This window comes from Canis aureus, chromosome 32 (assembly GCF_053574225.1).
Source record: "Canis aureus isolate CA01 chromosome 32, VMU_Caureus_v.1.0, whole genome shotgun sequence".
Classification (NCBI taxonomy): domain Eukaryota; kingdom Metazoa; phylum Chordata; class Mammalia; order Carnivora; family Canidae; genus Canis; species Canis aureus.
Window position 1 is genome coordinate 42,329,857 of NC_135642.1, and position 141,600 is coordinate 42,471,456.

Below are 141,600 nucleotides of genomic sequence, written 5' to 3' on the forward strand. Positions count from 1 at the left end.
CTGTGTCTCTGCCTCTCTCTCTCTCTCTCTCTGTGACTATCATAAATAAAAAAAATTTTAAAAAAAAGGACAACATTCCCTGTCCTCACAGAGCACATACTCTAAAGCACTGCTGCCCAGTAGAAATATCTGTGAGCCACACTGAACATTTTCAGTTTTCCCAGAGTCACAATCAGTAGAAGTCAAGAGGAACTGGTGAGGTGAACTTCTACGATATATTTTATTTGACCCAATATATCCAAAACATTTTCGTTTCCCAGTGTAACCAATGTGACAACGTATCAATAACCTTCTTTCCCTATTACGCCTTCGAAATCCATTTACGTCTTTTAGACTTATGACACCTCTCAATTCAGATAAGCCGTAGAGCTTGAAGAATGTGGTTCCAGAGGAAATCATTTCTCTGAGCTCAGAAGCAAGAAATGCCCCCCTTGGTTAGTTATGTCTGCTCTGGGCGTGAGTCAGCCCCCTGAGTGGGGTAGGCTGCAGGCTGCGTCAGCCCACACGCTTGGGGCGTGTGTCCACCCCAGCCTAAGCCCTCTGAGCCCATTCAGCCCAATCTGAATGAAGCACCAGAGAGGGAGCCCAGGACTTCGGGACTTTTTCAGGTGCTGACTCGGCCATCCTGGCATGGGCGCCATCCTACAGGGAGGCCCCCGCATGCAACAGGACAGTGCTCCCGGGTGTGGTTCTGTGCTCTTTCCTCTCTTGTGGGCTGGTCTGTGGCCACTGGGGATCTTGGGAATGTAGTGTTGTTTTTGTTTTGTTTTTCCAAGGACGACTCGTCCCAGAGTTGACCAATATCAACATAAAAGTGTTTTCCTGAGCCTGAGTGAACTATTTCAGCCTCATTCCACCGACCCACACCCACAGACCTCCTGGCCGGAACCCCGACGGGGAGGGCCCAGCCCAGACGCTCCACTTGCTTTTCCAGACAACGAGAGGCTAAAATTGGGCCACAGAGGCAGCTGGAAATGGCTGGGGATGGGAGAGGGGGTGAGCTTGGGAAGAGGCAGGCAGGGATGACACGTGGGCACTGGGGGCCCCCATCCGGCCCCCAGCATCCTCACCAGCACTATAGTCTTCATCACCCTCCTCTTGCTCGAACTCCTTCAGTGGCTCCCTGGTCCCTGCAGGGTGGGGATCTGGGGCCTTCGCTATCTGGGGCCTTCGTTCCCAGGAGCTGCACTGACAGAGCCATTGATTGTACTTTCAGATGCTCTCTCCTCTTTCATCCACGGTTTCAACAGGAATGTGTTGCAGGCACCATTCTCCGTGCTAGAGATGCAGCCACCACCCAAAAAAGATTTTTTTAAGATGTTCTTTATTTATTCATGAGAAACACAGAGAGAGGCAGAGACACAGGCAGAGGGAGAAGCAGGCTCCATGCAGGGAGCCCGACGCGGGACTCGATCCCAGAGCCCAGGAGCCGAAGGCGGACGCTCAACCGCTGAGCCACCAGGGCGCCCCTGGTGCCACCCAAACTGACAGGAGCCTCCCTGTCCTCCCGGAGCTCACACTACTCCAGCCAAGCCCAGGACACTCCAGGCCTCCGCAAATGCCGTTCCCTCTTCCATTCTCCGGTGACCTCCCCACCCCGGGGACTTCTCCTTGTCCCCTAAGGCCCACTCAAGCCACCCTCCCCCGCCACCATGGGCCGGGTACCCCCCCTCCCAGGATCGTCACTGGCACGGTCCCCAGCCAGCCCCACTCCTGCTTCCCCGACCGGGCTTCCAGGGTCCCAGGGGCGGCGGCCGGGCCTTCCTGGGCCAGGACCCCAGGGACGCACCCCCAGCCCGCAGCCCAGGACGGAGCAGGCCGCGGGGTCAGTGGTGCTGGTGGAAGGGACAGTCGAGGACTCGTCTGAAGGATTCCAAGTCGGTCTGCAGTGTCTGCCTGGGGTCACCCTGCTCCTGGCCTTCCAGGGGAGAGACCCACAGGAGCAAAGGTGGGCAGGAGACCGCAGCTGAGCATCGAGAAGGCAGGGGTGTGCGGGGCTGTCCACGGCAGGTCAGGGACCCGGCCCCAGAGACACTAGAAGGCAGAGGCCTCCCCCAGGGGAGACGGGCCCCCAGGGTAAGCCTCAGGGGCCCCTCCAGTTATGAAGGGGTCTCCGTTCCCTCTAGCTGCCCCCACGGAGCGGAGCCTTGGTCTTCAACAGCACACACGTCCTCCCCTCGGGGCGGCAGGGGGTGACACACAAGACAGAAGGCAGCGCAGGCCTGGCTGGCGCCCCAAGGGGCCGATGTTGGGGTGTCAGGTGGCCCTCGGCGCCTGCAGGCCCAGCCGGACGGCCCACGCGGCCCCGCCGTGCAGGGCCCACGTGCTCCTCGGCCACAGGGGAGCACAGGCCAGGGGTCCTGTGCCCGGCCTGCCCGCCCGCCGCTCATTTACGTGGGATTTACATGCGCTCGGTTCATGCCTCCCGCCACAGCTTCCTCCTGCCCAGCCCTGCTGCTGCCTCTGCAGAGGCAAAGGAGCGTCTTCTGTCCCTCGAGTCTTCTCCCAAAGGCCCATCTGGGTACCGAGAGCACCCCGACTGGAAAAAGGGAGCCTGCTAAAGTCCAGAGAGAGCAGGGACCTCACTGGAGGTCACCCAGCCATGCAGGTGGGGCCGGGGATGGAGCCCCCCACCCCTCCTAGCTGCTCCTGAAACCCACCCTTTGTCCCCCTCCCCACCACGGGCTGGGTGGGCCCCCGAGGAGGTAGACAAGGCCATGAGTAGGCCCTGAGTTCCCTCCAAGACAAAGCAAATTGGTCTTAGAACCCAGAACTGTGGAGGAAGGGGCCCCACAGAAGCCCTGACCCAGCCCCTTCTTACAAACAAGAATGAGTCTCAGGGAAGGCAAGGCCCGCCCAGGATCATGAGGGCGACTGGGGACCCACGTCCTGCCCCCAGCCCAGAGCACTTACAGGCCCCCCAGATGCCCAGGCTCCTGGCCCCACGCACCTGCTGTTGCCTTGGTCAATCTGGAAAGGCTGGATGTGGGGGGGAAAGAACCAGGCAGGATCGTGGGGGGCTGACCCAGGAAAGCACAGGGTAGACGGACAGGGAGGGGGTGCCATGGTGGGGGGTGATTCGAGTTCTGTGGGTGTCCTCCAGAGCCGCCCAGAAGCTGGGCTCAGACTCAGACGGGGGACCTGTCCCAAATCTCCCACACACCCCAGAAGGCCCCGTCCCTACCGCCAGGGGCAGGCCAGAAAAGAACAAAGAGAGGAAAGGCCCCGGGGGAGGGCAAGGTTCCTTCCTCTGCATTCCCTGGGGCCTTAGTCTGCCCACCCCCTCCCAACAGCCTCCGAACCCCTCCCTGCCTCCCACGGAAGGAGCCCCAGGAGCCCCAGGGCTTCTAAGGCGCAGACCCCAGCCCAGCCCTCCTCACTGCCCTAGGGGCTGAAAAGCCAAACTCTGAGGCTAGGGCACAAAATTTGCGTCCTGCCCGCCAGTTGCCCCTTGCTCGCCAGCCACCCCCCTGCATGCAGCCTTCACCCCCACTCCTGCCCTGTACCCCATCCCCACTCAAGCCCTCTTGCACACACACTGCCATCACCACCATTTAATCCACCCCCCACCCGATGCCCCCCCACACTGCCCTCTCCTCCCCGCAAAAGGCTGCCAGGCCAGGCCTCTCTGGAAAGTGGAAGGAGGAGCCTGGGGGGATGGGTGCAGGGGGAGAGAGGGCCAGCTCCTGAGGTGTGAGGAGCAGGGTGGGATGCGGAAGCTGCCTGGGCTCCGGCCCGCAGCTTGGCAGGCAGTGCACTGCTCAGGAGATGGGGGTTCGGATCCCATCAGCCAGGAGCTCCACGGAGTGCTTCCGGGGCTCCAAGGACAGAGGCAGTTAAGTGTGTGTGACGCCTGCACAGGCAGGAGGTTCTGAGCCATAAACAGGACAGGCCCCCCCCAGCCCTCAACCCCTCCCCCCCAACCAGCAGGGCTTTGCAGGCAAGGAGCAGACACGGGTAAATAAATAGCTGGTTTATTAGTAATATGTTACATTATTAAAGTGCATTGAGAAGAGATGCAGGGGCCCAAGCTGGAAGGCCGCCGGCCCCAGGCCCCGCCCTGGGCTGGCCAGACACAGCCAGAGAGGGGCCCGCTCTCTGCCGAGATCCACGGACAGGGCTGGGGGCAGAGCCGCGCACCTGGAGAGCTTGGCCCAGGCTGTCCCCACCGGAATTCACAGTTTAGCCTAAGTTATAACATGTCCTGAGCTGAAGGTGGGAGACTAGGAGCATGGAAGCGCAGCCCCTGGGGAAGGGGGCTGAGGGGAGGGGAGAGGACCCCCCGCCCCCCAACCCCCAATGCCAAGGGCAGAGTCCTGGAACCCCCCCCTGAGGACCCGGCTCCTCCTTCTACATGGACGTGGTGAACCCAGGGCTCAGTTTCTCCTTCATCCTCCCCTGTCTCCCTCACCCTACCCCCTCCCATAGCTGCCCCCACAGCGGGGACTGGGGCGTGTTCCCTCAGACTGGGATCCCAGGGCAGAGCCAGCTCATGCCACTCTCCGCGAACCCATGCCTACCCCTAGACTCTCACCCCGTCCCCGGAGCCTCGACTGGGACCCCCCTCCCCAGCCCATTTCTCCCCCAGTCCCTCCCTGCCCCACCCCACCCCCAGCCTGTAGTTTTGGTATTTTCATACAGATGCAGTCAGAATTAGCTATACATGAAATAAGCCTAACATAAAAATAGAGCTTTTTCCGTCCTTCCGTCCGGAAAGCAAACATCCTTCAATAAACATGCAAGGCCGCTGCCTGGTGGGACCCAGGGCTGGTGAGGACGCCACGGAGGCAGCCCTGGGCTCGCCGCGCCAGGAGCAGGAGCAGGGGCAGCTGGGGTGGAGGGGCCGGAAGGGCTCCAGCCTCGGCCCCCAGGTCCGGAGCCAGGGTCCCAGCTTCCCTTCCCGAACCCCGCTCTCCGCCCCGTGGGCTCTTGAGGACGTCACCGCGTTTGGCCAAGTTTGAGGAGGAGCGTTGGAAAAGTGGTCTCCAGAAGCTAAAGTCCGAGGTCACCCATGCCCCAACTTCGCGGCCCCCACGGCCCGTGCCCCACGCGGGCCTGGCAGCCGCCCGCGGCTGGCCATCTCCAGGCCTGGGTCCTCCATCGGGCCGAGCTTCCCCAGGAACCCGCGCCACGCCCAGCCCCGGGGCCCTAGTGGACCAGCAGGCCGAGAGCCAGCGTGGGCAGGATGCACAGCCAGAGGGAGGCAGCCAGGGCCCGGGCGTGGCCCAGCAGGTGCTCGGCGGTGGCGCCATCCTCGGGCAGCAGCTCCCAGTGCTGAGCCTCGTGGAAGTAGGAGCCCTCCTGGGCCTCGCAGTGGTAGTGGCCGTACTGGCGCGCCGTGAGGTTCTCGATGAACAGGATACAGTTGGGGCTCTGGTGGCCCGGCTCGCAGGTCTGCTCCACGTTCTCCTGGTGGCGCCAGGAGTAGGTGGCGTGACGGGACTCCATGGGGCAACTCAGGTAGTAGCGAGAGTTCTGAGCCAGGGAAACCTTCTGCAGTGGGGCCTTGTCTGGAGAGGAATGGGGGAGGCAGCCATGAGGGGGGCCGAGGGCTCCCGAGGCGGGCTGTGCTCTCCCCTGCTGGCCAGGCCTCTGGGCCCAAGGCTTCTAAAGGCACACGGTGCCCACCGTCCTCCCCACTCCCCCCACCCGGCCTCCCTCCCCGTTCCCGTCCCTCCCTACAACCGCCCCATATGACACCCCTCCAGCCCCAGCGGGACTGGCCTGCCCCATCTGCCCAGGGCCCCCAGGACCAGGCCATGTCTCCGTGAGATGCGGCTGTACCACCCCAGGGGACTGGGGCCCCAGCAGGGCCAGATCGGGTACCTGGTTTGGGGTTGGGGCATTCTTTGTGTGGCTCGGCTGGATGAATGGACTGCAGCATTGACCTGGAGCTGGAAGGGGCGAGAAGGTAAGCGGACAGGAGCCCACGGGTCTGGCCCCTTCCCTGCCCTCACCCCCTGCCACGATCAGCAGCAGCCTGCCCCCAGAGGACCCCCTGCAGCCCACCTCCAGCACCCCCACTCCTGTGTGCACCCCCACCCCCCAGGGCCGAGGGATCCGGGCCAACATACGCTTGGGAGCTGTAGATGGAGACACAGTGGCCCTGGTCCCAGCCGCAGTAGGGGTCTCGGGCCATGAGGCAGCCGTGGCAGCCCCCGCCGTAGACCTCACACAGGTCCAGGGGCACCTGGCTCACCTCCCACTGGGAGCTCACATACAGCTTCCGCTGGAAGGAGAGCAGGACTGCGGTCAGGCACGGCCCCCCCAACACCAGCTAAGTCACCAGGCCAGCCCTGCCTCGGCTGGCCCTGGGGACAGGGACGTGGGGAGGCTCACCCGCTCGGCGTCCAGCGACATGGCCTGGATGGCAGCCGGGTGGTGAAAGGGCTGGATCTCCATGATGTTGAAGACCAGGCTGCGCTCCCGCTCCCCGGACTCCACCACCTTGTGGATGGTGCCCCTGTCTGGAGGCGAGGGGCAGAGGGTCAGCGGGCCAGCGCGGGGGCTCCATCACCTCCCTCCAGATGTGGAGGAGGAGGCTGGGGGGCATGGCTCGGGCCGGGGGTGCGCGAGGAGGGCACGACTGGAGAGGGGCGCGGGAGCCTGGGAGAGACCCTGTTGGCCGGAGGCCGGGCCGCAGGCGCTGGAGGAGGCCGCAGGGGCAGCCGGGCCCGGGGCACAGAAGTCCTCAGGGCCGTGCTCCACGCTCTCAAGAGGCGGCTGCTACCTCCCTGATTCGGGGACGAGGAAATGAGGCTGAGAAAGGCCGAGCCACTTGCTCAAGGTCACACAGCCGGTGCCTGGAACCCGGGGACGTCAGATCCCCACCCCTCAGCTCCTACGATTCCCCTGCTTCCTGGACTCTTCGGGGGATGTTTGCCTTAAATAAACTTTGCATTTTGGAATATTTTTAGCTTTACAGAAAAGTCACAAAGACAGTACATAGTTCCCGAACACCCTTCACCCAGTTTCCCCCAACGTTACTACCTTATATAACTGTGGCACATTTGTCACAATGGGGCAATTGACACTGGGACGTTACTCTTACCTCAACTATAGACTTTATTTGGGTTTCTTGGGTTTTTCCACTAAAGTCCTTTGTCTGTTCCAGGATCCAATCCAGGACTCCGTATTGTATTTAATCTTACGGGATTTTTAAAGTTTTATAAAAATGTTTGATTGGAAAAGGACCGTAGATGCCACATAGAGATTCCCAAGGTCAGAACCAGGCTGCCTGCCTCCAAGGCCGTGCTGCCTCCATTCCTACCTGTCGGGGACTAATGGGCATTCTGACCTCCGGGTCCTCCCATTCCCACCTCCCCTGCTGTCCCAGTTTCTAGAATAGCTTACCTCCCTCTCCCTCCCTCCCGATTTCCCAGGGCATCACTTGCCCCAAAAAAGCAATCAGATGATCACCCACCTAGGACGCTCCTCTCTGTGTCTATGATCCCCCTCTCCGGGCTCCGAGATGTGACCAGATGCTCCTTTGTCCTGACAAGCCCCCACCCTGGCCGCTGCCTTCACACCCCCACGCGTACACATTGCCCTCCGCCTCCTCCACGGCAGCCCGGTGAGCGCCTCCCACAGCTTCTCCCAGGTGTGAGACCTCCCACTCTCTGCAGTGGGCTCAGAAAGTTCTATTTCCTATCTGGCCCCGATCCTCCCTGCCGCAGGCTCCAGGATGCTAACTCTCCCACGGCCCTCACGGATAAACGAGGACAACTGCCTCATCGTTCAAGTGCGCTCGCCTCCCCGGGGCTGCAGGAGGGGAGCCCATAGCCCCACCCAGCTTTCCTTGTCCCGGCTCCAGCTCCCACTCCTGTCCTCTGTGACCCTCCCTCTCCTGCACCCCAATGCCCTGCTATCTATCCCCCTGGCTGACCACAGCTAGGCCAGCCACTGCTGAGCGGAGCCAGGGCAGGGGACCACGGGTGCAGCCAGAATGAACAGGGGAGTAAAGAATTGGGGTCTCAGGACCCAGGAGCCAGGCCCCTTGGGGAATTCCTCTTCCCTAGGCTTCCGGGAGTCAACCAACCACTAAGGTCATTCGGGCCCTGAGACAGCCACAAGGTGAAGCAATAGCAGGAAGCCCCGTGGCAGGGGAGGTATTGAGGGTGAGCGCCTGAGGCTCTGACTGTGGGGCCCCAGAGGCTCTAGGCTCCCGGGGAGACACTGCCCCGGGTGGCACCACCACCCAGTCTCAAGGAAGGCCCGTGGCCCCGCCAATACTGATCTCCATGCCTGCTCCCAGGAGCCCCTTTGCCCACAGCCTGGAACCAAGAAGCTGCCAAAAACTCAGCTCAGGCCTGGCTCGTCCCCAGCTGGTGGCTTCCCAGAACACAGGGGTATCTCCCAGGGCATTCCCCCCGGCTTCCGGGCTCAGCAAACTCTGACTGCCACGGGTCCTCTGCGAGACTCTGCAAAGGCTCTGCTGTCTGGAAGTCCTCACGTCTCACTTCTTGGCATCCCGCATCAAACATTTCCCCTCGCCTGCACGGTCTCAAAGACGAGGAGAGAGCCCGATTTCCTCATTCTGCCCGGCAAAGGCCCCCAGGATACCAGTGACCAGGTCCTTCCTCCTGACTTTGCATTTTTCTTCCTACCCTCTTCCCTGGGTCAGAGGTCGGGACCAAAGCTACACCCAGCTTTGCTCAGACTTGCTCCATTTCTGCCTCTGAATCCTCACGCCTGCTCTTCTCCCATCCTAGGATAACCGCTCCCCTTCCCTCTACCCCCACCTCCTCCAAGAAGCCCTCCCTGCCTGACTCTTCCACAGCTGCACATACGAACCCCTGGCAGGTCTTGGTCACCAATTCTTCTTTCCAAGTATAAAGATCCAATCAGATGTTAGTCATATTACCATGTGTGTTTTTACAAAGCAGGCCAGAAGGTCGCGGGGTAGCCCCTCACCTGTGGTTAGGTAAAGCACGTGGAAGGTCTCCCCGCTGCTGGCCTGCATGCGGTGGACAACCACTTTCTGGTAGTGGTACTTCGAGTGGAACAGGGGCGTCTTCAGAGGCCCCATGGGCTCCACCCTCTGTGCCACCTCGGGGTGACTGTCAGCCACCTGGAAGGTCTCCGTGGGTATGGGCTGCCGGTCCGGGAGGCACTGGGCAAGGAGGACGGGTCCAGGTTAGTGGTGCGGCTGGGAGGTGGGCCAAAGCCTAGGCCATGGTGGGGGTCAGCTTACCTTGCCCGGCCGAGGGTTGGGAAGGCTCATGTGGTAGCCCTTGAGTGAGGATGTTCGGAAGACCCTGTCAATGTCACCGAGGGAGTACACGCAGACGGCCGAGTAGTTCCTGGGGGGCACAGAGAGCACCTCGGTGGGGGGCCCGGGACCCACCGCCCTCTCTCACCCAGGCCAGCCCAGCACCGGACAGAGGCGCAGCCCAGCACCCTGGTCTGGGAGCCGTGTGGGGACAGGCACTACCCTGGGGGTCAGGCCGGGTGCCCAAGAGTTATCAGGCGCCGGGGAAGACAGGAGGGAGGGAGGGACAGCAGGGTGGAAGGCAGGAGGAGGGGGGAAGGCAGGGGAGAGAGGCAAGTTCAACCAAATTTCTGTCTGCTGTAATCCCAAACCCCAACCTGCGTTCTTCACAGAACCACTCAGTGCAGAGGGCAGCCCCGGGGCTGGAGAAGTCCCAGCGTGTGTTCCAGGGGGTGCTTCTCCCACTTCTCTGGGCACAGCTACAGCATGCTGCTGCCCGAGGAGACCAGACTCCGCTTCCCGCCCCGGCCAGGCTGGATCTGCCCACGCTCAAGCAACAGGACGGGGGCTGGCCTCCCCACCCTGTCCCCCAGTTCTCCCCACACACACCAACACTCTCGCCTGCCTTGTTTTCAATCAACGAGAGTGATTAAGAAGTGTGAATGATCAGGTGCAGGCAGCGCTTGAGCAGGTGTGATAGCACCCGGCACCCTAAGAGGCCTCGGCACCCCCTCTGAGCACGCGGCTGAGGGACACACGGGCACCGGCACAGCCGTAAGCACGCCCGTGGCATGTGCACACATACCCACGTGCCCAGACTCCAGCATGTCAGCATATTCATCTCCCTGAACGTGGCCATCCCCCCCCCCACAGGCCCAGCAACCGTCCCCGCTCGTGCCCAGCAGGGCCTACACCTTCGGATCCCCACTGGACACGTAACCGATGCCAGCCCAGCCCCAGCCCCAGCAAAGCTCACTCACCAAGGGTTGGAAAAAACACCATAGACTCTAGTGTCCCTCCACTGGCCGTTAGGGTCAGGGAGCAGAAAGACATCCTGCAGCCTGTTGAAGTTCTTATTGGTGGTGACATCACTGCACACCAGCATGGCTTTCAGGAAGGTGTTCCACTTGGAGACTGACAGCGAACTCTCGCCACCCTGGTCCCCCTGAAAGGAGGGAAGGAGAGGCCCCTCAGCACCTGCCCCGGCTGCCACACAGCCATGGCACCTGCTGCCAGGAATGGCAGCACCCAGGCTCCAGAGGAGGCAGGGAGGCTCCGAAAGGGGCCGGGACCTTCCAGGTGACGAGGCCCAGGTGCCTGTCCTCCCAGGCCAGGTGCTTGGACCCAGCTCCAGCCTCGGGCCTGGCTGATCCAGGGCACAGGGCCAGCAGTAGGGACCTGCAGGTGGAGGGCGCCCGTCCCCAGACAGCAGACCAGCTCAGACACGCATTTGCCCACTCTCACAAATACACACTCACACACATGGCACAGATGCATCCCGGCACCTTCAGACGGCTGAAACACACGTGTAAACACACTTCCACACTCACGAACACATGCCACAGGAGACACACATCTGCACACTACCACGCATGCACAGGTGCCCAGACCCTCTTGTGCACGCACGTTCGCTCCCACAATCCCACACCCAGATTCACGCGCACATGTCACATGCTCCTTCCTGCAAACGTGTGCGACAACTGGCCTAGGTGTGTTTTCACACATTTGCTCACTTCTGCTCAGGTGTGGACATGCACTCTTGTCCACTCAGCCGCCCACTCACCCTGCACAGCTGGGCCACGCGGGACACGTTGAGAGGGGCCTCGGGGTTCTTGTCAGGATTGTCCTCCCGGAAGAAGTAGTAGATCTTGTCATCATAGGCCTGGTCTTGGTGCACGATGGTAGCCTTGATGAACTGGGGGTCTGCCAGAGACACAGGCGAAGGGGTGTGAGGCTGGGAGCCCGCTCAGAGGACCCGCCCCTGTGTGCACGCGTGCGCACACACACATACAACCCGAACCTCTACCAACAACCCGGGGCAAACAGACCTAGAATAAAACCCAGAACATCGGGCCAGATAACCCAAGGGGCCTGAGCCTCTGCACCCCCACCCCATACCTGTTTTGCCCTCTCCTATAAGGATATGGTCGGCCCAAGAGTGATGACTTCATGCCTGGGGACTGGGGGGAGGTCCCCGGGGGCCCCTATGTCGCTTCTGCCTAATTGGCAGCGCCCTAATGAGGAGGGAGGAGGTGTTGCCCCCACATGAGCTCAGCAGAGGGATGCACTGGCTCAGGGGAGCCCACACTGGGTCTGCGGCTGCCCCCTGCCCCCACCCTATTGTCTCCCGTTCCCCTGCCTCTGGCCCCTCAGGCCCCCAGTGTCTTGAGGGCCCAGGGAGCCCCCAGGGAACACGAGGATTCCGCCCACTGCCCTGGGCATGCACACCTCTCCACCCCCTAGCCCAGCTGGGGCCTGACGTACTCTGCATGACGGTATCACTGGTGTACAGCTCAATTTCGCCCTGGATGCGCCGGAACCGGGGGATCTTTCCATTGTATTCCTGCTTCCGGATGGTGGAGTACACTTCATCCCCTGCGCGTGGTGGGAGGGGCACGGGTAAGGGCAGACAGCTCCTGGGGGTCCCTTCTCCGAGCCTGGGCCACCGGACACGAGCTGACCGCCCTCCCCCAGCCCAGGGCAGCCGCCCTACCATCAAACAGGACCAGTGAGTTCTCATCCGGGCTGAAGGGGGCATAGCCTCTCTTCTCACCAAGAGACTCAACGGTGCCATTCACCTGGGGGAGACCAAGGAGGGTCCAGCAGCCACATGATGCCATGGCCACTGCTCCCAGGAGGCCAGCTTCCCAGCCAGGGTCTACATCCTCCCAGGGACCCTATAAAGGCGAGGCCAGCCTCCGAGTCCCTCCAGCTCCTTCCCTATACAGGGGGCAGAAGCCCACCCAGACCCGGCCCATGGGGAGGGCCTTCTCACCAGGCTCCAGCAGCTGGGACGCCGGGCATTGGTGCCGCAGATGAGCAGCCCGTCGCCCTGCTTCTCCAAGAGCGTGATGTAGTTCTCGCAGTCCTGCCCGGGAGAAGGGGAAGGAGAGGGTTGGCTGGAGGCCCTGGCAGGCCTAGCACTCGGACCCTCCGTCTTGGGGCAGGAGGCATCAGAAGTCTGAATCCCAGAGGCACCCTTCAAAAGGAGAGCCCAGGGGGGTGCCACTGACCCCAACCCCCCCAACAACAGAGTAAAGGCAGAGAAGCCTTAGAGAATGACCACGTCTCCCCATCAGAACTGGGAATCCTGGAGCTCCCAAGGCTGAGCTATGCCTCCTTCCCCAGACTCAGGACTCCTGTCCCTACACCCCCCTACTACCTCTCCCCCACTCACCCGCTTGTCCAGGCAGGACCCCTTCGTGGAGCCGATGTCCACCTGGGGGAGAGGGGAGAGCATTAATCCACTCCGCCGAGGTGAGATGCCTCTAAGTACCTTCCATGCATCTTGGGGATGAGCTCACTTTATAGATGAGCAGCTAGGGCTCTGAGAGGCTGAGCGATTTACCTGAGATCACACAGGCTGGCCTGCTACCCAGAGCCAAAGCCCAGAGCCAGCCCAGAAATCTTGGAAGAAGGGGGCCATGGGGTTCTGGAGCCCAGCTTCCTGTCCTGCCCACCTTCCTCCTGCAGCAGCACAGTCCACTTGGCCCAGGGGGCTAGCTCTAGGCCTTTCTCAACGTTTCCCCAACACCCGTGCCAATCTGGACTACCGTCAGGGAGCCCTCTCCCAGGGACCATATGTGGGATATAATAGGAGGTGGGCCAGTTTACAAAGGGATGCTGGCTCCCAGGGATTCCCTGAGGCCCCCCTACCAAGGCCAGAGGGGAGACAAGGAGTGAGACTCGGGGGGGGGGGGGGGAAGGAGGGAGGGGCCCCGCTCGGTTCCTGGGGCCAGCAGGGGGATCCAGGCAGAGGAGTCCGGGCTCACCGTGCGCATGGAGGCATTCTTGCCCTCGGGGAAGTTGAAGAGATAGACCTTGCCACGTCCACCCACCCACACGGAGGAGCTGCCGGGCTCATGGAAAAGCACTGTGTGAGGCTCCGCCAGGCCGAAGTCAACCCAGTCCTGTCCTGCGCGGCCTGAGGAGGAGGCAATTGGCAGAGACGTTGAGGCGAGGCCCTGGGCAGCAAGAACCTGCCTCCACCCCCCTGGCACTCCAGCACCTGCCTGGCAACTAGCGTTTGCGTCTGGACTGGGGCAGTACCAAGACGCAGAGCCGTGAGTGGGAGAAGCGAAGGGCCCCTGCTGGGGTCCAGCAACCAGCTGTCCTCACCCCAAAGCCATGATCCCTACCCTACAATATGTGTAGCCTCAGGGTGAGGGCAGGATTTAGGGATCCCTGGGGAAAACAGACCTCCCACCATCCCTGCCCAACGCACACGCACGCGCGCGCACAGGCGTACACACTTCAGTCTGCTATTCCCAAGAAGCTAAGGCTTCAGGACTCGACTGGGGCTCCCCGGTTTTGCTCTGTGAGAGTCACCCCTGCCAGGACAGAGGCAGCAGCCACGGCTGCCCCGTTGCAGGGAGTGGGGCCTCTAAGCAGCCCACTCAGAGTCCGGGTTCCCAGGGCTCACTTTGGTCAGAGCCCAACCCCTCCTTTGGGAAGCCCTCTCCAACCCCTCCTGACCCACCCAGGCCAGCTTTCATGGGAGCTAGAAAAGGAATCTGAATATCCGCTCCTCCCCATTTTTACAGATGGGAAAAATGGAAGTCTAGAAGGAGGCAGCCCAAGGTCACAGGGTCGGGAGCAGGCGCTGAACGACCACGCACGCCGCAGCCTGGCCTGTTGCGCGCTGCGTCCCGGGGGTGCTGGCTCGCCCTGGCCGGGGAGGACCGGCCTGACCTCCCCAGCAGCTCTGCGACCGGGAGCCCGTCGCAGGGCACAGCCGAGGCCTCGAAGCAGAAGGGCTGACCAGGACAATTTTGCCCAAAAAAGAAACTGTCTGTAGCCACTACCTCCAGGGACAGGATGCCTCATCTCCGGTGACATTGCTGAGGTTGGCCTGGTTGTAGGACTAAATTAGAGATGGGACAGCCTGCGGCTCGGCCCCCTGCAAGCAGCCCCAGCTAGCATCTTCCTGCCCCTGACCAGCTTGGGCTCACCCCAGAAGTCAGCAACCGCTGTTTATTCAGCTGCAGCAAATTCAGCGTTTCCCACCAGTGCCGGAGCAGGCCGCAGCCTGGCCCACGCGGAAGAGGGCCGCCGTTCCCTGAGCCTGCCCCGGGTCCTGCCGGTGCTACAGTCAACGGGGCGTCCCTGCGACCCTCTCCTCTTAGGCAACCCCCCCCCCGCCCGCACGGTCAGGTCAGTCCTGGACGTGGGATATTTTCAGTCTTCACCTTGGCTGTGGCCTGGCGCAGGGCCTCTGGGGGACACGCCAGCCCAAGGTCACACGAGAAGGAGGACGGACTGGCTCCTAGAATCGGTTCTCTGCCCGGGCTTCCCCTGGCTCTCCCGGAGCGCTCCACGCACAGCCTGAGCAGCCGGGCTGCACCCTCGCTCACCCTCTCAGCCCCAGCTGTGCAGAGCGATGCTGAGAGCCCAGCTCGGCACTGGGTTGGGGTGCGGGGTGCTGGCTGAGGCTTGGGCACCGCCTGGCTGGCAGGGCTCAGCCCCCAGGCTCCCCCCACCTCTCCAGAGTGCTAGGGTCAGCTGCCCGGCTCCCCTTTCACTGGCAGCCAGCCAGGGATCCAGACAGTCTGTGGCTGCCCCTTTTCCACCCCCAGCCGGCCACGGCCAGGAAAAGCTGCCTGTCTGCATCTGCATCTGGAGATGGGCTGGAGCCTGAGAGCTGAGCCCCCCGAAGCCTACCCCTCAAGCCACACCGGCCTGAGAGGAGAGAAGTGTAAGGCCAACCACAGGTCGGGCGTGGCGGGGGCGGGGGGGGGGGCACCAGAGTGGGTCCCGGGGACAGCTCTAGTCTAGGGGTTGCAGTCCTGCCCCGGGGAGTCGGGCCTGACGGGAGATGCACGGCCTGGCCCCGGAGAGCCAGGTGTGAGGGGGAGACCTGGCCCTCCGCTGAAACCCAAGTGACACAGCCACAGCAAAGCGAGCCTCCCCGAATCTCGTGCAGACCTGTCCCCGGTGCAGAACTCAGGGCCGCTCACAAGGTCTTTCTGAGGACACAGAGGGAGGGAGGGTGAGGGCGGCCTGCTGTGGGGTGCGGCGCGAGGGCTACGACACTGGGCGCAGGACGGCCCTGCACAGACCTGCGAGCCCGAGTCCCACTCCCTCTGAACCCCGGCTGCAGCAGCCAGGGCTGCGTGACGCAGACATTGTTCGCCCCATTCTGCAGAAGAACACACGGGGGCCAGGGAGCACTGCCGCCCTTGGCCCCCAGACTCCCGCCCCCCACTCCGCGCCTGGTGCAGTGTGTGGGTAGGACGGCACCCGCTCAGCCCCAGGACGCAGCCTTGGCCCATTCTCCACCCAGCCCCGGCCTGGCTCCCGAACTGCCCAAGGCCCTCAAAGGGCCTGATTGTGCCGGGGAAGTGTCTGAGCAGCAGCAGCTCGATGAATACATGAAAGAAAGCTTTGTTCAGGTTGTAGGAGCTGGGTGGGGGCTCCGGGGCAGGAGGGCTGCCTGGAAGTGAAGGCAGCACCAAGCCTTCACAGCCAGCACCCGCGGCCCCATGGCACCATCACAGAGAGCTGGGTCAGGGAGGGGGCGGCCTTCAAGGCTCTGCCCAATGCGGGGCAAGGCCAGGCAGAGCGAGGCCAGAGCTTGCCCCTAAAAACAGCCAGCGGGCTGAGCAAGTGTCACATCCTTACGTGCATCTTTTTGCTTTTTGCTTCCCAGTGAATCCGAAGGGCTGGGGGAGGTGGATCAAAGCTAGATGGGTCAGGAACAGGCAGGAGGAAAATCCCAGACAGGGGAAAGAGCCTAGCGAAGGTGGGAAGGCTGACTGGACGGTGGGTCCCCAGACCCAGGGGCCCCGAGCACGAGGGGGTGGGAAGGTACAGCAGCACAAGGAGCCTGCCCATCGGCCTGCAGCACTGCCTCACCTCCCTCCTCCGGGCAGGGCTAGGATCCAGAAAGCCTCCCCTCGCTCCTCTGGCATCCCCCCACCTCCCTGCTCTCCCTGCCTGACCAGCTCCCTCTGCTTCCCATCCTGGATATCTAAAAGGAGCACCGTCTGGCACTGTGTCTCCCCCCTCGCTCCCCGGCCTGACGCATTAGTGGCTGACTAAGTGGTAGCTAAAAGCTCCCAGAATAACCAGGGGTTCGGGCCAGGGAGGGGGCTAGGTGCACCTGGGCGGGGGGGGCATGGCCCCAAAGGTGGGCCAGGCACAGGACCCCTGCCCCCACCCCCATGTGATTCTGAGCCAATCCTTGCTCCTTCTGGACCGAGAAAGAGCACACTCAGGCTGCCCCGTACCCACGCCAGACTCCATGGCCCCGAGTCCCCACCCTCCTCGCAGTGGCAGGAGCTGCAAGACCCAGCCTCAGCCAGAGAGGAGGGTCAGGAAGGTGGCCGAGCGTGGGAGGCAAGGTGCCACCGGAAACATTCAGACCTGATCACTCTCACGGCCCACCCTCCCACCACCATCCCAGTGGCCTAATGGCTGGAACAAGTCCGGACTTCCATGGGGTAGGTTTTCTGAAAGCAGGCTGCCGTGGGGGGATATTGTTCCTCCTCTCCCACACTCCGGGTGCTGTCTCTACCTGGTCCCCACTATGCCCACATCCTCACTGCTTACGAAAGAGAGAGGCAGCCCAAGAGGAGGATGGGAGTGGGGGCTGGGACGTAGGGGATGTTGTTGTCCATGAAGGGAGCAACAAGGCACAGGCCCCGTAGCCTGGCCTGGGCAGGGACGGCCTTCTAACCTGACCCACTGACCCGACGGGCCTCGAATGCCAACATCAAGGGGCCCTTTGAAAGTGGGCATTGAGGCAGGCGCTGAGAATGGCAGGAATGTGGACACCAGCAGGGAATGCCTTAGTCGGGCAGCTGGGGAGGCCCGGGCACAGGGCAGGAGACAGGCCAACCTCGGACTGGGGACCCAGCCACGTCCTCCCACGGGGTACCCCACCCTGCATTCCTACCATGCACACCTGGCTGAGAATGAGGAGGGAGGGCCCGCGTGTGGCCCGGGAATTAGTATGCAGCCTCTCCAGCCTTTGCCACCCATACCCCACAGGTCACAGAAGGGAGAGGATCTGAACAATCACTGAGCTAAGGAGGCAGAGCGGCAGATGAGCTTGCCACTGGCCCAAGGCACAGGGCAAGGAAGGCAGAGGTAGGGGCGGGCCACAGCTCCGGCCCTGCAGGACCACATCCCCCACCGCCTGGAGAGCCTCTTGATTTACAAAATGCTGTGTATTGCTTCTCTCTGCTTCCCCGGGTCACCTCCTGCTCCCCATCCTCCCCTCCCTTGCCCACTGGGTGAAAACCTGCTGGGCCAACGGGGCACATCCTCCCCCCCCACCGAGGTCAGCTATGAGTGGGAGCGGGGCGTGCCTCACAGGTGGGCTCAGCCCTGGCTCCTAGAGGCCTGTGCTCCCTTTGGCAGCCAGGTGGCTGCTTGGCTGTGACCAGGGCCTTCCTGGGTGGCTTCCTTCTCTGTGGGCTGAAGGGGCTGATACCTGCTAAGGTCTAGGTTTTCTGATCCAACCGCGGTTCTCAGGACAAATCACAAAACAATCAGCTTTGAGTTCAGGGGTTGTTTGGGGGAAGTGTGGGAGTGTAAGTCCCAGAAAAGCCAGAGATGGCTTTTTGAATGGAGGTAGGGGCAGCAGAAGAAGCCAACATCCCCTTCTGCCTCCATCAACTAGCCTGCCAAATACCCCGGCCACCGTGCAAAGAAGGCGGGAAAACTCGGGCCCCTCTGGGTGGGCAAGGGCTGTGCGCTCTCTGCACCGTGCCACTGCGCTCAGGGGACCAGAAGCCCGGCTGGTGGGAAGCCCTGCTGGGGTGAAGGCTTCCAGGAACCGGGCAGTGTGGACAGCAAGCTGGGGGGGCCCTGGGCTGAGCCAGACTCGGGAGACTCAGGGAAGGAAGGTTGAGCCACGGCCCACGTGGAGCAGCGAGGAGCCTCAAAGGCCAGGGAAGGCAGGAAACCCGGATGGGCCGCATGCCCTGTCCACCTTCTGCCTCTTCTTCAGCCCGGCGGGTTCCAAAAGCCCCAGAGAAAGTCCAAGGTCAACGGGTGGCTCCTTCAAAGGAGAGGATGGGCAGAGAGGCAGGGCCTGCCCTTGGGCCCAGAGCCAGGGGCCGATAAGGGAGCAGGGCAGAGGTGGGGGAGAGGGCAGAGGATGGCTGACCCACCCCGGTACAGGGAGGCAGGCGAGACGGGGAGACCTGAGAGAGGCTCCCCAGCTCAGCCTCAGCCTGGGCCGGGGGAGAGGGAGCAAGGGGAAAGAGCGAGGGCAGCCTGCCAGCACGGCGTGGAGGGAGCGCGGGCAGGGGCCGGGCTGGATCTCGCCAGCAATCAGAGACGCCAAAGGAGGAGAGCGGCGACAATGACACCCCTGCCACCTAACCCTGCACTGCACTTCCGACGTGCCAGGCACTAGTCTAAGCGATTTTTAGATACATTAACTCACTGATCACTGCTGAACTCTTCGAAGGGGGGTTCTTTTATCACCACGTCTCACAGCGAGGGCAGCGAGACACAGGGAACTGGAGCCACTTGCCCAGGGGCGCACAGCTATTAGGTGGGGGAGTGGAGCTGCGCTCCATAGCAGGGCCCTCGGAAGCTTCCAGGCCAGTGCCTCCCACACAAAAGAGAAGACTGGGGCCCAGAGAGGGTGGAGCCTGGTCAGAGGCCTCTGGGCCCGTGAGGGTCTGACCTCTATCCACGATGCCCTACAGAGGCCGTGTGTAAGGGAGGGGAGCACAGGCGCGCGGGCCTGAGGCAACGGGGTGGGGGGTGGCAGGGATCTGAGGGCCAACCCGCATGACTGACTGCGGAGGTGAGTATCTTGAGATCTCGGTACAAAACAGCAAGGCTGGGGTAGAGCACAGGGCAGGGCAAGATATGCTCGGAGCCCTCCCTTACTATCTGCCCAGCCAGCTTCCTCCCCAGCCGGCACCGGCGAAAACACTCGGCTCCAGAACCCGCCATGGCTCCCAGCGCCTCTCCCCGCAGGGCCCTCCCCCTCTACCTGGCAGCCAAGGCCCACCTCTGCTCATCTCTGCCACGGCTCTTTCCCTCCTCCTCGCCTTTGCTCATGCTCTCCTTTCCCACGGTTGCCCTCTCCCCTTCCGTCTGTGCACATGGTCCTACCTGTCCTTGAACACCTGGCCTCAGCCGCCTGGCTTCGGGAGGTATTCCCGGCTGCTCCAGCCCTCACTGCTCCATCCTCCCTCTGACCTTGCACAATACACCATCTGGCACACACCATCCGCCCTCAGATCGCACTGTCTGGTGGGATTTTGCCTGGACCGTTGGGTCCTGAAGGTGAAGGCCAGGCCTCCTCTCATTCCGTGGGCCCTGGGCCAAGCCAAGGCCAGGGCTGGACAAGTAAGGACACCTCAGATAGCAGGGAGGGGTGGACAGGAGTAGTCGCCAAACTGCTACATCAGCGGAGCAGTCGTCTTGGAACGGGTTCCTGGGCCACCGACAGGGCACTGAGTTATCAGGGTAACATTCCTTCCTCACTAGGCCAGGCCAAAGCCCTGGGCCCAGGAGATAAACAGCACGAGCGGGTCTGCCCTTCGCTCTCACCTGGCCCCTGCTCCCCACCCAGTAAGTCTCCCCCCCGCTGGGCCACCTCACACTGAAATGTCCTGCTCTCACCTCCTGTCGCGGTCCTTGGCTCTACCCCTAGGTTCGGATCTCCCGGGTGCCCTCCCTGGCCCGCAGCAGGCTGACCTCTCCAAGCAGCTCTGTGCTCCCCGAGGGCCAGCCCGGGCCTTCTCCGGGGGCAGGTGCCGCCGCCCTCCGCAGTGAGAGCTGCCCCGAGGCGTTAGCGCAGAGCCTGAGCCCCTGACTGGAAGCAAGGGGTGCAGGAGGCAGGGTAGGATCAGCCTAATCCCAGGGGGCCGTGACGGTTAAACCCAGATTAGCCCAAACTGTGACACAGATCAACCTGCCCTCAAGACCTGACGCCCAGCTGCCCGGAGGAAAAGACCAGAAGAGCCACATGGACCCGGCCCAATCTAAGGCCCCGAGGGAGGCTGGTCAGGGCCGGTGGGCTTCTGGAAGCAGACAGCACTGGGGCAGGAAGAGCCTGGGCTCAGCCGAACTGGCCAAGGAGGAAGGGCTCAGTGAGCCTCAGGCCCGGGGAGGGAGCGGGTAGGCAGACGGGCAGGTAGACAGAGGCCAGTGGCCGGGCCCACAGCAGGCTTGGGGAGAAGACCCAGCCCCGGCCCTCGCTCTGCCTGTGTCCTTGGGTGACCTTGGCCGCCCTCTATCATCTCTGCCCTCAGTTTCCCCATCTACGGAATGTGTGGTTGGCCCAGCTGATCTCTGACGTTTGTCCTCTGATGTCCTAGGCCCTGCTCCATCAGGCCGTGAGGTGGAGTCATCCAAGGCTTTTTGGAGGAAGTGAGACAGAAATGGCAGAAAGGAGAAGGGTGATGAGGGTGCAGGGAGGGATGACGAGCAGGGCAGCAGCACCGAGGCAGGAACACATGGGCGCTGGGGAGTGAGAGGAAAGATGTGTGGGAGAGAAGGTGGGTGCGGAGCCCGGCCACAGGCAGCCCTGGGGAGAGTGGTGGCTCTGTCACTGCACAGTACGTGGAGGGACGGAAGGGCCGCAGGGGACACATCTCCCCGGGAAAGGGGAACGCGTGCTCTCCGACTGCAAGGTCAATAAGGGACCACCGTCCTCCAGGCTCTAGGAGGACCCCTTCCTCCCCAACCCTGGGAGGAAGGAGACCTCTGGGGGCAGACAAGCCTGGCCAAAAAAGGAAACTACGAGAAGGGGAAGCTTTCCGTCCCCAAAGCTACCAACCAGAGCAGAGGAAGTATGGTCAGGCCCTTGTGACATAGCCAGACGCCGTGTGGTAGCTGAAATAAGGGACACAGGGCTGGGGGTGGAGGACAGGACGTCAGCTGGGGCCTCAGCTGTCAACAACAGGGCCACCCACTCCTATCACCACCCCCCTGCAGGCTGCTGGACCCCTTCCCCTGGTCCGAGCCTCAGCTTATCACCTACACGTCAGGGGCCCTGGCCTGGCCCTTCATAAAGAAGGGTGCCCAGTTTTCACTGTTTCTCCTGAGTGCCCAGAATCCCCCCAGGCCCCCCAGCCCAAGGAGTGATCTACCCTCCGCTAAGGAGGTAACCGTGCCTGGAAGGGGAAGCTGACCACAGGAAGGGATCTGCCCCTCCCCGACCAACAGTGCCTGGATGGTGCGGGGCGGGGGGGCGGGGGGAGTCCTCCCATCACGGCGACTCTCAGCCCAGATACAGGAGAACCACAGTCAGGAGTAAGGCAGAAAGCTCCTGGCTCCCCATACGGGAGCTAGGACACGCAGGAGGCCTCCCCTGCCAGCCACGGTCCTTCCTCCCACTGGCTGTATAAGATTAAGTGGCCCAACTCAGATGTCTCCTCCTGTAAGAAACCTTCCTGGAGTCCCCAACCCTGGCTAACTCAATGTCTCCCTCCTGGGGGCACCCACTCAGCTCTTCTCCTCTCCCTGGTCCTAGTTGTAAGTTTTTGGGTCTAAAATCCTATCACACTAGGTACTTCCTCCTGTCGCTCCCCTCCTCAGCTGGCTTCTACTACTCGTGTCATCCCAACTTACCATCTCCTCCAGGAAGCCCTCCCTGATTGGGCAGACTGGGTTAGGTGCCTCCTCAACCCCCAGAGCTGCCTTCTGTTACAGGCCCTGCCACATTTTATTGTAACTGAAGGTTGACCTGCCTGTCCGTCTCCCCATCTGCACTGAGAAGTCTATATAAACTGGTCGACTTTCTCATCCCTGGGTCCCCAAGCCCTGCCCTGAGACTAATACAAGGTTGACCCCAGCAAATGTCAAATGTCAAACGCTAAATCACTATGCCCACCTTTAAGACTACTAACTAATGAACCACTTCCTGCAGCTGATTCTCGGCCGTCCGCTCCTAGAGAGAAAGATAGGAGAGAACACAAACCTAAGGATTTCCCCTGACTTCCCAGGTTTCAATTTCTCCTTAATGCTGAGGTTTGAACCGGCTACCGCAGCCTCTGCCCGTCCCAGAGAGGCAGGATTCCCAGGAAATCCGTGCTCTGTTAAGTATAAGCTCCTCCCTCCACCCACTTTGGACATCTGAGGACACTGAGCCTCAGAAAAAGGCAAGTACCTGCCCAGAGTCACACAGCAAATCAGGTCAAAGCGAGGACCCGAGCCAGTTCCTGACCTCTGCTCTTTTCCCCACACTGTGGATGCCTCAGGCCCATGCCTGCATCTGCCCACCCCAGCCTGCTCTCAGAATCTTCACTAGTAAGGAACAAGGGGCCACACAGCTTGGCCGGATGATGTCACCTGAGTGACATCATCACTCAGAAAACCCCGTCTCTCCTCCTGGGAGAATTGCCCCCCCCTTCCCTGGTTCTGCAGGAGGAGTTCATCTGGAAGGTGATGAGCACATCTAAGTCCCCAAGGGGGCAAGGATTTCCAGTGGAAATGCTGATGCTTGGGGAGCCCCAGCTGTGACCTCATCCCCTGGAGAAGGTGACAGCAACCCCCTGCCCTGGGGAGTCACCCCATAATGGCTCCCCCAGCAGCCACCAAGTCAACAATAACATCCTGTTGTTTAATTGGACAAGAGATAGCGCAGAACCGGCTGGGCAGGTGGAGACTGGAGACTCAGCTGTGTTTCTCGTTGTAGACACGCTGGCTCACCTCTGATTTGGGGGGTCAGGACCTGCCTGGGTTTCCCCAGCTCCTCCCAGCAGGGATGGAATGAGAGAGGAGTACACAGCTTACACAAGCACGCCAACCTCTTGCCCCCACTTGCAACCCACTCCCCTCCAATCCCTGCTGGCAGGGAGGTCAGGCCCTTACTGTGCCTCCGTGATTGGCCCATGTATCACAGTGACACCCTCAGAGGACAACCTCCAGAGCCCTTCCTGATCTAACTCTGAGGGTCAGAGACAGATGCAGAGTTCAAGGGCACCCAGCAGGTCGGTGCTGACACACCCATCTCTCTCTGGGCCAGGCCGTCAGCAGGCTGGAGAGGCTTCAAGCTCCCTAACAAGTGCAGGCTGGGAATCTCCCAGAACTCCCTGATCAAATCTTTCCCTAGGCTTAGGAGTACAAGCGACACAAAATAAACGGCAGAGATGAACCCTGCAGACCTAGTCCAGTCCCCACACCTGTCCTGGCTCAAAACTAAAAGCCCAGTCTATGCCTCATAGAAAAGTGTCTCCAGAAACACCATTATCTTTGGTCTAGTCGTTGGTGGAGGCCCACCCGCTGGAAGTCAGGGGCCTGGGTCTACAGCAAGGCTGGAGGGTCCTCTTCTCAGCCTACTCCGCATCTCGCCCTGCCCAAGCCCATTCCTGTCCGACTGCCATGTGTCACCCCACGGGAAATCGGAGGCAGCTGTCAGCCAGGCATACCATCGCCAGCTGTGGGCCCGGGGGAGAGGCTGATGGCAGGGTCTGTCTGGCCGGCGGGGCGCCTGGCACTGGTGAAGACGTGCAGAGAGGCTGCCTTCGGACGAGATAGGTGAGGGGGCGGCAGGTCCGGGTGGGGATCGATAGTGCATTACCAAGCCCAGGGCACGGCCAGCGCGGGCCCGTGTGGTACAGTTGTGAACCGTGCGCAGTGGAAAGACAGTGGAGCTGGGTTGGGAGCCTTGAAAGTGGGCAAGAGGGCTGAGAGCATCTTTAAATAGCCCCAGGGTGGGGACTAAGTGGCTGAGCTGTGGAGGTTCACATTATGTGCTAAGAAGTGGCTGTGCATTAAGTATGGGGGGAGGGGTCTTAGGAAGCCTTGGGGGTAGGGGCAAGCAGAGCCAAGTGCAAGGGATTTGGTGCAAGGGGAGATTCCAGAACACTCGAATGCGGCCGTAGGAGTCCCCTTCAGGGAGCCCAAATGCAGGGCTGCTCAGGACAGCCAAGGAGACTGAGGTGAGGCAAAGACGCTGGAAATGCAGAGAAAGCCTGGGCTGGAGTGAGGGGTGTGCAAGTGTCCACCCGGAACAGACGACCCGAGGTCCAGCTTTCTGCTCTACTCCCACCGCGTGGCAGAGCTCGCCCCCACGGAGCCCCCTTCAGGGCCCAAACGCTGCCTAGCTCCTCCTCCCCTCCCTAACTCATAACTGGCGCTGGTGCTGCGCCAGATCGAGCCCCCCCGTCGGCACCGGGAGCTCCTGTGCTGCGGAGTGACCTTGGGCAAGTCACATTCACTCCCTCCGCTGCAGCTGCAGATCGGGCCGCTCGTTTTGTGTGTGGGATTTTTTTTTTTTTTTTTTCTCCCTCTCTCTGCTAAGAATACCTGCCCCAGATAATGCTCAGGCTCTCGCAATTCCTGCAAACCGCCTCAGGCATCAAAGGCTCCCGGCTGGGCCAGACCAGACCAGTCCCCCAGCCCCCACGGCGAGTCGGCCACCGCCACAGGGGGGCCGCAGTGCCGCCAAATTCGGGGGACAGAGCCCTGCGGGTCTAGGGGCGGGGAAGCATTTGTGTGCAATGCAGGGGAGGGGAGCTCAGTCCCTCGCGGCAGGAAGCCCCCAACCCCGCCGGGCCTGCTTCCTGACCCATCACACAGGGGTCGAAAGTGAGGCGCCCCCGGGGAGGTATGGCCCCCCGGGTTCGCGTGCGCACCGCGGCCTAAGAGCGGCGCCCCCGCCCCGGATCCGCCGCGCGGGGGTCCCGACGACCGCGCCCCACCCCACGGGCACTGCCCCCCGCGCGGGCGCCAATTCCTGGTGACAACTGCCACGTGCGGACGAGGGGGGAGCGGCTGGTCCCGGCACTGCGGAGGCAGCGCCCGGTGCCCCGAGCCTCCGCGCCGCGCCGCGCCCCCGCTCGCCGCCCGGTGCCCAGCCCTCTGCCCGGCCTGCGCTCCTGCGCTCCTGCGCTCCCGCGCTGCTGCGCTCCGGGCCGGGGCCGGGGCCGGGGCCGGGGCCGGGCCGGGCCCGGGGCGGGGGCAGGCGGCGGGGTCTTTGTTCCCGCAGCCCGAGCGCGGCGGCGGCGGCGGCGGCGAGGGTCCGCGCCCCCCTTGCCGGCCCAGCCCGCGCCCCGCGCGACAGCGGCGCCCGCAGCGCACGGAGCGGACCCCCGGCTGGGGGGGCCCGGCCGAAGAGAGGGTCCGGTGCAGAGGTCCCGGCGCTGCACAACCGGGGACGCCCCCCGGCCGGGAGGGGGCCCTGCCCGCGCCCTGGCGCTGCGGCTCCCGGCCCGGGAGGACTTGGAGCGACTTAGCCGGGCCCGGCTCCCCGCGCCGCGCAGCCCGCCCCGCCTGCCAGCGCGCACCCCGCGCACCCCGCGCACCCCGGCCCCACGCGCTCCCGCGGGGACGGCCCGGGACCCGCAGCGCCGCGCGCGCACTGCCCGGGGGCCGCCCTCCCCGCGCCCCGCGCCCCGCGCCGCCCTCCCCGCGCCCCGCCGGCCGCGCGGCGCCCCCACCTTTCCAGACCGCGGAGACGCGGGGTCCGCTCCTCGGGTGGCCTCGGGCGGCGGCGGCCGTGCACAGCAGCAGCAGCAGCAGCCGCAGCGGGGGCCGGGGCCGAGCCGGCGGGCCGGGAGCGCGGGCGCGCGGGGCGCCGAGGGAGGCGCATCCGGGCGGAGGCGGTGTCATCCCGCAGCCCCGAGCGACGGCGGCGAGCAGCCGGGACTGAGCCAGCGCCCGACCGCAGCCGAGCTCCGCGCGCGAGGGGCGGAGCCGAGCCCTGACCCCACCCTCCCCCGCCCCCCTGCCCCCCCCCCCCCCCCCCGCAGCCTCCCTCGCCTCTGCTGCCCGACGGGGGCGCAGCGCCCGCAGCCGGGGAACCTCCGCCTTCCCTTCCCCGGCAACTTCTCGGGGAGAGAACCCGGGCCTCCGGGGACAAGACTCACTTGGGGGCTTCTGTGATCGGTGCAGGCCCCGTGCGTCCCTCTCTGGGCCCCAGATCCACTCCCCGCGCCCCACGAAAGGGCTGGCCTACCAGTCGGGGAGGACCTCTCCCAGGGCACCCTGCAGGGAACCTCACTAATGGCCGGCTCGGTGGTTTGGACTCTGAAAGCTGTGGTTCTCCGAGGACAGCCTGGCTTAAGTGGACGCGGTTCCCGCAGAGCCTAACAGGGACGAGCAAGATACTTTCCCCTGGAGCGGGGGAAGAGGGTAGATGATCTGTGGGGAGCACTCAGCACCCCATCATCGCTCTGCTGTGAGAACACAGAATTTTCATCTTGGCCTGACTCCCTCCCCTCTCCCTTCTCCTCCCTTCCCCAACCAGCAGCCTTCTGGGCTGCCTCCCCCCAGCCAGCTGGTGTATGCTCAGAAAATCCAAACTCATTTCCATGTGAGTGGAGGGGGATGTAATTAAGAAGGCCCCTTTCCCAAGTAGAAAGAGAAAGGAGCATCCTGCATTCCCAAGTCTTGCTGTCCTGGAGGCAGGGTCAGACCAGCCTTGGGGAGTCTCCGCTCCCAAGGCATCTAAGGGTTCAGCCATGCAGGCAACCTGATGACCCAGCAGTGATGCGGGCAGGATCCAGACCCAGTCCCTCTGCCAGTTCTGTAAATAGTCCCGGCAGCTCTGCCATTAGCTGATCTCTCAGAGCCACATGCCTGCCCTTTGCAGAGGAGTCTCCTCTCCCTTGGGCCGGGGAAGGCCCAGGCTCTCCACCTTTGTGCCTGAGGGGACCATGGATAGGAATTCCACTTATCCAGTGCTTCCTGGAGATCTGAACTGGTCTGTCTCCGGGGTGAGCTGCACCGAGAGGAAAACAGGGTGAGGAGGAGGTAGCAGAGGTGCCGCTAGGCCTCCAGGACCCACACAACTAGCTGGACTTGATTCACACACTGAACATACCAGCATAGAGAGGGGGCCCCCCGGCCCCGGCCCCAGCCCACAGCCAGCAAAGTTTCGTCACCAGGAAGTCTTTTGCTTGACCATTCCTTATTTGGTTACCAGCTATCCCTTTCCTTCTTCCCTATGAGCTCCAAGATACCCCAACAGGCTAAAAGGTGAAATCAAGATGCCTCCAGAGACAGGGCTAGGTTCCTGGCCTCCTGGGTGGGGCCAACAGCTTCCAAATGCCCAGAGGTACGGTGCCCCAAAGAAGGGGAGGCTGTGGACAGTTCAACCCCAGGTGTGCAGCCGAGGCTGTGGCCCTGAAGTGAGCAGCGTGTCCTGGCCCAGGCTGGTCTCCAAGACACATTCTCCCTCTAGTCCAGGACCTCATCTGCTGAGCTGTGTGGCCTCCATTGTCTGTCCTCTCTGCAAAGCAAAGGAAAATTAAGAAATCATCTCGCTCCTGCCTTTAAGAACTGAGAATTCAGAACTGATGACACTGCCCTTGTGCCGCCGGGCAACTCACAACCCACAACTCACTTCCACCTCTGTTATCCCCAGCAGTTCTAGGTCGTCTCCCTCACTGAGGGAGAGGGGATAAGCTCCTATTAGAGGCCACCAGGCACATGGACGGGAAGGGAGCTGCCCAAGGAGGGCCGGCTTTTTGGACTGCAATGGCTGGCGTCGAGGTCACTCTGTGCTGTGCACGCTCCGCAGCCTCACTCTAGCCCCACCTACCTTCACAGTCGGCTAAGGTACTTGCTGTTATCTGGCTTCCTTTGCACACAAGAAAACCAAGGTACAGAGAGGGAATGCGATACATCCAAGGTCACACAGCTATGCAGAGGGCTGGGAAGCAGCTCAGGCCATCTCCCTGCGGCCTACACCCCCATCTTCTACATCATAATCTGCTCTCTGTGCACTGCACCATACTGCTGCCGCCTGCTATGTATGGCTGCAGAATGGATCCAAATGATTCTCGGAACGACCCAGACGGGGCCTAGGTTACCACCAGGTGCCAGGCAGAAGGGCAGGCCAGCGGCTGGGCTCAGCCCCTCAAGCAACAGGGCAGCAGATGGAAACTGGGGTGGATGCCAGGGAAGTTTTTTTTTCCAGGCTGGGATGGGGATGAGGGGGGGAATGCTGGGGACTATTCCACTTCATGCCCAGGGTGGGGCTCTGGCGGAGCTCCTCCATGCCCAGCTTAGCACCTGCTGCACTAACGGGCACCCTCCCAGCCCGCCAATCTAGGGGCAAAGGGCCAGATGGCAGTCCACTCCTGGTTGGCTACAGGCGGCCAGGGGAGGTGAGCACCAGGCCTATAATTTGAGCAGTAGCTCTATAAAAGAAGAGAGCAACTAGACTGCAGGCCTAGAGGGGACCAGGTACCAGGGTGGGGAAAGCCGAGGACCAGTGCTGGAGTGGACCTCCCCGCCTCAGGCCGCACAGGGACATCACATGAGAATGGTAATAGCTGTGACAGGAGCGGGCCTGCCCCACTGGAGGCCCAGGGTAGCTCGGAGGCCTGGAGCAAGGGCGGAGGCACAATCCTCTTTCACAGCAAATGGTGGGAAACTGACCTGCAAAAGCAGCCACAGATGGGAATGCTGATAGGTCTGGGGGCGGGGTGCATGCCTGTCCTCCCAGTCCCCACGGCTCCCGGTATGGGGGACACGCGCCAAGGGAGAAGGCTGGGGCAAGAAATGGTGCAGGGGGTCCTATCTAGAAGAAAAATACTTTGAAGAGGTCTTCCCTGGGGTAGCTGAGGCACAGCCAAATCCAGAAGGCCTCTGGGGGAGTCAGAGTAATGGACACACACAGACCTTAGGTTCACAGCCCTGAAGCCGCACTGGGACCTCTCCCCAGCCTTCAGAGCAAAGCCTTTCAGGGCCTACTCAGAGCATTCCTCCTCTCTCCAAGCTTCCTCTGACCCCCTTCTCAGCCCTGATTCCAAGGAGTGACCCACCCCTAACCAGAGGCCCGACGTAGGGCATAAGGAGCCCAAGCACAAAACAGCCCCTTCAGGCCAGCCCCACCATGCTATGGGGCCTCAGCACTTGGTGTCCACCCCGGCCTTCGCTCCACTCACAACAGCAGTTCTTACTGCTGTTACTTACTCCCCCCCCACCCCCCAAAAAATACTAGCACCCCTGGGGGGAGCAGCAGAAACCGGAACAGGGAAATCCTCAGAACAGTGGACTGGGCTTGTGGCAGAGTGCCACCTGGTGGCCGCCTCGGAACCGAGCGGAGTCAGCCTCAAGTGCAGATCCCTATACTCCCAAGCCTTTCTGGAGATAAACGCCTCCCTCCACCCGCCCATGCCCCCATCACCACCCCCATCCCCATCTCTGAGCCTCCATTCTCTGTGCCCAAGGCCTGTGGCAGAGCAGGATCTCATGGGAGTCATGTGGAACCCATCTAGACTAACAAAGTCTCCTGACCAGAGGTGGCTGGGCACAAGTCCCATCACGGCCACTGACCCAAGAAAAGCAAAGCCCTGCCCCAGCCCAGCCCAGGCCTCCGTTTCTTTGTTTACAAAATGTGAAAGAGGAGCTATTCTTCTGGTCTGTCTCTGCGCTAGGCCAGAGATCAACAAACCTCTCTCATCCTACTTTCTGCATTTCCTTTTTGTTTGCCGGTTGAAATAAATATGTTTTTAAAACTCTCTCTGGGGCAGCCCTGGTGGCGCAGCGGTTTGGCGCCACCTGCAGCTCGGGGTGTGATCCTGGAGACCCGGGATCGAGTCCCACATCGGGCTCCCTGCATGGAGCCTGCTTCCCCCTCTCCCTGTGTCTCTGCCTCTCTCTCTCTCTCTCTCTCTCTGTGTGTCTATGAATAAACAAATAAAATCTTTAAAAAAATAAAAAATAAATAAAACTCTCTCTGTAGGATAGGGGTCCCAGGACCCTGCCAGCTCCGATGTGATGCTGGGGCTGCTGGGACCGCCTGAACAAAAAGAAACACTTGCAGACACGAGGTGTCCCATGAACTATTCGAGTTCTTCCATGGAAACAGTGATCTAAGAATCTCAATTCTCAACTCTCAGAGGTCATTTGCTCCAACCCGGGAGCCTCATCACAGCAGCCCTGATGGCAGTCCTGCAGCTCCTCACATACTCCAGGGAGGATGAGCTCACCTCCCAGGCAGCCTCGCCCACCTTACTTAGCTCTGATGAAGTGGCTCCTCCCACCCCCCACCGGGGAAGACTCTCACGAGGGATCCTAAATCTGTCCTCCAGGGCCACACAGATCACTCTAATCCCTCTTCCTGGGATAGAGCCAGGGGATTTCAACAGAGGATTTCAACACAGAGGTCAAACCCTTCTAAATCTACTCTTTTTTCAGGGTAAATAACCCCAGTTCCAACTAGGTCCCTCATGGGGTTTTGCCCATTCTCTGTAATCCTGGCTAACTCCTAAGACATCTTAACAATCGTGCAGAGAAGCTCTTAGGTGCTGGGCAGCCCAGTTTGTGGCCATCTCCTTCAAAAATAGGGTGGCGGATCAGAACGCAACATTTGGAAAAGCTTAGCAAAGGGTTGAAAGATTGACTTCCTTCCTAAGGCCCTCCAAAGGCACTGCCTTAGTGGGCTGAGACCCCCCCGGCTACTAAAACCTATTGATCTTAGTCATCCTTGGGCCAATTTCCACCCATCAGCAGTGGCTTTCTGGAACACTGGTTGAGAAAGATGATGAGTCTGAATCTGGGCCTAGGAGGGGGAAAAATAAGACCCCATCCTGCATGAGAGCAGTCCCTACCACAGGACCTTGGATTGTCCCTATTCCTGTCTCTCTTGGTCGGGATGCCTCATCATCATGACCCTAACTCCATCAGTCATCTAGAACATTCACCAGCCCAGCCCTGACTTGCACATTGTCAATATCCACTTAGTCAAACAGGACACCAGTGCGCTCCAAGAGGTTAGGCTGTCTGTGGAAATGACCTAACTCTCAGCCAATCTCACCTAGAAGACTGAATCCCTTCTAAGACGCAAGCTGCTACCTCCTGGAGGGATGAATGGTGAGCAGGCCCCCCAGTGACTCCCACTGGCTTCCAGGTCTGGCAGCCAGGCATGAGGCCTCAAGTGATGGACTGATGGAATCGTGCTGGTCCAATCCCACTCGAGGCCCAGAATGGCCAGTATGGCCCAGTATGGCCACATCCTGTTACAAGAGGAAGCACTCATCTATAAAAGGAAGAGTAGGATCTACCTCTCAGGGCTGTCATGAGGTTCAGCTGAGATGGCATCTGTGCTTGCCCAGCTCAACGACTGGCACAGACGACAGTGCCTGATAGATGAGCACGACCGTACCGCACTGCTGTCGGCGGCTCTGCCAGGGTACAGCAGGGCAGTGCCCGGGGCTCTGCACGAGGCATTCCGAGCATACAGGAAGCTGAATTCTGTTACCAGCAACTGCAGAGCATGAAGGAGCCAGACAGGGCCAGGCCCAGGGAAACCAAACCGACCTAACCCCCACCCAGACCCCGAGGGGACTTGGAGAGGCTGGGTAAGCACACGGAGGCCTGGAGGTGGAGGGGATTTAACCCCCCAGTTTTCTCACCAAACGTCTGATGCCACGGCCTGCGGCAGAGGTGACAAGAGGCCAGCTCGGGGCAGGGCTGAGAGCTTGGTCTGGGGCCCAGGCCAGATGGGGCCCATGTGCCCAGCAAGCTGTGCCAGCTCAGCCCATGCCAGCCCAGCCAAATTTGAGTTATATCAGGAGAAGGGATCTGTTCAGAAAATTCACCCATCTTTGCATATTTACATATTCTATTTTGGGGTCTTTTCCTTTTTTTCTCCCCGTAGCTTCCTAGAAAAGTTCTCGTGATCAATTCCAACTTCACCTCTGTTGAACTGCAAAAGCTCACTCTCAGTTCCATCTCTCCTCTAACTGCCAGCTAGCTCCCCCCAGCTACCCTCTCACAGGCAAGGTTCCCGAGTTCTCTACCCTGCCTGCCTCTGCCGCCCCTACCTCTTCACGCCTCGACTCCGATCACCGATCACCGGGCTCTGGTTCCACGTTAGCATCTCCCCAAGGTCACCATGGCTCAGGTCGGCAAGCTCAAGGTTAGAAGCCCTGGTTACTAGGTCTCTCCATGGCAGCTCAGAGCACTGACCATGCCCTCCCCACCCCGTTCCTTCCATTCCGGCCTCATGTTCCCAGAGTGGCAGATGCCACCCCCTTCCATGCTCCATGGTCACCAGCCGCCATCCCCTGCCTGGTCTAACGCCTTAGCGGGTGTCCCTCCCTGCTACCTGTCCCTGAAAAGCTGAATTCCCTTCTCACGTGATGCAGGCCCAGTCTTCAACTTAAGACTTGCTGGCCGTGATCTCCAGCCTAATATCTAATTGTTCTACGACATCCCCGCCTGGCTGCTCCATAGCACTGTGAGCCCAACACGTCCCAGACTGGCCCTGCACTCCAAATCCCACGCCTAATCCCTCACTCTTGCAGCACCGTCCCCCCCGCCGCCCCTTCCCCGGCTCATCCCGTCTAGCCTGTCTTTCACATCTCACATCCCTCCCCCTCCACCCAGCCCCCCCTGCTGCGGCTCTAGTGGAGGCCCCCACTTGGGTCCCATCTGCAGGCAGCAAGCCTCCTAGCTGGTCTCCTACTGCCAATCTCACTTCCCACAAATCCAGCCCCCACACAGCTGTCAGGCTACCTCACATGAATCTGCGCCCCCCCACCCTCCCGCCTGCCCCTAACTGCCATGCCTAAAGCCACCCAAGGTGCTCTCTGCCGTCGGGATAAAGCCCAAGCTCCTGAGCCGGGGCAGACCCTGCATCACGGCCCAGCCCTCCCCACCCACCAGCCGGGGGCAGCCGTGGGAAGCGGGCCAGCTCTGGAGTAAGACAGACTTGAGTTCCTACGCTGACTTGTCCGAGGCCTCACACCCCTTAACCCCAGTGTCTGCACCTGATAATGGGGGCTAGTTAAGCACGCTCACCTTTCCCAAGATGCACTAGGAACACGGATTCCTCGATGCTAATTTGCTTCCACCCGCCCTCCTCCCACACGGCCATGCCATGCCGCCTGGTGAGCCTGTGGTGGGTCACAATAAGCGGATCACAGCTTCCTCGCTGGCCTCCCCCCGCCCCAAGCCTGCCCGACGCCCCACCAGTCACACTCAGCAGCCAGGGACCTCTCTAAAATGCAAGCCTCTCTCCCCTGATTCAAAATCTCCTGGGACTCCCCAGCGTCTTTAGAGCAAGTCCAAATTCCTTATGTGGCTTAAAATGATCCAGCCTCTGCCTACCTCAAAATCCAGCCTGCCACACTGGGCTACAGGAGCTGTGTTCTTCCCGCACCCGGCCCACTCAAAGCTACACCTTCCTGCCCAATTCTTTCTCCCCCTCAGCCCTAGGCCAGACACCACTCTCTCCAGGAAGCTCTCCCTCACACAGGTGCCCCCGCCCTAACCCAAGTGAGCTCCCCTTCCTGTGAGCCCCAAGCCCAGGGGAGCTGCCTCCCGAGGCTCTCATCAGACTTTAGCGCAAACATCTGTTTTTCTGTCTTCCCAGTGACGTGGCTCTGTGACAGCAAGGACTCCAACAGGTTTACCTGGCACAAAGCAGAGGCTGGATGGATGTTTGTTGAAAAGGTAAAGGAAACAATGGTGAGGAAGGAGTCCTCGGCCCATGGAAAGCCCCGGACCTCATGGGGGCACTTATCAGACTCAACATATATTATTTAAAACATGGCCACAGGAAGCAAAGCCAACTTGCCAAGACCCTGGAGGAAAGAGCTGACAAAGAAGGGAAAGGGAAATCGTGGAAACGGTTCAATTCTGGGAAGCAGTACAACTGGTATTTGGGGGTCGGTTCCAGGGACAGGACAGAGTTACCCAAACGTCCCACAGCATGGTGGGGGGGCCGTTTAAGGAGATCCAGGGCCTCCAAAGGCAGTCCCCAGGGGCACAGTATGACTTGCCACAGAATGACACTAGCTCCGGGCAGGCAGTCCCGTAGGGAGAAGGGTTGTGTCAGCCCCATTTGACCAAGTGGTCCCACAAGGATGGAACTGGCCTTTGCCAGCACAAATAAGCCAGAGACACCGGGTACTGAGATAGAGCTTCCTGGTCTTGTTCTCAACCACAAAGTGGCAGCTGGGCTCCTAGTGGACCACTGAGGCATAGAGAAGCCTGGCACCAAGGAACCTGGTGAGCTCCAGGCCTTTTCAGCCAATGCAAACACCCCTCAACGTTAATTCTAGGACCGAGACGGGAATGTGGGAAGATTTCCTGTTTTCTAGAGGAGGAAAGGAACGATGTGCTAGCCGGGCCATATCTGGAACGGTGGGTCCCCCCAGGTACCTCCTGTGAAGAGAAGCACTGGTAACTGGAAGTCATGCAGGGAGAAGAGGATGTGCTGGGCACCAAAGCCAGCATGAGCCACAGGGGCAAGCGACCGGCTGCTCCTCTCCCCAGTTAAGGTCCTGCTAACAGAGCAGAGGGAGCAGCAGGCTTGGCTGGCGGTTCCCTCAGGGTAGAAAGGAGACGGAAGGCCAAATGCTCTGGGGTACAAGGGACAGAGGAGGCAGTCCTCAGGAGCGGGTAGACCTCTTGTCCCAGGAAGTGACCAGCTGTCGCTGAATGACCAGGACTGTGGATGCTGCGGACGGAACGCCTGCCAAAGGCACAGGGCAGGAGCAACCTCTGAGCGCCTTTCCAGCGAAACACCATCTGAGGGGAAGGATGTGACAAAGTATTCAAAGCACATGAAACCCACTCGCTCAACTTGGACGTGTCTGCGGCGCAGTAGGGAACGCTGTGCCAAGGGGAATGAGAGCCCAGGCAGATGGAGCAGCAGCTTGGGGGTTGGTGCCCTCTCTTCGAGATGAAAGCTGAGCCCTGTTCGTGTTGGTGTTGTTGTTTAGTATTGTTATTTAACTGCTCTTGTATTTACGCCTTCAGGACAGAGAAGAGGGCCCTGCCTCCTGGCACCACTCTGAGGTCTGGAGTCTGGCGTCATTATGGAACAGGCGGCAGAGACTGCCTGACGGGACTAGGCCAGGGGAGGGACATGGAATCTTCTGGAAGCTCGTGGGAAGGCAAGCAACCCTACCTGCTCCCACTAAAAATACTCCTGGCCACTCCCCAGCCTGGGGTCATCTCAGGAGCACGTGCCTCTTCTGGTCACAGCGGTCACACAGCAGCCACCCTGGACACTGGGTGGCAGCCTTGCTCCAGCCGTGGCCACGTCCTGAGGATGCCACAACCCCAAGCACCAAAGGGTCTGGGGCTATCACTGAAAACTTCTCCCGAAAGAGAACATGGGCATCAACAACATCCCATGACACAGGCCTCAAATTTTCCACCCGGGCTCAGAGACAGGGGCGAGCCACGCACCAAGACCCAACACACCACACTGCCCGTTGCCTCCACCAGCTCAGGTCAGCCAGAATGGCCACGCAATGGACAGAGCAAAAGGTCAAGCATCAGATGTATTGGGGAGAGGGGAGACGGGGCACCTTCAGGAGTGCCTCCCGTGGGCAGCCACCTCGGCAGTTTGCTGGGGGGTGACAAGGAGCAGGAGTTCATGGGGCTCCTCCGGCAAAGATGAGCTCCAGCGCTGCTTGGATGTCGCCGCTGGTGGCCTGCAGGGCCCGCAGGCTCAGCTCGTCGTCCTGGATGCCCATGTCACGCAGCTGCTGCAGCTGAGGCTGCCACTGGCTCTGCGGAAAGACAGGACCAGGCAGACGCTGTTAGCTGGGGTCCTACAGACTCACTCAGCTCTGCTCTCTCAGGCGGACAGAGGAAGGCTGCCTCCTACAGCACAGTCGCCCTGCGAAGTTCCACAGGACTCACGGCTTCGAGGGAGACGCCCTGGGGGGCTTGAGGGCTTAGAGAACAAACAAGAAGTTTTCCTAATAAAAAAAGGAAACCGTCAACATAAAGACTGAAAGACAAGGTCGCAGGTTACTCACTGTCTAAATTTCAAAAAATTAAACTTTCTCCTGTTCATTGTATAGACGGATAGACACGTACACAAACGGGGGGAGGGCGTACATTTTTTAAATGAGCTTTGTTTCTGAGCATGATGTAGAGTGAAAAATTTCACTTATGGGATGCCTGGGTGGCTCAGCGGTTGAGTCTCTGCTTTTGGCTCAGGGTGGGATCCTGGGATCCTGGATCGAGTCCCACATCCGGCTCCCCACAGGGAGCCTGCTTCTCCCTCTGCCTGTGTCTCTGCCTCTCTCTCTGTGTCTCTCATGAATAAATAAATAAATCTTTAAACAAACAAGCAAAAAAAAGTCTCACTTGTATCCACTCCCATTTCCACCTCTGAGAATCTATTTTATTTTCTTCGAGAAAATATAAATATACGTTCCTATATCTACCCTTTTCTCAGAACCTCGTTCTACAGGCAGCAACCCCTCCCAACATTTTTCTAGCATAATTATGTGATCTCTCTATGCCACTAAATAAAGAGATTCTTAATAATTGTACAATATTCCAACTCATGGACATCCTGAAATGTACCATAACCGAGCTGTTTCCAACTTTTTGCCATCACAAACGATGTGGCAGTGACTGTCTCTGTACAATGTCGCTTTTGACACACGCGTACCTCCACCTCCAGGATAAATTCCAAGAAATGGTGCTGCAAGGAATCACACGGCTTGAGAGGCCACCCGCACTTCCTTTCCACGAAGAGCCTATTCCTGTTCTTTGCCCGTTTTTCTATGGAGCTCCTGATCGTAAATTACTAGAATTCTCCATGCTGGGGGTTTTACCCTTTGCCTGGTATGTGTTACAGATGTTTTCCCAGTTTGTTGCTAGCCTTCAGTGTTTGCTTGTTTTGTTTGTTGGTTGGGTTTGCTGTGCAGAAACCTTCACTTCTACAAACTCAAAATGTATTACTCTTCATGTGATGGCTCCTGGAATTTGACTCTCAGCTACAAAGGCCTTTTCTACTATAAGGCTTTAAAGAAATTAACCCACATTTTCTTTTAGTACTTTCAGAGCTTTATTAATATCCCTACCTCATGGAGAAGGAAGTGCACAAGTTAGGGAATAGTATGCTCACCCGTGGGAAGGAGAAGGCAGGGGGTGACAACCAAATTCAGAGAGGCGGGCACGCAAGGGTGAGGAGCTGACGGCTTTTCAGAAACCACACAACCCAACTCGGACTCACTTACAGGCCAGGTGGAGCCAGTGAAAGCTCCTGGGCTGGAGAGCACAGTGAACAGGCATCTAGCTGGGGAACGTGAAGGAACAACAGAGAAGACCAGCCGCCCATGGGTCCTGCTTCTCTTCCCCTCACTGTCCACCGGGGCCCATGGTTTAGAGATAGTGTTTTACAGGAGCTTGAACTCTTGTCTTTCCCACTTGAGGACTTCGTGACCCTGGACAAGTTCCAGAAACGCCACTCATCCCCAGGTTCAAGTGAGGAGCAAGGATAGCGGAGTGAAGCCGACAGCTCATGCGCGGGGACACGCAATCAAATGTTCGTCCCTAGGGTCTTCAACTTAGGTGACCCTTATAGGAAGCAGAGCAGTGATGGTATCACTTCCTGCTTAAAATCTTCATGGCTTCCTGGTGATTGCAAAATCAAGCCTCGTCTCCTTACCCAAGCGTACAAGACCTTCACACGCAGGCTCCTGCTCCCCTTTCCACTGGCTCCCTCTCAGGATCTTTTTTTTTTTTTTTTTTTCCTCTCAGGATTTTCTCCACGAAAACACCGCCTCCTAGCTTGTAGGCTTGGATAGGTCATACGTACTCCATGTGGATGCCTCTGCCTGAATACCATCCTCCCACCTAAATGCCCCCTTCCCGACTCGGCTAACCTCTCATCAACTCTTTGACAATCAACTCAAACACCTCTTCCTCAGGTAAGTTTTGCCCAGGCCCTCACCTCAAGCCTAGGCCAGGCTTCTCACACTGTTGCTCCCCAGTTTCAATCTGCTGGTACTCCTTCAGGACTGGGATGATGACGGCTTGTCTCTGCCCCAGGAGCTGAGCCTGGGTCTGGTGTATATATGTTCAACACTCAGTCCTGCTCGAGGGATGAATGACTGACTCCTTGACTAAAACTGCCCAAAGTATCCAAGCCATGCAGTCAGTGGAGTCAGGCCACAGTCACAGGGTACAGGGTACAGGAGTGGAAGCCACAGGGGCAACTGCTCTTGCTGGAAACATCCTCTCCTGTCACACTGCCACACCTCAGCTTCTCCTAGAACAACGAAGGCCCTCTAGAGAACAGAAAGGAGTTGACTATCCAAAGCAACTAAGAAGTCACCAGTAACTAGGACACCGGGAGGAGGGAAAACTGACCTGAAGGCTGGGCTGCCCAGAGGCCTGCAGGGCATGCTGGAGGGCTTGGCTGAAGAGATCATTGGTGATGGGTGTCCCTGACTGGACACCAGAAGACATTGGTGAGGTCCCTGAGGAATGGCCCTAGAGACAAATCAGTGGTCAGTGCCATCCTCAGAGCTACCTCAATCTTCCAGCATATACCAGCTGTTGTCACAGCAGCCCATCAGGGGTCCCTAGGGTACCCAACGACTGCCTCCCAACAGAGACCTGCATAAGACAGCCACACAGGGATACCTAAAAGCTTGCTGTGGCCAGGAAAGATTCCACCCTCTTCTGCTCCAGAGAAATGGAATCGAGCCCCTGACCTAGCCTAGGACCCCAGCACTGGGAGAGATGGTCTTGGCAGCTAGAGTGACCATTACCAGGAACGCTTAAGCTGGTGACGGCTGAGCCCTGTCAGGGATGAAGAAGGGCATATTATGTGAGGGGGGTGTTCTTCTGAGCTATGAGGGGAGGAATTCTGGACTATACTGAATCCCCGAGGCTGAACCCTAAGGGCAAGTGAGGGGGAAGGTCGACCAAGCTGCAGTGAGAACCCCACCAGGGCTCCAGGCAGACTTCAGTACAAATCAGATCTAGTATCAAGGTCAGCAAAGAGCCCATTGGAGCTTCTCCCCTGGGTCCCGGCCTCCATCTTGAGGGCCTCCCTCCATACCTGGGTGCCAGGAGTCGGCGTGTGAGAGCTGCTCTCCGGAGTGCTGGCCAGGGCAAGGGCGGTGGCCAGCTCACTCTGGGTGATGGGCCGGGGGCCAGCAGCTCCACTGTACCCCAGGGAGGCTGGGCGCGAGCTGGGTGTGCTGCTGGAGGGCGTGGACCTAGAGCTCTGAAGAAGGGAGGCAATCAGGGAAATGGCACTGTGACATTCCCAGGGGGGACTCCACCCTCACTACAGGAACTACCCGAATAGCTGCCAGGTTCAGAAGGGAATAGTATGACACAGATTGGCCACCAAAGGGGTTAAGACCCCCTCCCAGCTTGGGTGTGCCAAGTCCCCGGGAGAGGCGCGTTCCTGGCACCATATCCTCTAAATGGCAAGCAGCCAGGCCACTTACTGGGTGAAAGTCGTCTTCATCATCTGAGAGCCCTTCAAACAGGAAGCCACCTGGAGGAGGGAGAACAGATTTTGGGAGGAAGAACAGAAAGGCACAGGCGTAGCTCCAGAATCTCAGCTCAGATACTCTCCAAATTCACATTTTCATTTCTCTCCTTGGAAAATTACAGGACAGATGCACTCCCTGACTCAAGCCGAGAGTTCCCAAGGAACGCCCTCAGCCAGCGCTATACATAGCTGCTGAGGAAAGCAACTCCCGGGGCCTCCGCCACTCCCTAGGGGGCCCACATTACACCATCCTGGGGCCTACCCGGCATGTCCCGGTACGAGCCGGAGGGCACGCTTCGGGAAGAGGAGTCAGCTCCCGGCAGCGGGGTGCTGCCTGCCACCGAGTGCAGAACCAGGACGATGGCATTGACCAGGGCTGGGTGGGCAGGCACCAACCTGGGACAGAGGCGGGAGGAAACAGAAGGGTGACCAAGAAGGAACGAGCACCCTCAGCATGCCACAAGCTCGGGGTGCCCCTCAGGCCGATTGCACTGCCCGTGCCTGCCTTTAAGTCCCTCAGCACCTCCCACCGCTTGGCTCTGTCCTCGGGCTGCTCTGCCCCCAGCACGGTGGCAAGCTCTGCAGTCCTAGTATTCACTGCAGATGCTTCACCTTCCCCTCCAGCAAGGCATGACGGGACATGCACAGCCTCGGAGGCTCAGGGGTCCTTCTCCAGGCTTGATTGACTCCATTGCAACTTTTTCCTGGGAAATCTCTGGGGGTCCCTTCTCTTCCCCAGGCTGGGGCTGTTTTCTTCACTTGCAAAACAAGGCAGATCACCTTTATGTCCCTCCTGGCTCTAAACTTTGAGGGACCAAAATGCACCTGCCTCTCTCCCCACCCTAAAATATTTCAAAGGCTCCCCCATGTCTACAGCATGCTGAGGACCCCAGAAGAGATGTGGGCCCCAGTTAGGGCACTAGGAATGGGGGGCAGACAGCCATCCAATCTGTACTGAGCCTGGCTGACAAAGCCACCTCCCTCAGAACCTGCTTCGTCCCCACATCTGCACGTGTCCCTGCCTGTGGGCTCTCTCGGTCCACCAGTGGCCCCTGCTCTTTCTCACCTCCTGCCAGAAATTACAGGTGGACTGGGGGATAGTTAGGGTTGGGCTCCAAGAGCAGAATCCAGGGCGACAATTAGGCTTTTGGCCTATCTGAGGAGATAGGGGACCCAGTAAGTAGATGAGGATGCTTACGTATCAAGCATGCTGGGATCCGCAAAGACAGAGAAGAGGTCCTTGTCCTGGAGAACGCCTGAAGGAGAACAGGGCTCACCTCAGAGACTGGAAATCTAACCAGATCCAGGAGGGTGAAGAGGCTTTAGGCCTCAGAATGACCACTCCACAGGGCCACAGAGCAGCTCCATGAGAGGGCGGGGAAGAAGTACCCAGAAGTACAAGCCAAGTGTTCACCACCTTGTGCCCCTCTCACCACCTCCCCCTGCACTGAGGCCACACGCCACCGACCAACACACCAGTCCCTCTTCCCCAAACTTCCGGGTTCATCCAGGTTCATCTGGGGTTCTTCCCTTCGCCGCCTCTTCCCTTCGCCACTTGATGTGTGCAGGAAATCTTCCCTGCTGGGGGCTAACTGCTGCCCCCATCTGGCACCCTCCTGTCTCACTTAGGATGGTAGGTAGGTCATGATCTCTCAGGGGCACTGACCGCTTCTGGAGGGCTGGGTACATTGAGAAGCAGCTTGGTCCCCACCCCCGCCCCCCAACAAGGTCAGTGATTCTTGACAAGATGGGAAGGGCCTTCTCTTGCTTTCTCCTTCTCCAACAATTCCTGTTTCCTCAAGTTCAGTCCAGCACTTACCAAGAGCAATAGGGTCACTGCTGAGGCCTGGGGTGGCCACAATGATCTGATCTAGAGATTCCTTATTGCTGAGCATCTTAAAGACCTGCAGGGGAAATGATGGTGGGGGTGAGGCTGAGGACTCAACTAGCCCAACCACACAGCAAACACCCGCACACCTGCATACACTGCTGAAGGGCTTCCTCCCTCTACGTGCTCACACACACACCACAATGGAGCAAGCAATAGCCCCAGGAACCAGAGAGACCTCTCCAGGAACCAGACAGACCTCTCTTTGCTCTAAGATTGTGGCTTACTGGAGGGAAAGCAAACAATTTAAAAAAAAAAAAAAAAAAAGCAAGACCACAGTAAACCTTCAATTTCTAGTCCTCTCTCTCATCTCCAGTTCTAATGCTTCCAAAATAAAAGCTCTCTTTATAAGCCCAATAGCAAATGTTCCTCTAGGTCCCCAAAGCCCTTTTCAATCTCTAATAAAATTATCATTTTGTATGCGTATATATTGGGAAGTTTGCAGCTCTATTAATTTTGCTTATCAATTCTCCTACCAAGAGACATCAGCATATTTTCCCAGCGGGGAAATCCAGGTAGGAGCAGTGGGCCTGCAATTCAGCAAAAGTCAAAGAATGAGGTCCTGCAGAAACAGTATGTGGATCCACTGACTGGAACTATATTCATCCATGAGGCCAATATCAGGAGAGGTGGTACCATTATCATTAGCGAAAATCAACAATACCTAGCTGAGAGAGCCTCTTTGGAGGATGATAGGGCTCTACTGAGACCCACAGGCATGATAAAAACTCCCCGAGGAACTCTTGGTAGCCATGGCAACGGGCCTCCAGCTCCCATTCTACACCACTAACCAGCGTTCACACCCTCTCCTGCCACCCTGGCAAGAGTCTCGGGCAAGGGGCCTAGGCATACACTCACCGCCTCCCTGTAGGAAGAGCTGCTGTGCAGGGCAGTATGCAGCACCCGGAACTCCCTCAGGGCAGCAACTTTGTCCACAGGTTCTGGGGACAAGACACTTGGTTACCTACAACCCAGCCCTGTCCCTGCGGCAGATGCAGAGCATCATCATTTCAGCGTGTTCCCTCAACACCCCACTGAGAATGTGAGTGCCCGTTCAGAAAAACCCACTGGTGCTACAGATGTGCAGGCTGCGCTCTTTTAAGCATCTCCAGTACATAAAGCCAAGAAATTCCAGTTCCAGCAGAGGTGAATCTTACCACGAGAAAGAGGGCTCTGATCAATATCCTGCGGGAATTCTAGTCTGCGGGAATTCTAGACTTCTTACATTTGGAAAAGGGGAAGGTATAATCAACTCACTAGAGTTTTAGACAGTGATTTAAAATAAGTACCGAAAGCCATCTGAACAATATGGAGCTATACTGACACAATATGCTAAGGGAAAGAAATAGAACACAAAGTTGTACGTATGTTCTCTAGTAAAACTACAGAAAACGTGTCTGTGTGCACGTGGCCCAAGGCTGGAAGGGAACAAAGGGAAGATGAAAAATTCGGGAGGGTGGCAGGATCAAGGCTGATTGTTTCCCTTTTGATATTTTCTTTCAGGCTGTAATATTATTTTGAATTTTTAAAAAATAGGTAAGAAGGGCAGAGAAAACACACTGTACCCCTAGGGTTCTTAACAACCTTATATCACGTGCCTGATAGCAAGTGTTTCACTGAGACTCGAGGCTCCCTTCTGATCTTTGGACACTATGATTCATTCACATATATGGGAAAGTTTAGCAGTTATCTTACTTCTACTTGGTTACTTTACTATTTAGGACATCAGCCCATTTCATAGGCAAAGAAATTTGGGTAAAAGGAGAGGGAGTAGGTAGGAAGCTCAGGCTGGATCACACTTTTAAGTGTGGTTACCCTCCCCTAGGACAGCTACTTGGGATTGTACACACTGTGTACTGCCAAGTCCAGGCAACAGTCCCAAAGCAAGGTGAGAATGGCACCCCGGGGCCTGGGGTGGCAACCATTGTCCTTACCTATACTTCTAATCAGGACAATGGTATCTCTCAAAAAATATTCATCTTAAGTGAATTCCCAATTTATTCATTCAACAAACACGTGCTAAGTAATTTATCCCTTGCCTGGTTTTGGGAGAGGCACAGGAAGGCAGAAAATAGAGTCCCTGCCACAACAAGGAACTCCTGGGACAGGAGTCAAAGCCAGACTAGATCAAATCCACAAACACACAATGACAAAACAGCATGCTGAGGACCCCAGAAGAGATGTGGACCCCAGTTAGGGCACTAGGAACGGGGGAGAGACAGCCATCATGGAGAGGGCAAGCCAGGACAGAGGTGTTGTCTCCCAAGGGAGACCATCTGAGAGGGTATTTAAGGCAAAGCAGACGTTTACTAGTAGGATAAAGTCCTAGGCTTAAGTGAGAACATGTGCGAAGTCATGGGGGGAATAAAACAATGAAGTGCTTTGATAGAACAGCAAACTGGTTATTGTGGCCGGAGCTCAAGATCCACATCGCCGCTGGCTAAGTGAGATCCTGAAAAGATTTGTACCTGCCACAGAGATCCAGGTGGGAAGAGAGGGACTGACAGTTTCTCCTCCTACAGGTGCTAATCTAGTGGGAGATCAAGAAATGTGCTTCCTCTAAGAGCACTCAAGGATAAAATATCCAAAATGCCATCATGATACGTTTCTTTTCAGATCTGAGTTTATTTTCACCCCCAATAAAACGTGCCTTTGTTTCAAAAATAAATCTCCAGGCCAAATGGAGGAGGAAAAGGGACTCTTTATAGCTTAAGCCAGGAGTCAGCTAAGAGTTATGGTTGTCACTACATCTCTGAGCTAATCTCAGTCTCACTCTTTGGAAGTGGGAGGCAGCCGGCCCAGTGGAAAGAACGTGGGCTCCAGAGCCAGGAAAACTTGATTCATATCCCAGCTCTTGCATTCACTTTCTAGGTAGGTGACCTTGAATAAATACCTTTTCTAACTCCTTTTCTTCATCTATAAAATGCTAATGCTGTCATCTGGCCTGCAGGTCTAATGATTAAATGGGATATCGAAGAGAAACAATCTGGCTTGACGGAGCAACAAATGTTACTTTCCTTCTGGCGTGCCCTCCAGCCAAAGACCAGAGGGGCACACTGCAGTGGATCAAAGTGGGTTTACTGCTCTGTAGAGAGGATGCATGCCATGGAAAGTGTGGGCATCCCAAGAGGATGCTTTTAGAGAAGACTTATAGGATTTGGGCTTTGGCTGTGATCGGGGAGGGGGAGTTTAAAGCAGCAGGGTTTTGCTCTAGGTTGAATGCTGTCAGGGAGTGGAAGTGACTTTATGATGGGATATCTTAATAACTGTTACCTAGAAGGAAGGAAATCTAGAGCAAAGCCAAAGCTGTAACTGGTAAAGATGGAGCAGTCACTCATAATAGCCGGAGACAGGGATATTTGGTCATTTTTGTGATTTGGACAATGTCCAGGGTTTTGTCTCTGTTCAGAAATGAGAGGGATCTTATTTTTGTCTTGATTCATTACTGCCTCAGAGCATGTGGCCTTATAGATGTTGGTGATCTGTCAAACTTCATGTTTCAAGGCTTACCTGAGGGCCAGGCCAACCCCTTGAATGTTAGAGACTGCCTTTCTTTTTTTCTCACTTCCCATTAGTGGACAAAAAAAGATCTTTTTTGTCCTTTATGTTTAGAATTGAAAAGAGGGGAAATTTCAAGCTGATAACCAACCACAGCAATCATGAACGTACATAAATATAACAAACTGCCAGTTTCACAAAGCTTATCTGTTTTATACAGCTTAGCTTTATCCTTGGGAAAACTTTTTAAACACAGATGTAAAACTTACATTATGAATTCCAAGCTGCACCTTTTATAAATAAATAAAAAGGCATTTGTTTTGTAAGGTTTTGGAAGTTTTCTCCCAGAGCTACTTTAATATTGTTCAGATATTTTCAAGCTTCAGGAAAATACATTACCAGTATAGCAGGAATGACCTAAGTGAACAAATCACCGCCTAGGGCCATTTCTGGGAAGATTTGCTAACAAGAGGACAAACTACATCATTACAGGAACACCAGGAGTTTTCAGTTTTTTTCCTAATGAGAACAATAACAACAAAAAGATACAAAGTTCACCGAGAAATCAACTGTTAATCTAAGAAAGTTTAAATAGACACTCACTCCCTACCCCACTAGGAAACAGTGGGTAATGAATTTAAAAAGTAGAGTAACAGGGCAGCCCGGGTGGCTCAGCGGTTTAGTGCCGCCTTCAGCCCAGGGCCTGATCCTGGGGTCCTGGGATCGAGTCCCACATTGGGCTCCCTGCATGGAGCCTGCTTCTCCTTCTGCCTGTGTCTCTGCCTCTCTCTCTCTCATGAATAAAAAAAATATTAAAAAAAAAAAAGTAGAGGAACAAACTCCCTTCCCTTAGCGGTGTTGATAGCAAGTAGATCAAAATCGCACTCTACTGCCAATGGAAGATTAATTCAGTAAGTAATACAGATATCCTCCATCACCATCTCACTTTTTGTTCTACCCAGGCCATGCCTCCAGAACACACAGACCCTTTTCTTGCAGATATTACAGAAACTCTGTCTATCTCAGGGCCCTCCTCACTCACCTGGTTTCTGATCAGGCTCGGGCCAGGACTTCCGCAGAACATGGACTGTGGACCCAGGTTGAATGCCGTAGAAGTCAAGGGTCTGGTCATCTTTAAGCTTCCGGCCACAGTATATCAAATCTAAAAAGAGAACGGTCCACTTATATTTTGCTTCTCAAAACAATGTGGATGGCTTCTGCCTCATAAGAAACTTACCTCAATGGGACAGATAGCCGGAGTGCTTTAAAAAGTACTCTTATTTAATAAATACATTTCAATAAAAATCATTAGCGAGTACAAAGTCATAAAATACAGTCTATGCACGGGAAAGCTCTAGAGCTTAACATCCGGGAAACTGCTCGATTTAAATAAATGAGAAAGGGCATCTCGGTGGCTCCGTGGTTTAGCGCCGCCTTCAGCCCAGGGGCTGGATCCTGGAGACCCCGATGAGTCCCACATCGGGCTCCCTGCGTGGAGCCTGCTTCTCCCTCTGCCTGTGTCTCTGCCTGTCTCTCATGAATAAATAAATTAAAAATCTTTAAAATAAATAAGAAAATGCAACAATAAAAAAAGGATGAACCAACTGGATCCCTCAGCTTCATAAATTATGTTTATCATTTAATTCCTTCTTCCTCCACCTAGAATACCCTTGCCCTCCTTTCCTTTTTTCCCTTTTTACTGCCATCTCTCTAACCGATCAAGCAAACAAAAATCCTTCCAATCATCCCTCAAAACCCATCTCGAATACTACATACTGGGGCCTCCCCCAAAGATGAGCTCCTCCTTCCCTAGCCCACCCCAAATTCAAGCTCTTTCATGTCATTGTTAAGGAACTCCATGATAAAGAAGCTCCGTATGATGCACAACTCAAATGGCAACCCAACCCGCAGTTTTATTACTTGGCTTACAACGACACTCACTTCCCTGGACACAGTTAACACGGTGGAGGTAACAGACTCCAAACTCTTAGTCTACTCTTGTAATTCCAGAAGTGTCCTCCCCAGAAAGAGGTCAGAACAGCATCCCATCCCCAGTCCACAGAGACTCACCAATCAGCTCAGGGTCTGGAACAGACTCCTGGAGTTTGCCAGCAATGAGCTGCTTCAGAAATGAAATACTGTAGCCCCCCAGTGAGTATTCACCCAACTCTGACTCTGGCAACTGGAGAATGGACTTTGGGGCAAGTGGCTGGTCAGCCAGCTTCACCGCCAGGTGCCAATCTGAGAGAGACATCCTCTCTCTTTCGCGCTCTCTCTTTCTCCCTGTAAAGGAACAAAGCCTGAGTGGTTACAGGGCAGACCACCACCCTACCCCTCCCTACCCCACCCTCACCCCCATGCCCACCCCCACCCAGGGGTTGAATGAACTGCGAATTCAGTGTGACACTGTTGGAGAAAAACACAGGACGCAACCTCAGGCCAGAACCAGAATCTGTGAGTCCTCCCTCTCCTTACTCATCCTATGAGAAACAGCATAAGACTTCAGTTTTCTAGGCCTCAGTTCCTTCAATCTTTAAAGTGGACATAAAAACCCCATCTCACCTAATAGGAAATGTTGTGAGGTTCAAACGAGATCATCCAACCCTCTCCCTATGTATGCTCCTTATTGCCAATTTTCTTCATCAATTCTTTTCTTACATGATTTAAAAAAAAAAAATTTTATTGGAGTTCAATTTGCCAACATGTAGCATAACACCCAGTGCTCATCCCACCAAGTGCCCCCTTCAGTGCCCGTCACCCAGTCTCCCCAACCTTCCTGCCCACCTCCCCTTCCACTACCCTTTGTTCATTTCCCAGAGTTAGGTGTCTCTTTCTTACATGATATATATATATATTTTTTTTTAATTGGAGTTCAATTTGCTTCTTCCTCAATTCTGTATAACAAGTTCCCTGCCTCTTGCCTCTCTCCCTGTCCAATATCCACGCTGCCCCTCAACCCATCACTTTAGTGTTTTCTACTCAAGCGTTTGCATTCCTTTCAAGCGTCCAATACAGCGACTCACCAATTTACAGCACTCCCTGCTCATCCTGCTCATCACCTACTTCTCCCATCCTCCACCCCCTATCCGCACCCTCCCCCCCCCCAGCTCCCTCCTGGAACCATCTGTTAGCTCTGCAGACTCCTACCTGGATCCTTCAAATACAACCTCCTCCGTCCCGTCTCCCTTCCCTCTGACGTCCCCACACCCCCCTTTGTAAGCAAACGCTTGCAAATACTTATTTAATGCCCAACCCCCCACCCCATTCCCATTCTTGGGAGGCCCTGCCGTGAAAGCAAAGAAGAGAATTTCTGCCTCTTCGTCCCAGTGTTTGGCCGATGTGTCCAGAAAAATGAGTCAGAGACTCCTGCGGGTGGGAGACCCTCCTAGGGCAGGGCGGGCCGTGGTCAGGATCATGACCCCGTATCTCACTTGCTCCTCCCAGCTGCTCCCTGAAGGGCCTTATCACGCACAGTACAGACCAGGGCACCGAAGCCCCTGGCCCAAGGTTACAGCCAGCCAGCAGCGGGGCAGGGACGCTGTGTCGCAGGCGACGACCCCGCCGCCCCCACGGGGGCTGCTAAGTAGTGGACGCTCGTCCGGCCCGCGCGGCCCGGGGCCCCCAGCGCCCTCACCCGTCCCGCGGAAGGAACCCGGCCGCAGAGCCGCCGGTGTAAACACGCTCCGGGCCACTCGCCGGAAACCGGAAGTCCCGCGCTGCATTCTGGGAGTTGCAGTCTTTCTGCGGCGGCCCCGCCCCTCCCGAGGCGCCGGCCGCCTACTCGGCTTCCGGTCAACCCACGCGGGGGGCGTGGCCTCCGGGCCGCTTGAAATTTCCCGCGCGGAGACTCCACCGCTGGGCCCCCCAGGAGTCGCGAGAAGCTGCATATTTTGGATGCACTGTAAGAATTGCATTGTAAAAAAAATATAAAAAAAAAAGAATTGCATTGTGTTTGCACGGAAGTTAGGATGAGTGCTCAAATGTGGAAGAAGGGGCAGCCCGGGTGGCTCAGCGGTTTAGCGCCGCCTTCAGCCCAGGGCCTGGTCCTGGAGACTGGGGATCGAGTCCCGCGTCGGGCTCCCTGCATGGAGCCTGCCTCTGTGTGTCATAAATAAGTAAGTAAGTAAATAGATAGATAAATATAAATAAATATGAATAAATATAAATAAATATAAATAATAAATAAAAATAAATGAATAAAAAATAAATAAATTAAATTAAAAATAATAAATAAATGAATAATAAATTATAAATAAATATAAATAAATAGTAAATAAACTGAAGAAGATATCAAGCCTTTAAGAGTTAAGACATGATGAAAAAAAGAACAGGCATATTTGAGAAGAACCAAAAATAACTTTTACTTTTTTCTTTTTTTTTTAATTTTTATTTATTTATGATAGTCACACACACAGAGAGAGAAGCAGAGACACAGGCAGAAGGAGAAGCAGGCTCCATGCACCGGGAGCCCGACGTGGGACTCGATCCCGGGTCTCCAGGATCGTGACCCGGGCCAAAGGCAGGCGCCAAACCGCTGCGCCACCCAGGGATCCCCCAAAAATAACTTTTAGAAATAGGTATCGTCACTGAAATTAAGAATTGCACAAATGTAGGTCCTCGTCAAGAATGTGTATTGTGAATAACTTCCCAGTGGTTGGCTTGCTCTTTCACACGCTTAATGGTGTTTTGTTTTTTGGTTTTTTAGATTTTACTTATTTATTCATGAGCAACACCGAGAGAGAGAGAGAGAGAGGCAGAGACACAGGTAGAGGCAAAAGCAGGCTCCTCGCAGGAGCCCAATACGGGACTCAATCCTGGAACTCCAGGATCATGCCCTGGGCCAAAGGCAGACGCTCACCTGCTGAGCCACCCAGGTGTCCCAAGCCTTTTCAACTTGAGGCTGAGGACTTTTAACAAACAGTCCTGGAAGTTTTTGATGGTTTCCACACTGTCATGACAAGAGTCCTAGACTCATCTTGTACAATTCCTGCCCCAAACCCAAAATGAGCCATTCCTTCAAGAAGCTCAAATGGTTGTTAGTGGGAAATTGTATTGCAAGATCCCAATCAGCACCTAGAGATGCTTAGTGCTACTAGATTGCTCATTATTTCTAAGGTGCTTTGGTGGTCAGAGCTAGAAAGAGATCTAGATCTTTATAGAGATAAAAAGTTTATATGGTTCCTTCAAATTCAAGGCTGCAGGGGGGGGGGGGTTCATAATCTTTTCTATGTTGCATGTTTATTTCCTGTCTTCCACACTGAGATTCTTAGTTCTCAAGAACATAGGGGTATCTCTTTTCCTCCCCAGCTGCTTGAAGCTCGGCCACCATCATGAACGACACAGTAACTATCCAGACCAGGAAGTTCATGACCAACCACTTCAGCAGAAACAGATGCTCATTGATGTTCCTCACCCCGGGAAGGCAACAGTACCTAAGACAGAAATTCGGGAAAAACTAGCCAAAATGTACAAGACCACACCAGATGTCATATTTGTATTTGGATTCAGAACCCATCCTGGTGGTGACAAGACAACTGGCTTTGGCATGATTTATGATTCCTTGGATTATGCAAAGAAAAATGAACCCAAACATAGACTTGCAAGACATGGCCTGTATGAGAAGAAAAAGACATCAAGAAAACAGCGCAAAGAATGCAAAAACAGAATGAAGAAAGTCAGGGGGACTGCAAAAGCCAATGTTGGTGCTGGCAAAAAGTGAGCTGGAGATTGGACAACAGAAGGAGTAAAGATTCTGCAGTGGCTTTATCTGTGATGATTCTGCAGATTTTTCATGAGAGGATTAATAAACTAAGAATGTTAAAAAAAAAAAACAGAACATAGGGGTAAGCCATAATTACTCATTTACTTTAGCCCACATTATATAAATAACACTCTCCAAAATAAGAGTACAATCATTACCAATATAATTGTTAAGAAAGGTGTAAGGAGTGTCTGGCTGACTCAGTTGAAGAGCATGTGACTCTTGATCTCCAAGTCATGAGTTCGATCCCCACATTGGGTATAGAGATTGCTTAAATCAATGAATAACTTTTGAAATTAGGGACGCCTGGGTGGCTCAGCAGTTGAGTGGGCGTGATCCTCAGGTCCCAGGATGGAGTCCCACGTCGGGCTCCCTGCATGGAGCCTGCTTCTCCCTCTGCCTGTGTCTCTGCCTCTCTCTCTCTCTCTCTCTCTCTCTCTCTCTCTCTCTTTCTCTCTGTCTCTCATGAATAAATAAATAAAATATTTTTTAAAAATAAAAATAGTTTAAAAATAAAAAACTTTTAAAATTAAAAAGAGGAGAAAAGTTAAAAATTTTCTTTTGCACATACTTTTCACTCTACCCCTTCCACTCCTCTCTACTTCAACAGACATATTATGTATTATCTGAATCTATACCATTAAATACCTTCTTCCTTTTAATACTTTTTAAAAATATGTTTTATTTATTTATTTGACAAAGAGAGAGAGCACAAGCAAGGGGAGCAGGATAAGGAGAAGCAGACTCCCTGCTTAGCAGGGAGCCTGATGTGGAGCTCAATCCCAGGACCCCGAGCTGAAGGCAGACACTCAACCAACGGAGCCACCAAGGCATCCCTCTTGTAACACTTTTAGTTCTCCAAGGAATTCTGTGTTTAATGTTCACAACTAGTGTTTGTTTTTTTTTGTTTTTTTGTTTTTTGTTTTTTTTTTTTTTACCATTGAAACTCACTCTGTACTAGATTTCCCAGGAAGGGTTACAATATTCCTGGAGCTTTTTCATAGCAATAGCCTTTACATGTAAAAATCAATTATCTAAACATAAAATTTTGGGTTCACATTTTCTTTCCTCAAGATATTTCATTTTCTTATGATGAAAACCGAATTTTCTTTCCCTTGCAATTTGTTTGCCCTTTTTACTTGCTCCTAGTTTCATCAAATATATTTCTTTCTTGGGGCATCTGGCTGGCTCAGTCAGTTAAGCCTGACTTGATTTCAGCTCAGGTCATCATCTCAGGGTTGTGAGATAGAGCCTCACATTGGGCTCTGCACTGAATGTGGAAACTGCTGAAGATTTTTTTCTCTCTTCTTCTCCCTCTGCTCCTTTTTCCCCAACTCACATGCACTCATGCGCTCTCTCTCTAATAAAAATAAAATTTTGGGATGACCGGGTAGCTCAGCAGTTGAGTGTCTGCCTTTGGCTCAGGGCGAGATCCTGGAGTCCTGGCATCAAGTCCCACATCGGGCTCCTTGTGAGGAGCCTGCTTCTCCCTCTGCCTGTGTGTGTCTTTCTCTCTCTGTGCCTCTCATGAATAAATAAATAAAATATTTTTAAAAATAAAATAAAAATTTAAATTCTCAAAAATAATTTTCTTTTTCTATAAGTTCTGGTAATTTTGCCAAACTATGCCTTGGTGTCACTCGTTCTAGGTCAGTTATCTCAGGCAAATGGTAAGATCTTTCAAAACATAACATCGATTTTTAAAAATTTCATGACAACTTTTTTGAATTATAAGTTTTAGAATTACAAGTTTTCTCTTGCTCTGATTTGCTTCTTAAGAAGACTCTTGTTATTCATATGTTGGATCTTTGTTCTCTCTTCAATATTTTTTGCTTTTTCTCCAATCCTTTATATCTTCCTTTTTTATTTTTTAGATGTTCCTTCTTTCCTCCTTATATTTCTCTTATAGCGTTACCTGCCGTATTTATTCCTCCTTGTGTTCCTTTTGTTTTAGGCTTTATTTTGTATTTTTCTTCTTTTATTTGTATATTCTTTTCTGAGCTCTTTCACTTCATTTCTGAGCTTTCCTCGTCCTAATTGATGTTATGCTTTCATATCACATACCATTTCCTTAAGATCTTTTAGTTCATTTGGGGCACCAGAGCCTGTTGGGTGACCAACTCAATTTCAGTTCAGGTCTTGATCACAGGGTTGTGAGTTCAAGTCCCATACTGGGCTCTACGCTGGGCATGGAGCATACATTTTTTTTAAAGATTTTTATTTATTTATTCATAGAGACACAGAGAGAGAGAGAGGCAGAGACACAGGCAGAGGGAGAAACAGGCTCCATGCAGGAGCCTGACGTGGACTCGATCCCAGGTCTCCAGGATAACATCCTGGGCCGCAGGCAGCGCTAACCTGCTGCACCACCGGAGCTGCCCGAGCATACATTAAAAAAAAAAAGGAAAGATCGTCTCGGTCATTTTGAAATAAGTGATTGTCATTTATGTCTCTTGCTCATATCCTATTGGTATGCTTTCACTGCTAATAAGGATGTAATTCTGCTCCTTATTCTCTTTTTCATACAATAATCTTGTATGAGATTTGACTTCTTCCCTGTTGTTTATTATGAATAGCTATGAATGCTTATGTTAAAAAACAAGAAAAGTTCTCAAATCAGCAACCTACCTTACATCTTAAGGAACTAGAAAAAGAACAAACTAAGCCCAAAGCTAGCAGAAGAAAGGACATAATAAAGACTAGAGCAGAGAGAAATGAAATACAGAAGAGAAATACCAATGAAACCAGAAGTTAGTTGTTTGAAAAAAACAACAAAATTGACAAACTTTAGCTAGATGGACTGAAAAAAAGAGAAGACAAATCATTCACATCAGAAATGAAAGTGGAGAGGTGCCTCAGTCGGTTAAATATCTGCCTTCGGCTTGGGTTGTGATCCCAGGGTCCTGGGATCAAGCCCTGTGTCAGGCCCCTTGCTCGACAGAGTCAGTTTGTCCCTCTTCCCCTGTGTGTGCTCTCTCTGTGTCAAATAAGTAAATAAAATCTTTTGAAAAATGGAAGTGGGGACATTACCACTGATTCTACAGAAATAAAAAAAAACTGCAAGAGAGTACTGGAACAATTGTATGCTAACAAATTGGGTAACATTGATGAAATGGACAAATTCGGGGCACCTGGGTGGCTCAGTCAGGCATCTACCTTCAGCTCAGGTCATGAGTCCAGGGTCCTGGGGTAGAGTCCCACATTGGGCTCCCTGCTCAGTGCAGGATCTGCTTCTCCTTCTCTCTCTACTGACCCCCTGCTTGTGCTCTCTCACTCCTTCTGTCAAATGAATAAATAAAATCTTTTTAAAAATGGACAAATTTCTAGAAGCACAAACCCACCAAGACTAAATCATGAAGAAATAGAAGATCCGAATAGAACTATAACTAGTAAGGAGACTGAATCAGTGATAAAAAAATTTCCCAACATCTGACAACTAGAGGGTGCTGAGAAGTTTTGAGTAACACTTTGCTTAAAACCCAAACAATCCAACAAAGAAAAGCCCTGAACCTAACGGCTTCGTTGGTGAATTCTACCAAACATTTAAAGAACTAATACCAATCTTTCTCAAACTTTTGCAAAAAACTGAAAAGGAGAGAACACTTCCCAACTCAGTTTACAAAGGCATTACCCTGTTATCAAAACCAGACAGCAGGGATCCCTGGGTGGCTCAGCCATTGAGCGTCTGCCTTTGGCCCAGGGTGTGATCCTGGAGTCCTGGGATCAAGTCCCACATCGGGCTCCCTGCATGGAGCCTGCTTCTCCCTCTGCCTATGTCTCTGCCTCTCTGTGTCTCTCTTGAATAAATAAGTCTTTAAATAAAAAAAAGAAAGAAAGAGAAAGAAAGAAAGAAAGAAAGAAAGAAAGAAAGAAAGAAAGAAAGAAAGAAAGAAAGAAAGAACCACACCCAAATGTCATGAGCATCCATGCAAAAATCCTCCACAAAATACTAGCAAACAATTCAGTGGCATATGCAAAGGATTATACACCATGACTGCATGGGATTTATTCCCAGAATGCAAAGATAGTTCAACATACAAAAATGTATTAATGTAATTTACAGCACATCCACAAAAGGAGGGGAAGGAACCACAGGAGCATTTCAATATAGAAAAGGCACTGACAAAACTAATCTAATTTACTAACTGACACCCATTTAAGTTAAAGACACTTAACAAACTAACAATACAAGGAAACTACCTCAACAAAATAAAAGGGGCCTTCTTAATTACATCCCCCTCCACTCACATGGCAATGACTTTGGATTTTCTGAGCATACACCAGCTGGCTGGGGGGAGGCAGCCCAGAGGCTGCTGGCTGGGGAAGGGAGGGGAAGGGAGAGGGGAGGGAGTCAGGCCAAGATGGAAATTCTGTGTTCTCACAGCAGAGCGATGATGGGGTGCTGACCCCTGCCCTCTGCCCTCTCCTGAAGGGACCCTCTGCCAGCCTCCTGACGGAAAGCCATCTTTGTCCTGCTTATAGGCTCAGAGGACGTGGTGTTCACTCAAGCCAGCCTGTCCTCTGAGAAACACCACTTTCAGGGTCCAACCCACTGAGCCGGCCGTTAGCGAGTCTGGCACTAGACTTGTCTGCTAGTTTGTTAAGACTCCCCGACTTGGGGCGGCCTGGATGGTTGAGCTCAGTGGTTGAGGGTCTGCCTTAGCCTCAGGTGTGATCCTGGGGTCCTGGGATGGGGATCATCCCCGCATCCAGCTCCCTGCAGGGAGCCTGCTTCTCCTTCTGCCTATGTCTCTGCCTCTCTCTGTGTGTCTAGCATGAATGAATGAATAAATGAATGAATGAATGAAATCTCTAAAAAAGAAAAGAGACTCCCCGACTTCTAGGCGACCCCTGTCATGGGGTGGGGAGGTGGGGGGTGGACCTGAGGCTCAGAGAAGGGACAGGGCTTGCCATCATGCACAGAAGCCCACAAGTCTGTCTCCTCCAGGCCTGGGCTGGGTTCTTCCCTTGGCGCTGGGGCTCCGGGTCGTCGGGGGTCACCGCCTCCGCTGGCTCGGCCCGGCCCCGCTGCTGCTGCTCTGCACGGCCGCCCCCACCCCCAGGTCCCCGAAGAGAGGACCCCGCGTCCCCGCGGGAGCGCGTGGGTCGGGGCTCGAGTGTGCGCGCTGGCAGGCGGGGCGGGCCCGGAGCCCCCCTCTCGGCCGGGCCGGGGTGTTGCTCGTCCCCGCGCACGAGCTGCGGCTTCACTCCTCACTTGCACCTGGGGACGAGTGGCGTTTCTGGAACTTGACCGGGGTCGCGAAGCCATCAGGTGCGAAAGACCGAGTTCAAGCTCCTGCAAGCGGGTGGACAGTGAGCGGGGAGGAGCAGGACGCCTGGGCGGCTGGTCTTTTTTTTTTTTTTTTTTTAAGATTTATTTATTATATTATTATATATAGAGAGAGACAGAGGGAGAAGCAGGCTCCCTGCAGGGAGCCCGATGCGGGACTCGATCCCCGGGGTCACGCCCTGGGCCCAAGGCGGCGCTAACCCGCTGAGCCCAGCAGGGATCCCTGCGGCTGGTCTTCAACGTTGCTCCTCGTTCCCAGCTAGAGGCCTCCTCACTCTGCTCCCAGCTCGGCTCCGGAGCTTCCGCAGGCTCCACCTGGCCTGTAAATGAGTCCGAGCTGGTTTGCAGGTCAGCTCCGCACCCCTGCGCGCCCGCCTCTGCTTTTGGTTGTCACCCCTGCCTTCTCCTTCCCACGGGCGAGGCCCTGCTCTGGAAGAAAGCCCTGCCCCGGCCTTCAGCCCCTGGTGGAAAGGCCAAGAGAACTTCCCAGGTTCAGCTGCTGTTCTCTAAATGGTCAGGCTTCTCAGCGGATGTCTGTTGACTCTTTCTACCAATTCCTATTCTCAGATCTGTTAGATGCCTCCTTCCTCCCTTCTGCTTCTTTCTGCACAGATGCTAATACCGTGCAGGTCCGTGGTTACCAATCCTTTGTCCTCACCAGCTTGTATTTTGGAGTTCCTGGAAGCACCGTCACCTTGTATAGAAGTCACATCCTGCTGCCGTCGAGAAGTACCACACACGGAGTAGCTTAAACAATAGAAAGTTATTTCTCACAGTACTGGAGTGTGGAAAGTCCAAGATCAGTGTCCAGCAGGATCTGGTTTCTAGGAAGAACTCACTTTCTGGTTTGTAGATGGCCACGGTGCCCCTACCTGGCCTTTCATTGGTGTGTGTTCATGGAAAGAGACCTTTCCCTCTTATCAGGCCACCCATCCTATTGTATTAGGGACTCATGACTTCATTTAACCTTAATTACCTCCTAAAAGCTCTATCTCCAAACAATGTCATATTGGAGTTTAGGGTTCAGTGTATAAATTTGAGGGGCAAACAGTTCATAGCACCTAGTTTTGTTATAAATATTATCCTTGGGTTTTTGGGTTTGACCCCAGTTGCTCTGTTTGTGTGTGTGTGTGTGTGTGTGTGTGTGTTTTAAAGATTTTCTTTATTCATGAGAGACATAGAGAGAGGCAGAGACACAGGCAGAGGGAGAAGCAGGCTCCCTGCAGGGAGCCCGATGAAGGACTCTGTCCCAGGACCCTGGAATCACACCCTGAGCCAAAGGCAGACACTCACCCACTGAACCACCCAGCCGTCCCACTGTTTTTAATTGGGGATCCAGAGAGATTAAAAAGCGTCTCCCTCATCACGCTAAGTAAAATAAGCCAGTCACAAAAAGATAAATATATTATTTCAATTATGTGAAGTACCTAGAGTGGTTAAAATCATAGAGACAGAAAGTTTAAGGGTGGTTGCTAGGGTTTGGGGGAAGGGAGAATGGGAAGTTATTACCTGGTAGGTGTAGAGTTTCAGTTTTACAAGATGAAAAGAATTCCTGAGATGGACGATGGTGCACCACAATGTGAAAGTACTCAACACTGCAAACCTAAAATGCTTACAATTTTATGTGTTTTTATAACAGTTAAAAAATGGAGGACACACACTGGCTCAGTCAGTGGAGCATTCAACTACTGATCTTAGGGTTGTGAATTCCAGCCCCATGTTGGGTGTAGAGATTACTTAAAAAAAAAATCTTAAAAACAATTTTTCAAAGAAAACAACAGGGGAAAAAAGCTATGTCACCACCATCAGATCCAGAATCTTCTCTCCAAACTTTCAATCGTTAAGCAGAGTTCCAGATTAAAACCCATCAGCACCTACTCTTCACATCCTTTTCAACAATGAGTATTATCTTTCTTTAATCCGTGCCTATTGGATAGATTTAACACATGAATTACATTAAAGTTTTAATTTGTCTTAAAATAATGACAAATGAAAAGATGTCACTGCAGTGTGCTGGTCAGTGTTCTTGGTTACAAACAACAGAAACTAATTCTGGGTAACCTTAGTAGAAAAGGAATATATTGGGATGGTGCTGTGAAGTTCCCAGAATCAACGAAAACAGACATAAACAAATATGAAGGGAGGCAAGAGCCAACCTTAGAAATATCCTCTTGTCAGTCTACTTGTGACCTTCCACCCGCAAGCCTAGTTTTGAAATCATGGTGCCTGCCACACTCTGGATTATGTTCCTGGGGTTAACAATGAGGTTTGGCTTAATGCCTTATCCTGTTCCTAAGATCCCAGGCAGATTTATCTGCTCAGAAAAAGAATTCTTTTTAAAATAATTAATTAGTTGATTAATTAATTTAAAAGATTTCATTTTAATTCCAGCATAGTTAACACACAGTGTTATATTAGTTTCAGGTATACAGTGTAGAGATTCAACACTTCATACAATACCTGGTGCTCATCACAAGTGCCCTCCTTAATCCCAAACACCTATTTCACCCATCCCCCTCTGGTCACCATCACTTTGTTCTCTATAGTTGAGTCTATTTTGGGGTTTGTCTCTTTTTTTGTTGTTGTTCATTTGTTTTGTTTCTTCACTTTATATATGAGTGAAATCATACGGTATGTCTTTCCCTGACTTAGCATAATACCCTCTAGCTCTATCCATGTTGTTGCAAATGGCAAGAATTCATTCTTTTGTCTGGCTGGGTGATATCCATTGGGTATATATACCACCTCGTCTGTATCCATTCACCTATGGATGGACACTTAGGCTACTTCTGTAATTTGGCTATTGTAAATAATGCTATCATAGACATAAGGTACATTTACCTTTCCAAATTAGTGTTTCTGTATATTTTGGGTACATATCCACTAGTGGAATTACTGAATCATAAGATGGTTCTATTTTTCATCTTTTGAGGAACCTCCATACTATTTTCCACAGTGGCTGCACCAATTTGCATTCCCACCAACAGTATGCAAGGGTTTCTTTTTCTTTTTTTTTTTTTTAAGACAATTTTATGCTTTTTTTTTTTAAAGATTTTATTTATTTATTCATGAGACGCACAGAGAGAGAGAGGCAGAGACACAGGCAGAGGGAGAAGCAGGCTCCATGCAGGGAGCCCGACATGAGACTCGATCCTGGGTCTCCAGGATCATGTCCTGGGCCGAAGGAAGGCGCTAAACCACTGAGCCACCCAGGGATCCCAAGTGTTTCTTTTTCTCCACATCCTGGTCAACATTTGTTTCTTGTGTTTTTTATTTTAATCATTCTGACATGTGAGGTGAGATCTCACTGTGTTTCTGATTTACATTTCCCTGATGATTAGTGATGTCGAGCATCTTTTCCTGTATCTGTTGGCCATCTGTATGTCTTTTACCCATTTTTTAACTGGATTATTTGTGAGTTTTGGTGTCAATTGTTCTTTATATATTTTGCATACTGGCCCCTTATTGGATATGTCATTTGCATATAGCTTCTCCCATTCAGTAGGTTGTCTTTTAGTTTTGTTGATTGTTTCCTTTATTGTGCAGAAGCTTCTTATTTTGGTGTAGTCCCAATAGTTTATTTTTGCTTTTGTTTCCCTTGCCTCAGGAGACATAGCTAGAAAAATGTTGCGACAGCCAATGTCAGAGACATTACTGCCTGTGCTCTCCTCTAAGATTTTTATGGTTTGAGGTCTCACATTTAGGTCTTTAATTCATTTTGAATTTATTTTTGGGTATGGTGTAAGAAAGTGGTACAGTTTCTTTTTTTTTTTTTTTTTCAATTTCATTCTTTTTCATGTAGCTGTCAAGTTTTCCCAGCACCATTCGTTGGAGACTGCTTTTTTCCCATTGCATAGTCTTGCCTCCTTTGTAGAATATTAACTGACTATATAAATAAATCATGGGGGGATCCCTGGGTGGCTCAGTGGTTCAGCGCCTGCCTTCAGCCCAGGACAGGATCCTGGAGACCCGGGATCGAGTCCCGCATCGGGCTCCCTGCGTGGAGCCTGCTTCTCCCTCTGCCTGTGTCTCTGCCTCTGTGTGTGTGTGTGTGTCTCTCTCTCTCATGAATGAATGAATCAATCAATCAATCCTGGGTTTGTTTCTGGGCTCTCTATCCTGTTCCATTGAAATATATGTCTATTTTTGTGCCAGTACCATACTGTTTTGATTACTGAAGCTTTGTAGTGTATCTGGAAATGTGGGATTGTGATACCATCAGTTGTGTTCTTCTTTTTCAAGATTGTTTTGGCTCTTCAGTGGTTCCATACAGATGTTAGGATCATTTGTTCTAGTTTGGTGAAAAATTCTGTTAGTATTGTGATAGGGATTGCATTAAATCTGTAGATTGCTTTGGGTAGTATAGACATTTTAGCAATATTTGTTTTTCCAACTCATGAGCATAGAATATCTTTCCAATTGTTTATGTCATCTTCAATTTCTTTCATCAGAGTGTAGGTCTTTTTACCTCCTTGGTTAAGTTTATTCCTAGATATTTTATTATTTTGGGTGTAAATGGAGCTGTTTTCTTAATTTCTCTCTCTGCTACTTCATTATTAGTGTATAGAAATGCAGTGGGTTTCTGTATATTGATTTGTATCCTGCAACTTTATTGAACTCATTTATCAGTTCTAGTAGTTTTTGCTGGAGTCTTTCAGGTTTTCTACGCATATAGTATCATGTCATTTGTAAATAGAAAAAGTTTTACTTCTTCCTTGCTAATTTGGATGCCTTTTACTTCTTTTCATTGTCTGATTGTTCAGGCAATGTTGAATAACAATGATGAGAGTGGACATCCATGTCTTGTTCCTGGAGGAAACAAGGAAAAGTCAGATGTTCCCCATTGAAGATGGAATTAGCTATGGGTTTTTCATATATGCCTTTATTGGGTTGAGGTATGTTCTCTCTAAATCTGCTTTGTTGGGGCAGCCCCAGTGGATCAGTGGTTTAGCGCCGTCTTCGGCCCAGGGCATGATCCTGGAGACCCGGGATCGAGTCCCACGTCGGGCTCCCTGCATGGAGCCTGCTTCTCCTTCTGCCTGTGTCTCTGCCTCTCTCTCTCTCTCTCTATCTCTGTGTCTCTCATGAATAAATAAAATCTTTTTTTAAAAATAAATAAATAAACCTGCCTTGTGTAGGATTTTTATCATGAATAGATGTTGTACTTTGTCAGATGCTTTTTCAGCATCTATCGAAATGATCATCTGGTTTTTATCCTTTCTCTTGTTGATGTGATGCATCATGTTTTATGATATTGAGGTATGTTCCCTCTAGTATCTCGGTGAGAATTTTTGCATCCATGTTCATCAGGGATGTTGGTCTCTAATTCTCCCTTTTGGGAGAATTTTGGGGTTTCTGGTTTGGGAATCAAACTCAAGGAGGAATGCTGGTCTCATAGAATGAGTTTCAAAGTTTTCCTTCCATTTCTATTTTTCAAAACTGCTTCAGAAGAATAGTTTTTTTTTTAATGTTTTATTTATTTATGATAGTCACACAGAGAGAGAGAGAGAGAGGCAGAGACATAGGCAGAGGGAGAAGCAGGCTCCAGGCACCGGGAGCCTGACGTGGGATTCGATCCTGGGTCTCCAGGATCGCGCCCTGGGCCAAAGGCAGACGCTAAACCGCTGCGCCACCCAAGGATCACAGAAAGAATAGGTTTTAATTCTTCTTTAAATGTTTGGTAGAATTCTCCTGGAAAGACTTCTAGCTCTGGACTCTCATTTGTTGTGAGATTTTTTGATTACTGCTTCAATTCTTTTCTGGTTATAGGTCTTTTCAGGTTTTCTATTTCTTCCTGTTTTAGTTCTGGTAGTTTTTATGTCTCTAGGAATGCATCTATTTCTTCTAGATTGCCTAATTTGTTGGCATATAATTGCTTATAACATATTCTTATAATTTTTTGTATTTCTTTGGTGTTGGTTGTGATCTCTCCTCTCCAATAAAATGTTCTTATTTATTCAGGTCCTTTCTCTTTTCTTTTTGATAAGTCTGCCTAGGGGCTTATCAATCTTATTAATTCCTTCAAAGAATCCGCTCCTAGTTTTGTTGATCTGTTCTACTATTCTTTTGATTTTTATTTCATTGATTTCTGCTCTAATCTTTATTATTTCTCTTCTCCTGCTGGATTTAGGTTTTACATGCTGTTCTTTCTCCATCTCCTTTAAGTGTAAGATTAGATTGTATATTTGGGACTTTTGTTTTGTTTTGTTTCTTGAGAAAGGCTTGTATTGCTATATACTTCCCTCTTTGCCTTTGCTGCATCCCGAAGGTTCTTTTTTTTTTTTTTTAATTTTTATTTATTTATGATAGTCACAGAGAGAGAGAGAGGCGCAGAGACACAGGCAGAGGGAGAAGCAGGCTCCATGCACCGGGAGATTCGATCCCGGGTCTCCAGGATCGCGCCCTGGGCCAAAGGCAGGCGCCAAACCGCTGCGCCACCCAGGGATCCCCCATCCCGAAGGTTCTGAAGAGTTGTGTTTTCATTTTCATTTGCTTCCATGAATTTTTAAAATTCTTCTTTAATTTCCCAATTGACTCATTAATTCTTTAGTAGGATGCTCTTTAACCTCCATGTATTTGTCTTGCTTCCTAATTTTCTCTGGTGATTGAGCAAGTTTTAAAGCATTGTGGTCTGAAAATATGCAAGGAATAATCCCAATCTTTTGGTACCAGTTGAGACCTACTTTGTGTCCCAGTATGTGATCCATTCTGGAGAATGTTCCATGTGCACTCAAGAAGAATGTGTGTTCTGTTGTGTTGGGATAAAATGTTCTGAACATATATGTGAAGTCCATCTGCTCCAGTGTGTTGTTCAAAGCCCTTGTTTCCTTGTTGATCTTCTGTTTATATATTCTATCCATTGCTGTGAGTGGGGTGTTAAAGTCCCCTGCTATTATTGTATTATTATCAATGTGTTTCTTTAATTTTGTTATTAATTGGTTTATAGAATTGGCTACTCCCAAGTTAGGGGCATAAATATTTATATTTCTTAGATCTTTTTATTGGACAGACCCTTTTATTATGATGTAGTGTCCTTCTTCATCTCTTATTCCAGTCTTTGGTTTAAAATCTAATTTGTCACTGGCTGGAGCCTGAGTCCTGGCTTCCCGTCTCACCTTCTTACTCTCCGAACAGCATGAGCTTCACCACCTGCTCCACCTTCTCTTCCAACGACCAGTCCCTGGGCTCCAGGCAGTCACCCAGCCACCGGGTCCAGACAATCAGCAGCAGTGTGGCCAGCGTCTATGCAGGTGCAGGGGGCTCGGGCTCCTAGATCTCTGTATCCTGCTCCACCAGCTTTCAGGGTGGCTGGGGGTCCGGAGGCCCAGCTGCAGGGATGGTTGGGGGACTGGCAGGCATAGAGGGTATCCAGGGAGAGAAGGAGACCATGCAAGACCTGAATGACCACCTGGCCTCCTACCTGGAGAGGGGGAGGAGCCTGGAGGCTGATGATCAGAAACTGGAGATGAAAACTCGGGAACACCTGGAGAAGAAGGGACCCCAGGTCAGAGACTGGGGGCATTACTTCAAGACCATTGAGGACCTGAGGGCTCAGATCTTTGCCAGTGCTGTGGACAATGCCTGCATCATTCTGCAGATTGATAATGCCCGTCTTGCTGCTGACGACTTCTGAGTAAAGTATGAGATGGAGGTGGCCATGCACCAGTCTGTGGAGAGTGACATCCATAGGCTTTGCAAGGTCCTTGATGACACCAATGTCACTGGGCTGCAGCTAGAGACAGAGATCGAGGCTCTCAAGGAGGAGCTGCTCTTCACGAAGAAGAACCACGAGGAGGAAGTAAAGGATCTATAAAACCAAATCGTCAACTCTGGGTTGACAGTGGAGTTGGATGCACCCACATCTCAGGACCTCAGCAAGATCATGGCAGATATCCGGGCCCAGTATGACGAGCTGGCTCAGAAGATCTGGGAGTAGGGATCCCTGGGTGGCGCAGCGGTTTGGCGCCTGCCTTTGGCCCAGGGCGCGATCCTGGAGACCCGGGATCGAATCCCACGTCGGGCTCCCGGTGCATGGAGCCTGCTTCTCCCTCTGCCTGTGTGTCTGCCCCTCTCTCTCTCTCTCTCTCTCTCTCTCTCTGTGTGACTATCATAAATAAATAAAAATTAAAAAAAAAAAAAAGATCTGGGAGCAGCTGGACAAGTACTGGTCCCAGCAGATCGAGGAGAGCACCACGGTGGTCACCACACAGACTGCTGAGATAAGAGAAGCTGAGATGACCCTCATGGAGCGGAGAAGTACCACCCAGTCCTTGGAGATCAACCTGGACTCAATGAGAAACCTGAAGGCCAGCTTGGAGAACAGCCTGAGGGAGGTCGAGACCTGCTACGCGATGCAGATGGAACAGCTCAACGGGGTCCTGCTGCACCTGGAGTCAGAGCTGTCCCAGCCTGGCAGAGGGGCAGTGCCAGGCCCAGGAATATGAGGCTCTGCTGAATGTCAAGGTCAAGCTGGAGGCTGAGATTGCCACCTACTGTTGTCACCTGTTGGAAGATGGGAAGGACTTCAGTCTTATTGATGCCCTGGACAACAGCAACTCCTTGCAGACAGACCATCCAGAAGACCACCACCTGTAAGATCATGAACAGCAAGGCGGTGTCTGAGATCAACAACACCAAAATTCTGAGGCATTGAGGCAGCAGAAACATGGTACCCTTTGAGGAGCAGGAGGCCAATAAAAAGTTCAGAGGTCAAAAAATAAAATAAAATAAAATAAAATCTAACTTTTAGATTTTAAAAATTGGGGGTGCCAAGGTGGCTCAGTTGGTCAAGTGGCTGCCTTTGGCTCAGGTCATGATCCTGGGGTCCTAGGATCAAGCCCCATGTCGGGCTCCCTGCTCAGCAGGGAGTCTGCTTCTCCCTCTGCTTCTCTCCTCATTCACTCTCTCTCTCTCAAATAAATAAATAAATAAAATATTTTTTAAAAATCTAATTTATTTGATATAAGGATTTCTACCCCAGGTTTCTTTTGACATCTATTAGCATGATAAGTGGTTCTTTACCCCCTCATTTTCAATCTGGAGGTGTCTTTGGGTATGAAATGAGTCTCTTGTAGACAGCATATTGATGGGTCTTGGGTTTTTTTTTTTTTTTTTTTTTTATCCAATCTGATACCCTGTGTCTTTTTATTGGAGCATTTAACCCATTTATATTCAGAGTAATTATTGAAAGATATGAATTTAGTGCCATTGTGTTACCTGTAAAGTCAATGTTTCTGTGTACTGTCTCTGTTCCTTTCTGGTCTATGTTACTTTTGAGCTCTCTCTTCGCTCAAAGGATCCCTTTTAATATTTCTTGTAGGGCTGGTTTGGTGACCACAAATTCTTTTAGTTTTTGTTTCTCCTGGGAGCTCTTTATTTCTCTTTCTATTCTGAATGACAGCCTTGCTGCATAAAGTATTCTTGGCTGCATATTTTCCCCCTTTAGCACCTTGAATATATCATGCCAGTCCTTTCTGGCCTGCCAGGTCTCTGTGGACAGATCTGCTGCCAGTCTTATATCTCTACCATTATAGGTTAAGAGCGTCTTTTTTTATTTTTATTTATTTATTCATGAGAGACACACAGAGAGAGGCAAAGACACAGGCAGAGACACAGGCAGGCTCTATGCAGGGAGCCCGATGTGGGACTCGATCCTGAGTCTCCAGGATCACGCCCCAGGCATGAAGGCAGGTGCTCAACCACTAAGCCACCCAGGAGTCCCAGGTTAAGAGCTTCTTGTCCCAAGCTGCTTTCAGGATTTTCTCTTTATCTCTGAAATTTGCAAGCTTCACTATTATATGTCAAGGTGTTGACCTATTTTTATTGATTTTGAGATGGATTCTCTGTGTCTCCTGAACTTGGATGCCTGTTTCCTTCCCCAGATTAGGGAAGTTCTGTGCTATAATTTGTTTAAATAAACCTCCTCTCTCTCTCTCTCTCTCTCCTCTTCCTCTGGAACTCCAATTATTCTAATTTTTAAAAAAGATTTTATTTATTTATTCATGAGACACACACACACACACACACACACACACACACACACACACAGAGGCAGAGACACAGGCAGAGGGAGAAGCAGGCTCCATGCAGGGAGCTCGATGTGGGACTCGATCCCGGGACTCCAGGATCAGGCCCTGGGCCGGAGGCAGGCACTCAACTGCTAAGCCACCCACACATCCCCCAATTATTCTAATATTGTTTCACTTTATGGTATTACTGATCTCTCGAATCCTCCTCTCATGATCCAGTAGTTGTTTATCTACCTTTTTCTCAGCTTCCTTGTTCTCCATCATTTTGTCTTCCATATCACTGACTCTCTCTTCTGCCTCATTTATGCTAGCAGTTAAGCCTCCATTTTTTATTGCATTTCAGTAATAGCCTTTTTTATTTCAACCTGATCAGATTTTAGTTCTCTTATTTTTCCAGTAAGGGATTCTCTAGTGTCTTCTATGCTTTTTCAAGCCCAGCTAGTATCTTTATAATCGTTTTAAATTCTAGTTCCAACATCTTACTTATATCCATATTGATTAAATCTCTGGCAGTGAGTACTGCCTCCTGTTCTCTTTTGGGGTGAGTTTTCCCATCTCATCATTATGTCCAGAAAAGAACAGATGAAAGAGAGAGAAAATACAAAAATAGCAACAAGGCACCAGAAAACTATACACTAAACAAATCAGAAGAGAACAGAAACCAAAACAAAAAACAAAACAAAAACAAAAACAAAAACAAAACAGAGAGAGAGAGAGAAAGTCAAACAAGAAATAGAACAGAACAATAAACTAGATCCTGAGTGTATTTTGGTCTGTTTGTTAGAAGAAACTAGACCCCAAAATAGGAGAGAGAAAAACACACACACACACACACACACACACACACACACACACATATATACACAAAAATAAAATTAAATACAATGAAAGGAAGCCAAAAATGAGAAATATATATATATAAATGTAAATGTAAGAATGAAAATTTAAAAAGACTTAAAAAAAGAAATGATAAAATAAGAAAACAGCTGAAAAGGAAAAAATATAAAACCAAAAGACTACAGAATAATAAGAAAAACCCCACAAATGCCATATACTGTTTTCCCCAAGAGCTGGAGTTCTGCAGCCTTCTATGAGGGGGACACTCGGTATTAGCTGGATGTTTCTGCTGGTTTTCTGGCGAGGGACCTGTTGTCCTGATTCTTAGATATCGTTGTCCCAGCAGAACTGCCCCTGCTACAACACTGGGCGCAGTGTAAGCAGCCCCAGATTGTACTATGGGGCCGAGGGCTTTCAGCACCGATGGTGGGGGGGATGAACAAGGCTGCAGCCCAGTCTCCAGCCCCAGAGCTGGAAGTTCGGCCCTTCACTCTTTGGTGAGCCCTCATAGAGTCAAGCACCCTGGTCTCCCTGGTGTCCTTCCCTACTCTGTGTTCACCCGGCCTGATATGGAGCACTTTATCTCAGGCAGGTGACCCTGTTTGGAGTCTCTAAACTTTAGGGACTCCTGCAGCACGCGCCTGGGCCACTCCTCCCAGGGATGGGAGGGAGGCCTCACTGCGGTTCTGCCTCTGGAGGGACGCCAGCTGGAGAGCAGTTGCCCAGCCCTGCCTCAGTTCCCGCTTTATGGCAACACCAAGCAGAAAGCCGGAGCCTGGACTCGCTGTTTTCAGCTGGCTTCCCCCCTCCAGGGCTTGGGAACTCTGCAGCACTCAGGCACCCCCATTCTTTTTGTGATCCGGGGGATCCTGAGACTATGCTGTCCCACCTGGGATTCCCACTCCACCTCGCCCCCTGAGCACCTTTCAGGCAGACTTTTAAGAGTTCGACCCTTGTGCTCTGCTGCTTCTAGTACTTTCCAGTGCCTGGCTTACGGAGGCTCTCTCCCTCTGCGCTTTGTCTTCTGACATACTGTCTTGGGTTCACGTCTCCACACCTCCCACCTTGCAAAAAGTGATCACTTTTCTATTTCTATTCTAGCAAGTCTTTTCTCAGAGCTCCGGTTAATTTGACAGGTGTTCAGAATGATGCGATAGCTCTCCAGCGGGATTCCAGGGCCCAGAAGAAATTAGGGTCCCCTACTCCTCTGCCATCTTAACTCCTCCCCCTGTAGCGGTTGTCCTCTTGTTGGATTGTTCCCTTCATGATTATGTAGTGTCCTCCCTTGTCTCATTACAGTTACTTTAAAGTCCATTTTGTATGATATAAATAAATATTGCTACCTTGGCTTTCTTTTCACTTCTGTTTGCATGTTAAATGCTTTTCCATCCCTTCACATTTAATCTGCAGGTGTCTTTAGGTCTGAAATGAGTCTCTTGTAGGCAGCATATAGATGGGTCCTGCTTTTTCATCCATTCCATCACCCTATATCTTTCTATGAGCCTTGAGTCCATTTACATTCAAAGTAATTATCGGGGACACCTGGGTGGCTCAGCGGTTGAGCGTCTGCCTTTGGCTCAGGGTGTGATCCCGGACACCTGGGATCAAGTCCCACATCGGGCTCCCTGCCTGGAGCCTGCTTCTCCCTCTGCCTGTGTCTCTGTCTCTTTCTCTGGGTCTCTCATGAATAAATAAAATCTTTTTTTTAAAAAGTAATTATCAATAGGTATGTACTTACTGCCATTTTGGTACTTGTTTTGTGGTTGTTTTGGCAGATCACCTCTGTTCCTTTCTTCTCACTCACTTCTCTCACAGTTTGCTGGATTTCTTTAGTGATATACTTGGATACTCTTTATTTTTTTTGCATATATATTAAGTTTTTAATTTGTCGTTACTTTTAGATTTAAATTTAGCATCTTAAGCATAGAGCAACCTCTATTAAGTTGATGGATGCTTAAGTTTGAACCCATTCTAAAAGCACCAAACTTTTACTCCTGTCTCCACCATGTTTTGGGTATATGGTGTCTTACTTTACATCCTTTAATTTTGTGAATTTATTGACTGATTTTTATAGATATACTTAATTTTACTGCTTTCATGCTTCCTACTATTCTTCCTCCTGCTTTTCATCTCTCCTTTCCACTTAAAGAATCCCCTTTAACATTTCTTGTAAGGTTGGTTTAGTGGTGAGGAATTCCTTTTGTCTGTCTTGAAAGCTCTTTATCTCCTTCTATTCTGAATGATAGTCTTGCTATATAGAGATTCTTGGTTGCAGGGTTGTTTTTTTTTAAGATTTTATTTATTTATTCATGAGAGACACAGAGAGAGAGGCCGAGACACAGGCAGAGGGGGAAGCAGGCTCCCTGCAGGAAGTCCCGATGCAGGACTTGATCCCAGGACCCCAGGATCACGCCCTGGGCCAAAGGCCAACTGCTGAGCCACCCAGGCGTCCCACGGGTTTTCTTTTCTTTCAGCACTTTGAGTGTATCATTCCACTCCCTCTGGCCTGCAAAGTTTCTGTTGAAAAATCAGCTGCTAGCCTTATGGGGTTTCCTCTTCTAAGTAACTGTTTTCTTTTTTCTTGCAGCTTTTAAAATTCTCTTTTGCCATTTTAATTACTATGTGCCTTGGTGTGGATCTCCTTAGGTTAATTTTGCTGTGGGCTCTCTGTGCCTTCTGGATCTGGATGTCTGTTTCCTTCACCAGATTCAGGGATTTTTCAGCTATAATTTCTTCAAATACATTTTCTGCCTGCTTTTCTTTCCCTTCTTCTAGGATCCCTATAATGCAAATGTTATTATGCTTGATAGTGTCACTGAGTTCCCTTAATCTCTTCTCATTTTTATTCTTTTTTGTCTCTCCCATTTGGCTTTATTACTTTCTATTACTCTGTCCTCCAGGTTGCTAATCTGTTCTTCTTCCTCTAGCCCACTAGCTATTCCATCTAATGTATTTTTAATTTCAGTTACTGAGTTCTTCATCTCAAATTGGTTCTTTTTCATTTTTTCTGTCTCTTTATTGAGGATCTCACTGAGGTCTTCTACTCTTTTCTCAAGCCCAGTGAGTATCTTTATGACCATTACTTTAAGTTCCTTATCAGAGGGTGCCTAGGTGGCTCAGTCGGTTAAGCATCTGCCTTTGGCTCGGGTCATGATCCCAGGGTCTTGGAATTGAGTCCCATATGAGGGGATCCTTGCTGAATGTGGAAGTCTGCTCCTCCCCCCATTCATGCTCTCTCTTTCACACACACTCTCTCTCTCTCTCTCTCTCTCAATTAAATAAATAAAATCTAAAAAAAAAAAATAAATTCCCTATCAGGCATATTACTTATCTCTGTTTTGCTCTTGTACTGTAATTTTGTTCTGTTCTTTCACTTAAGACATAGTCCTCTGTCTCCTCATTCTATCTAACTCTCTGTGTCTGTTTCTCAGTATTAGGAAAGTCAGCTACATCTCCTCTTGCAAGTAGTGCCTTATGAAGAAGAGCTTCTATGGTACTCCATAGTGCAATATCCTGTTTGCCAGAACCTGGCTCTTCTAGGGTGTCTCCTACCTGTATTGTGTGGGCCCCACTCTTGTAGCTGAGTCACCTTTGCCTTCAGTTCAGTCGTCTGCAGTGGTTCTCTTTGCCTCTTGTGGGGAGGGTTTGGTCCCTATAGTATTAGTGGGCCAGTCCAGGGACTCCTTGGGCTTAAGTTGAGTCAGACCAAGTGTTTGCCAGAGATGCAGTAGTGCCAAATTTCAGGGTACTTTCCCTGTGTTGTCCCCCTGAAAATCTTTCATTGGTGGGTGGGGTCTGCAGGCAGACTAGATGTCTGCCCCCAGCCCACTGCTAGGGGCTGACAGTTGAACTGCTATATGGTTGTCTTCCCCCTTCCCCTGGGCAGGAGTCACTTCAATATGGTGCTGACCCATTGAGGCAGCTTGCTCACTGCCCAGCTTGTGGCTCTGCTTTGGATGGACTCCTGCTTTGGGCGTATGTTGGATTGGGTAGGTCTACAAGAGAATGTGGGTATGGGGTACCTGGTGTTAATGAGGTCTGTGCTGGTTTGCTGTGGGAAGGGACCTGTAGCTGCTTTAGAAAATTCCTGCCCAGGGCATGTTGGATAGGGCAGGGCATGCTGTGAGTGTTCCTACAGCACTGGTTTCCATACCTAGGTGGAATTTGTTTCACATGTAAAAGGACCACATCACTTCACAATGGTCAAAGGTAAAGCATCCCAAGTTCCCATCAGTAAGTGAAGGGCTGAACAAAATGTGGTGCATACATACAATGGAATATCATTCAGCCTTAAAAAGGAAGGGAATTCTGACACAAACTACAACATGGATTAAATTTGAGGACAGAATGCTGGTGAAATAATCCAGTCACAAAAAGACTATATGATTCCACCTACATGAGGACCTAAACCAGTCATACTCATAGAGACAAAAATGTAAGGTGGTGGCTGTCAGGGGCTGGGGCATAGGGAGAATGGAGAGTTATTATTTAATGGGTACAGAGTTTCAGTTTGGGAAGGTAAAGTTCTAGAGATGGATGATGGTGGTGGTTGCACAATAATATGAGTGTACTTAGGGCCAGTGAACTGCACCTTTAAAATAAGTTAAGATGGGGTGCCTGGGTGGTATAGTCGTTTAGGCATCCAACTCTAGATTTTGACTCAGGTTGTGATCTTGGGGTCCAGGCTCCGCAATCAGCGAGAGTCTGCTTGGGACTCTTTCTTCCTCTTCATCTGCCCTTTCTTCTTTCGCCTGTGTGCTTGCTCTCTCTCTCTCTCTCAAATGGATAAATAAAATCTTTATTTAAAAAAAGTTAAGATGGGGGCAGCCCAGGTGGCTCAGCAGTTTAAGCGCCTGCCTTCGGCCCAGAGTGTGATCCTAGAGACCTGGGATCGAGTCCCACGTCAGGCTCCCTGCATGGAGCCTGCTTCTCCCTCTGACTGTGTCTCTGCCTCTCTCTCTCTCTCTCTCTCTCCTCTCTGTGTCTATCATGAATAAATAAATAAAATCTTTTAAAAATAAATAAATAAATAAATAAATAAATAAATAATTTAAAAGTTAAGATGGTAAATTTCATGATATATATTTTTTACCACAATTTTATTTTTTTAAGATTTATTTATTTTATTGGGAAGGGGTGCATAGTTGGTGGGGAGGGGCAGAGGGAGAGGGAGAGAGAATCCCAAGCAGACTCCTCGCTGAGTGCAGAGTCCATGGTGGGGCTTGATCCCACAACCCTGAGGTCACGACTTGAGCCCAAACCAAGAGTGGGACACTTAACCAACTGTGCTACCCAGTTTACCTACTTTACCACGATGAGGACACGATGTTTTAAAATGGAGAAGAGGGATCCCTGGGTGGCGCAGCGGTTTAGCGCCTGCCTTTGGCCTGGGGCGTGATCCTGGAGACCCGGGATCGAATCCCACGTTGGGCTCCCGGTGCATGGAGCCTGCTTCTCCCTCTGCCTATGTCTCTGCCTCTCTCTCTCTCTCTCTCTGTGTGACTATCATAAATAAATAAAAAACAAAAAAACAAAAACAAAAAAATAAATAAATAAATAAATAAAATGGAGAAGACTCCCATCACCAGGTACCCACTCAAAAAAAAGAACACTCAAAATTTGAATGATCCCACCATTCAATCACTGGGCTGGAACTCCTCCAGCCCTTCACTTGACAGGAGACTATTCTATGAATAGAGATTATGAGCTCACTGAAATGACTATAAAATATAAAGATAGGATTGCTACATATGTGGGTCTCTTTTTTCCTCTGGAGCCTGAGATAAATAGGACTACCTTTATGGTAGAGCATTAATGTCACAAATGTTCAAGTGCCTATTTTATGCAAGGCATTATGCCAGCAGCTGAGGGAAATGTGAAAATGGAGCATATACAAGAAGTTCGTAGTCTGGAATGGATATGTCCATGCATAAATTTTTTCATGAATAATTTGAATATGAGATAAAACTTGAGATGTTCCCTTTTTTCGTGCCCTTAAAGCACCCCGTACTTCTCAAATATTGTATGTGTTTCACTATATTGCCATCAACTTCAGGCTTCTTATTCTCACACTGTGGGAGATTGTGTGGATCATTCTCCCTGTATCCATCCATGCCCTTTACCATGTAACTGTGCAATGCTTGTCCACCGTGAGTAGAGTAACCTGCCCGCCCCTTGATTCTAGTTTCCACCATTTCACTTGCTTTGGCAAGTAGCAGCTATGGAATGGTAGCAGCTATGATGGCTTGATATGGTCTTGACCATTGGGAACAACCCTTTTTGCACCTCTGCCATCCCCCTGAGAACATGCCTGGGCTGGCCTGTGGTGAATGACAGGCACTTGTTGCAGAGCTGAGTGTCCTGGATTGCCCCAGCAGAGGCCAGCCCAGGTAGCTGTGTGTCAGATGAACCTCTAGATAGGTCAGGGAGCCCAGCCAAGAAAAGTGTACAAATTATAATTGTACAACTTGATGAATTTTCACTAAGTGTACACATCAATTTAATCAGCACCCAGATAAAAAACCAGAACATTCACAACACCTCGGGAGCAACTTGAATGTTCCTTTCTAGTCATTACCTACCTCTTCCTCCAGAGATAGCCATTATCTTGACTTCTAACACCAAAAATTAGTTTTTGCCTGCTCTTGAACTTCTCTAAACGGAATCATACTATACATGGTCTTTTGTATCTGGCTTCTTTGCTTCAACATTACGTTAGTGAGATTTCCCCCTGTCGTCGGGCACATCTGCATTGCTTTGTAGTATAGATGGTATGAATGTAATACAAGGTATTTATTAATTCTACTATTGGGGGTGTTTGCGAGTCAGAACTACTAGGAATGGTGCTGCAGTGAATATTCTTAAGCGTGTCTTTTGCTAAGTGTATGTATGCATTTCCCTTGTATACGTGGTTAGGACTAGAATTGCCAGGACATAGGATAAGTGTGTGTCCAGCTTCATGCACATTGCCAAACAGACTTCCCAACTAGTTGTACCACTTTACACCCCCAGTAGAAATGTGAGTCCCAATTTCTCTACTTTCTTGTAAACACTTGTTATTGTCCTTTTAATTTTAGTCATTCCAGTGGGTAGGTCGTAGTATCTCATATCCCTTACAACTAGTGAACATGAGTATGTTTTTCCTATGAGCATTCAAATACCCTCTTTTCTGAAGTGTCTGTTCACATAAGATTCAAATTTGTGCCTCATAGAATTCTGCCTCAGGATCAGAAGGACAGTGAGGCAGGTCACACAAGGCTTCCAGCAAGAGATCTTGAAGATAAAAAAGAACTTTGCGTCAGCTCAAACCCAGCGTTATCTACATTAGGAATAATACAGTGGGATTCCAGCGTAAGACACTGAATGCTATAAAACCTCAAATCAATACTGGAGAAGGAGTTGATGGGTTGGATACACGACAATGTGCGGGTCTTCCAGGGAAACCCATTGGCTGGTTGCTGATAGACTCACAAGTTTTCCAATATCTTGGAGACACCAGGACTTCAGGGTCTGATTCACAGCCACACAGGCTCAGAAAGGAGCTTTTGCAGACACGGTGAGTCACAAATTAATATCAAAACCAGGAAGCTGGTGTATTGGTTTACACTATGAACCAGAATTGCCAAGCATTCCGGTCTCTGGTTAGAGTACTTGCCCCTATAAGAAAATACCTTGGGAGGTCAAATACAATTAGAAGCCTGCATGATGAGCTGGAATCAGAGCGCCAGAATGAGAGATGGGGGCTGGGAATAACAGGAGTGTGCTTCTGAGGCCTTCACAGTAAAAATGGATCTGCCATTGGATCTGGACAAGTTATGACCTTGGGTCAGGCTCCCTCTTCCCCACCAGTGCTTGGATCGATGAATGTTGTCAATGTTACTTTACAGACTCTCCTTTTTCTTGCTATTTCCGGTGCTAACTAATCCCCCTTTTGATTGATTCCTTCTTTCTTTAGCTGTCCTGGAGGACATTCGTTGATTGTGTTCCTATCAACCATTTCCCTACCTTACTCCCCAGGGGTCCCTGACTGACTTTTCAGTAGACCACAGTTTCCATTTGGGGATCTGATCCATGTAGTTCCTGGGATGACTCCACCCCAAATCTAGGTTTAGAGGTTGCTACCTGGGCTGAGCAATGAGCAATTCCATTCTCTGAGCCCTGTGTTGGGTTGAGCATGTTAGCTGCAAATGCTGGGAGCCTGATAACTCTCTATTTGCTTTTGGGCATGAATGACAAAGCTTGTGGCCCTGGGAGCCATCTGAGAACCACACAAGGAGTCAGGCAGCCTCAGATTATTCTGACACATAAGAAGGCGGAGTGGACAGTTGAAGAGAAACTGGATTCTCAGTGATTTCATTAAGCTGTTGGATCAAGCTGTTGGACTTTTCCGTTACTTGAGCCAAGGTATTCCTTTTATTGCATAAACAATTTGCATTGCCCTGGAAGACCCAGCTGGCTAGCAAGTATCTATCCTCCTCTTCTTCCTTATTTACAGAACCTCCAGTTTATTTACAGTTTAAAAATATGCAGCTCCCCTGGAGCAAAGGGTGGTGGCAATGTGGCCAATAAGACACAAGTGAAACTCAGTAGGAAAATTAATTCTGTAAAAGTGACTGATTTTCTGCCTTAAAGAGAGAGTGTGAGAGAGAGAGAGAGAGAGTAGACTTACTGGCACATACATTCTGACTTCTTCTACCCTCTTCTTCTGCCCTGCAAAGCAGATAACAATATCCAGAAGAATGACAACGAACTTGTGATTATAAAACCAAAAGACACTAAGAGTGGCCAAAGGAGATAGAAGGAGCCTAATTCCGTGAGCAGCTACACTGGCCCCAGACTGCATATTCCAGATGCATTGTAACATGAAAAAAAGTATACCCCTTATTGGGTTAGGCAGTCTGTTGGGTTTTTGTGAAATGCAGCCAAGTACAATCACTTAGAGCATTCAGCCCATGAAACATGGACTTTATTGAGTAGTAGTGATGGGGCCTTGGGCTGTGAGGGTGCAGACATTGCAAACTGGAATGCCCACAATGTCCTTATGCTGTGGTGAAACTTTGAGTCCATTTGCTCTTCTAGCGGAGATACCCTACATGCCAACCAAGTCTATTGTGTTAGGGAAAATAGCTGGAATAATTCAGAATATTGGCATGTGCAGATGATTTTGCTCCACTTTCTTTTAAAAACATTTTTTTAAAGATTTTATTTATTTATTCATGAGAGACACAGAGAGAGAGAGACAGAGACACAGGCAGAGGGAGAAGCAGGCTCCATGCGGGGAGCCCAATGTGAGACTTGACCCCGGGTCTCCAGGATCACACCTTAGGCCGAAGGCGGTGCTAAACTGCTGAGCCATCTGGGCTGCCCTCTTTCTTTCTTTCTTTTTTTTTTTTTTTTTTTTAAGATATTGTTTATTTATTCATGAGAGACATAGAGAGAGGCAGAGATATAGGCAGAGGGAGTAATGTTCCCCGTAGGGACCCTGATGCAGGACTCAATCCCAGAACCCTGGGATCAGGCCCTGAGCCGAAGGCAGACACTCAACCACTGAGCCACCCAGGCGTCCTGCTTCACTCCACTTTCTACAAAGTCCTGAAAGAAACTGGTGTACTAGAGTCATCCACACTGAAGGAAAAAGGGAAGAAATACCTGTTCACTGAGTTCCTTTACTATGGAAGAACACTCTACATACAGCCTGCAAATCTTTGAAGGAGGCTCTCATAATCTGGAGATTTGCAGGGCTGAAAAACATTGTTCTTTTTGTTTTTTAAATAGGAGCCGTGGCCGCCAGGCAGTAGCTTAGAAGAAAAGACTGGTGTCCTGGAACTCTCCTAGGCACCACCCTTTAAGAGCCACCACTCAACAGAGGAAGTGAGGTCACCAAAGTGTTCTCTTCCCACAACAATCTTTGGTTTCCAGTTGTCTCAAGTCAGTAAACATTAAGTTGAAGGCTTGAGGTGTAGACAGAACACAGAAGCCAGAGAGTTATAGAGGAAGACTTCTAGGTTTAAAGACCTGGGCTATGGAGCACCTGGGTGGCTCTGTTGGTTGAGTGCCCAACTCTTGATTTTGGCTAAGGTCATGACCTCAGGGTCATGAGACCGAGCCCCGAGTCTAGCTCTGCACTGGGGCATGAAGCCTGCTTGAGATTCTCTCTCTCTCTCTCTTTCTCTCTCTGCCCCTCCCTACTTGTGCTCTCTTTCTCTCTCAAATTAAAAATGAAACAAAACAAAACAGAAAAAGACCATGGCCACATAGGAGTTTTGGCTGTGGCTACTCACACATAGGACTGAATAAGAGGCAAATAGACTTGAAACCTACATTTTCTAGAGAATCCTATCACCAAAAATGAGAATTTAAGAATCTGGCCAGCAATACCTTATCATTTTTCAGCCCAGGTCTTCTCTGAACACACACAGTAGAATGGGTCTCCTCCCCAAAGTTCACTTCAGATATGATAGAAAGAGGATAATGAACAAGAAGTCCTCTCCAAGGAAGATGGCATTGGACCATGGGGCACAATCAAAGAGGGCTGTCCTTCCAGAAAGCAGGTTGGCTGAGTGAGGAAATTACTGTCAGGGAGGGAGTCCTGGTCACTCCAGTCTAGCAGAATCTGGTCGGTATTTACTGTAGATTTCCTTCCCATTCTTTGCCTTCCTTCTCCTCTATTATATATGGAATATATTGGGGGAAATAACTTGCCTTTTAGTTTGCAGGTTATTGGACTTTGAGGCTTCACATCAGGGTCACGTGGAGAAAACTGCTTATTGGCTAGGGGTCCAGACTCCTGGGATGGATGCAGTCAATGTCTGGCTAGAGCTCAGCACCGTCCCCACTGGGGAGGTGTTATCCTACCTGTGGGAGGATGGATATCCAGAAGGGTGGACTGTGGCAGTCATTGCTTTTTCCTCCCTAAGAACCATTCTCCTTGTCTTATTAGCGGAACCTTGAATTTGTAAGCTAAAAACTCCACCAAAGTTTTCTAGCCAGTGAGACATCAGCAAAATTCTGCCAAGGATATCTGGAAAAGCTTTGCTTCCTGGCTGTAGGTATCATCCCTTCTCTCCTTTTTGCTTCTTCTTTTCTTGCCTGGAACCAGATGGAAATTTGAATCTTCAGGAAGGAATGAGGAGCATCGGAAGTGGTAAATATGTGGATAAATGTCAAAGACTACTTATTCTTTGTGGTTTTTGTACATGCATGTGACAAGTTAAAAATAGTGTAGGAGTTCCCCTTTTCTATGTTCTGGAATATTTTAGGTAGCTTAGAAGGTTTAGGAGATTCTCCTATGAATCCACCTGGGTCTCGTGTCTTTTTGAGGAGTAGCTCTTTCATGTGTTTAATTTTTTTATGTTTACCTGCGATGCGGGAACACGGGGCTAGCTGAAGACAAGGCCCGAGCCTGGGGGGCAGCACATTGGCAAGTCCTTGAAACAGGCAGCAGGACAGTCCTCTACAGACTCAGCTGCCTCCATGTTAATACTTTGCTAAGGGCAGAAGGCAATCTTAGCCGGACCCCCAGGAGCCTGTAAGTCTACTTTAATATATAAAACCCCCTTTAGAAATTTCCTTTATCTCTAAACCCCCGAAGATACATGTTGGAAATCGTCCTCCAAGCACAAGGCCCACCGATATCCATCTGAAAGGTGTCACGACTCAGGGTTTATTAGATGGTAATAAGTGACCTTTCCCGACAATAGCTGGCCCCCTCAAGGCCCTGGAAACCTTGCTTCCAAGGTTCAATTCCTTGGAGACTTCGCTATCCTCAAACCCCTCCCAATTCCCAGGTATATATTCAGCCACTCCTCACCAGCCAGGGGCAGCAGCTCTTCCTGTCTGTGAGTCCTGACCCCGGGCTTTAATAAAACCATTTTGCACCAAAGACATCTCAAGAATTCTTTCTTGGTCTTTGGCTCCAGACCTCACCTATATTCCAAAACTTCCTCAATGGGGCCAATTTCAGTGAATGATATCCTCCTAGGAAATCATCATTGGTTTTTTAATACATTGGTCTAGACTCAAGAAATGTAGTATCCTAAGATTTTTTAATTTCTTTAAAAAGAATATTTATTTGAGAGAGAGAGTACGAGCAGGGTGAGGGGCAGAGGGAGAAGCAGATGCTCTGCTGAGCAGGGAGCCCGATGGGGGAGCTTAGTGCAGGGCTCCATCCCAGGACCCCGGGATCATGACCTGAGCCAAAGGCAGACACTTAACCACTGACCCACCCAGGTGCCCCAAGATTTTTAATTTTTCTTCTGTCTCACTGGCTATTTCCTCCCTGCCATTCCTTATCTTCCATATTTATGCCTTTTCCCTTTTCTTTTTTCTTCCTGATTAGATTAGCTAATGGTTTGTTTGATTAGGTTGGATAGATTTGATTTTTTTTTAAGAACCAGCAGCAGTTGGATGGATTTATTTTTTTTACATTTTTTCTGCTTCTAGCTCATTAATTTCTGCTGTTATCTTTCATAGTCCCTCCATTCTGCTTTGTTTGATCAATTAAAAAGCTTTATTAAGCTTTAATTGATGTTTAATTTTACTGATATGTATAGTACATGAAGGTACTTATAATATGTTACCTTCATGTGATGTATTTTATTCTAACAACTGCTTTTGTGGTATTTTATAGCTTCGGATAAGTTGTGTTCATCGTTGCTATTTCATAAAATTCTGCAATTTGGGTCTGTATTGCCTTGCTGACCCATGTGTCTAATACACAGCTTTTTTTTTTTTTTAAGATTTTATTTATTTATTTATTCATGAGAGACACAGAGAGAGAGAGGCAGAGACACAGGCAGAGGGAGAAGCAGGCTCCATGCAGGGACCCTGATGCGGGACTCGATCCCGGGACTCCAGGATCACGCCCTGGGCTGAAGGCAGATGCTCAGCCGCTGAGCCATCCGGGGATCCCCAACAGTTTTTTTTTAATTAGCGTAAGAGTCTGTTTGCTTTTAATTTTGTTATAATTTTTTTGACTCGCGATCAGAGAATGTTGCTTATGTTGTTATTGTTTTTTGTTTTTTTTTAAGACTGTATTTACTCATTAGACAGCACAAGCAGGGGGAATGGCAGAGGGAGAGGGAGAGGGAGAGGCATGGGGTGGGGGGGCTTGGGGCTCAATCCCAGGACCTGGAGATCACAACCTGCGGGGAGGGCAGACCCTTAACCATCTGAGCCACCCAGGAGGCCCTACCATCCCTATTAAAGTTACTGAGATTGGGATCCCTGGGTGGCGCAGCGGTTTGGCGCCTGCCTTTGGCCCAGGGCGCGATCCTGGAGACCCGGGATCGAATCCCACGTCGGGCTCCCGGTGCATGGAGCCTGCTTCTCCCTCTGCCTGTGTCTCTGCCTCTCTCTCTGTGACTATCATAAATAAATAAAAATTAAAAAAAAAAATAAAGTTACTGAGATTTTCTTTCGTGACCCAATGAACCATCCACTTTCTCGAACGTTCCTTTCCCTTAGCCAGCAGCCAGTGCTCTGATCCAGCAGGTCTCAGGCCTGTCTTGGGTGCGGGGGGGGGCTGCTCTTGGCCTCCCCCAGGGCCGCGTACCCCTCTCCTGCACACCCGGCCCTCACCCCTCCCCGTGCCCCAGTTCTGCCGCGAGCTCCGGGGCCGGTTCTGCGAATTCCAGATATTTATCTCCCCATTTACATGTAAATTGAAGTTTTAGGTTTCCTCCGTCTCCCAGGACGCTGTCGGGGAGAGCTGAGGGGATTTCATTTGCCGTCATGGCTGATCCGTGTGGTGTCCGCAGGATGGTGAGGGGATTTAGGCCTCTGCCCTGGTCCTGCAGGAATTAGGGAGCTCCCCTGCCTCCTCCCCTTTGCTCTTTCTTCTCCAGTCCTGCCTTCCTCCGGTTTATTCAGGTGCTCTCCTTGGCTCACCCCCTTGCCTCAGCGCGAAGTCTGTTCCGTGTCTGCTCGCTGAGGGGCAGCCGCGACCGCAGCACCCACAGGAGTGGCCTGGACGGGCCCCGCCGCCTGCCCTCCCGGCCGCGACTCCTCGGCCCTCCCTCAGCCCCTCTCACGCCGCCTTTCTCCACCAGACCATTTTCAGGGCTTCCCCTGCGCCAGGCTGATACAATGACGGACAAAAGTGGGGGGAAGTGGGCCTACAAGCGTGTTCTGAGGGATTTGCCGTTTAGTGGGAGAGACCGACAAGGTGCGAGCTTCAGGTCCGCAACATGTTGCATAATGAGGAGCGCCGAGGAGCACAAAGGAAGCAAGGGGGGGGATACGAAAGCTCCCCGTGGGCGTGACTGCGTGTGAGTGTGAGTGTGTGTGAGTGTGTGTGTGTGTAGCTAGCCAGGCACGTGTCTTGGGGAAGAACATTCTAGCCGCGGAGAGTATCAGGTGCAAAGCCTCAGGACTTTCTGACAAGGTCTGTGCAGCTGCACGTCCCTCTGGGAAGCGACGAGGGCAGAAGGGCGGGATCTGAGGTCCCAGCTCATGAGGAGACCGAAGCAGAGCCTACAGTCCACACTGGCTTTGGCTCTTATCCCAAGATGGGTGCCCCTTGAGGGGTGCTGAACCGAGGAATTACATGATGCGCAGCATGAGGTACCAGGGCGACTGAGGGCAGAGCGCTGAGGCCAGGCCAGTGAGGAGGCCACCGCCGCAACCCACGGCTGATGAGAAGTGGTTGTGTCCTAGGAGAACTTCGAAAGCAGGGGGATCCCTGGGAGGCTCAGCAGTTGAGCATCTGCCTTCGGCCCAGGGCGTGGTCCTGGAGCCCCCAGATAGTCCCACATCGGCTCCCTGCGTGGAGCCTGCTTCTCCCTCGGCCTGGGTCTCCGCCTCTCTCTCTCTCTCTCTGTGTGTCTCATGAATAAGTAAATCAAATCTTTAAAAAAGAAAACAAAAGAAAAGAAAGTTGAGCTGATAGAATTTGATGACTGACTGGTGTTAAAAACAAGTCAACAGACCCAAAAAGGAGTCACTTGTGCTAAGCCCCACATCACCAAACCGAGACTTCACTTAATTATACTTTCGGCCTCTCCCAGAAGTAGAATCTTAAGTCAGTTGATCCGGAATTGCCTGGGCTGCACTAGTGAGGTAGTCTGCCCCATAGACCCCTGCCTCGCCTAAAGGAAAGTGACGTTACGACAATCTACTTGGTGCTGGTACAGCTTTCTTGCTCACCTCTCCCTCTACGTCTTCCACTATGTAGAGCAACTTGCAGCTCCTTTCTCCCTACCAGATGGGATGTTGCCTCATTTATGAATTGTTGGATAAAGCCAACAAGATCTTTAAGATTTATTTCGTTGAATTTCGTTTTCTAACCCGAGGTGTAAGGAAAAGCAAGAGGGCAAGGATGACCCCGAAAACATTGCCCTGAGCAACTAGAAGGATAGAGTTGCTGTTAACTTCCTATTGCCTGGCATTTAGTCACCTGCTGTAGGAGGCTAGAGTCTAAGAATGCTCTCAATGCCCTGAGATCCCTCCCCTCTGAGTGTGGGTATGATCTCATCCTGTGATCATGTTGTTACAGAGCAAAAAGAAGGCTGCCAGGTGGGCCTGCTCTACTCACAGGCCCTTGAAGTGCACAGCTTTTTCCCCGCTGGTAGGCAGAAGGGGAAGTCAAAGATTCAAAGGACTCGTACTGTTGCCATTTTATTTATGTTTGTTTGTTTAAAATATTTTATTATTATTTTTAAATTTTATTTATTTATTCATGAGAGACACACAGAAAGAAGCAGAGACACAAGCAGAGGGAGAAGCAGGCTCCCTGTGGGGAGCCCGACGGGGGAGCTCAGGACCCCGGGATCACAACCTGAGCCACTGGCAGATGCTCAACCGCTGAGCCACCCAGGTGTCCCACTGATGCCATTTTAACGATGGAGGGGGCTACACGAGTAGGGGTCCAGGCAGCCTCGGGGAACAGAGCGCAGGAAACAGGACCTCAGATCTGTGGCCACATGGATCCGGCTTCTGCCAACAGCCTGAATGAGTTTAGAAGCAGGTTCTTCCCCCAGAGCCTCCAGACGAGAGCCCCGCCCAGCGGACACCTTGATTTTGGCCTTGTAAGGTCCTGAGCAGAAAACAGCCAGGCCCAGACTTGGGACCTGTAGAACCCTGGGGCAATACGTGGCGCTGTTATAAGCTGCTACGTTTGTGGTAGTTTTTTACACTGCTATAGAAAATGAATCCTAATGGCTACACACCACCTTTGGGAGGCTGGGAGACGGTGACTCAGTTGGGCATCCATGTGCATTGTTAAACTTGAGGGTGGGATGCATGTATAATAAAACAAAGAGAAGAATGAGCGCTGGGGGGATAAGATGTTCTTGCATACACTGTAAACCTACAGTGTTCAATACAGCAGGCACTAGCCACATGTGGATGTTGAACACTTGAAATGTGGCCAGTCCAAATTGAGATGTGCTATAAATACAAAATAGCCACTAGATTTCAAAGACATTGTATGAAAAAAAAAGAATGTAAAATATCTCATTAAGTATTTTATATTGATTATATTTTGAAATAATATATTTTTTAAGATTTTATTTATTTATTCATAGAGACACACACAGAGAGAGAGAGAGAGAGAGAGAGGCAGAGACACAGGCAGAGGGAGAAGCAGGCTCCATGCAGGGAGCCCGACGTGGGCCTCGATCCCGGGTCTCCAGGATCACACCCCGGGCTGCAGGTGTCACTAAACCGCTGCACCACTGGGGCTCTCCTGAAATAATATTTTTATAATATTTGATAAAATAAAATAATTATTGAGCTTAATTTCAACCTGTTTCTTTTTACTTTAAAAAATTTGGTTATGGGGCAGCCTGGGTGGCTCAGCAGTTTAGAGCCGCTGGTTCACTGGTTGATGCTTGTACATGTGCAGGAGGTGGGGTTGATGAAGGTTATGACATTAGGTGGGGGCCATCATGGAGATGGAAATGGTGCTTATACTGTCGTGATTCATCCCTTAAGGCTGGGCGTGCGCAGTCCCAAATAAAATATAAATTCTACAGCAAAGGGGAAGGAGTGACTGTATCATTATGGGAGGGAGAATAAAGGCCAGGCTGTGATGCTTGATCTCTGCAGGTACTGCCCCCTGGTGGACTATGGTGGCACTTCAGCCAGGCCGCTCGCGAAATCCCCCACTTCCTACCACCTCCACCGTGTCCAAGCCATCACCTCGGGCAAGCGTTATCCTAAGAGATTCCCAATGGGTCTCCCTCCTTCCCCTCCAGTCCAACAGAATGATTTAAAAAAATTATTTACTTATTCATGAGAGATACACAGAGAGGCAGAGACACAGGCAGAGGAAGAAGCAGGCTCTATGCAGGGAGCCGGATGAGGGACTCGATCCCAGGACCCCGGGATCCTGCCCTGAGCCAAAGGCAGATGCTCAACCATGGAGCCACCAAGGCGTCCCCAGAATGATTTTTTTAAAAGATTGATTGATTGATTGATTGATTTATGAGACAGAGAACACGCCTGCGCACCAGAGCGTGGACAGGGCGGAGGGAAGGGGTGGGTAAGCCAAGTATACCCTTAGTATACTTCTTCCTACCCCTTCCAGACCCCTCTGAGTGAAGGGCTCCATCCAGGGACCCTGAGATCATGACTGAGCAGAAATAGAGTTGGCGGTTCAACCCACTGAGTCGCCCAGGTGCCCCCAGAATGACCTTTTAAAGGCTTCATCAGATCTTGTTACTCTTCTGCTCAAAACTCAGGAGCAACAGTCTTTCTGTCAGAGTTAAAGCCAATGCTTCATTTCCCCTCCTGCCATCCACCCCTAACTTACTCCATGCTGGCATGGCCATGCTGGGGAGTTTGCCCTTCCTCTGCCAGCGAAACATACCACACGTGCACGCTCCCGACAGTTGCATCCCTCCTACCTCCAACACACGGTGACTCCTTCATGGCTGTGCACGACCGTCACCCTATCACCTTATTACCCTAAACAAAACAAAACAAAAACCCCAGCCATCCTCCATTCTACAACACCCCCTCAGCTGGATTCTTTTTTTTTTTTTTTTGCCTTAGCATGTAACACCATGTGATATATTACATATTTACATGTTACATACATACATTATGTATTTGTTTATTACCTGTGTCCCCTACTGGAATGTGTATTCCAAAAAGGTAGGAAACTTGTCTGTTTTGTTCAAGTTTGTAACTCCAACACTTTGAATGGGGCTTAGGGTTAGTAGGGGCTCAAAAATATTTGTTGGATAAATAAATGAGACAAGATCTGAACAATGAATAAGCATTGTATGGCCTCATTGTTTTAGCCTAGGATATGAAGACTTAATGTCACAAAAAGGTCAACCTATACATTTATATAAAATTATTTCCAATTCCAATCTCCACGAGATTTTTTAAATTGGATTAGATCATCTTAAAATTCATTTGGAAAGCATAAAGTTCCTATGAATAGCCAATTATGTAGGAAGAAGTATACTAAGGGTATACTTGGCTTACCAGATATTGGAAGACACCATAAAGCTACCATAATAAAACCCTTATGAAATTGGCATAGGAATAGACAAATGAGCCAGTGTAACTGACTAGAAAATCTGGGAATAGAAATCTGTTTATAAGAATAGAACATATTAGAGGCATGTGGGTGGTTCGGTGGCTTCAGGGTCTTCCTTCAGCTCAGGTCATGACCCTGGGGTCCTGGGATGGAGCCCTGCATCGGGCTCCCTGCTCAGTGGGGAGCCAGCTTCTCCCTCTGCCTTACCCCCTACTCATGGTTTCGCTCTCTCTCTCTCAAATAAATAAAATATTTTTTAAAAAGAACATATTAAAGGTGAAATTCAGTGATAAAAGGATGAATATGTCATAACAGTGCTGATGTCTACCAGGGAAAAAAGACTAGACACCAATTTTATACCATTTGCAAAAACAAGTGCCAAGTAGATTAAATACTGAAATGTAGTTGGTACTTTAAGAACTCTAACATAAATACAGAATATTGTTAATTTTGTCCTCATGCCAAACGAAGGCATATGGCTGATTTCATCACAGTTAGAACTTATAGTGCGCATTCTTAATCCCTTTGCTTTAAAAATCCCATTTCATGGCTGGGCTCAGAGTATTGAAGCCCAAGCAGAATGAGGAGGGAGTGTGTGGTGGGTAGAGATGGCTTGGTGATGGTCAAGAGTGAAGTGTTGGAGCCCAAGCACAAGGAAGGTGTCTACAAGGGGACAAGGACATGATAGTCACCACCCAGCTGGGATGTCAGAGCCCAAGCCAGGTAAGGAGAGAGTTCATGGAGGGGCAGGACAGTGGTGACACAGAAGATACAAAGGGATTGATCATATAAGTAAATATTTCAAGGATGATGAAATAACAGGAACCAAGTTTCTCACTTATCAAAAATGAAAGGACAAATATAGTAATGGAGAAACCAGGAAAACCCTGTGGTGTTGGATTGGAATTGGAAATGGTTTTCATTGAATATAAAATAGGTGGGGTGCCTGGGTGGCTCAGTCAGTTGCGTGTCTGCCTTTGGCCCAGGTCATGATCTCAGGGTCCTGGGATCGAGCCCCACATCGGGCTCCCTGCTATTCTGCTTCTCTCTCTCCCTCTGCCTGCCACTCCCCCTGCTTGTGCTTCCTCTATCAAATAAATAAGTAAAATCTCTAATAATAATAATAATAATATAAATAGGCAATGGGGCACCTGGGTGGTTCAATGGTTGAGCAACGGTTTCTGCCTTTGGCTCAAGCTGTGATCCTGGGGTTCTGGGATCAAGTCCCATGTCGGGCTCCCTGCGGGGAGCCTGCTTCTCCTTCTGCCTGTGTCTCTGCGCCTCTCTGTGTGTCTCTCATGAGTAAATAAATAAAATCTTAAAAAAAATGGGCAGAAGACATGGATAGACATTTTCCCAAAGACATACAGATGACCAACAGACACATGAAAAGATAGATGCTCAGTATTACTCATCATCAGGGAAATGCAAATCAAAACTACAATGAGGTATCACCTCACACCTGTCAGAATGGCTAAAATCAACACAAGAAACAACAGGTATTGGCGAGAATGTGGAGAAAAAAGAACCCTCCCTCTTACGCTGTTGGTGGGAATGCACAGCCACTCTGGAAAACAGTATGGAAATTCCTCAGAAAGTTAAAAATAGGGAAATCTGGGAGGCTCAGTTGGTTAAGCGTCTGCTTTCAGCTGAGGTCACGATCCCAGGGAGGATCATGCCTTGCATCGAGCTCCCTGCCCAGCAAGGAGCCTGCTTCTCCCTCTGCCTCTGCCATTCCCCCTCCTTGTGCTCTTTCGCTGTGTCAAATAAATAAATAAATAATCTTTTTTAAAAAAGGAAGAAAGAAAATTAAAAATAGAACTATTTACTATCCAGCAATCACATTATTGGGTGTTAACCCAAAGAATACGAAAATACTAATTTAAAGGGATACATGGTACCCCAATGTTTATAGCAGTGTTATCTACAATAGCCAAATTATGAAAACAGCCCCAAGTTCCCTCAACAAAGGAATGCATAAAGAAGAGGTGGTATACACACACACACACACACAATGGGCTATTAGCCATAAAAAGGAAGGAAATCTTGTCATTTGCAATGACATGGATAGAACTAAAGAGCACTATGGTAAGCAGAATAAATCAGTCAGAGAAATAAAAATACCGTATGATTTCACTCATATGTGTTTAAGAAACAAAGCAAATGACCAAAGGGAAAAAGTAAGAGAGAAAAAATACAAGAAACGGATTCTTAACTCTAGAGAACAAACTGATGGTTACCAGAGGGGAGGGAATGGGTTAAATAGATGATGGGGATTAAGGAGGACATGTGCTGCGATGAGCACCAGATGTTGTAAGTGTCGAATTACTATATTGTACACCTGAAACTAATATCACACTGTGTTAACTAACTGGAATTTAAATAAGAATCTTAACGGGGCACCTGGGTGGCAGTGGCAGTTAAGAGTCTGACTCTTGGTTTCAGCTCAGGTTGTGATCTCAGGGTCGTGAGATGTGGCCCCACATGGGGTTCTGAGCTCAGTGTGGAGTCTGCTTGGGATTCTCTCTCCTTCTTCCTCTGGCCATCCCACTCCCAACACACAAATAAGTAAATCTTTTATTAAATTTTTAAAAAAGATTTTATTTATTCATGAGAGACACACAGAGAGAGGCAGAGACACAGGCAGAGGGAGAAACAGGCTCCCTGTGGGAAGCCCAATGCGGGACTCAATCCCAGGACCCCGGGATCACAACCTGAGCCGAAAGCAGATGCTTAACCACGGAGCCACCCAGGCATCCCAATAAATCTTTTTTTTTTTAAGTAAGTAGTTGATCCAAACTCAGGTACATGTAAAGAGGGGAGGCGGGGTGGAGAGGGATCCCAAGTCAATAAACTCTTCCTTTCCTGATTTTATGCTTCTTCTCCCTCCAACTAGCACCCTTGGAATCCCGTTCCACATGTATCCCCTCTGGATCCCCTAGTTCATAATGGGTAGGCCTTGCTGCTCCTATGAGGCCCAGTCCCTTTTCTCTCCCTTATCAGGCCCAGCACTTCCATGCTGTGTTATGCTGCAGCTAACCTAGTGTAGGCCTAGTGGCTCGGAGGAAATGCGGGAGCAGATCCGAAGAGGTACCTGTTGCTTTGTGAGGGAGAGCCATCTTCACTGTCTTCCAGCAGAGAGGGAGTGCTGGCTCTCACTAGGAAGAGGTGGCTACTTCTGCAGGCTCGTAAGGTTCAGAGGAATTTGTGGAGTTAAAATCTTTGGGAGCATCCACCCAGATATCTCCATTCCATGTGTCAGAATTTCAGGTTTTTCCAACCAGGATACTGACTTTCGCATAAGAGATCTGCCTTATTTGGGAATTTAACGGTCTTTGAAATCAGTCACTCATACTAGTAAGTCCTGAGCTTAGCCCTCAGCTTCTCTGCCCTTCCACTGAAGGAGATATGCACTTCTTTGTACGAACCAAAGAGGCCCTCTGGTTTTCGTGCTCAGCTTTTTTTTTTTTTTTTCCACACCCAGCTTTTACTGGCTATTGTTCGTTATTCTGGAGCACATCCATGGAGCTTTGCAATAGCCATCCAGTTCCATCCATCCCTATAGCTACTATTTTCTCTGTACATCTCAAGTATCTGGTACATTGTGCCCTCTAGAGCATTCCATTCTATTGGTTCACTCTCCAGTTCGCCACTGGGTGTGCTCCACCAACTTCTAGTAACGGGGTCCTGGTTGTCAGATGGGTGGTGATCCAGTTCCAAGACCCCATCTTATCACCAAATTTCTCATCCACTTCTGGTACCAACTGTCAGAAGGTCAGGCTCTCAAGAGTTGATCCTGAGATGGAGTTTGGGATGTAAAATGCTTGTTAGAGACCCACACCTATGAAAGGAAGGGAGCAAAAGCAGGATTGGGCTGAAGGAAGTCTGTGCTGCAGGGTCACCAAAGCCTCAGCCAATCAGCAGGTCACCCGGGAGGGAGAGGTTGTCAAGCATCGAGTCTAAATGGCTAGACCTTTATGCCCCCTGCTTTGTTAAGTCACCAGATGCAGCCTACCCCAGGAAGGGCATGATTTCAGGCAAGACAGACCTCTGCAGGCTCTGGAAGAACTGACACTGGAGACTGTCTGCTGGCCACTATCTCCGCAGCAGGGCAGTGTTTCTCCTTCAAGGGAACTATCCTTCTTCCGTCATCGTAGATTCATTTACCTGCATTTTTAATTTTTAAAAATATCTTCAATCTTTTTATTAATTTATTCATGAGAGACACAGGGAGAGAGGCAGAGACACAGGCAGAGGGAGAAGCAGGCTCCATGCAGGGAGCCCGATGCGGGACTCGATCCCGGGACACCAGGATCAGGCCCCGAGCTGAAGGCAGATGCTAAACCGCTGAGCCACCGGGGCTGCCCTTTACCTGCGTTTAAAAAAATTTTTTAAACTGTAATCAAATACGTAGCACACAATATTTACCATCTTAAATATTTTTAAGTTCAGCAGTGTTAAATACATTCACATTGTTATGCAACCCATCTCCAGAACTTTCCTTCTTGCAAAACTGACCCTCGCTCTATGTACATCTATGCCCATTAAACAACTTCCCCTCCCGTCCTTTCCTCACCCCCTTGCAACCACCATTCCACCTTCTGTCTCTGTGATTTTGACTGCTCTAGGTAGCTCACATAAACGGGATCATCCAGTATTTGTCTTTTTGTGGCTGGCTTATTTTACTTAGCATAATGTCCTCAAGGTTCCACGTTGTGGCATGTGTCAAAATTTCCATCCTTTTCAAGTCTGAATGATATTCCGTTGTATGGGTATATCTTACATTGTTCACCCACTCATCTGTCAACAGACAGGTAAGTTGCTCCCACCTTCTGGTTATTGTGAATAATGTTGCTATGAATGGGTGAACCTGCTTTTGAACTTTATACAAATGGAATGAATTCTATCATGTGTATTCTTTTCTGGTTTCTTTCCTTCAACGTTATGTTTGTGAAATTCATCCATCTTATTGCATATAACAATAGTTTATGCTTTCTCATTGATATATAGCAGTCCATTTTATGATCACATCCTAATGCTCATCTGTTCTACCATCGATGGACATTTAGGTTGTTCCCAGGTTTTAGTATTTACTTATGAATAGTACTGCTGTGAATATTCTTGTTCATGCATTCTAGTATACACATGCACTCATTTCTGAGGCTGCATACCTGAATTAAATTGCTGAGTTGTAGATTATATATTTTCAATGTTACTACATTCTGCCTCACGGTGTCCAGTGGACTGTACCAGTCTACCCTCTTCGGAGTACTGAATGAGGGTTCCAGGTATTTCACACCCTCAGCAACACTTGATATTATCACTTATTGTAATTTTAGCCATTCTCATTAGTATAAAGTGCATCTCATTGTGGTTTTAATTTGTATTTCCCTGATGACTCATGAAGTTGAAAAACTTTTCATGTTTACCAGCCAATTGCATATCCTCTTGTGAAGGGCTTGTTTATATGTCTTTTATCCTTTTCTTAATTGGTTTGTCCTTACTTTTACTGATTTTTAGTTTTATAGTATTTCTATGTATTTTCCAAAGAGTGGTTAATTCTCCACTGTGGATGGCATGGTCTTCCTCCAGAAGCCCAGGGATCTCTCTGGGGCTTGTCGCAAATTATGCACATCACCTTCTCCCATCTCCTCTGACCATGTGCGTGTGTATTCTTTTTTTTTTTTTTTAAGATTTTATTTATTCATGAGAGACACAAAGAGAAAGAGAGAGAGAGAGGGGGGGGCAGAGACACAGGCAGAGGGAGAAGCAGGCTCCATTCAGGGAGCCTGATGTGGGACTCAATCCCGGGACCCCAGGATCAGGCTCTGGGCTGAAGGCAGCGCTAAACTGCTGAGCCACCCGGGCTGCCCTGCGTGTGTATTCTTGATAAGTGTCTGCTGGTGGATGTATGGATTGCAAATATATTCTCCCTCCCTGTGGCTTGCCTTTTTGCCCTCCTACTGGTTTCTTTCATGAACAATAGCTCTTTATCTTAGCAAGTCTGAATTCTCAATCTTTTTCCTTATGGTCAGTACTTTTTGTGTTTCGCTTACTAATTACTTTTAAAATATGCATAAAAATAAACATGTATCTATTGAAATAAGGATATTCTTTTGTGCACGGTGGCTCAGTCAGTTTAGTGGTTAAGCCTCCAACTCTTGATTTTGGCTCAGGTCATGATCTCAGGGTCCTGGGACAGAGCCCCACCTCAGCTCTGCGCTCAGTACAGAGTCTGCTTGTCCTACTCCCTCCCTCTCTGTTCCGTCCTGCACACATGCACTCACACACATTCTCTCTCATAAATAAATAAATAAATAAATAAATAAATAAATAAATAAATAAGGAGGGAGAGGGAGCATGAGCAGAAGGAAGGACAGAGGGAGCAGCAGACTTCCCACTGAACAGGGAGCCTGATGCAGAACTTGATCCTAGGCCCCTGGGATCATGACTTGAGCCAAAGGCAGACTCTTAACCAACTGAGCCACCCAGGCCTCAATAAATAAAATCTTTAAAAAATATTTTCTTTTTTACCCACTTAAGTCATGTAACACCAATGGTCCCCAGTAACCCACTAGATGAAACACAGACTGGCCAACATGAATCACATGATCACTTCCCTGCCAGGCTCCTCTCACTGCTCTCTTCTCTGCACTTCCCCATTCAGCTATTTGGTTACCCAACCCCCTTGCACTTATATCAGCAATTCTGAAAACAGTATGTCAGGAACTATAGCAGACAATCCTCCTGTTTCCTACGAGAGCCCTGATTGATTGAATGATTGAATGAGTGATCATTTTTTAAAGTAATCTCTACACCCAAGATGGGGCTCGAACTCATAGCCCTAGGATCAAGAGTCACATGCTCCACTGACTGAGCCAGCGGGCGCCCCCAAGGCCCTGATTTTGTTCAGGCATCCACCCTCCTCCACATGCCTTTGTGTGTCAGGTGAAGATAACCCCACTCTGAACTATAGGAGGGGCCTCCTGATTGTCTAATCCAATCATGGCTCCACATTCCTCCTGCCATGGGACCCAGTTCTGGCTAGGGAGATGTGTGCAGCTCCTGGGAAAGGCATCTTTGCTCCTGCTGAAGAGAACAGAAAGAGGTGCCCCATTTCTTACTTTGGAACTTATGGAGTCTCAGGGCAAATTCCATACACTGAGTACAGAGATTTTCCTGAAAGAACCTGGGTTTTTGATTGCTGTCAATCACCAGCAATCTTCCTGTGCCTGAAGAACAACCTTCTGCCAGTCTGCATTTCCTTTTGATTTGAGCCTGTTTGCATCAATTTCAGTCCCTTTCAACTGAAAGCATGTGGTGACCTTGGGTGAATGGCTGAAGATGGACCAGCTTGGTGGACTGTGATGTGCAGGCCAGCTTCACCCATGTGTGACCTGCCTGTCCCATGAGGCCTCATGCTCAGGAGCCCCCACCCTCCGCTCAGTTTACTGTTCTGCTGTTACTGTTTCCAAATTCTTAATAACTTATGATCAAAGGGCCCTGCATTTTCATTTTGTACTAGGCCCTCCAAATTATGTAGCTGGTCTTAGCGACGTGACATTTCTTATCTCCTTGTTTTTCTCCATCTGCCTTCTCAAGCTTTGAATCTTCACAGCTTCATCTTTAAGACCTTAGTCCAGATGCTTCATCTGTAAAACCCGCCAGCTTAACTGGACAAGGAGGCTGAGCTCATCCTTCTGAATACTTCCCAGCACTGTTAAGAATTCAGCTTTCTTCCAACACATTTTGGTAAGTAATGACTTTTCAGTACCCAAAACTGACCACTACAGGCAAAATCCAGCCCCCTGGCCTAGCACTCATCATCTTATTCAGTATGTTGTTCATGTCACTCAACCTCAACCTCCCTCAATCTCCATTACACTTCAACAGGAATCACCTACTTCGGTCAAAATGAAAACAACAGAGGCACCTGCCTGGCTCAGTCAGAAGAGCAGGCAACTCTTGATCTCAGGTTGGGAGTTCATGTTGGGTGTAGAGATTACTAAAAAAATAAATAAAGCTTAAAAAAATGAAAACAACTCATGCGAATAGTTGTTTACAGACTAACACATATTACATTTGATCCTTGCAATAATTCTGTGAGGTATAATTTTTAAAATTACCCTCTACTTTTATTCTGTTACAAACAGAATTTGCTGATCAGCATTATGTATAGTGCAAAAGTCCACAAACTTAGTAAATAGTTACTAGTCACTTTTAACAGCTTTTTATTTTTTTTTTTATTTTTTTTTTAACAGCTTTTTATTTTGAGAGAATTTCAGACTTTTAGAATAGTTGCATGAAGAATACAAAGACCTACCATACATCTGTTATCCAGATTCCCAAAATGTTAACATTTCATCACATTTGCTTTATCATTCTTTACCCCCACATATATATAAGTACACACACATTTATATACATGCATATATTCATTTAGGGGGAAAAAGGCATATCCATAATTTACTCTCAAATGGCCAACTGGTTCAGAAAATAATTATATACATATTTATATGTTTAACTATATAACACACTAGGTTATATATGTTATATAAATATACAAAAAATATATTTTATTATACATATATTTCCTAAACTATTTGAGAGGAAACTGTAGATGTGATGCCTTTTCACCCCTAAACACTTGAATATTTCCTGAAACAAAGACATACTTTACACAATAGGAAAATTATGAAATTCAAAAAATAACATTGTTACACTATCTAACCTACAGATCTTATTCAGATATCATCAATTGTCTCAATAATGTCTTTTATAGCAAAAGAGGAAAAAAGTATTTTTCTGGTTCGAGATATAATCCAGATCACATGTTGCATTTAATCAACAAGTCTCTTTAGTTTCCCTCAATCTAGAATAATTCTTCTCTCTTTGCCTGCCATTACCTTGTCACTTGAAGAGTGCAGGCCAGATATTGTGTACAAAATCACTTCATTTGGGTTTATCCGGGTTTTTTCCTTACGATTAAGTCCAGGCTATACATTTTTGAGAGGAATATCACAAAGAATGACGTTGTATTCTTCTCGCTTCATTAAATCAGGAAGCATATGATGTCTATTTGTCCCATTACTGGTGACGTTAAGTAATTTTGATTCCTAGATTGAGGTGGTACCTGTCAGGGATTTTTGTCCATTTGTAATTAGTAAGTGTCAGGTGGGGAGGTATTTTTATTCTGTAACCTATTCCTTGTAAAACTTTCACCCACTAATTTTAGTATCCATTGATGCTAAAGTTACTATTTCTTTTTTTTTTTTCTTTTAAGATTTTATCTTTAAGTAATCTGCATATCCAATGCAGGGCTTAAACCCACAACCCAAGATTAAGAGTCACATGCTCCACTGACTGAGCTAGCCAGCCGCCCTAAGTCACTAAGTCTTTTAACTAAAAAAGTATACATGACCCAATGGTTCAAAAAAACCAAACAACATAATGAATATAGTAAACAGTACAGTGAAAAGTAAGTCTTCTGATATCAGATCCTGATTCCCTTTTCCTGTTACTTTTTTTTTTTCTGTGTCCTTGTGGCAGAGACAATGTTACATGAAATGGGGTTTCGTGGGTGGGTTTCATGATGGGTTACATGAAACCCATTTCATTTTCTTCTTTCTGGGTATGCAAGATGGCAACACTTCCCACCCTGCCTTCCAGTGAGGCTGTGCCCAGGAGGCCAGTTCTGGCTCAAGGGCTATGCACAGAAGTGTGTGCACTTCTGGGCCAGAACATTTAGTTCCAGTGTATGATTCCCCAGCTCTCCCTTCCCTTGCTGCAGCAATTGTGGAAGCCACCACACCCAACACCACAGGATTTACTGTGGACGATTATAGAAAACCAGTTTTTCACTCTCAGTTCGCCACCTACCTCCAGCCTATAAAAGATGTTGGAGAGGTTGAAAGAGATAGAAGATTTAAGGTTTTTAGAGAAAGTTATTGGTGTCCTGAGTCACTGCCACACCCCTAACCTCATCGTAAGGAGTACGTGCCCATCATCTCACACTGATGGAAAGAGTTTTACTGGGATCACAGAGAAGTGCAGAATATGTGTCCCTTCCAATGTGAGAGGCACAGTGGCCGGTGTCTGAGTTACGTCTGGAATATGTAAAGGGTGAAGGGCTGGCTCAGGCCTCCCATGGGGTAGAAACGAGGCTATGGTTTTGGGAAGAGCATGTTTTGTCTACTCTAGATATGTTACATACATGAAGGGCCTGGAGAAGCACTGTCTCGGATCCTGTTCAAGAACACTGCCAGAAGTGACTGGTTTCAGTGGGAGGAGGGTGGAAGTGCATCCCCAGATGCCCAGAGTCTTGAGCAAGAATTATAAACAAACAACTTTAAGAGCAATGCATTCATCCACATGAAAGAGGCCACAAAGATGTGATCCCATCGATGGAATGAGGGAGCTTTATAGAACTAAGGAATCCAGTCCCTTCCCTAAAGAGTAGCCTTAAATCTCTGCAAACCCCGGGAAATGCAGATGCCACTCACAACAGCACTAGTGAGGGACAAACTTGACTCTGTCTGGCCTATTAATTCTTCCATATGCTCCAACTTCAACAGGCCTTACGGTTGTGCAAGCCACTGAAAAGTATGCATGGCTGTAGGTGCGCACAGTGGCTGCAATCTCGCCTGCTTTCTACGCTCCAAACCATATGTCTTGGCAGCCGGTTGCATCTTCTCAGAGGAAGAATTGCCTTTTTCCACTTCACACAGAGAGAGGTGCAATTCTCTCCCCACAGGGTGGCATCCATCCACGAGGGGAACCTCTTTCTGATCTATGCCGAGGCAGCACATCAGAGACTAGCAGCCACCCAGCATGGAGGGCTCAGAGGCAATAGCTAGCAAGAAGAAAGGAATGGAAGTATCGAATGAGGAAGGAGAGAAACTGCTCACACAGTCCTTTTCCGTGGGAGGCGACCCACCTCACAGATGCCCAAGCTGGGAGGGAGGGAGAAGCCTGAGTTTTAAATCAATTATAGAGTGATGACTATTACAGGGGGCTGGGCATTTTTGTTGCTTAACTGATGCTGTTTGGGAGACTTGCGTGACAGGAGGATTTATGACACATCAGGGTGATCAGTAAAGTCAAGGGACCTGACCAAGATTTCATCTAAGAGGGCAAGAGACTAGAGCCCCAGAGAATAAATTAAAGGGCCAGTGGAAGAGTTGTACCCTGTAGTGGAGACCTCTAGCTCCCTACTAATTATGCACATTCCCTTCTTCAGGCACAAAGCGAGGCAATGCTTCCCAGTGTCCCTCACAATTAGATAGAATCTTTTTAAAAAAGATTTATATATTTATTTATTTGAGAGAGAGAGAGAGGAGAGGGAGAGGGAGAAGCAGACTCTCCAATGAGCAGAGAGCCAACGTGGGGCTCGATCCCAGGACCTTGAGATCATGACCTGAGCCAAAGGCAGACGCAAAACCTACCGAGCCATCCAGGTGCCCCAGCAATTAGATAGAATCTTTAGACTCAGTTCTCTCCAATAGAATGTGAGACAAGTTACGGTTGGTTAATCTGATGTGTGCCACTTCCAGAACTAGCCTAGTAGCAACCACTATCTCCCCTCCCCCCACCCCCTTCCCATGACATTCTTTGCTTTCCTCTTCTGCTAACTGGATACAGATGGTGACCAGGACACAAAGGATGATAGGCAGAAGGAACCTGGGTCCAGATAAAATAGGTACTAATTACAAAAGGAAAGAGAGTAACTTTAGAGTGGAGAGGACAGACGACTACCTCAACCAAGTGATCAAAGTTAACATCACCATACCATATGCCTCCTGATATCATGCGCTGAAAATAAACGACACCACTTCTGCAGTGTTCCTGCCAGAAATGCATATCCTCAAATCTAATCAGGCAAACTCAAAATAATGGGCCTGTACTCTTCAAAAATGTCAAAGCCTGGGGTCCTGGGCAGCTTAGTTGGTTGAGCGACCCGACTTTCGATTTCAGCTCAGGTCATGATCTCAGGGTCATGAGATCAAGCCCCCCATCAGGCTCCACGCTCACAGTAGAGTCTGCTTGGGATTCCCTCTCCCTCTGCCCCTGCCCACACACAGGCATGTGCGCATGTGCACAGGCAACCTCTCTCAAATAAATAGATAATTTTTTAAGTCAAAGTCATAAAAGAAAGACTGTAGATTAATTAAAGGAAAATAAACAGGCTGGACTTTTTTTTTTAATTAAGTAGGCTCCATGCACATTGTATATGAGAACTCTTTGTACCAATTTTGCAACTTTTCTCTAAATCTGAAACTATTACCAAATAACTTTTTAATTATATAAACTTGACACCCCGAGTGGAAAATTATGGCCCATAGGACAGAGAACAAATGCATGGAAGGAAGGACATGTGGGTGAGTGGATCTTGGGTAGAGGCTTTGCACTTATCCAGTCATCAGCTTGTTCAAAGGTTCTTGCGTTCAGTGGCAACTTCTAAGGATCATCTGCTTTCTGGAAGCTCTCATGGAATCTCAATTTCAAATTTCCAGGAAGTGCAATTTTCCAGTATTTTTTGATGTATAACAGATTATGTCATCTTAGCTGAATAACATGAATCCAAAGACCAATCCTTTGGAGTTTGACTGCTATAAGGTCCTTTTCAAGCAAGGTTTAAGTTCTCGGATATTTCCAAAATACCCAGTCACCTGGTCTGTGGGCATTTAGAAGCTGGTTAGGTGGCTGGCAAGGAAATATGACCTATTCTGATTAGACTGAGTAGATTAGGTTAATCGTTTGCAACATACAGCCAGCTCTGCCTATAAGCGGTTAGAATTCAGTGTAGGTGGAGAGATTCCCAGTCATATGGACCTGTCTGCCAGTGACAAAGGGAGACAACTGGAGTTCCTGAGTGGGAAGAACACGAGTCTTAAGAATCAAGGACATTAAGGCTGTGGGAACACAAGTGGTGTCCACTAATTTACCTAATTAGAGTATCAATATTTCTTTTGTTCTCTCCACTTTTCTAGGTGACTGGGAGTGAACAGGGCAGTGAGACTTCTACACAAGAGGCAATACTTTCCATAGCTCAAGAATAATTGCCCCAGTAAAATATACTCCTTTATCTTTAGATGCGAAGTCAGAATATCCTACGGAGGGAATGCAAAGTCCAATAGTTTCTTAGCCACGGTGAGTGGTATGGCTTTTTGACAGGGTGATAGATGCTTCGACTCATCCAGAAAAGAAACACACTATTGCCATAAACACTCATAACTCATATAGGAAGGTAATTGTGTGAGGTCTCTTTGGATATATTCCAAGGGTGTCTTAGGACATTATTCCAATATGTGTCCTGCTTTTTTAAGGTTTCCTGGATTACCTTGTTCACAGGTGAGTCATGCATTGACCACGTCTTCTTCTGTCTCAGAAAAGTTTCCCCATCAGTGTTTAATATCATGGCTAATTTGTTCATTGAACGTTTTCTGGTCTTCCTGGATCTTGCAACCAATCTTCTGCATATATGATGTCATTCTTGAACCTCTCCATAGGCTCTTCATTCTGTTTTTAAGTCTCACGCTCTACTGACTGAGCTAGCCGGGCGCCCTTCGTTCTGTTTTTAAAAGAAATCCCCATGTTTAAAGACTTCAGAGAGAGCAGCCTATTAGCGTAATGATCTGCAAAGTATTTCATCTAATTTTTTTTTTTAATTTTTTTTTTAATTTTTTATTTATTTATGATAGTCACAGAGAGAGAAAGAGAGAGAGAGAGGCAGAGACATAGGCAGAGGGAGAAGCAGGCTCCATGCACCAGAAGCCCGATGTGGGATTCGATCCCAGGTCTCCAGGATTGCACCCTGGGCCAAAGGCAGGCGCCAAACCGCTGCGCCACCCAGGGATCCCCCCTCATCTAATTTTTTTTAATGTGGGCAATGACAGTAATTTCCAAGACATCAAGGAACTTACTTATTTGGTGTCCATTTTTTTTTTTTTTTTTTGGTGTCCATTTTCAATAGGGACACTTGAGGAGGTAAAAAGAAAAAAACCTCTTTCTTTCCATGTCATTCTGAATGACATGAGTCATTCAGACTCTGACATTGTCAGAGTGCGTTGGTAGCTCCTTGGTGCGTCTAACAAGACATGGTAAATGGTAAGCTCAGGCAAGAACATCCTGGTTTGCAAGCAGACAGAAAAAAGGAATCAAGGGAACCCAGAACTGGGGCCTTGTACCCTGACAGCAAAAAAAAAGACTGAAAAGGTTTTGAGAAACAAAGATCCACTAAGATATTTCAGTTAAACAGAGGACTTTGGCACTTGAGCAAAGAAGAGTCTCAAGGCTTTCCTTCCACCCAAGCCTTTGTTTCGTATGGCTTCACTGTAACCGCCACTAAGTTGGGAGAGAGAGGCATGGACTAAAGAAATAAATGAAAGTTGATACTTCTATCCTGAAAAAAAATCTTTTGGCCATGATTTCTGGCACAAGAAGCTGCTTCAAAGCTAATCGACCTGAAGTTACTGAGGGTCAATTGCCAAAAACCCACAAACCTGGCCTGAATAAGTAAGTAGACCCACAAAAACAACACTTGGATCTCTAGACTTGCACCACTGGGAAGCAGGCTGTTAAGGCTGTATAGTCCCCAAGGAGGGCATGTTCCCCACTTCACGATCACCAGGGACAGTGATGACTGAGGGTGGAACCAGGGTAGAAGGAAAACAAGGACAAGAGAATTTTTCCTAAAGAGCAAAATCAGGTCTAATCTAGGACCTTCTTTCACTGCTGGGAAAGGGAGTCTAACAGAATTCATGATTGCTCTGGACGTGACTGCTCATGTTTCCCATTCTCTGTCTTTCGAATAATTTTTATTGTCTTCTCTGTCACTGTGTAGTAGGGTAGTAGTGAAGTAGCAGCAATTTGGCTTTTAGTTCATAGGTTGCTGGACCACAAGAAAATTCATTCAGGCCAATTAGAAGAGACAGCAATCCAGACTTCGATATGAATGCCATAATGGGATGGGACTTCTTGTGGCCTCCCTTAGGGGAAGGGTGAGTATATTTGGTGACCAGAGAGCTGTCTACCAAAAGCCAGGCACACAGCCAGACTCATTCCCATATCCGCTTCCAATTTGGGGATGGCCATATGACAAAGTATTCTCCAATGTAATGTGAGTGGAAGCAATGTGCACCAGTTTGTGACCTGTGGGGTGGTACGGCACAAGATGGAAGGAGCCTAGGATCATGAATAACAGCAATGAAAGACAGCCATGTCCCTGACCTGAATGTCTGCCCAGGACTGTGAGGTGAGCAAAAAAATAATCTATTGTGCTGAGTCACATTTTGGATCTATTTGTTGCAGCAGTTTAGAGACATACTCCATGAGTCATGCTTGCTCGACATAATGATTACATATGTACATCCTTTTTAAGCACAATTATTAATGGTAACATACTAACCACTCTGTAACCAACCTTGCTTTTTTTCATTCAACATATTGGAAAGTATTTCCTATCAGTACATTAAAAACTTCATTTTTCTTTCCTTTCTTTTTCACTTTTTTTTTAAATTTTTATTTATTTATGATAGTCACACAGAGAGAGAGAGAGAGAGAGAGGCAGAGACATAGGCAGAGGGAGAAGCAGGCTCCATGCACCGGGAGCCCGACGTGGGATTCGATCCCGGGTCTCCAGGATCGCGCCCTGGGCCAAAGGCAGGCGCTAAACCGCTGCGCCACCCAGGGATCCCCTCTTTTTCACTTTTTTATAGCTTAAGTACCACACTATTTAACTAGGTCCCTACTGATGGACACTTAGGCTGTTTCTGATGTTTTCTTTTTTTAAAGAAAAAAAGAACTTATTAAAGAGAGAGAGCACAGAGAGAGAGAGAGAGGCAGAAGTAGGCTCCCTGCTGAGCAGAGAGCGAGCTTGACATGGGGCTCAATCCCAGGACCCCAAGATCATGACCTGAGTCAAAGGCAGATGCTCAACCACTGAGCCACCCAGGTGCCCCCGTTTCTGATCTTTTGCTAAATACTCTCATGCTCAAATTCTTTCAGTTGGGACTCTACAAATGCAAGATACAGGTCAGCTTCACGTCCAGTATGCTCTAGTTGTACTCTCTGACACAGGACTTTACTTAGCTTCTTTTAGCCAAATTGCAAAGCTAATATGTGACATTATTGATTCTCCATGGCACACTATGATAAACTGTATATTGAAAAATAACTCCGATGGTTACAAGTCAAATACTGACACTGCTGGGAGGAATACAGCACAGTGTATTATCAGCATGAATTATAGTCAGACAGCCTGGGTTCAGATCCCAGCTCTGCTCCCTGTAACATGTAACTTAACCTTAGGCAAGTTACTTAACTCCTCTGAGCATGTTATCTCACCTGTAAAATGGCCATTGTTGTGAGGATTCAATGAGAAGTGAAGTGCTTAGCGCACAACAACCATCAGTTAATAAGTACTGCAGATTTTTCTTTAATATAGCATTTTTTTTCTAATGACCAAAGAAAAAAAAGTTAAGTTTGAGTCTCAGGTTAGGGCATGCATCATATGTATCTCCATTCTTTTTTTTTTTCTTTTAAAGATTTTATTTATTTATTCATGAGACACACACAGAGAGAGGCAGACACAGGCAGAGGGAGGAGCAAGGAGTCCCCTATACGGGACTCGATCCCGGGACTCCAGGATCACGCCCTGAGCCAAAGGCAGACGCTCAACTGCTGAGCCACCCAGGCGTCCCAAGTATCTCTATTCTTAAGATGGAAATTGTTTTTCAAACGATTAAATCATTCAAGTTTTTTTTTTCTTTTTCAAAATGATTTAATTTTACATGCTCTTCTGTAACTTGGTAGTTTCTTTTTAAATTCTACCACCGATTTTCTCAAATAGGAGAAATTATGGACTTCATTGTTTTTTTAATGGCTATAAGCATTTTGGGGGTCCATTTTTAGGAAGGAGAAAGCCCTCAAATCTTGTGGCTATTCATATGAGTTTTCTATCAAACTATTTAGGTTCAACTACATTGGGTCAGGGCTGATCCTATATTGCAGGTCCAGGAAATTCAGTCATTGTCAATTATCATTGATGTTAAAGCAAATGACAGAGAGGCTTCATTGCTTTGAGGAGTGAGAAAGAGAGTTGTAGAAAACACATGCAAATGTAAATACCATTCTCCTAGCACTTAAATTCCAGAAATGAAACTGGAGGGCTGAACTGTCCTTATTAGGAAATGACTGGTTGCTTGATGACCACACAGTTAAGCTCCGTATTTTGCTTTTGAAGGGGTGGCATGGAAAGGAACTGGTCAGGATATTATTATTAGATCAGTTAGCTTTAGCACCACTCACTACTCTGTTCTCTTCCAGCATGATTTCAGTGCAGTTATAAGCATTATAATATCAAACTTTCACTTCAATTGGACAGCCTGAAAACCCAGATCAGTTTTTTAATTAAAAAAAAAATTTTTTTTCAATGCGGGGCTTGAACTCATGACCCTGAGATCAAGACCTGAGCTAAGATCAAGAGTCAGACGCTCAACTGACTGAGCCACCCAGGCAGCCCCCAGGTCAGTTTTTTTTTTTTTTTTTTTTTAATTTTTATTTATTTATGATAGTCACAGAGAGAGAGAGAGAGGCAGAGACACAGGCAGAGGGAGAAGCAGGCTCCATGCACCGGGAGCCTGATGTGGGATTCGATCCCGGGTCTCCAGGATCGCGCCCTGGGCCAAAGGCAGGCGCTAAACCGCTGCGCCACCCAGGGATCCCCCCAGGTCAGTTTTTAAAGATGAAGTCTCTGAATCAGATTCCCAAATGAGGTTGTTATTCCTTGAAATTGCAGGTGAAAAGCCTATGTTAAGACTGATTTGAATCAAAGCACTCAACGTGTGCTCTTGCTATGAAGTAGTAAATTAAGGCCTGGTACAGACAGCCTTTTCAGCCTCTAGCAGTGCATATATTTCACCTTCATAAAATACCAGGAACCCCCATTTTACTATACTCCGTTTTCTTTAGTTAAGAATCAGGGATAAGGGATCCCTGGGTGGCGCAGCGGTTTGGCGCCTGCCTTTGGCCCAGGGCGCGATCCTGGAGACCCAGGATCGAATCCCACATCAGGCTCCCGGTGCATGGAGCCTGCTTCTCCCTCTGCCTGTGTCTCTGCCTCTCTCTCTCTCTCTCTGTGACTATCATAAATAAATAAAAATTAAAAAAAAAAAAAAAAAAAGAATCAGGGATAAAATAGCAGTAAGCAAAAAAATAAAAAAATAAAAATAAAAATAAATAGCAGTAAGCTGGCAATGGGAATTTGACTGTGTCATGTCCTTTTTTGAGGACAAAAAAGCTATGAGCCAGGGACCCAAACACCTCAAGCCTCCCAAAAGCAAGTGTTCTCCATGCTGTATTTGAGAAACTCTTTTCTCCACTCCATATTTGGGAAACTTCCTTTTTACTGAAGTTTCTCTAGGACACCTTGCATCCTCTGAGCCCATGTTTCCAAAATACTTATCGTCGTAAATTCTCTATTCTTTTCTCCTGAAATTGACAGATTTTTTTTTTTTTAATTCAGGGAGGACATGAGTCCTGGCCAAGCTTAACAAAAGAAAATGTCTATTACTGTTCTTGATAACTGAACATTCAGTCTTGGGCTTAGAAATAAATTTTTTTTTTGATGTAAAACCCCCTGGGCATGTGTACGTGTCTATGGACACATTTACATCAATTGTAAATGATTCTCCCAATCAACCAAGCTCACTGCCAGGCCAACTTCAGCTCAGGATCTTCTCCACTTAGACTGACCAGCACTTGAGAGCATTTGGCTTATCACAGCTCTGCTGGGCGAGGAGCCAGATGGCTTCCAAAAAGCCCCACCCAGAGACACAGACCTACGGCCAGATGTCTCATTCTGGGACAGATGGCTTGAACTGCCTCCTGCTGCCTTTTGCTCTGCCAGTACACAGGACTGCTGAGTGCTAGAGTCACCACAGAAATCTGCATGGAGTTTGCAAAGACAGCTTTCAATTAAGTATCAAGAAGAATGAGACAATTCAGTGTTTTCAAAAATGAGTCATTTTGGGATCAGTGAGTCACTTTTTATTTGCTTTAGAGGTCTGACTTGTTTTATTCCTAGGTAAAGATTAGAATATAGTCACAGCAGTTCATCAGAATGTTGGCCAATCCCAGAGCCACAGGCTTGGAAAGGGCCTTTGCAGTGAGAGTAGGTCAAAAGGGAATGTGGCAAGAGAGCAGCTACCTGCAGAAGAATCTGGCTGTCCACTGTCAGAAGTCCTCATTCCTTTGAACACATTCTTAAAGCTCAGCTTTGGGTCTCCGTAATTGGGTGCTGGCAGTTTTCCAGGGTTGACTGGCTTGCGGAAACTGACACATCAGGTAACTCAAGACATCAGACACCAAATAACAATTGTTTTTCTCAAAATATGAACAGTTCAGTAAAATAAAGGACTGAAGAGTCTGTCCTGATGGGCATGCCCCCACCATGGGAAAACACACTGGACAGTGAACTAGACTATAGACATTACTGGTGCCTCAATCTCTGTGATGAGGCCCCCACAGGCGTGTGTAGACTTGATCTACCGCCTTTCATATCCTGTTGGATGGTCACACTCTTTCTCTACACACGTTCCTAACATTTTCTTAGCAGAGGCTTTACACATGCTCATAGAGGCTCTGGAGGCTATACCTTGATCTCAGGACAAGAGGAAACCTTAATTATCTGGTTACATTTTAATTTTCCATGGCATCACAGGTACAGTAACTGCAGTACAGTCCTCTCCTGCCTTACTAGGGTAGTCAATCCTGCAAAACCTCTTGTGAAACCAATGTAAGCTAAAAATGTAATCACCATTTTATGTTTCTCATTTTGTGTTTCTTGAGTTCCCAAACTGACACTCATTCGTGCTAAAATACCAAATCTCGTTAAGACAGCCACAATTAGGGATGCCTGGGTGGCTCAGTGGTTGAGCGCCTGCCTTTGGGCCAGGGCGTGATCCCGGATTCCTGGGATGGAGTCCCGCATTGGGCTCCTTGCATGGAGCCTGCTTCTCCTCCCTCTGCCTGTGTGTGTCTCTGCCTCTCTTTCTGTGTCTCTCACGAATAAATAAAATTTTTTTAAAGTCTTAAAAAAAAAGACAGGCACAATTACATTAATAATTAATATTGGCTATCATGAACACAAACGGAAACCATCTTTCCCTTTTCTAATTATGACTAATTACATTATTATTCTATTATATGACCCTTTCCCTGTTGTTTCTTTGCTTTTATGTCCTATATGTTTAAGATTAAATTTATAACAAAACATACATACAAATGATACCCAATACTTACACAATTCAACCTTTGGTTTTAAAAAAAGAATAGGGATGCCTGTGTGGCTCAGCGGTTGAGCATCTACCTTCGGCTCAGGGCGTGATCCCGGATTCCTGGGATTGAGTCCCACATCAGACTCTCTGCATGGAGCCTGCTTCTCCCTCTGCCTGTTTCTGCCTCTCTCTCTCCATGTCTCTCATGAATAAATAATTTAAAAATAAATAAACAATAAAATCAGTGAAAACCATGTCAATTATAGTAGTTTTACCAAACAAGTTGAAGTACAAAAGACATGGCGTTGTGAGATTACCCCTGCTGTAAATAAGCAAAACAGTGAGAAATCAGATGGGAGAACATAAGATAACATAGAGTAACTATGTGAAGGGGATGTATGGTGGCTCTCGTCTTTAGATGCTAAGCAGCTCCAAGAAGTACACCCAACCAAATCCAGCCTAATGGATGCAAAGAAATGCCATGGGTATCCTTTACCTTTTACTGCAAAACAAACCACCTCAAAATTTATTGCTTTAACTTTAAAACAATAAACATTATTTTTCACTGGTCTGTGGGTTCACCAGACCACAGCTAATCTAGGCCAACACAGCTGGACTTGGATAGTCTACAATGGCCTGGCTCACATGTCTGGTGGTTGGCAGGTTAGTTGGTCTAAGGGGCCACACTCATATGTTTGGCAATTGGTTAGATGTCAGATGAGGTGTGGGCCACATGCCTCCCCTCACCCTTCAGGTCATCCATGAGTTTTTCACAAGGTGGAAGAGTTCCCAGGAAGAGAAAACAAGCCACAATTTCTAAGCACTTTTTAAAGAATCTCCTTATATCAGATTTGCTAATGTCCCATAGAACAAAGCAAGTCACGTGGCCAAGCCTAGATTCAGAGAGAGGAAAGACTACACCTCTTGAGGGAAGAAGCTGGAAAATAACAAGGCTATTCAGTTCACTTTCCTATTCTTAGAAGATAAAAGAGAGATTGAATGATAGTCCTTATAACCAGGATAGGTGATTACCTCAGGGTTTAAACATATTTCTCTGGTGAGACTTTTCTTTTTCTTTCTTTTTTTTATTTTTCCTTTTTTTTTTTTTTTTTTTTTTGAGACTTTTCTAACTACTGAGGTCAGTAGTTAGAAGGGTCAGTCTGCCCTCTTGGGTCCGCTACTGCACCTGAGGCAAAGAGATAAAACCAAAGAGGTAGGCAGAGACTAGGGCTCTGCAGGCTGCATGAAGGAATTTTGGTCTTGATCCCAAGAGCAACAGGAAGCCATAGAGTTTTTTTTTTTTTTTTTGCAACTAAAATGCTTTTTTATTTTTTTTTAATTTTTAAAATAAATTTGTTTTTTATTGGTGTTCAATTTGCCAACATATAGAATAACACCCAGTGCTCATCCCATCATTTTAAGGAGAGATAAGATCAACTGGGCTGCAGTGAGGATAGTAATTCTAAAAATTTTTCCAGAAAGGGGAATAGTGAGATAAGCCTTTAGTTATAGAATATGGGGTCAAGGGAAAGATTTTTTGTTTCTTTTTTTTTTTTTTTCAAGCAAAAGATGGTTGAAACTAGAACTTGATAGAATACTGATGGAAGGATCCAGTATTGCAAGAGGTTAAAGGGGAGCCCTGGGAATGGGGAAGAGAACTCATGCGTGCATGAAATGTTTGGCTTACAAAAAAATATCATACAATAAAATTGGTTGTATTTTTGTTGTACAGTTCTGTGGATTTCAACACATGCATCGATTCATGAAACTGCCCCCACAATCAGGGTATACAAGAGTTTCGCCTTGTGAAACCTTCCTTTTTGCTATCCCTGTACAGTCACTCCTCCACCCCTAACTCCGGGCAACCACTAACTTATTGTCTATCACTACAGTGTTCATCTTTTCAAGAGTGTCACTTTGAGACTAGCTTTTCATTCAGTGTAATGCCTCTATTGTTATGTTGTTGTAATGCCAAGTCGTTGGGTATATCAATACTTCATCCTTTTATATTGCTGAGTTTTCATTGGGGTCAGCTTCTGATAGCATTCCCCAGGTCAGCAGATGGTTTCACCATTCTACCAGTTACTCAGGCCAAAAACCTTGGCTTCATCCCTGACTCTTGACTCTCTTCTCCAATTCATTACATCCAATCCATCAGTAAATCCTGGTGGCTTTACTTTCAGAATAGACCTGGAATCTGACCACTTCTTACTACCTTCAATGCTGTCACCTAGCTCAGGCCACCATCATCCTTTGCCAGGGCTAGTGTTTCTCCTCTAATCATACCTCCACCTTCAGTCTGTTCTCCATGACAGCTAGAATAAGCCTTTTAGAGCCTTAAATCGGATAAGGCCACTCTTCTGCTCAAAACTCTCCAGTGGTTTCAGTGTTAACAATCCAAAGTTGTCACCATGGCCTGAAAGATCCACATGACTGGGCTCCTGACTACTTCTCCGATCTCTTTTCCTGCCACCATCCCCCTCACTCAGTCTATCAGCTATAGGGATTTCCTTGCTATTCTGTTTGTTTTTTTTTTTTAAAACATTTTTTTTTAATTTTTATTTATTTATGATAGTCACACACAGAGAGAGAGAGGGAGGCAGAGACACAGGCAGAGGGAGAAGCAGGCTCCATGCACCGGGAGCCTGATGTGGGATTCGATCCCGGGTCTCCAGGATCGCGCCCTGGGCCAAAGGCAGGCGCCAAACCGCTGCGCCACCCAGGGATCCCCCTTGCTATTCTGTTAGCAAGCCAAGCATGCTCCTGCCTCAGAGCATTTGAATCGGTTGTCTTCTCTGCCTGGAACACTCCTCTAGATATCCACATGGCTTACTCCATCAAATCAGTTCCACTTTCTGCTTATCAGTCCTTCTCTAACACCTAAAAGAGCAGCTACCTGACACCACTGTCTAACCCTTTTTCTGCTTTGTTCTTCATCATAGCACATATTTGTTTTTCTGTCTCTCAACACTAAATATATCTTTTAGGATAGGGACTTTTTTATTGTTCACTGCTTAATAAGCACCTTGCCTGCCATATAGTGTGAGTTCAATGAATATTTGTGATTTAATAAGTTATAGGAGGAATAGACAGAATGGGAACACATGTACATTTCTAGATTTTAAGACATTCTGCATTTATTTCATTTTAATTTCAGTATAGTTAACATACAGGATTATATTAGTTTTATGTGTACAATATATTGAGTCAATAATTCCATATACCACCCAGTGCTCAAGGGTACTCCTTAAGAGACAAGTGTAATCCTTAATCCCCATCATCTGTATCACCCATTCCCCCCACCCACTTCCTCTCTCATAATCATGTTTGTTCTCTATAGTTAAAAATCTATTTCTTAGTTGGTCTTTCTCCCAACTTTACTCATTTAAGTTCCACATGAGTGAGATCATGTATTTGTCTATCTTTGCCTGACTTATTCAACTAACCATTATACTCCCTAGTTCCATCCAAGTTGCAAATGGCAAGATTTCATTCTTTTTTGTGGCTGAATAATATTCCATTGTGTGTATACCATGTCTCCTTTATCCATTCGTTTATTGATGGGACACTCAGACTGTTTTTATAATAATTTGGCTATTGTAAATAATGTTGCAATAACCATGGGGGTGCATGTATTCCTTTTTTTTTAAGATTTTATTTATTTATTCATGAGAAACACACAGAGAGAGAAGCAGGCTCCCTGCAGGAAGCCCGATGTGGGACTCGATCCCAGATCCAGGGATCATGCCCTGAGCCGAAGGCAGATGCTCAACCGCTGAGCCACCCAGGTGACCGGCATGTATTCCTTTTAATTACTGTTTCTATATTTGGGGGGTTTAGGGCATTCTGCATTTTTTGTTACACATACAGTAAGATAATCAGGGGAAGGTGTATGGGAAGTGTAGGGTTACAGATTTGCAGAGATAGCGGAAAGCAAGTTAACCAGAAAAATATTACAATGAAATTTCCAGGTACTGTTCAGAGCCCATTTAAGGTTGAAATTAATAACTTAGGGGGGGACGCCTGGGTGGCTCTGTGGTTGAGCATCTGCCTTCGGCCCAGGTCGTGATCCCGGGGTCCTGGGATCGAGTCCCGCATTGGGGTCCCTGCAGGGAGCCTGCTTCTCCCTCTGCCTGTGTCTCTGCCTCCCTTTGTGTGTCTCTCATGAATAAATAATAATATATATATATATTTAAAAAAAATAACTTAGGGACGCCAGTCTGTTCAGCAGGAAAATTTTCTACAGGATACAGGCATGGAGAAGCATATAGGTCCGTCTAGGGCAGAGGACCTGGGTGGGGAAAAGGGAGTGGCGGGCACGGTTAGGACCAAGAGTAGGACTCTAATGGTGTACCATCGTATCTCAGATACATAAGAAGGGAAGTGAAGAATGTGGACTAATGGAGGCTTTCTTTCTTTCTTTTTTTTTTTTTTTAGATTTTGTTTATTTATTCAAGAGAGACACAGAGAGAGAGAGAGGCAGAGACACAGGCAGAGAGAGAAGCAGGCCCCCATGCAGGGAGCCTGATGTGGGACTCGATCCTGGGTTTCCAGGATAACGCCCTGGGCTGAAAGCGGCGCTAAACCGCTGAGCCACCCGGGGATCCCTCTAATGGAGGCTTTCAATGAAGTTAGGAAGAAGTTCCTAGGCAGTCAAGCTGAAAGCACATCAGGCTGTAATTGGACAGAAGGCTGTTCCAATTACTAATCTGTGATGCGATAACGTTTCTGGTGACAAGTCCTGATTTTTGACTAGGATGGGGGGGTGCTGATGCCAGGGTCGCTAGAGATGGGGGCTGATGTCAGGGTCCCTAGAGATGGGGGGGCTGCTGTCAGGGTCGCTAGAGATGGGGGGGCTGATGTCAGGGTCGCTAGAGATGAGGGGGCTGATGTCAGGGTCGCTAGAGATGGGGGGCTGATGTCAGGGTCCATAGAGATGGGGGGCTGATGTCAGGGTCGCTAGTGATGGGGGGCTGATGTCAGGGTCGCTAGAGATGGGGGGCTGATGTCAGGGTCGCTAGAGATGGGGGGCTGATGTCAGGGTCCATAGAGATGGGGGGCTGATGTCAGGGTCCATAGAGATGGGGGCTGATGTCAGGGTCCATAGAGATGGGGGGCTGATGTCAGGGTCCATAGAGATGGGGGCTGATGTCAGGGTCCATAGAGATGAGGGGCTGATGTCAGGGTCTCTAGAGATGGGGGCTGATGTCAGGGTCGCTAGAGATGGGGGGCTGCTGTCAGGGTCGCTAGAGATGAGGCCCAGATGGTAACGGGGCCTCATTATCCACCTGACATTATCCAGGTGGCAGATAGACGAGAGGAAAGCAAGAGCGGGAGCTGGCCGCCCCAGTGAACGGCTGACCTCGAAGGGCGGTTCGACAGGCGGCAAAGTCTTAAGAGTAAGCGTCGGGAAGCGAGGGTTTTTCCAAGAGGGGAGCGTCTTCCACACAGAGCGCCCCCACCCTCTGGACCCGGGAAGGGAGGATACGCCTTGCCCAGGGGACGAAGCATCCTCAGGGGGCAGCCAGGTCTCGGCCCGGGAGGTTCACGGGAACACTGACCTGGAAGCGGGAATCTCAGAGGAAGATCGACTTGAAAGCAGGCAGCGCGGGAAAGCAACCGAAGCAGAAAGAAACCCCGCGGGCACCCGTCGTGGTTCCCGTGCCTGCCTCCCGACGCGACGCCGCGCCTCACCACCCTCCGCGGCCGCAGGGCGCGCGGACGAGGAGCAACGCAGACCGACTCTTTTCAACTCCGCGCGGAAGTCCTGACGCCGGAAGTCCGCGGCGTGCGCGCCTTCCCATTGGCCGAAGTCCCCGCCGGCGTCCGTCCGCTTCCGCCGCCGACTCGGCGGGGCGGGGCCGTCCCTGAAGTCACTTCCTGCTTGGCCCCGCCCCTCGCTCCCTTTTTGGCCGCTTCCGGCCTCAGGCCCCGCCCCGGCCAGTGCGGCCCCGCCCCGGGCTCGCGGCCCCGGCCCCGCGGCGCCGCTTCCGGTGCGGGCCCCGCCCCGGCTGTGGCCCCCGGCTGCGGAGGAGGCCGAGGCGCAGCGGCTGGAGCCGGGGCCTGACGCCGGCGGACCCCGGAGCGCCGCGCTCGGGTAAGCCGCGTGGGGCCCGGCTCGCTCAGCCGCGCGGGGGCGGGGGCTGCTGCAGGTGGAGGGGCCGGAGGGCTGCGAGGGGAGGCAGGTGTGCGGGGGAAGGTGAGGGCGCGGGGAGCGGACCCCACGCGCCGCGCACCCGGCGGGGTGGTGTGATAAAGAGATGGGAGCTGCTAGGGCGAGGGTGATGGGGTCGGGGCGGCCGGGGAGCGCCCGCGGATTGGCTGGAGGGCTCGGGGGAGGTCGGAGTGATGGGGCCGGGGGAGGCGGGGGGGGGGCCCGGGGCCCCGGCGCGGCGGTCCGGGGGCTTCGGGGGAAATGGGGGAGGGGGCCGGGTTTAGGGACGGAGGGGCTTAGATTTGCGAGGGACACAAGTTTTCTCCATGTAGGCAGGTGGCATTGTTGTTTGGACCTTTCTGCTTCGGGACGGGGTAGGTGGGCTCTCGAGGTCTCGGGGGGAGGGCGTGTGACCTGGGGCACTGAGTCCTCTCCATCTCACCCAGGAGGCAGCCCCCCCCGCCCCACGCTGGGGACAGCGCGCCGGGAAGATGGTGCGGCCGCTCGGGAGGCGGGGGTTCGGGGCCCGGCAGGGCCCGGCTGAAAAACGATTCCCTTTGCAATACATTGTAGTGATTATAAAGGAAGTTTATTATTATTATTATTATTATTATTATTATTATTATTATTATTATTAGGAAAGTTAAAATGATCACCCGATCGTTTGATGTAGTCTTTTGTTTAATTTTTTTTTTTTTTTTTTTTTTTGGATGCCAGTTTTTTTTGTTGTTGTTGTTGTTTTTTAATCCTCAATGTATATCCTTTTGCCGGCTGGCTGGATTGAATGCTGGATTGAAAATCTTTTCATATTTCGTTACACTATAAAGAGGGCCAAAGCCGACTGAAAGAAGCGCTACGGGCGTTAAAGTCACACTTTCTCAAGCGCCAGGAGAGGAAGTTAAAAAGGCAAGTAAAGAGGCAGACTGGGATTTGAGTCTTGCCCTGAACGCGAAAGGCCAAAGCAAGCGCTTCTCAGATAAACAATGAGAATTTTTCATCTCCACTTCTTTTCACCTCGCTTTAAAGGGTTGCACCTTCCCCCTGCCCATTAAGAGATTAATAGACCCAGGCAGTTTTTATTGCTATGAAGGTGATTCCTATCCCCTTCTTCCCCCCACCCACCACCCCCGTTCGGTTTTTTGTTTTTTTTTTTTTTTTTTTAATCTTTAGTCTCAGTTGGAAAACAGTGAAACAACGCAAATATCAAGTCTCAACCTGTGCAATGAGTTCTTTCATGTGATGACAACCCTGTATGCCATTGTTGCAAGTCCTGTTCACCTAAAATGTGCGTGTGCCTAGTAATCACCCTTCAGTTATGGAGACTTGCTGAGGAAACAGAACTGGAGTGAGGTTCCTTGGGGGTGGGGGTGGGGGTGGGGGAGTGGAGATCTGGAGAGGAGGAAGGGAAAGGGGAAGCCAGAGTGGAGAAGAGGGTGTGAAAGGGGGGATGTGTTTGGAGACTGATTGGTAAGAATGCTGATAAACCTGCCCCCAGAACACTTTGGGCCTGAAAGCCTTTTCTGTGTGCGTTTGTCATAGAATGTCACAGTGGAAGTGAATCAGAAAGAAGAGGGATGTGAAGAGATTTACTTGGCCACTTATGAAAAAGCAGCATTAACTTGTTGTTTACACAATACTGATACCTGTTCCAATTTAATTAACTTTAAAATCTCCAGAGGAATTCCTTCCTGTTTGTTTTTTGGGTTTTTTTGTTTGTTTGTTTGAGCTGACCATTGCAATTTGAAACTCTTGCCCCCTTGCATGTTTCTTTCTTTCATGTTGTTGAAATTGGATTCTTTTTTGAAGCTATAATGTACAGTTAGCGGGGCTCAGCCCACTTGAAAAGCAGGCCGGCCATTCGATCGGGGAAATTTGAAAAGTTTAAACCTAAGAGCAGTTTGCTGTGTTCTGCTTTTGTAGGAGAGAGCTCATTCTGTCTGCCTGATAGCTCTGTGCCTAGCTAGGGCGGTGCTTTCTTTCTCTGATGGGCCTGGGAACATAAGCCGTGCTCTCTCCTTTGTAGACAGGCCCTTCTTTCCCTTTTTATTGTGGTTTTCTTACAACTTTTTTACAGTACAAACCCGGTTGCCTTTTCGGTGATAAACACGCTAATGTTTGATAATGTCGAGAGAGAGAGATCAGAACACAGAGTTTTGCAGGCTCGAAACTGTCTGGATTTACTTTTTATTTTTTTTTTTATTTTTTATTTTTTATTTATTATAGTCACAGAGAGAGAGAGAGAGAGAGAGAGAGGCAGAGACATAGGCAGAGGGAGAAGCAGGCTCCATGCACCGGGAGCCCGACGTGGGATTCGATCCCGGGTCTCCAGGATCGTGCCCTGGGCCAAAGGCAGGCGCTAAACCGCTGCGCCACCCAGGGATCCCGGATTTACTTTTTATACCCACATTTGTCCACCACTGCTGAGATCCATCCCGAATTTCCTCTCGTAAATCCCGTTCTTCACACCGTTTCCTACCGCACCCCCACCCCCACCCCAAGCTCCCACCACCACTCCTCTTAGAACCAGGGCTTAGAGCATATGATTAATGTTTAGAACTCATACCCTTGACTAGAAAAAAGAAAGTTTTTTAATATCTGTTTTACTCTTTCCCCCCCCTCTTGTTTCTCCTTCTTTGTGGTTTCTGTTAATCACTTAAGGTTTAGACCCAGTGTGCCGGCTGGGCTGTACCCAGGTTCAGAGCCATGCCAATTGGCGGGTGAAGCTTGAGGCAGTGATGGAACCACTGGCACAACAGAAGCAGCCTCGGCAGCCACCACCCCAACAGGCCTCTCCCCTGGCTCCTCTGCAGATGGATGCCAGAGAGAAGCAGGGACAGCAGATGAGAGAAGCCCCGTTCTTGTATGCCCAGAAGCTGGTCACGCAGCAGACTCTCCTTTCTGCCACCCCTGGGAGGCCATCTAGCAGCCCTGCCCTGGGTTCCTTAGCCAGAGGGCCACCAGCCTCAGCAGTGGCCCGAGTTTTTGAACGGAGCAACGTGAACTCAGAGCCTGAGGAGGAGGAAGGAGGTCTGGAAGATGAGGATGGGGATGATGAAGTTGCAGAGGTGGCTGAGAAAGAGGCCCAGGCCGCTTCCAAGTATTTTCATGTGCAGAAAGTGGCTCGCCATGACCCCAGAGCAGCACCTGGATCTGGTCTGCTTCCAGGACCAGGGCTTCCACTGCGTGCACAGCAAGCTAAAGAAGACCATACCAAAGATGCTTCCAAGGCCCCACCTTCAGTCTCCACAGCTGAGCAGCCAAGCTGGAATCTGGATGAGCAGCTCAAGCAGGTCAGTCTTCATGGTGCAGGGGGTCATTTATTCTTCCCAAAGGCCAGCTGAGAGGAGTACTGCCAGGGTCAGGATCTCTGCCAGTCTGGGCCTTCTCACCCAACTCAGTGACCCAACAGCCTAGTGATGCATAGACTGTGATATTTTTTTTTTCTCCTAGTTGTTTTCTTGATTACAGCAATGAAGTGTGCAGGTTCCTCCGAATATAGATTGTTTCAAGTGGGATGTGAAAGAATGTTAGTACAATCTGTTTTTTTTTTTTTTTTTTTAAAGGAAGGAAGAGGTTGCAACAGTGTTATGAGGGATATCTAAAAATGCAATTGTAACTCTAATTACAGTTTTTTTTAGTAAAAGAACAGTTTTGCATAAGACTATTGCTTAGCTCCAGGCTAAACCAGCGTTGTGCTCTTTAAGCACAGTTTTGTTGTTTATAGTTAAGTGTAGCTGACAAGAAGTTCTTGTGTTGTGTATATTTTCCAAATCATGCCTGCATGATTGCATCATTTCACCCATACACCACCCCCTTTGAAATAGGAAAGGGTAGACCTCAGAATTCCCAGTTTAGCCAAGGCAGGCTTAAGTGATTTTCAAACATGGCTGAGCATCAGAGTCGTCTTGGGAGCTTTAAAAAAATTCAGATTCTGGAATCTTAAAGAATTATCTTGGTGTGGAGTCTCAGGACTCTAAGGTGTTCTCAACCAGGCTTTTGGCTTCTGATTCCTATTCTCTTTCTGACCTGCAGTGCAGTTTTTCCTCACCCAAAGAATGGGAGTTGCTGATGAGTTGTTCCAGGTTAAGTGACTCTTTGGTGCTTAGGGAGTTTGTGACAAAGCCGGTAGTTTCTAGGTACTCATAAGTATGTGCTCTTCATGTGGCCCAGTGGTGCTCTTTGGAAATGAGTCGTGAAGAACTATGGGTTTTCACAGGGCAACTGAGAAGTCATCTAAGAAAAGTCCTTTGGAACCTGAAAACACAGTGTCTTTGTATAAAGGAGCCCTGCGTAGTTGATCTGAGTTTTACCACAGCAGTGTTTCCAGTGGATTCCAGAGCTGGCAAAGTATGGTTCCATTCTCATCTCTTCCATTTATTACCCTGTGATCTGTCGGTAGGGCTCTCAATCTCTCTGAGCCTGTGTCCTTTCATCTGGGAAGTGAAAATGATGAAGCGTACCTCCCAGGGATGGTGTGAGGTTTGACTGAGCTAGCAGCACCCGGTAGGTCGGAGTGCTCCAGGTGCCCTTTATGCACAGAGCGCCGTCCTCTGCTGCGGCCACACCAACAGGCTGGGAAGTGGGCGAGGCGCCCACTGGCACCCGGGGGCACCTGGGCCTTCCCGCAGATCACCAGGAGGTAGAGGCTGAGCTGGGACTTGGATCAGAGAGTCCCAGCTTCCACGACAGCGGCAGCCTGGCCGCCGGCCCGGACCCGCCTCCTGGCTGATTGCTTTAGTTTAGCAAAACATCTGTGAGTTGCCTGCAGCCCCCGCGCTGCCTGCGGCTGGCAGAGTTCCATGCGGCCGCTGAGTCAGCCCGCAGCGGGCTCCCGCCCTGACGGCACTGGGAAAGTTCAGGCCCGAGGCGGCTGGGCTGCCCCCGCCTTGGCAGCTGGCCAGCCTCTGCGTGTGTGCGGTCGTTCCTAGAAAGTGCAGCCGCGTGCGAGGAACAAGTGGAGCTCCAGAGCCTGTCTGTCTTCAGGAAGTGCAGCAGGTGTTGAGGTCAAGCCATTAGAGCTCTGAAAAAAGAGCCTCTTCAGAAGCGGCGTGTGCATGCACACATGGGTGCACACCGGCAGGCACCCAGTCTGGTGCTCTGGGCACAGCAGCCCTGTGAAGACACAGCTCAATGCTCAGGGGCTGGCTGTTGGTTTTCTGAAACCCTTTGGGTTCATTTTAAGTTTCTAAGGCATATTTAACTAATTATAGACTGCCCGGCAGAGCACCTGCTAGGATGTTTTACAAACACCAACAGAGCGGAGGCCTCATCTCACACCCTAAAATTCCCCCTCCCCTTGGATTTGGAGATCGAGAACTGGGTTAGGGGGTCCTTGGGTAACAGTGACTTTAAAACCTCAGATGCGTGGGCCGCCTGGGTGGCTCAGCAGTTGAGCATCTGCCTTCGGCTCAGGGCGCGACCCTGGGGTCCCGGGGTCCTGGGATCGAATCCCACACTGGGCTCCCTGCATGGAGCCTGCTTCTCCCTCTGCCTGTGTCTCTGCCTCTCTCTCCGTGTCTCTCATGAATAAATAAATAAAATCTTAAAAAACAACCTCAGATGCACGTCACCCTTTGCTTTTGAATTTAATTTTATAAAATTACTTCATTATGTATCCTCCTCCTTTGTCTAATCCTGCCTTTAAAGAAGTAAATGATATGCTTGCCGATTAAAACATCTTTTTTTAAAAGTTATGCTTAGGAAGGGGGGGACTGAAAAAATACCCTCGGGGAGAGACTGTTGAAACCCTTACAGACCATGAAACTAGCCAGCTTTTTTATTGTTCACAGTCTTTTGTTTCTGAGGCAGTTAACTTGTAGAGAGCAGAAATGGAATATGCCTTGCTCTGGCCAACAGTTACAAAGATCTTCCGCAGGTAATACTGTCAATGTGTTGCCGTGTGCATTTTGTTCTTTAATGCAACAGACTTTCACTGAGGCTTCTTTGGGCCAGGCCTGAGCTCCGTGGAACTAAGGAGCTCACGTTTTAAGCAGAACCCATGTGGAAACCTTAAGGGGCATTGGTCTTGAATTGCAGTAATTTCACTCTGTCCAAAGTCAGCAGAAGCCCAACTGCCCAGTCTTAGCTGTGCTGCAGATATTTTAAAAACAAGGTTTTGTTTCAGACATTTACATACCAAGGTAAAAACATTAATTTTGTCTACAGCATAGCTAGCATAGCTTGGTAAACCAACAGGAATACTCAAAAGTATCTTGCAAGACTTTGGGGGGTGCAGGTGGGCAGGCACCTGCTGATCAAAAAGCAAAATTTATTTATTTATTTATTTATTTATTTATTTATTTATTTTTATTTATTTATGATAGGCACACAGTGAGAGAGAGAGAGGCAGAGACACAGGCAGAGGGAGAAGCAGGCTCCATGCACCGGGAGCCTGACGTGGGATTCGATCCCGGGTCTCCAGGATCGCGCCCTGGGCCAAAGGCAGGCGCCAAACCGCTGCGCCACCCAGGGATCCCCCAAAAAGCAAAATTTAAAAGCTTAAGGACTCCACAGTTTCCTTTGTTCTGTAATCCCTTTCTTAGAACATATGAAGTCAAAATAATTTTATGGATTCTCTTTAAAGAAACTCTTAGAAAATAATTGTTTCTTAAGGCCCAGATCATTAGACAGAGTATAGTATTCTCTGACACCAGGGTGATGGGAAGATGGATAATGCCATTGAGCCAAGCATTCTAAAGCCCATCAGATTTCGATGGGCAGAGTAAACAATTGTAAAACAAGGCAACAGACAAAGAGCTGAGTGTCCCTTCTCTCGAGGGAGCTCAGTAGAGCCCTGTCAGCACACATCCAAGTGGGGGGTGTTGCTGGTCTATTAGGGGTAGTCCTCTGTCTTCCTGGGAAGAGGGTAGTTCAGGCAATACAGGCTTTGTCTGTCCTGAGCCTGTTAGTGAAGCCAGGTTTCCAGAAGGGGGTGGACTTCCAGAGAATAGAAAGATGAGCAATTGCTTGATAGGCATGCGGGGAGCCAAAGTGTGTGTGTGTGTGTGTGTGTGTGTGTGTGTGTGTTTCATACTTTGGCAGCCTCCAAGGTTACTGAGTGTGGGAAGGTTGAAGGATGGCTGACTGCTTGGTCTCTGGAATCTATTGCCAAGAATTTGTCTAAATAATAAGGTTCCGTTTCTTGGGCTAGTCCTACTTTTCTAGGTATATACTGCATGTCTTTGGAACATTTGATGCTTTTCGTGAAGATTGTGCAAACTATTGCATGAATAAAAATAAGATCATAAGCGTCCCTCACTTTTCTTTGTAGGTCTGTCTTGCATGCCCTTAGCTTCTGCCGTCACAGTGGAGTCTCATCAGTGGTTCTTAATTGAGGTTCATCTCCCCCCCCAACCCACCAACACACCCTGCTCCCGGATGTTGTTTGGCTGTGCTGACTGGGAGGGGGAGATGCTGGTGCACATCCTAGAATTACCTGGTTCAAGATGTCTGTAGTGCCAGGTTGAGAAACCTGCTTTACGTTGTGTAATTAGAAAGAGAACATGTGCCATGTTTTCGTCAGGCACTGCCCTGGACTGTTTCTTTGTGTTTCGGTCTTGGTCACTGAAGAGTTTGGTACCCTTGAGTTTTCGTTGAATCTCCTTTCAGTATCTGTGTTGAGTTCATGTCTCTCCGCATAGTCACCTGGGTGACCAAACTGTCACTCAGGAGAGGATTGGGACCTAGAACTTGAGCCCTCTCATTTGGCTCTGCCAGCGGTGCTTCCAGCCTAGCATTCTGTGATGCCTGAGATGTCTGTGGTGATCTGTGAGACAGCTTGGTTGCTCTTTTAGACATTAACCCCAAAAGGTTAAGGTATAAATACTCAGCAAACATGTTAATTAGTAACAGATTTAATTATTAAATCAACATTGGTTTTGGGGCCAGAAGGCATGGATTTAGATCCTCGCTCCACTGCTTGCTCGCTGTAGTACTCGGGACAGGTGCCCTAACCTACCCCTCTGAACCCATACATACTTGTATCCCAGAGGATGGTAATCCTCTCCCACCATGCTCAGGGAGCAACTGTAAAAATATTACCAAAGTGGAAGAAGAATACGAGTGTGGAAGATCTTTGTAAATTTATACCATCAAGCAGGTTAGGTCAGACTGGCGTTAGCACCAATACACATCTTGAAGCTGTATTTCTTCAGGCTTTACTACCTTTGTAGGTAAGATGCTCCATAAATCCTAGACACTGCTTTGAAACAATTCCTTTTCAAGTTTCCCAGAGCTGTGACCAAACTCTCATAATCTGGAGTTCTCTGAAACATTTCCGGATTATGTGAGCTAAAACTGTTGCACTTTAGTCAGCACTTAAAAAAAAATCTTTTCTTTTTCTCCTTGTTGAGAAACCATTGTACTTTTTTTTTTTTTTTCCATTGTACTTTTGAAGCTGCTTCTTTCCACATTAAAATAGGAGCATGTGCATGGCACCTGGGTGGCTAAGTGGTTGAGCGTCTGCCTTCATTCAGTTCAGGTTGTGATCCCAGGGTCCTGGGATCAAGCCCCACGTCGGGCTCCCCACAGGGGAGCCCCTCTGCCTCTGTCTCTCTCTCTCTCATGAGTAAATAAAAAAATCTTTAAAAATAAGGACATGGGCATGTTTCTTCTTTAGGTAGAATTAAGCTTTATTTACGTTGAATTCTTTTTTTTAAAGATTTTATTTATTATTTATTTGACAGAGAGAGCATGAGCAGTGGGGGAGAGCAGAGGGAGGAACAGACTCCCCGCTGAGCAGGGAGCCTGCTGTGCAGGGCTCTATCCCAAGACCCCAGATCAGGACCTGAGCCGAAGGCAGAGTACCTGATTTAGCCACCCAGGTGCCCCAAATTTACTTTGAATTCTTATGGATACATGGTCATGACTTAACTGAAGTCCTTACCCTTCTTACCAAACACTGATCCCACCACATGCATCTGAGACCCCATCCCCCTCCTAATTTTCAGGGACTTGCTTCATCAGAGAAAGGGCTATCTCCCTGACTCTTTGGACCCACTGGCTTCTGAAACTTTTTCCACATTCATATGTGTTCTCCTGTCTCCCAGATTTAAAAAACAACAATAAGCCCCTTTAATCCATAAATCTGTCTGGTTCATTTGTTATAGGGGAATGAGAAGTCATTTTTAAAAAACCTTCCCTTGACTACACATCTCTTTCCAGCTTAGCTCTTGTCTCCGTCCCCACAGCAGAGCTTCCCAGAGGCATTGTTTGCACTCCTACCTCCACTTTGTCACCTCCAGCTCACTCCTCAACACACTGCAGTCTAGACTCTGTCTCTTCCATGTTCCTGAAGTTCCTCTTGGTGAGGCCTCCCAGTGACCTCCATGCTGCTAAGCCCAGCCTGCTCTCACCTCACTTGATTTCTCAGTGGCATCGAATACAGTAGACTCCTCTCCTCCAAACATTCTCTTCCTTTGCTCTCCATGTCCCCTCCATTAGCTTATTTTCCTTTCTCTGTCTCTTCTGTGTGACCACTAGAACCCCAAGTTCTCAGGGCTTAGCGCCTCTTCTCTATACCCCCACCCCCACCCCGCCCTGGGCAATTTCTTTCACTCTCAGGGTTTTAAATACTGTCCACAAGCCATTGACTCCAGTATGCATCGTTTGGTCCTTGTTTCCATTCTGAGTTCAGTTGCCATATTCCCAACTACCTTCTTGACATTTCGACTTCGATGTTTTACTGGCATCTCAAGTCTAACACCTGTGAAGCCGAACTCCTGATTTCCAGCCTACTCCCCTACGATTATTTCCTCCTTAGTTCTTCCTTCTCTTAAAGGACATTTCTCTCCCTTTGGTCATTCGTATCAGAGACCTTCTTGTTGACTCGCTCTCATACTCCATCTGGTGATGTCCAGTCCCTCACCAGGTCTTACCAACTCTCCTAAGTGTCTAGACCACTTTTCTCCTCCACTGTCACCTCCCTAATCCAGGCTGCCGACGCTATCAACAAGTGTCTGTGTCTTCCCTCCCCCATTCTAATCCATTCTCTACACAGTAGCTGGAATGATCTTCTAAAAAACCAATCAGATTATGTCATTCCTTTAATGCCACCCAAGTATGATGTCAGTTGCTCTAATTGGAAAAGCCCAATCTGCATAATCTGATCCCTGCCAGTTTGTCAGCCTTATTTTTGTGAATCTCCTGATGTATCACTGTACTCCAGCCACCCTGGTCTTTCCATATGCTAGTCCTTTTGCCTGGAACACTCCTCTAGGTTAACTCTTACCCAGCCTTCAGTTCTCACCTTAAATATCGCTTCCTCAGAGGCACTGTCTTCACCTTTAGTGTAGATCAGGTTATAGACTGTCATTGAACATCATACTTTTACGTTCAATTACTATACTTTTATAGATTCAGTGAACTTATACCGAAACATCATTATTCCCAAAGTCTCTAGTTTACCTTCCAGTCACTCTTGGTGTTGTAGGTTCTGTGAGTTTGTGTGGGGTTGGCTTGTTGGGTATCTGATTCCTATTCTTGACGGTAAACTCTTAAGACAGCAGGAACACAATCTGCCTTGCTTATCATTGTATCCTGGTGCCCAGCAGAGCAATGGCAGATAATAGGTACTGAATAAATATTTGTGTCTCCCACTGTTTTTGGTTTGCCCTGTTCTTGTTTCTGTTCTTTAATGCAAATGGCACCATTTCATTTTTTTAGAGCAGTCTTAGGTTCATAGCAAAACTGAGCGGAAGATACAGTGATTTCCCATATTGTCCCTGGCCCCACGTATGCATAGCCTCCCCCACTATCAAAATCCCCCATTAGGGGCACCTGGGTGGCTCAGTGGTTGAGCATCTGTTTGCCTTTGGTTCAGGTCATGATCCTAGAGTCCTGGGATTGAGGTCTGCATCAGGCCCCACGCAGGGAGCCTGCTTCTGCCTCTGCCTATGTCTCCGCCTCTGTGTGTTTGTGTGTCTCATGAATTTAAAAACAAAAAAACCCGACTGGAATGGTACAGTTTTGCAGTCAATGAACCTATACTGAGATATCATTATCCCCGAAAGTCTCTAGTTTACCTTCCAGTCACTCTTGATGTTGTAGGTTCTGTGAGTTTTGACAAATGTATATAAAATGGCACGTATCCACCGCTGTAGTATCATACATAGTTTCACTGCCCTAAAAATCCTCTGTGCTTTCTCTTTAAGTCCTGGCAACCCCTGATTTTTTTTTGGCTCCATAGTTTTACCTTCTTCAGAATACCATATAGTTGGAATCATACAGTGTATAGCCTTTTCAGATAAGCTTCTTTCACTTAATAATATACATTTAAGATCCCTCCATGTCTTTTCATGGCTTGATAGCTCATTTCTTTTTAGCATTGAATCTGGATGTACCACAGTTTATTTATCCATTCACCTATCGAGAAACATCTTGGTTGATTGGCAAATATGAATAAAGCTGCTATCAACATCTTTGTACAGGTTTTTGTGTAGACATAAGTTTTCAGCTTATTTGGGTGAACACCAAGGAGCACAACTGCTGGGTTGTATGTTAAGAGTATGATTAGTTTTGTAGGAAGCTGCTAAACTGTCTTCCAAAGTGGCTGTACTATTTTGCATTCCCACTGACAATGAATGAGGATTCAACATCCTCGCCAGCATCTGGTGGTGGTAATGTTTGGTATTCTTGCCTCTTTTTTTTTAATTGAAATTTTCACTGAGATCATTGTAGATTCACATGCTGTTATAAAAAGGATAATTTAGAGAGATCCCTGTACACTTTGCCCAGTTTCCTCCAATGGTGACATTTTATTTTTAATTAATTAATTAATTAATTAATTAATTAAAGATTTTGTTTATTTATTTGAAATTGAGAGACAGCACACAGTACGGGGAGGGGCAGAGAGAGAGTAAAAAGGGGATGCAGACTTCCTGCTGAGTGGGGAGCCCAACTCAGGGCTGAATCCCAGGACCTCGAGATCATGACCTGAGCCCAAGTCAGACACTTAACTGACTGAGCCACCCAGATAGATACCCCCAATGGTAACATTTTACAAAGCTATAGTATACTATTACAACCTGAATATTGACAGTGTTATTATCCACTGATCTTATTACATTTTCCAAATTTTACATGTATTCTGGGTCTATTTTTTTAAGCCTATTTAGTTGTATGTTTAATACATCTTCTGAAATTCTTCTTGCTTATTAATAAGTGCATTTGAAGCTGTAGATTTCTCTCAAGGTCACATTTTTCCTGTATCCCACAAATGTTGATATGTAACATTTTTCATTGGTTGATACTAAACATTTCATTATTTCAGTTGTGATTGCTTCTTTAATTCATGTATTGTTCGAGTGTTTTTAGTTTCCAAATATGTGGGTTTTTAAAATATACTAACTTGCAGCTTTTTTTTTTTTTTTTTTATGATAGGCACACAGAGAGAGAGAGAGAGAGGCAGAGACACAGGCAGAGGGAGAAGCAGGCTCCATGCAGGGAGCCCGATGTGGGACTCGATCCCTGGACTCCAGGATCATGCCCCAGGCCAAAGGCAGGCGCTAAACTGCTGAGCCACCCAGGGATCCCCAACTTGCAGCTTTATAATAAAGCTCTAACCATTATAGTTAGAGAGTTGGTATGATAATAACTTTCTAGAATTTGTTACAATGTCCTTTTTGTTGGCCTTGTGTGCAGTCAGTTTCTATAAATTCTCCATGTGTGCTTGGAAAGAATGTAAATTTTTCTTTTGATAGATGTGGGGTTGCATATCTGTCTACTGGATCAAACTTATTAGTTGTGTTACTCAAATCTTCCTTATCCTTACTAAGTTTCATTTGTGTAATCAGTTTCAGAGAGAGGTGAATTAAATTATTCCAGGGTAGGACTGGCTTTCTTTTGACAAGTGCTAGTACATTTTTTTCCTTACACATACCAGTCTTTATATCTTAAGACCACATATCCATGTAATTATTAGGATTGGTGATACATGTGGGTCTATTTCTGCCCTCTAGATTTGGATTTTCAATTTAACCAAGGGTTCTCTTTGCTTCTTGTTTTGTCCTTTCCTGTCTTTTGTTCATTTGAGGTTTTGTTTTTTGTTTTTGTTTTGTGTTGTTTTTACTCAGGCTTTGTCTCCTCTACTGGTAGAAGTTATATTTCAGTTTCTGTTCTTTTCTTGATTACATTTAGATTTTACCTTGCATTCTTGACTTTTTGTACTACTCTCAAACAATATTAGGACCTTAGAGATTCTAGTTTTGTTTTGTTTTGTTTTGTTTTTAAAGATTTTATTTATTTATTCATGAGAGACACAGAGAGAGAGAGGCAGAGACACAGGCAGAGGGAGAAGCAGGCTCCATGCAGGAAGCCCGATGTGGGACTCAATCCCCGGTCTCTGGGATACGGCCCTGGGCTGAAGGCAGCGCTAAACTACCAAGCCACCCAGGCTGCCCTTAGGATTTTATTTATTTATTTATGAGAGACACGGAGACAGAGGCAGAGACACAGGCAGGGGGAGGAGCAGGCTCGGTGCAGGGAGCCCATTGTGGGACTCGATCCCAGGGCCCCAGGATCACGCCCTAAGCTGAAGGCAGACACTTAATTGCTAAGCTACCCAGGCTCCCAAATATTTTCATATTCTATTTTCCAACTTTGAATTCTCTCTTCAGCTCTTTCTATGCTACTTAATAACTTAAAAAATTGTTTATCTTAAATTGTGTTTAATTTCTGTACTTTTTTGACTTTTAAAAAATCTGCCTCTTAAAAAAAAAAAAACTGCCTCTTTTTACCAGTTGGTTTCTATTCCTTTTTTAAAGCACTTTGAACATCTTTAACTTTTTAAAAACTTTGTTACAGAATTGTTAAAACTTTTTATTATGGAAATCTCTAGCATACAAAGGAAGAGAGAATGGTAGCAACTGTCTGTGTCCTTTACCCAGCTTTCAACAATTACCAACAATCTGCCATTCTTTAAACATGCTTATTTTAGAGACTCTTTTTAAATTATTCTATTATTATCTCCTTCTTGGAGTACTATTTCTTGTTTCCTGTTACTCTCCCATACGATGGCTTATTTCCTCTTGTGGTCTTTTTGTTTTCCCAGTGGAAGCTCATTTTGAGTTGGGATTTGTTTCCATGGGAATCCCATGTGCTGGATTATGGAAGCATTCCTAAGGGGAGTTTTGTCTTCTCTTCTGCTGGGGCCCTACAAGTTTAGCTAGTTGTCATTGCTTTGGGATAATGTGAATTTGGAGTTCCATCTGTGCCTGGTGAGAGCCTGGGCTTCCTTTTCTTATGGACCCTATTCTTCCACGAGGCCCTGGACAAACCACAAGGTTCCTTACTTCTCCAGGCTGGTGGGCAGTTTTTTAAGCACCAGTTAATGGGGGCATGGGGGGTGGAAGTGTAGTCCTTCGTGACCTCTGGCTTTATGCATTTATCTCAGTTCTGGTTCCTGGCATGCAAGGCGCCTGCAGCCTGGACTCCTCTCTTGCAATTAAATCCCCAGTCCTCAGCCCTTAGATGTTAAGAACTATATCCAGATCCCTTCTCCCTTGAGTCCTACAGCTTTGGCACCTGCTCACTACTGGTTGATTCCTTTATGTTTCCAGCACTGTGGACTCTGCTTTCTGTCTTGGTTTCAAACTCAGCTGTATGTGTAAGGGGTGTGGAGTGCTGAATTTTACTAGTATTTCTGAGTGAAGTCTTCTTTGGAGAGGGAGGGAGGGAGGCAATAGACTTCTTCTATTTCAGACTGACCTTAATCATGATTTTGTTTGCTGAGTTTTTTTGTTTTTGATTTTTAATAGCTTAGGCTTTTTGACATCTTGTGTGTCAGGTACTTGCCTTATTTCATTGAGTTGTGTGAGTCAGATCCTGATTTTATCTCTCTTTAAATGTTTGTTTTACAGATGAGGAAAGAATTATGCTGCTTGTAGTCTCACAGTTGAGAAGCTGGTATATTAACCCACAGGGTCAGACTTCAGCCTCTTCCTGTGCTCTTTCTCACTTAGCCATTCTAGATAGAGCAGGGCAATGATGATCTTTTTTTGGTGCTCACATTACTCTATAAGTAATTTTGTTTTATTTTTTCTCATTGTCAAAGTAAATCAGACTCATTTCAGAAACATAGAAAATATAAACATTTGTAAAGGAGAAAATATAATCACCATAACCACATAACTTAGATGTAACTGTAAACATTTTCCTGGGCAGTTGACCCTTGAACAACACAAGTTTGAACTGGATGTTAAAGTTTTATTTATTTATTTTAGGGAGAGAGAGAGCATGAGCAGGGGTTGGGGGAGAGCTTCAAGCTGACTCAGAGCTGAGCATGGAGCCCAGTATGGGGCTCAGTCTCACAACCCTGAGATCATGACCTGAGCTGAAACCAAGAGTCCAGTGCTTAGCCAACTGTGCTACCCAGGCACCCCTGGATGGGTCTGTTTATATCTGTATTTTTTTTTCCATAAATACAGTACAGTACTGCAGATGTGTTTTCTCTTCGTGTGATTTTCTTAATAACAGTTTCTATTCTTTATCTCAGTTTATCGAGATACAAAAAATACAGCGTATAATACATATACATAGTATGTGTTAATTGACTATGTTATCGATAAGACTTCTGGTCAACAGTCAGCTATTGGTAGTTAAGTTTTTTGCGAATCAAAAGTAATATGCAAATTCTCCACTGCGTGTAGGGTCAGCATCCCTCGTTCCTAACCCTGGTGTTGTTCTGGGGTCAACTGTATTTCCTTTGTGTTTTAAAAAAAAAAATGCCTGTAGGGGCGCCTGGGTTGCTCAGTCCAGTTGAGCATCCAACTTTCTTGGTTTTGCTCTAGTTATGATCTCAAGCCCTGTGTCCCGGCTCTAAGCTCAGCAGGAAATCTGCTTGAGATTCTCTCTATCCCTCTGCCCCTCCTCACTGTGCAAGCATGCACGTGTGCTCACTCTCAGATAGATACATAAATCTTTTTTAAAACTGCTTATGATATGCATTTTATATATAATTTCATGGCTAACCTTCATCACCTAGTAGACTATAAGTAATTTTTATCATTAAAATTTATTGTAAAGGATTATTTTTAAAGTTTAAAGTTTAAAATAATGTATTACAGAAGTTATATTAACTCAGTTAATTTTAGAAATATAGAAATGTATAAAGTAAAAACCTGACTTTTGATTGGTCATTCTGAACAGTTTGATGCTATGTATTTTTTCAGAACTTTTTTCTCTTTACAAATACATTTGCTTGGGCAGCCCGGGTGGCTCAGCAGTTTAGTGTCGCCTTCGGCCCAGGGCATGATCCTGGAGACCCAGGATCAAGTCCCACTTGGGCTCCCTGCTTGGAGCCTGCTTCTCCCTTTGCCTGTGTCTCTACCTCTGTCTCTCTCTATGTGTCTCTCATGAATAAATATAATTTAAAAATCTTAAAAAAAGGGATCCCTGGGTGGCGCAGCGGTTTGGCGCCTGCCTTTGGCCCGGGGCGCGATCCTGGAGACCCGGGATCGAATCCCACATCGGGCTCCCGGTGCATGGAGCCTGCTTCTCCCTCTGCCTATGTCTCTGCCTCTCTCTCTCTCTCTCTGTGACTATCATAAATAAAAATTAAAAAAAAAAATAATAAAAAAAAAATAAAAATCTTAAAAAAAAAATAGCCTTGGAGGGGTGATCCTTCACTAAAAAAACAAAAACAAATACATTTGCTTATTTTTAACAAAAATAGGAATGCTGCACATTATTCTACAAGGTACTCTTTCACTTGGTGTTATGGCTGTCTTTCCGTGTGTGTTCATAATGATTTATTAATATTTTATAAGCGTTTATCTCGGAATTATACAAGTAGTATGAATAGACACTCAGGATAATTAAAACCACATAGGAAAATGCAGAATAAAAATTTATAGTTTAAAAAAATACAGTGTTCAGGACATCTAGATGGCTCAGTGGTTGAGTGTCTGCCTTTGGCTCAGGTCATGATCCCAGAGTCTTGGGATCGAGTTCCACATCAGGTTCCCTGCAGGGAGCCTGCTTGTCCTTCTCCCTACATCTCTGTCTCTCTCTGTGTGTCTCTCATTAATAAATAAAATACTTTAAAAAATATATATATATATATATACAGTGTTCTGTTGCTTTCCCTGCTCCCTTCCACCTCACCTCATCCCATCCCACAGGAGACTGCAGTTGGCATGAATCAGCTTCTAGGGCTGCTTCTGTATATTTACCTACTTAACTGTGTAGTTACAGAATGTGTTAGAAAAGAGTATGTGTGTTATGTGTATGCATTTAGTATAAATTAAACTACCTTTGTAGATGCTGGTGTAACCCTATGCCTTAGTGTCTGCATTTCTGTGGTAGGTGAGATTATCCTGAGAGGATAGATACATGTATATTGTTCTTTTCCTGTTTGCCTTTTGTATTTATTCTTGCCTTATCTTGCTTGTGCTTGTGGCCTTTGTCCATTTTTCTTTCTTTTTTTAATTGTAAAAACACATGAGATTACCCTCCTAACAAAATTTTAAGTGTACAGTACCTATTAACTATAAACAGTGTTGTACAGATCTCTAGAACTTTTTCATCTTACATAATGGAAACTTACTCCCCATGTTCCTACCCCATCAGCCCCTAGTGACCACCATTTTCCTTTCTACTTGATGAGTTTGACTACTTTAGATATCGTATGTAAGTGTATTCCTGCAGTTTCTGTCCTTATATGACTAGCTTATTCACTTTCATTTATTTAACTTTTAATTGAAATATTTTCATTATTTAGCATAATGCTCTCCAGGTTCATCTATGTTACCACATCCTGCAGGATTTTCTTCTTTTTAATGACTCAGTCTTATTCTGCAACTGAATAGAGTTGACACGCATTAGTTGCAGGTGTACAACATAGTGATTGCACAAGTCTCTACTTTGTGCTGTGCTCACCACAAGTGTAGCTACCACCTGTCACCATGCAACACTGTTATAGTATCACTGACTGGGTTCTCTATACTGTATCTTTTATCCTCATGGCTTATTCATCCCACTCCCCTTCACTCATTTTGCCCATCTTCCTATCTCCTTGCCCTCTGGCAACCATCAGTTCTTTCTTTGTGTTTCTGGGTCTGTTTCTGCTTTTTCTTTGTTTACTCATTTGTTTAGATTCTACAGGTAAGTAAAATCATATGGTTCTTGTCTTTCTCTGTTTGACTTATTTCGGTTAGCATCATACCCTTTAGGCCCATCCATGTTGCTGCCAGTAGCAAGATCTTACTCTTTTTTATGGCTGAATAATGGTGACACATATGTGTATATGTGTGTGAATGTGTTATGTATATATACCACATCATCTTTATCCATTCATCCATCAATGGATCCTTCTATCAATGGATACTTTAGTTGCTTCCATATCTTGGCTTTTGTAAATAATGAATACTGCTGCCGTAAACATAAGAATGCACATATCTTTTTTAATTAAGTGTTTTCATTTTCTTTGGGTAAACACCCAGTAGTGGAATTACTACATGATACGATATTTCCATCTTTAAATTTTGAGGAACCTCCTTACTAATGTGGCTATACCAGTTAACATTCCCACAAACAGTGCACCAGGATTATTTTTCTTCACTTTCTCACCGATACTTGTTATTCTTGTCTTTTTTTTTTCTTAAGATTTTTATTTTTAGGTAATCTCCACACCCAATATGGAGCTCAAACTCACAACCTGAGATCAAGAGTCACATGCTCCAGTGGCTGAGCAAGCCAGGCACCCCTTGTCTTTTTGATTCTAGCCATTTTAACAGGTGTAAGGTGGTATCTCATTGTGATTTTGATTGGTATTTCCCTGATGATTCATCTTTTCATGTGTCTATTAGCCATTTGTATGTCTCTAGGAAAGTATCTGTTCAGGTCCTCCACCCATTTTTAAATCCAGACTATTTGGGTTTTTTTTGGTGTTGAATTGTATAAGTTCTTTATATATTATGGATATTCCTTTTGAATATATCATTTGCAGATATCTTCTCCCATTCAGTAGGTGGCCTTTTGTTGATGGTTTCCTTTGCTGTGCAAAAGTTTTTCATTTTGACGTAGTCTCAGTAGTTTATTTTTGCTTTTGTTTCCCTTGCCTCTTGAGACAAATCTAGGAAAATGCTGCTAAGGCCAATGTGAAAGAAATTACAACCTGTGTTTTCTTCTAGGATTTTTATGGTTGGAGGTCTCATATTTAGGTCTTTGACCCATTTTGAGTTTATTTTTGTGTCTGGTGTGAGAAAGTGGTTCAGTTTCATTCTTTTCCATGTAGCTGTCCAATTTTCCCAGTGCCATTTATTGAAGAGATTGTCTTTTCCTCATTGTGTACTCATTCTTGCCTCCTTTGTTATAGGTTAATTGACCATATAAGCATGGGTTTATTTCTGGTATGCCACATTTTCATTATTCATTCATCCATCGATGAACACTTAGGTTGATTCCATATTTTGATTATTGTGAACCCTGCTGCAATGAGCATGAGAGTGCAGGTATTTCTTTAAGATCTTGATTCTTTTTTTGTTGTTGTTTGATGATCAAATTATTTATTTATGTATTTATGTGTTTATTTTTAATTTAAATTCAATTTGCTAACATATAGTATAACACCCAGTGCTCATCAAATGCCCTCCTTAGTGTCCATAACCTAATCTCCTGAATCCTCCACCCTCCTCCCCAATCCTGATTCTTTTGGATAAATAATCCAGAATTGGGATTGCTATATCATATGGTAGTTCTGTTTTTTATTTTTTCAGAAACCTCCATACTGTTCTCCAGATTGGCTGTACCATTTTACATTCCCACTAACAGTGCACAAAGATTCTAGTTTCTCCACATCTTCTCCAATACGTTATTTTCTGTTTGTTTTTACAATGGCCATCCTAACAGATGTGAGCGACATCTCATTGGCTTTGATTTGCATTTTCCTAATGATTAGTGTTGTTGAACATCTTTTCATGTGTCTGTTGGCCATCTGGATGTCTTCTTTGGAGAAGTGTCTATTCAAGTATTTACTCCCTTTGTAATTGGGTTATTTGGGAGGTTTTTTTTTTTTTTTTTTGCCATAAGTTGTAGGAGGTTCTTCTTCTTCTTCTTTTTTTTTTTTTTTTGTAAAGTTTATTTATCTATTTGGGGGATAGTGCAGGGGGCAAGGAAGAGAGAGAGAAACAGGCTACCTGCTCAGTGCGGAGCCCAACACAGGGCTCTATCTCATGACCCGGAGATCATGACCTGAACCCAAATCAAGAGTTGGATGCTTAGCTGACTGAGCCACTCAGGCACCCCTGTAGGAGTTTCTTACATCTTTTGGATATTAACCCCTTATCAGATAGATGATTTGCAAATGTTTTCTTCCATTTTTTTCTTTAATTTTGAAATTTTTTTAAAGGATTTTTATTCATGAGAGACACACAGAGAAAGGCAGAAACATAGGCAGAGAGAGAAACAGGCTCCCTGCAGGGAGCCCTATATGGGACCCGACCCCAGGATCATGACCTGAGCCAAAGGCTCAACCACTGAGCCACCCAAGCACCCAAATATTTTCTTCCATTCTGTATGTTGCCTCTTGCTCTGTTGATTGTTTCTGTGGCTGTGCAAAAGCTTTTTATTTTGTTGTAGTCCCATTTGTCTATTTTTACTCTTGTTGCCTGTGTCTTATCCAAGAAATCATTGCCAACACCTGTGTCATGCAGCTTTCATTCTATATTTTCTTCCACGAATTTTGTAGTTTCAGGTATTATATTTAAGTCTTTTATGTATGGTATGAGCTAAGAGTCCGTTTTCATTCTGTGCATGTGGATATTCAGTTTTCCTGACACCTTTTGTTGAAGAGACTATCCTTTCCCCATTGTGCATTCTTGATATCCTTCAAAGATCAATTGACCATACATATGCGGGTTTATTTCTGGACTCTGCATTCTGTTCTGTTGGTCTGTAATATCTGTCATTATGCCAGATACGCTGTTTTGATCACTGTAGTTTTGAGATATGTTTTGAAATTAGGAAGTATGAGGCCTCAGCTTTGTTCTTTCTCAAGATTGATTCAACTGGGTAGCCCCGGTGGCTTAGCAGTTTAGCGCCGCCTTCAGCCCGGGGCATGATCCTGGAGACCGAGGATCGAGTCCCACGTCGGGCTCCCTGCATGGAGCCTGCTTCTTCCTCTACCTGTCTGTCTCTCTCTCTCTGATAAATAAATAAAATCTTTAAAAAAAAAAAAAAAAAGATTGATTCAGCTATTTGGGATCCTTTGTGGTTCCATATGAATTCTAGAATTGTTTTTTTCTATTTCTATTTTTTAAATGCCACTGGGCTTTTGGTAAGGGTTGATTGAACCTATAGATCTCCTTGGGTAGTATGGATATTCTAATATTAGGTCTTCCCATCCATGACCATGGAACGTCTTTCCATTTTTCTGTATCTTCTTTAATTTTTTCACCAGTATTTTGTAGTGCACAAGTCTTTCACCTTCATAGTTAGGTTTATTCCTAAGTATTTTATTCTGTTTGATGCTGTTGAATATGGAATTGTTTTCTTAATTTCCTTCTTCGGTTGTTCGTTGTCAGTGTAGAGAGACACAACTGATTTTTGTGTGATTTTGTATCCTGAAACTTCCCAGAATTCACTTTTTAGTTCTTTTTTTTTTTTAAGATTTTATTTATTTATTCATGAGAGACAGAGAGAGAGAGAGGCCGAGACACAGGCAGAGGGAGAAGCAGGCTCCATGCAGGGAGCCTGACGTGGGACTCGATCCCGGGTCTCCAGGATCAGGCCCTGGGCTGAAGGCGGCGCTAAACCGCTGAGCCACCCGGGCTGCCCTCACTTTTTAGTTCTAATGGGTTTTTTTGGTATGTGGAATCTTTAGTTTTCTACATAGGAGATCATGTCATCTGCAAACAGAGATAATTATATTTCTTCCTTTCCAGTATGGATGCTTTTTATTTCTTTTTCTTGCCTAATTGTTCCAGCTAGGACTTCTAGTACTATGTTGAATAGAAATGGTAGGAATAGGCATCCTTGCCTTGTTCCTGACCTTAGAATAAAAGCTTTTAGTTTTTCACCATTGAGTATGGTGTTAGCTGTGGGCTTTTCATTCACAGCCTTTAAAATGTTGAAGTAATATATTTCTGTTCCTAAGTTTATTGAGTATCTTTGTCATGAAAGGATGTTAAATTTTGTCAAATTTTTTTTTGCATCTATTGAGATAATCGTGTGATTTTTCATCCTTCCACCTGTTAATGTGGTATATCCCCTTGATTAATTTTTTGTGTGTTGAATCATCCTTGCATCCCAGGGCATCAATTCCATTTGATCACGGTATATGATCCTTTTAATGTGCTGTTGATTGTGGTTTGCAGTGTTTTATGAAGGATTTTGCATCAGTATTTATCAGGTAGTTTCCTTGTGGTGTCTTTCTCTGGCTTTGTTATCAGGGTAATGCTGAGCTCATAAACAGAATTTAGAAGAGGGATCCCTGGGTGGCGCAGCGGTTTGGCGCCTGCCTTTGGCCCAGGGCGCGATCCTGGAGTCCCGGGATCGAATCCCACGTTGGGCTCCCGGTGCATGGAGCCTGCTTGTCTCTCTGCCTCTCTCTCTCTCTTTCTCTCTCTCTGACTATCATAAATAAATAAATTAAAAAAAAAAAAAGAATTTAGAAGAGTTTGGGAAGGATTGGATGTTAATTCTTTTTTAAATGTTTGGTAGAATTTACTTGTGAAACCATCTGATTCTGGCCTTTTCTTTGTTAGTAGGTTTGGATTCTGATTCAGTCTTCTTGCTAATTATGAGTCTGTTCAGGTTTTCTATTTCTTCATAATTTCATCTTGGTAGGTGGTAAGTTTCTAAGAATTTTTAGTTTAGCTCACGGTTTGACAATTTTGTTACCTTTTCAGAAAAACAACTGTTAGTTTTGTTGATGTTTTTCTGTTGTTTTTCTAGTGCCTGTTTTGTTTATTTCTGTTCCAATCTTGATACTTCCTTCCTTCAGCTAACTTTGGGCTTAGTTTGTTCTTTTTCTAGTTCTTTGATATGTAGAGTTAGGTTGTTTGATATCTTTTTTAATGTAGGCGTTTATTGCTATAAATTTCCCTCTCAGTTCTGCTTCTGCTACATTCCATGAGTTTTGGTTTGTGTTTTGTTACCTTTACCTATTTTTCTATTTGGTTACCTTTGTTTTATTGAGCTGTAATAACTTGTGCATAGGCCCTTGTCTTTATGTTGCAAGTATTTTTCACATTTGCTGGTCCTTCATCTTGTAATCCTTTCATCAAGTAGGAGTTGACATTTTGATGTAGCTAAATCAATTGATATTTCCCTTTATGGTTTCTCTCATATTTTAAAAGGCCCCCCTCTCCCCAGGATTATGAGTGTGTGTGTGTGTGTATGTGTGTGTGTGTGTGTGTGTGTATTTTTTTAAGATGTCATTCATTTATCTGAGAGAGAGAGAGAGCATTCACAGAGGGAGATGCAGACTCCCCACTGAGCGGAGCGCCCAACTCACAGCTCCATCCCAAGACCCCGAGATCGTGACTCAAGCAAAGGTAGACACTCAACTAACTGAGCCCCCCAGGCACCCCAAGTGTATATATTATTATTATTTTATGATTGTATTTTTGTATATAGATCTTCATTACATCTGGAAAGGATACAAAATAGAGATCAAATGTTTTATAAAAGCAAGGCTACCTTTGATTGGCTAAGCAGTGTTCTGTCACAGAGGTGGCACCGTCATGTGTTGTCTGTTGCCTTAATGTCAGACATCTGGACTGTTTCTAATTTTTTGCTATTATAAATAAAAGTGAGGGGGATCCCTGGGTGGCTCAGTGGTTTAGGGCGCCTGCCTTTGGCCCAGGGTGCAATCCTGGAGTCCCAGGATCGAGTCCCACGTTGGGCTCCCGGCATGGAGCCTGCTTCTCCCTCCTCCTTTGTCTCTGCCTCTCTCTCTCTCTCTCTCTCTCTTTCTGTGTGTGTCTATCATAAACAAATAAATGAATAAATCTTTAAAAATAAATAAATAAAAGTGAGGATTCCTGGGTGGCTCAGTGGTTTAGCGCTGCCTTCGGCCCAGGGCATGATCCTGGAGTCCCAGGATCGAGTCCCACGTCAAGCTCCCTGCGTGGAGCCTGCTTCTCCCTCTGCCTAGGTCTCTGCCTCTGTGTGTCTCTCATGAATAAATAATAAAATCTTTTTTATTTTATTTTATTTTTTTAAATAAAATCTTAAGTTTAAAAAAAACTGCACTGTATTTCTAATCATTTCCTTAGGGTAGATTCATAGGACAGAGTTACAAGATCAGTAGGAGACTGGGACAGTAAAGCAGTTACAAGCAGGGGCTTGAAAAGGCGCTGCCTGCATTTGATTCTCAGACTCCTCTGTTCAGTTGTTTTGTACCTTTCTGCCAGATGTTCCCTCATGCGTTCCTTGTGCCTTGGTTTTCTTGTCTGAAAAATGGAGGTAATAATAGTACTCCTCAGAATTGTGCTGAAGTTTAAGTGTTTAATACACTTAAAATACTGGAACAGGGCCTGGCAGTCTACTGCTCCGTCTCCCTCTGCTCCTCCCCCTAGCTCATACTCACTTGCTCGCTCTGTCTCAAATAAATAAAATCTTGTTAAAAAATTAAACTGCTGTCTTTACGAAATGGTTTATGTTGCCTTCAAAGTCCCTTTTATAGAATTATGTTTTTGGAACTTAAAGCCCACCTTATTTGTTGTTTTTAAAGATTTTATTTATTTATTCATGAGAGCACGCAGAGAGAGAAGCAGAGACACAGGCAGAGGGAGAAGCAGGCTCCATGCAGGGACCCCGATGTGGGACTCGATCCCAGGACTCCAGGATCACACCCTGGGCCAAAGGGAGGCTCTGAACCCCTGAGCCACCAGGCGGTCCCAGAAGGCCACCTTCTTATAAGGGTTTGCTTTCCCCCTAGTTCGTTACTTAGCCTGCGGTGATCCTCCTGAGTATATGCCCATAGCTTGTGCTTCAGGTACTGATGTCCACTTGAGCCCCTGCCATCTGCCAGACCCTGTGCTGGCACATTGGCCTTACAGAACTGTAAGTCACTGTGTATGAGGGACCACAGCCTGGGAGAGGTGGCAGGCAGCATAGGGCAGGGGACACCGGACACGCACACTGTGGTGCCACCTGTGGGATCAGGTTGGGGGGGATAAGCCTTAGGAGAAGTTCTCAGAATTGTAACAGGGGCTGACCTTTTTTTTTTTTTTTTAATGATTTTCTTTTCTTTTTTTTATTTATTCATGTGAGACACAGAGAAAGAGAGACAGACCTAGGCAGAGGGAGAAGCAGGCTCCATGCAAGGAGCCCAATGTGGGACTCAATCCCAGATCCTGGGATCATGCCCTGGCCAAAGGCAGACGCTCAACCACTGAGCCACCCAGTCATCACAGGGGCTGACTTTTAAACACAAAGTGCAACTGTTTTCCGCATGAGGAAACCCACTCTGTAACATACCAGACTTGAAATGAAAGGAGGGTTTTTTGTTTTGTTTTTTTACTTTATAAAATAATTCATAATAGCATTTTTTAAAAATGTATTCTTCTTATAATCTGTAGCTTGGGGGTGCCAGGCTAGCTCAGTCGATGAAGCATGGATGGACTCTTGATCTCTGAGTTCTGAATTGAGCCCCACATTGGGTGTAGAGATCAGTTAAAAAAAAAATCTTTTTTTTTTTAATCTACTTCTGGGGCACCTGGGTGGCACAGTTGGTTAAGTGTCTTGTTTACTCTTGGTTTCGGCCCAGGTCATGATCTCAGGGTCCTGGGATGGAGCCCCGTGTTGGGCTCTTTGCTCAGCAGGGTGGGTCTGCTCTGTGGCTCAGACTTAGACTTGGCTGGGCTGGTTCACTCTTTGGCAGAGCGTATCCTCATCACCAACACTGCCCTTTAGTTTTTCTTCCTCCCTTTGCAGAAATACCCCATTTCTGGACGGTCTTCTTGGGTAGGGCCTGGAGGGAATGTGTGCCTAGATGGGAAAGTAGGACTGCTGTCCTCTCCCCTCCCCCGCTCTTCCTCCTTTCTACTGCTTAATCAGAAAAGTGTCCCTTAGCTCTTTTTCCAAGCCACCGAGTTTGAATTGATTTTTGCTGCTAGTAAGAGGTGGGGAGGCACTTTCTGGTTCCTGCTAAAGTTACCTGACAGCGGAAGGTGTGCATCTGATAATTATAACTCTAGTGCTTCCAAGGCCTGAGAGATTTAGCTAAGAGCAGTAATCCTGATCTTATCAGGAGGGTTTTGTAGTCCAACAGCGTTGCTTATAACAATATCTGTTTTACTTCCTGGGGCTTCAGCCGCCTCTTAGGATTCTCCTATAATCCTGCCCATTACCCTGTTGTGCATGTCCCATTACCTCCTGGAATCAGTTAAAAGTGGTGGGAGGGCAAAGGTGTTTTTCTTTTCTTCCTACTAAAATCTGGCAATTGGACTTTTTTTTTTTTTTTTAAGATTTTATTTATTTATTCATGAGAGACACACAGAGGCAGAGACATAGAGGGAGAAGTAGGGTCCTTGCAGGGAGCCCAATGTGGGACTCGATACCCGGACCACGGATCATGCCCTAAGTCGAAGGCAGACACTGAGCCACCCAGGCTTCGCTGGGAATTGGATTTTTAACATCACAACCTCATCAGCCTGGCCAGCAGTAGAGCAGTCACAGTGTAGTATAGGTGATACCTGCAGTAGAGTTAAGGTCTAACCAAAGAGAAGGTAGTTTATGGGTTGCTTATTTAAAAAATAACAATAGTAACAGCAGCAATATTCAGCCCAAATACTTTGTTTACATTTTATATTTCAGAGCAATTAAATAGTATCCATGAGTTTGAGATCAGCCCCTTTGAAGTCTAGCTCTTTTGCTGATAACTGCTTTGTGATTTAGGCCCCAAGAATTTGCCCAGATCCTTGACCTTGGGGTTCACAATCTATTAGATTTTAGAGAGTAGACAGAAAGGAATCATTACTGTTCTGTGTCTTCAGGGAACATTCAAGGATCTCTATAAAGGTTGTCAGTATGTGTAATGGTATTCTAAAGGACATTTTCTTAGAGGTTCCAGAATATGGGGAGCCCAAGTGAAGAGTTGGAAGCTTAGCCGCTATGCTTTCAATCTGCAGGAAAGGGTTAACTCTTGCCTTGGGGAGGAGTGAGGAATGGGAACTAAAATTGCTTTGGACATCTGAGCTGTGCTTTAATAAGATATTCCAGGTGGTCAAGGAGTAATCCTAAAATAGCCTAGATACTTAATTGCTTTTAAAGTCAGGCGCTCCTGTCTCTGGGGAGGTACAGCTCTAAGGAATGCAGTGCTGGCTCCTAAGATCTTGGAGGCGTGGTCTGGTTGGGCTTTTTTTTTTTTTTCCTTTTCCAAAATCCTAGTAAAAAAAAGGCCCAAGGGTAGCCTTCTTGGGTCAGGAAACACTAGTTGAATTTCTCCCTTTCTCCTCACCAGAAGCTTGGCTCTTGCCACTGCCAGCCTCCATAACTTGGCTTCTTCCAGAGTTGTGGGATATTCTCTCTGTCTCTCTCTGTCTCTGTCTCTCTCTCTCTCACACACACACACACACCCCATCCACCGGAGACAGTGGTCTATTTTCATTAGTGCTCAAAGGCTTCCTGCTTGATTCCTTGCTCAGCGTCTCTCCATTTCCATCAGAACATACCTTTCACAGGATAAGATAGATTCACATTCATCCTCTTTCTCTTTCATCCCCTTAGTCCAGATCCAGTCATCTCTCTGGTCCTGCTGCCCCACCCTGGATTCTGCATGGGCTCCTGCATAGCCAGCCAGCCCCAGTGATGGCTTTCCCTCTCTGGTCTTCTGTGCATTTTACAAAGTATGTTAATACTGCAGATCATTACTGAGGGCCATTCAAAGTGTATTTTGTTAAATGAAGAGTAATACTGCTCCCTTACTTGAAAGATTACCTATTATGAAGGTGTTAGTTCACTAAATTATTCTAGAATTTCAGTGCAATCCAGATTTTCTTTGGGGGCGAGGGAGAAGCAGGAGAGCAAGTCATAGATTTTTTTTTTTTTTTTTTTTGCAAGTCATAGATCTTGACAGATGATTCAAAGTTAATCTAGAAAAAAATAAGCAATTGTTTTTTTAATTGTCTCTCTTTCCATTAAGCTCCACAAGATCAGAGGTCCTTAACTGTCTTGTTCTTTTTCCCTCAGAACCCTTCACAGTATCTAGTATATCCTAAGTGATCAAATGTTTGTATGTAAATGAATATAATGAAAAACTGAAAAGTGAAAAATTCCCCATCTCAATCTAATTAGGTATCTACATATATTTACATATTTATGTTATATTTTTTCCAACAAAAGTGGGTCATTAAAATCATCTAAAACACTGGTTTAATCATTTATTTTTCCGTTCAGAAAACATTCACTGCTTCCCTCTTGTTCACAGTTCAGTGTTTAAATTTCCTCCTGGTATTCAAGGCATCTCACAGCCTGTTTCCACCTCAACTATTCAGACTCGCATCCTCCCTGCCAAAACACGCCCTGTTTATCCCCCCACTCCATGCTCATTTACACTGTAAATCTCCCCTCAACCCATTCTTCCAGGCCAGTTTTATCTCTACCTCTGAGCTGCCCTCCTTTCTTCCACCTCCTGGGCACTTTGTGTATTGGTACTTTGACTTGCTCTATTAAATGCTGTGTGTGTCCAGCTTGTTTTTCCAACTACACAGTAAAACTCCCAGTTTTTGCGGGGTGGGAGTGTTCTCAGCAGCTTGTACAAGGCTCTACCTGGGTGGGTTCTCAGGAAATCAGTGTTGAATGAATTTGTCATAGAGTCTGTGCTTCTCAGGACAGAAAGGGCCTCTAGAGGCCCTCTCATGCAACCTTGTCTCATGTTGGATTCCACGGCGTGACGTCCCAGAGAGATGGCCATCCACGGGTAGGAAGCTGTCCACCTCTTAAGAAGGCCCCCTCCATTCCTGGCCAGTTCTGATTGTTAGAGAAGTCCTTCTGTCCACCTGAAATTGTTCTCCTGACAACTTCTGCACAGTGACTCTAGTTCTGTACAGAAAAAAGGAAAAGGAAAAAACACCATCACTTTTCTTCTGCAAGGCAACCGTTAAATTTTCAAGGAATGAATACATTTTCCTGCTGTCTTCTTGATCTTCCAGGGTTGAGGTGTTGAGGAAGTACTGTTTTAATTTTGAGGAGCAGTCAGGTTAGACTTTGACTCATTGTTTTTTTTGTTTTTTTTTTTAATTTTTATTTATTTTATGATAGTCACAGAGAGAGAGAGAGAGAGAGAGAGGCAGAGACACAGGCAGAGGGAGAAGCAGGCTCCATGCACCGGGAGCCCGACGTGGGACTCGATCCTGGGTTTCCAGGATCGTGCCCCGGGCCTAAGGCAGGCGCCAAACCGCTGCGCCACCCAGGGATCCCCTGACTCATTGTTTTTTGAAGGCCTTTTATGTGCAAGTCACAGCACTAGGTGCCATATTCCGCTGGTCCTCCCAGAGACATAACCTGCTTTGTCGCTCTTTCTCTTTTCCTTGATCCCTTGGCCACTGGGGGAAGACAGGGGCCCATCTTACCCTGGATGTTTTGTTTTGCAGGTAGTGTTGAAAGGTTAGCAATTCATATTCCAGTACCCACCAGTTTCCTAGTTAAGTTTCCCAGGCCCTTGATGTATGAGAAAGCTGGCTTCCTGGTTGGCTGTAATTCCCAGATGTAACCGATGAGATGACTCAGGGAATATAAGAATCTCCCTTTGAGAGGGCCATGGCTTGGCACTGTAGGCATTCTGTGGCCAGAGGATTTTCTTCTTTTCCTCCTCCCTCTCTCCTTTCCTGATGTCCCAGGAGAACACCTTCTGCTGTTC

The 141,600-nt window shown here is 48.6% G+C and overlaps 3 protein-coding genes and 2 pseudogenes across 25 annotated transcripts in view; 3 read left to right on the forward strand and 2 right to left on the reverse strand.

Annotated features, from left to right (window-relative positions):
- Positions 1-3,958: 3,958 nt before the first annotated feature.
- SEMA7A (semaphorin 7A (JohnMiltonHagen blood group)) lies at positions 3,959-25,975 on the reverse strand. Of its 2 annotated transcripts, none has more exons than XM_077881872.1 (14): positions 25,789-25,975; positions 13,204-13,355; positions 12,609-12,650; positions 12,207-12,299; positions 11,925-12,009; positions 11,696-11,806; positions 10,995-11,134; positions 10,192-10,376; positions 9,194-9,302; positions 8,914-9,112; positions 6,340-6,467; positions 6,075-6,229; positions 5,827-5,894; positions 3,959-5,510 (listed from the first exon to the last, which is right to left on the reverse strand). In XM_077881872.1, exons 1-14 carry the CDS (start codon positions 25,958-25,960, stop codon positions 5,149-5,151), a joined length of 2,001 nt encoding a protein of 666 aa, XP_077737998.1. In that variant the 5' UTR covers positions 25,961-25,975; the 3' UTR covers positions 3,959-5,148. The 2 variants fall into 2 exon arrangements, with proteins under 2 accessions (XP_077737998.1, XP_077737999.1); XM_077881873.1 differs by lacking the exon at positions 25,789-25,975 and adding an exon at positions 19,511-19,656.
- Positions 25,976-26,662: 687 nt separating this feature from the next.
- Positions 26,663-48,747, reverse strand: UBL7 (ubiquitin like 7). 7 transcript variants are annotated; one of them, XR_013370574.1, is made up of 13 exons: positions 48,596-48,747; positions 47,032-47,244; positions 46,004-46,123; positions 42,322-42,404; positions 41,395-41,479; positions 40,774-40,831; positions 39,838-39,971; positions 39,529-39,578; positions 39,132-39,299; positions 38,435-38,557; positions 35,629-35,832; positions 27,174-27,581; positions 26,663-27,071 (listed from the first exon to the last, which is right to left on the reverse strand). XR_013370574.1 is itself a non-coding variant. In XM_077881926.1 (11 exons), exons 1-11 carry the CDS (start codon positions 48,681-48,683, stop codon positions 35,695-35,697), a joined length of 1,260 nt encoding a protein of 419 aa, XP_077738052.1. In that variant the 5' UTR covers positions 48,684-48,747; the 3' UTR covers positions 35,584-35,694. The 7 variants fall into 7 exon arrangements, 1 of the variants encoding a protein (XP_077738052.1); XR_013370577.1 differs by lacking the exons at positions 26,663-27,071; positions 27,174-27,581 and adding exons at positions 38,016-38,352; positions 47,524-47,614 and having other exon boundaries at positions 35,705-35,832; positions 48,596-48,661; XR_013370578.1 differs by lacking the exons at positions 26,663-27,071; positions 27,174-27,581; positions 48,596-48,747 and adding exons at positions 38,016-38,352; positions 47,524-47,609; positions 48,393-48,589 and having other exon boundaries at positions 35,705-35,832.
- A 1,529-nt stretch (positions 48,748-50,276) lies between these two features.
- Positions 50,277-50,797, forward strand: LOC144303560 (small ribosomal subunit protein eS24 pseudogene; annotated as a pseudogene).
- Positions 50,798-63,147: 12,350 nt separating this feature from the next.
- LOC144303561 (keratin, type I cytoskeletal 18-like) lies at positions 63,148-64,665 on the forward strand (annotated as a pseudogene).
- A 46,978-nt stretch (positions 64,666-111,643) lies between these two features.
- Positions 111,644-141,600, forward strand: part of ARID3B (AT-rich interaction domain 3B) — a 54,288-nt gene continuing 24,331 nt past the window's right edge. For 6 of the 16 annotated variants that reach the window (XR_013370571.1, XR_013370570.1, XM_077881874.1 and 3 more), the window contains exons 1-5: positions 111,644-111,740; positions 112,130-112,171; positions 112,515-112,703; positions 112,968-113,082; positions 114,456-115,087. Coding sequence is in view for 14 of the 16 variants with exons in the window: in XM_077881874.1 (XP_077738000.1) it covers positions 113,037-113,082; positions 114,456-115,087 (678 nt within the window). In the remaining 2 variants the exon portion in view is untranslated. The remainder of the gene's footprint in view (positions 111,741-112,129; positions 112,172-112,514; positions 112,704-112,967; positions 113,083-114,455; positions 115,088-141,600) is intronic. The other 10 variants (XM_077881875.1, XM_077881881.1, XM_077881883.1 and 7 more) reach the window with 10 other exon arrangements.

Bases quoted from the DNA above. Each gene is read 5' to 3' on its own strand.
- SEMA7A (XM_077881872.1), bottom strand. From the start codon at position 25,960: ATGACACCGCCTCCGCCCGGATGCGCCTCCCTCGGCGCCCCGCGCGCC. The intron at 12,651-13,203 runs GTGAGCCCGGAC...CCTCTCCCCCAG, and splicing joins AGAATGCCTCCATGCGCACG to GTGGACATCGGCTCCACGAA. The intron at 9,113-9,193 runs GTAAGCTGACCC...CTCCTTGCCCAG, and splicing joins CCAACCCTCGGCCGGGCAAG to TGCCTCCCGGACCGGCAGCC.
- UBL7 (XM_077881926.1), bottom strand. From the start codon at position 48,683: ATGCAGCGCGGGACTTCCGGTTTCCGGCGAGTGGCCCGGAGCGTGTTT. The intron at 39,972-40,773 runs GTAAGCATCCTC...CCTCTGTCCCAG, and splicing joins GATCCCAGCATGCTTGATAC to GTTGGTGCCTGCCCACCCAG. The intron at 39,579-39,837 runs GTAGGCCCCAGG...TCCCTCCTCCAG, and splicing joins CTCGTACCGGGACATGCCGG to GTGGCTTCCTGTTTGAAGGG.